Here is a 125,604-nt window from a genome sequence, read left to right as displayed (position 1 = left end):
TATGCGTCTGTCAGCTCTTCTTGTTCGTGTATGTGTGTGTGCTTAAGTGTAGTTTCATTAATATGCCACTGCTTGCTCTGTTAATCTAAAATGTAAACCATTTTCTCAGCCCTCAGTAGATCACATAGGAAAACAGACAAAATGCATTTTCGTGGCGACGAGGAGTTTTGTTTATGTGAGACATACAGCCCGAGCAGACAGAACAGAGCTCTGGTGGCTCTGAAAGGAAAAGCGAGGTGACCCTGAAAACAATAGGGCCACTTCCTGACCACTCAGCAGTGCTCTCTGCATCTTTACATCTCATCTCCCTTGCTCTTCCTTCTTTCCCTCCCCTCGCTCCCTGCGTATGTTCCAGGATGCTTCAGCTGCATGTCTTGGGGCAGATGGCAGGGACGTCGATAGGTTGGGACCTTAAAGTGATAATTCAGCATCATCTGAAAGAAGCAGGAGGGGTTTCCCACTGTACTTACTATGGGAGGTTCACATTCAGTTGTGTTTTATCTACTCAGTATCTTCGCCAAAGACCTGACCTTTGATTACAGTAAATAATACTTGTCGTTGGGGGAAAATCAGGGTTTTTGCAGTGGAATTGAATTGTTAAGAACATGGCAAATAGAGGTGAATGTTTTGATATTCAACCTGCTTTTACAGATTTAATTTTTGGCCATTTTTGGCAGCAGCAAAAACAAGTTGATCAAGTTCTAAGTTGTTATTTACACACAGAGCAGACAAGTATTGTTTTTGTTTGGAGTCGTGTTTCTGGACATCTGAGTAGTCCGGTATTTGCTCTCCTTTCAGCTTTGTTTTGGCCATTGACTCTTATAGTTTCTTAATGATCCACTATATTAGCCAGTGGATTTGTCTTTTTGTTGCTTGCTCCTATCATTCAATGCTGTCTGCCGCAGCTTGAAATAACAATTATAAGAACAGACAGAGTGAACTAAAACAGTAGAGAAGCCATAAAACCAAAAGAATAAGCTAAAAGATGCTAAAACGTTTTGTAGAACTGCAGAGGAACTGCATCTAAACTGAATCTTATTCAGAAAGATAATAAAGTCCAGATTTTTCTAAATAAGCTGTGGATATACTGGATATTTCATAGATTTTTTTTTTTTCCCTGGTGATGTTGTTGGTCCATCTACAGCACGTGAAGGTGAAGGTCATTAGAAGCAGCAGTGCAACTGTTCCCAGAGTCTGGATAATTTTTAGGAGGAGGCCGGGGGATCCCCCCACTTTTGCTGCCTTGGGATGTTTACTCTTTGTCCTCTAAGTGAAGTGGTGGGGTCTGAGATCACGGCCCTTTCTGTGGGGTAGATGGGAAAGAGCGGGGAAATAACAACACGTGCCACACTGTACATAACAATGGACAGTTCACCTCGGGGAGGAAGAGCTATGTGACAAACAAGCCTGCCACTGGCCATTAAGCATCCAGAAGGGACAATCCACAGCACTGGAGAGGCTGGATGAAGCAATTGTTACCTTTTTTTTTTTTCTTTTTCTTTCTCATACAAAATTCCCTTCTGGGACCAATCTAAGTGTAAATTTTACAAGGTGATAGCCGCACATTGTTCACATTTTTGTGAGTTTGTAACTCTGTATGTGGCCTCCATCTGGAAATATGATAATGTGAGTGAGGCTTTGCACATCTGCTTCAAATCTGTAAATCTATCAAAGAAACAGCTGCATTTTTATTTACATTTTTTGCATTACTCTCTGACTGATCTTCTATTCTTACTAACTACTATATTAGATTTTATATCAGGGGTCTAATTTCAGTAATTCAGGTGCTGCATATAAAATGAGCTTCTGCGCACAAAAATAGGCCCTTTTGTCTTTTTCATGTCCTTCACTCTGCTGCTGTGATGACCCAGTTTCAACACGGAGGTTGTTTAAGTTTCATCTAATTTAATCTAATATAAGAGTTTCCTGACTGTATGGGCTCAGTGGTTTAACATTACATACCTCACTGGCACTAACATGCAGAGTACAGCCTGTGTTTGTTTGGCTTGATCTCCTGCCACCTTCTGCCTACTGTGTGTAACACTGCATATATATAGATAGAGATGAAATGGACAGTATTAGTATCAGTCTGGTTTCTCTCTTTGATGGTGTTTGGGGTGATTATTTTCTTTTCTTGAACTCTTTAAGGTGAATGAAGTCTACTTACAAAAACACCTACGACATAAATTGGATACCTTCCCGTTTTGAAATGCATTCAGCTTAGTGTTTATTGACCTGCATGCTTCCTCTTTAAGGAAAGTTATTTATCTAAATGGTGTGTTAATCAGTAGGTGCCATTACCTTACTGTTTTTTTTGGATGTCATGGTTGTGTTAATGTACAACAGACTTTTACAATACTTTGAATAATAAACTGGCTGCAGAAAAATAGCCTCAGTAGCTCAGAAACACATCGTTTGTGGAATTGTTAAGACGAAGCTGCATTGAAAATATCCGTGGTGTTACAACGCCGTACTGTTGATCTGCATACTTTGGGAGAGTCATGTAAAAGTCAACACATTTTTATTAAACTCTGACTGGCTGTTTCTAATCCCTCTGTGAACGCTGTGAGAATATTTATGCAAAAAGTGAGTGTTGCAGAATTCAGAAATGGCTGAGGAATTTGACATTTAATGACACATAATGAAAGATTTATTACGGCTGCTTTTTCAGGTTTGGCCTGCAGAAAAGATGTGTCTGCAACATGGCCTGGTATTGTTCAAAAATGTTCAATATCGGCACTGATGCAGAGTCTTCGATATCGGTTCCTGAGCGATACATTTTTTAATACCATTTTTAAGAAAGTTACAGCATGTTACAAATCTTTAATTTTCCATCAGTTTAGAGGAAGAGACTGCAACCGTGGTTGTGTTTTTGTCTCTATAATTAAGAAATGTCCCCTTACATGAAATCTATCGCTAAATCCCACAATTTACCGATGTTACCCAAACGCCTCAACTGCAGGCTGTTGGTAATTACTGCAGCGTACGAACTCAGACAGAAAAGTAGCCAAAAGATTGTTTTAAAGCGAGTGAAATAAGGCACTGTAGTGTAAAATGTACTTAAATTGAAACAGAGGGAGTTCATCTATGTGGGCGTGTCTTTTAAAATATAAAATATGTACTTTTGGATGAAGCTCAAGTCTCATAGTCATAAAACTAACCAAGAATTGCTTTTTTTTAATGCCAAAAAGTCACGTGGAAAACTGTTGTTGTTAAATCAAACAGCAATGCCAAAATTATGTTTTTTAAACAAATTTATTTGCACACTCCAATGGAATCACAAGTACTGTAGCTTTTCTTGGTGCTTACAAAAGCACATGTATGGTAAAAAAAAAAAGTGGATTTCCTACAATGGCACGACCTGCATTTGGCAGCACCAGTGTTCCCGGCAGCACTGTAGCATGTAATAAAGCCTACTTACACCAACTTCCTCAGTAACTGCGAGCGCATTTATGCTTTGGCACCAGCAGCTGTGTCCCTCCTTCCCACTAGTTGATGGGAACAAGAACCTATAGCCGGCGGAGCTGTGACCATGTCTGACTGTGTGCATGTGTGTGTCTGAGTGTGTTTGTTGAACAAGCTATCAGACAGGAGCCGAGACCCTCCACCTCCACCCCCGCCATCACCTCCACAGGCTTTTTCCTGCCTGTAGGGTGATTCCTGCCCCTGCGCTCCCTCCACTTCCTTCACACACATATCAGCCTGCAGCAGCAGTACCTCTTCCTGAATCTGGCTCAAGTTCTCTGGACACTAAGGACAAGCAACAACAGCTCATCCATCTCTCTCTCTCGCTTTTCTCTTCTGTTGTAAACCCCTCACTTCTAATCCTCCCTGGCTCACTCTATCATTTTAACATCAGCTCACATCATTTCCCCAGGTAATCACACTTCCGGGGCCTCTGCGGCTATAGTCTAAAGGAAAATCTTGCCTTTCAGCTCAGCACTCCCACACTTATTTAGCTCCCTCAAAAACGCCTGTAATATTCCAGAGACAGAGTTGGCTGGACTCAGCAACCACTCCCTTTCCACAATATCCTTGATACCACGTTCTGATGGGACTAATATTCTATTTCTGTCATTAGGATTTGCAGCCATAACTTGCATAATAACAGTGATGAAAAAAACAGCTCCATCAGACCATGGCCAAGTCAGGAATAATGCATTGTTTGTGCCATTGTTTTCAAAATTTCTTTCATTCTTTTGGCAGCATTTTACAAAGAAAGAAGTATTTAAATGAATCCTATAAGACAAATAAAAGTTGTTTTTTGGAATCATTCAAATAATTTAAGGGCAATTTTAGTGCTATAACCTGAACTGCAACCAAAGCACAGACAGAAGGAGAGAAATATAACAAAGCCTTCGTCTTCTGGGAGCTGTGATTGATATGCAAAACAGACTGAAAAGCTCAGCTTCTCAGGATTATATGTGACCTTTCAAAAGGTAAACTATCAAAACCATTTTGCCTGTTCTGGAAAATATCACCTTCTTTTATTTATTTTATTTTTTTTATCGCATCAAACCTACAGGTCGACTTCACGCTGTTATGATTGGGATTTCCGCAGTCTGATCTGCAGGTTTTCCATAACACCATCAGTGAGGTGTGTGTCTGCGTGTACAGTATATGTACCTGTGCCAGGTCAGCAGGGGCTAAAACATCAACATCCATCAACATCCTGACAACACGGAGGGTTTGTTTGGTGTCACTCTGACGGGTCACCGAGCTGTGCATCTGGTGGTGGACCCACATCACCCCGTCCACATTCACAGTGCCCCAACCTCGCCCCCAGGAGGCAGATTAGGAGACCAGAGTTGGTGGCGGGTCACGCTGCCTCAATTCTGGACCATATTTTCTTTCCAGTGTGAGACTGATGAATGGGCAGGAAAAAAGTATTTATGAGCATGTGGCCTCTTCCCAGTTACATTAGTGTGAGTCCAGATTGTGTCTGTGTGTCGTGTTCATACAGACAAAATTAGACAAACTCTTAAAATGAACGGGAAACAGACAGAGTATGCTGCCGTTATTGGGTTGTGTGGTGCTAAATAAATAAACTGTAAGTGCTAAAAAAGTATAATTAGATGGTGAAACTGGTTTAAAGGGCAATTGTTACAGTTATATTCAATTACTGGCACACATTTTCATGGAAGTAAATAACCTCATAACATGTCGTCAGCACATTGTAAATGCCACAAAAGGATCAACTAGCTATTTGAGCAGCAGTAATATTTTTGCCAAGACATGTAGATAAACCTTTTAGGTCATTTTTGTCAGCCTCGTTACTCATGCCATTGGAGGATATAAAATGGACTGCTTAGTGCTCACTGGTTTTGTCTCTTAGGGAGGAAACGTATCAAACCTACTAGAATATGCAGCTTTCAAGTGGTTTTGGAAAATATTTAGATTTAACATACCAGAGTATGTATTTCGTTCCCCTTCCCAGTTAGATCATGTTGGTTAGAAACTGTGATGGGATACATTAACTCTAAAGAACCTCACACATTTACTCCTACTGTGCGTGAAAGTAGCTCAGAAAGCACAGATTGCAGGAGAGAGCAGTCCCATCAAAGCCACAACACTCGTTACAACTGGCACAGAAATGCGACCATGTTGGGACGAAATGCATGAATTTACCAGCAGTGTTGTGGGCCAGGGATGCTGGCAGGAGCCTTCTCCCTGCAGTAGTGCTGCCAAACGCTGCCAGTTCAACCTGTTTTCAACCCAGAGATGTGCACCAGGTGTCTTCGGTTTAACGAACCAAACACCACATGGATAGGTTAAGGAGAAGATCACGGTTTGGGTTTAAAAAGTAATTTTACGCAGGTAATGTTGTGCATGCCATGTAAATTACGTTAGTTTAATATTTTACATGGCGCAATTACCTTACTTAAGTTACTCATGATGTCGATTTCTTTCTCATGGACTCAAACACTGATCACCTGAGTGAAAGCCGTGTTTGGTCCATCCAACCTCCTCCTTTCTCTCCTTCTTTCTACTCCGTCACTTCTCTTTCACGGTGCTGACACAAAACGGCAACTTGTGAGTATCTCTCTGACACAAACGGCAACCAACCGTAACGTCACCCATTGGTTTGTGAGCTTCCATTACGAAGCCTCGGGTTCGAATTTTGGCAATCCCAGTCCTTCTATTTTGGAGTCAGAAGTAACCATATTTAGACAAGCTGGGGAAAAGCAAACAGTGACTCAATTTGACTCGATCTGACTGGGAACCCGAGGACACTATGCCCCGCCCACTGATGGCAGAAATCTAACTGCACCACAGGCCTGTCAATCAAACAGACATGACCCCAAAAATGCCACTTCTTGAGGCCTTATATCTAAATAATCCAATTATATTCAGATAGGCCGCCAGAAAACTAATAAGAAGAAGTGACTTTAGCGAACAACACTAAATTGACTTGCTGAAAACAATGTATTGACTTTGTATTTCATAATAGAAGTTGAACGGGAGTCTATAGAGCCAGCCCCTAGTGGCCCTCGTTGGTATTTTAGTTTAAGACACTTCTGTATTGGCCTCATTTTTCAAACCTGGAAGCTACGTTCACTTTTATATACAGTCTATGCTCTGACACCAATGGCTTTGATAGAACATCAATATTTCACACCCTGTGAATGTCCATTGTTGTCCATAACACCATCCTAACAATATATAATTTAAAACAATAAGAAGAGCTACTTTATAATGAGATATCATCCTTTTTAGTCCCTTTATGCTTCTTTCTCTGAAAACCCTGCTGCTACACCCCCAGTGATGCAGTGATCTTTCATTTGCCATCCGCTCACTCTCATACATGCTGGTATTGAAGAGTAAGAGAGCTGAACATTTCCTCACATAGCCACAAACAATGTAATTCTGTTGTCAGTTCACATTTTCTTTCTCTCATAATTCAAACCACTTGTTGTCTACATTGAGGTAGTAACATTCTGTTCACTGGTTACACTGTTCACACTGATGGAGGAATATTTAGATGGAAATACCATCCCTGCCATCTAACAGTCTGTCTATGTTATGGCTTGAAATTAACCATGAGGTTAATGTCTGTATAACTGTATTATAATGGTAATGAGATTGCTGGTGGAGCCAGAGGAAATGGAAGGGAGGGAAGGGAAGTGTTCCCGTCATGGAGAACTTGAAACCTGAATCATGAGACCGTTAAACCTGTCAATAACTCGCTCAGTATATCCCTGGTGGTACACAGTGTGTGTGTGTGTGTGTGTGTGTGTGTGTGTGTGTGTGTGTGTGTGTGTGTGTGTGTGTGTGTGTGTGTGTGTGTGTGTGTGTGTGTGTGTGTGTGTGTGTGTGTGTGTGTGTGTGTGTGTGTGTGTGTGTGTGTATAGTAAAGAGGTAAGGGCTAATGATTTGCTATACATGTCTACAAACATGTGTTCAGATAAGATGATATGTCTCGTGCACAGCTCTGACTGTGTCTCAGCAACTTCACCCATCACGCTCGCCCTGTGGCCACGCTAACTTTGAATATTTTTGTCTTCTGTCAAATCGTTTCCCATCGTTCCGTGTGTCAATTCATCTGCTGGAGACATTTTCCCCTTAAGGTTACTTAGATGGGCAGCTCTTTCTTTGTGAGAAAGGGGACAGTGGAAAGTGACGGGAAATATGGGAGAGGAAAGGAAGCGACATGCGACAAAGGTTAGGATCTCATTTGTTGTGATCTCACCACACTTCTGTCTTCATGTCCGAGGAGGTGGTTCAGTGTCTCCAGTCATTATTACAGCTGCACAGTTCAGATGTGTTCATGTGAAGGCTTTAACGCATTTCAGTTTATGTGCTTGTGTGAAGGTATTTGCACTGACGTATCGTACATCAGCTCTCCGGTTCAAATACTGTTGAAGGAATTCGGCCAATAAAGCCGATTCTGATAGAACACAATGTTGACAGTAAAAGTATGGGTGTTGCTGGAAAGAAGCTTATTTCTAAAATGTGGATGTTTCACACACATCTTCAACCTGACAGCACAAACAATCTAAACAATCACCACAGTTTCAGACTAGTGTCACCGATCCAATATCTTACTAAGTGTGAAATATGGTCACAGTGTCGGCTTCTGTTCATGAGCTATGGTGTTAAATAATAGCCAGAGAGTGTGTTTTTGCAGAAAATTATGATATCACAGTGAAGCTGACTTTTGACCTTTTGGGTCTAAAATGTTATCACCATTTCAACCTATTAGACATTTGTGTCAAATTCTATCTAAATGACAGTATGAATGTTCGAGGGAAGGCCGACAAACATTGTGACCTTTGGCCACCAAATTCTAATCAGTACATCTCTGAGTCTACGTGAATGCTTGTGCCAAATTTAAAGAAACTCCCTTCTGTCGTAGCTGAGGAATCGCATTCACGAGACAGACAGACAACCTGAAAACATAATGTTGCATAAAAGTGTGAATCAGTTTGTGACCTTTTGCTACACATTTGTAGCACTCTGACCACTACTGATGTCAAATCAGAAGCTTGTCACTTGATTTTAAATATTTATTGTAGAAAGTGAGTTACATCATCATCATATCTGGGTAAAAAAAAAAAACTGTCTGTGACCACAAAGTAATTAAGTCCAGCTGAGGGCGATTAGTTACGACAACATCAGTACATGAATAGGAGCAGTTCAATAACTGGAGTAATTTACAAGTACAACATTAAACTGTTCAATGATAGTTTTTAGATTCTCCAGAACATCTAAAATGGTAATACGAACTAAAAACACATAATGGTAAAGTATAACAAAGTATATTTGTGCATATTGCTCCCCTTTTTTCACAACTAGTATAAAATGAAGCAGTTCATTGGAATAAACTTGGGTTTGTTTTAATAAGAAGCATTCAGAACTACAACAGTCTCCCAGCATCTCAGTCAAAGCCCCAGGAAAAGCATTATGCTGTGCTGTGTCACATGAGACCCGCTGGACCAAAATACTTGTTATTGGTCTTACACAATCATTACAAAAACATTTGCTAAAGACCAACATGTTTTTGGTGAGCATGGCAAATGCTCCAAAATTATTCCAGAACAATTTGAGCCAGTGGGTACAACTAAAACTAACGGGTCTGTAAAAAGAGCCGCTTGAGTGTGGATGCATCAGGATGCTTTGGGATGGATGGGCTGCTATCTTGGATTGTTGTATTCTGTTTTACACAACTAGGCTCTACAGTACAAAGCAGATTACTTATACGCACTTGAAATATGTTCCATGCATGCACTGATCTGTGAATCCCTATCTGTTTATTTTGAATAAACTGAAGGCTAGACGCCACTCACTTCCACTGGAACATGATTAGCTTACTGCCTTGAGCAGATCATATTTGGGATAATGCAACACGGTATCAAAGCAAAACGTGAAATAGCCACGCTTTGGCCTGTCCAGGTGTGAAAGTTACACGTTTTCCTGTGATTTATAGGAAATTTAAAATAAAACACATGGTTGGGGTTACTAAATAAGCACATGGTTGAGGTTAGGAAAAACAACATGGTTGGGGTCAGGGAAAGAAAACTTGTTTAGGGCTAGGAGAAAGAACCTGGTTGGGGTTAGGAAAAAATAAAAACATGGTTTGGGCCAGGAAACAACTCAACAAAAACATTGTCACCTCCTGGATAATCGTCTCGCATGGCAGTCTGTGATTAATGCCACCAAATCACCCTCCTGCATCCTAATACTACCAAAATGTGTTGCTTCTGTTGCAGGACCTTGCGATACATGACATTTACGTGTGTGTTTTCAGGTTTCAGGCTTTTGAAATGTGTAACTTTCACGCCGAGATAGGCCTAAAGTGTGGCTTTTTCACATTTTGCCATGATTCTGGGTTGGATAATACCGAGTAAACCTGTCAGTTTCTCACTAAAGTGTTGGAAATCTGGCTCTGAAGAAGCTTTTGACAGATGGATCGTATGAGAGCGTAAACACAATCAGAATTCACATACAGTAGAAGTACTGCTGGAGAGTTTATCAGGCTTTTATGGCTCTTTATATTTGGGGAAATCCAACTTGGTAAAATGGAGGCATTTAAATGATACTAATAATTCTCACACACATGCACTATCTCTAAATCTGTGTCTTTCATCATTACACTCTCTCTATCGCTCACAGCAGGGTTTTTTCTCTCTCACACACAAGCACGCTTTGAGATACACATTCATACATCATTCACATCTCTTTACATCTCCCTGATCCAGTTGGGAAGGATTTCTTTATCAGACAACATGGAGTGTGTTGGGATGGAGGTCAGGGGTTTATAACTGCAGTTGGTGGGAAAAATCAAAGGGGGGTGATTCAGGAGGCCGGAGAGGTGTGAGTGACACCCTTGCTTCAGCTCCCAGGGCCCAGCAGGATCAGTGCGTGTGGAGCCAGGCCAGCTCGCCACACAATGAGGGGAAATGGGAATTTAATACAAACTTTCTCACAAAGTCTCACAGACCTCCCGCCTCTGTTGCCAGCCTCACTTCCAGACAACCCCCACAGCTAACGCCATCACCACCTCCTCCACTGCAACCACAACAAAATGTCAGAAACCACTAAAACATGCCCGGGAGCGTGTTGCTATAAATTTAATGCTTGGCGCAACTTAGGTGGCGTTTCCCCTACAAGCTTTCAGCTGACCACAAACACTTTTCCGGATGGAGTTTGTGAAAACTTAATCTTTAGAGTGGCAATATAAACTGCAGATACAACAATACAGACAAGGATACAACTTTTTTAAGGAGATTATGAAGATGAGGATGAAATCTGACTATGTTTTCATGTACAGAATAAGAACCCTTACATGTCGGGTGAATGATATAACTTACTGTCACCAAGAACACCAAAAGTTTAGCTAACATTTATATGCGTTTTACATATAATTCGTGCATTCATTTCTACCAGTTCACTTTAATTACAAGATCCACACTGCACTTTAGATTTTTAAGGTAATTCGAAACAAACCGCAATTATATTGACTGTCTGCATGCCTGCCAAACAGCTCATCCTCTTTATTTCTTTGTTTCTTGTCCAGCCAATTGCTGCACACGCCAGTGCATAAGGACATTTCTTTGTTTGTTGCACTGTTATGCCTCAGGAGGCAATAGTGCGCTTTTTGAACTTGGCCAGGAGATGCGCTGTGCCGTGTCTTTGTCTGGTGGTGGAATTAAGCAAGTGGCTGTCACTCTAACAACAAACACAGTTTGTAACTACTGTACAACAACAAAGGCTATTGGATACAATGGCTAATGTCTGAGGAGTGCAGATAGACGCCTCCACCCTGCCAGAATGATTTCTTCCACATTCACACACATATATGGACTCACAAACAATATTCTGGGTGCATTACACATGCACGCTCACAGGCTGTTGCTTCCCTGTCACTCCAGTGAGCCATCACATATGGACACATATATATACGCACATATGCACACACATTCACATGAGAACACTCACTCCTGGTTTCTGGCTCTTGACAGACTTAATGCAGCCAGAGGCTGAAGCATCTGTGTTGACCCAGCCTTTGGGCTTTTCCTTTTTGGCTTCCTATGTAAGCTCCACCAAGCTATGTCTTCAACACGCAACACTTTTCTGTCTCTGTGCTTCCTCCTTTGCTTTCCTCCTGATGTTTCTCTAAATTGAAATCTGCAAAACCTGCTGTAATCATCAAAACAAAAAAAAATGCCTCAGAGGAGTGTGCAAAAGTATTCTGAAAGTGCACTTCATTTTATATTGTAAACTTCTGGCTACATTGTTCATAGACTTGTGCTGCAAACACAACTGTGTAGGTAGCAGTCTGTTCATGTGACAAGTCAGTATTATTGTTCTCACTGTTTAAAGTATGTAAAAACTAAATAAGAGGGTCTTTAAAAAGGAGTTGCTCTGGCTTCTGAGCTACACAGGTCACACTGACACGTCAAAGGGACTAACTGAGCCAACTGTGAGCGTTAAGACCCTGTGTTTGCCAAGAGGCAAAATGGAAACTTCCCATTTCAAATTCTGATTTAATTTCTTTTCTGTTATTTTTTAGCTTCTTGAACCACCAGGACATCTTCTTCTTCTAATAATGGTTTTCAGTCGGTGATTTGTGCACTATTTGATATTATAAGCATATGACATTATTGACTTAATCAGTGTGTAAATCAATTTATCAACGAGCCTTACATTATTTTTTATTCTTAGAATAGTATAGAATATGCCTTGGAGGCAAAAGAAACCCGTGTGAGCTCCCGAAATTGAAAACAGGAAATATCAAACAATAAGAAGCTGTGTCTACTTCAAGGCGATTGTCTGAAGCAGCGAGGAAATGTGGAAAAAAACACCAAATCAGCCCTCGAGCTTATGCAGAGCAAATGAGAAAAGGCGTGTGCAGTTGTTCCAACTAGATGTTTCATAGTGAGACATGTGGAGCCCTCTTAAAAGTTCAGGGCAGAAATAGACATAACAAGCATGTTGTTCATCATTTCCTGAGGCTGACTGATTGTGATGGCAGGGAGAGAGTGACCGTCAGAGCTGCTGGGATTGTAACCAACTCGTTGAAGTGAAAGAACAAAGATGTTGCATTTGGCAAAACTTCATACAGGCTGCTGTTGCATTTGGTGTTAACATCAAGGGCAGCAATTATATTCAATGTCAGCTTTGGAGGACACATGGGACATGCAGAGTGCAGATCTCGGCCACACACATGCATGCTAAGTTTGGATGCATATGCAGTATTTTCATCGAGTGCATATTATGCAACAAGTAGGAGATATGTTTTGTTAAAATGCATTCATAAATTCTCCCAATAGTATTTATTTTAAAAGCTGTGCCAAGCACAAAAATCCTGATGCTTCATGTTTTGAATATGATCTCTTATAATAAAAAAATATGAAAACACAAGTGTAAACAATTCAATTAGATAGTAAATAAAGCAATACTGCCACAGAAGTTTGAATATGATATTATTTATCTTCTTAAATAGACGTTCTCAATCAATTGCAGGTTTAATTGAATGCAAAGACAGCCAGTTGAGTATTTGCATTCTGTTGGAACAAAAAGTGGCAAAAGTTTAAACTCATAAATACATTAATCGGATCGGGGAGGTCTCGAGCGCCAGCAGTCCTCCGCTGTCTGGTGACGCTCTTCCTTCCTTTCCCACCCAGAGAAGGCTGAGGTTTACCGCTAGTTGCACTCTGTGCATAGTCTGACAGTAGTGTGATACCATCCCTTAAAGGTATTCTGTTACCGAAGAGATTTTAAACCTGAACTGGAGCTTTCGAGGATTCGCCAAGTTATGCGTAAAAAAGCGCAGCGACGTGACGCAGCGTCACCGTTTTGGATGTAGAGTTCTCCCTGAAAACCCTAGTTGGCAATTGATTTGGTAACACAACGCTTTCCCCGATGAGGATTATATATATCATGAGGATTTTGTCGGTGTTTGTGTTGTGCTTCTTTGATTTATCAGGTAAGAGGGAACTTAATTTAAGGCTGTTTGTGTTGCTTTTTTTAACGGAGCAAAAGTCCACTTTCATTTTCAGGAAATGTGTGTTTAAGAAAAAAACGATGTCCTACCTGAGCCTAGTCTATAGGCTATATAATTGGATATATATCCTTTTTTATTAATTTATTTTTTGTTAAAGTTATCAACACCCTGCAGTGTAGAGTGTGGAACCTTCTGAACCCTCAGGGAAAAAAAGGAGCTCATCCATGTTTCCTCCCATTGTTCTGTGGATGTGGGCTCAAATGCCAGGGAGAAGGAATGCTGGACAAACTGACTTATTTATGTTAGCACTTTTATTCAGATATCCACATTCCTGGAGGTTTTTGAACCAGGGTCTGTATCACTTTTATCATGTATTAATACATCAGTCAAATAATCACTTATTATGAATACATTCTAAGGTTAAGGTGGCAGAAACAGATACTTTAAAAAGCGAGTTAAAAAAAATATGTATTCTCTGCGTTTTGGCACTCAGATGAAAATGAGTTGAGCCACTCTGCTTCACTTCATCCAGAAGTGAAATTCGGACATGTGTTATCTGGAACACATGAAGAAAACTGTTGTGTAAGAGGTCGGTGTAATGTTTGCAACAAGAATATTTTGGATTGACACATTAGAATTCAAACTTTTAAACCCTCCACCAGATGTCTGGAAAACAATGGAGCTGAGCTTTACCATGAAGAATCAGGAATACAATATCACTCATGCCGAGGCAGATGTGACCGTAATTTTAGCCCAATTAAACAATGGTTTTGTTGAGTATCATAGAAATCCAGTAACCACCAATGAAAACTTCCCCTGAAATAGATGTCTTCTCTATTTCAATGTCTAAATAAGAAAAAAAATGTGTGTTGATCCAGTGGATCTGTGTTAAGGTTTGTAGTGTTGTAATAAAACCTGTGACCCAGCCTCGTGCCAGAGAATGACTTGTGTCTTGTCCTACAGATGCCGTGATCGACTTGACCATGATCTCCACAGCCGAGGTCACCAACGTCAACCACTTCTCCATCTCTTGCATCAATGGAGAGCGCAGTTCAGCCCAGATGGAGCTGGACATCAAGAGGGACAACAAAATCCTCATATTATCAAAGAAGCCAAACTTTGGAGTGCTTAAGCCCAGGAATAGAGAGGCTGTGGCCAGAGACTTCCAGGATCTGGATCACATTGGCATCTTCTACTGTGAATCCACTCAGGAAGTCCCCCCACTGGAGACAGTCACAATGATTAACAACTGCATCAAAGGTGCGTTCAGCCTTCACGTGACCAGGTTGTGCAGGAGAGAATTTTAACTTCCTGTTATGACCAGGCTCTTCTAACCTAATTACTTGTGATCCAGTTTTACATACGCAATCAGTTTGGAAGGTGTGTTATCTTTTAGAAAATAAGGTTTTTGTTTTTTCTTGCAGCTAATTTTATTCCAAACTACCTGACGCTGACTGCTAACAAAGGAGAGACAGTTCACCTCAGCATGCAGCACCTCAGCTCTCAAAGAAGAGATGTAACCTGGAAGTACAACGGTAAGCCAGCGAACACGACCCCTTACATGGAGAGTTTTTGCTTCTTCCGTCTGGAGGGAGGTGTTTGGCCCCAAGGTGTAGGACGAAGCGCTACAGAAACAGCTTTGTTCCAGCTGCAAATATTCATGTGAGCAAGTCATAGCACCTCTTTTAGCCCTCTCTTTTACTGCGAAAAAAAAAAATCCACCTCCGGGTACAAATAAAGTGACCTGACTCTGAACCTGAACAACTGAAGACGAGGGGAGGAAAATTGAAATTGCATTAAGAGACACAAACACTTTCAGGCGTTTCATAGAAGATATAAAGCAAATAAAGTTTGAAACTATGCCGTTAATGTTTGAACATGTTTTGTGTAGGAAACTACTTTTATACGACTCACTGGGACGATATGATCAATCGCACCGCCGTACTGACGGTGGAGAAAGCAAATTCCAAAGACAATCAAGGAATCTACAGTGCCAGCTATGTCGGGGACACCCCCCTCCGCGGTGCCTGGATGAGGCTCATTGTTAGAGGTTTGTTAAATCCTTACACACACACACACACACACACACACACACACACACACACACACACACACACACACACACACACACACACACACACACACACACACACACACACACACACACACACACACACACAGCCAGTCACATGCTGAGAGTCAGATTGCATCAACCATAATTTTTTGTGACACAGATTTTATGCAATTTGTATGCACGTTTGTCAGATGTCTCTACATACAGGAGGAGATATGATACAAGTGACCCACTGATTTACTAAAATTCATGCTTTTTTTTAATATATATTGTGTCGATTAGTGAAACTATACAGATGCTGGTGGATTAATTATTCTAGGCTTTAGATGGAGCCAGGCTCGCTGTCTCCTCCTTCCTCCGGGCGTGGAGCTAAACTGAGCTAATGACTGTAGCAAAAGTAAATAAGAGCATTCCCCCAAATGTTGAATGATTCCTATAAATTAAACAGTGGGCTTCTGGTTTCATGCTCATCGAAGGTAAGCATGAACATAACAAAACTGTGAAGTCACCATAAACTACATCTGCATTTTTTGGCAAGACACATGTAAGGCACATGTGTTTGTTTCATTTCCTGTATCTCAGTATTGTAAAGAGGGTGTACCACCATCTCCACCCTCCACCTGCTCCACTCTAAGCTTCTTCTAGTTTTCCCCACCAGATGTAGAGCTTTTCTCCTGAGCTTTTCACTGTGATGCTGTGATTTACCATTGTGTACCATTTTAAGTTGTTTTTTTTTTTATTGATTTTGAAGTATGTTTAATGAATTCTATGATTTAAATCGGCCATATGGGCTGTAAAAATACCACACAAAAGTCATTACTCTGTGTTTGCTGTTCTGAGGAAGTCTGAGAAATCTTTGTCTCTCTGTAGACTGTCCCGGTAAGAAGTGGGGCCCTAGCTGTGACAGGGACTGTCCAGAGTGTCTTAACAGTGGTGTCTGTCATGATGTGGATGGAGACTGTATCTGTCCTCCAGGATTCATGGGAACACGTTGTGAGATAGGTTTGTACAATACGAGTATAAATATAATGGCATCACTTTGTGCGTGTGAACAAGCAAGCGTGTGAGAAAGCCAGACGAACAGAAAGAGAAGGAGAGTAACAGAAATGTATAAAAAGTAAGATTCCTCCATTGTTATCGAGACACAGTGACTAATTAAGACATTTGAATAAGTTTGACTTAATCAAAGTGTTACATGTGTGAATAAATACACATAATTACTCTTATCAAATGCCTTTAGAAATGTCCTAGTCCAAAAAAAACAACACACAGGATCACAGGAATTTTGAACTGAGGAGACATTAAAAGTAAGAAGCCAGGTCAGGGTGGACGGACAAATCAGCAAACAGCACTGTTGACTGTGATAAGGCTGAGAAACCCATACAGCAGGTTATTTTTTATAAACCTGAGTTAATAATCTCAAAGATCTCCGTTTTTGGCGACAAACATTAATTACAGTAGTATTTATGGACTTCACCTACCAGAGATCCAAACAGCTTCACCTGTGTGACATCAGTCAGTTGGCAGTTGTAGAGCGAGCCCGTTGCGTTAGCTCTGCCTGTCCTCTCTGGCGGAAAAAAAAAAAAACACACTGCTCGCGGAAAACACATTACTTGAATTGTGCGGCACTTGCAATTTATTGCGGGAGAGTCAACACAGGCCTACAGCTCATTCAGTTCATAATACTGCCAAAGCAGCGGCAATGCTTTGTCTTGAGTTTGATTGGAGGCCCAGTCACGTCACTATTGGTTTGTGAACTGCTGTTATCATGCCTTGAGTTTGAAAATTTGTCCTTCGCCACCTTGATAGTTTGGATCCATTAGTTACCATAAGTGACTCGCTACCTCATATTTAAACGAGGCAGCGAGGATCTGACTTGAACTGATTGGGAATACGCCTGGGGCAACATTAGCGGAAACTCTACTGCACCTCAGGCCTGTCAAAAATGCCACTTTTTGAGGCCTCATCTCTTATTAATGGTGGGATTATTTTCAGATGGACTGCCAGAAAACTAATAAGAAAGAGTGACTTAAGCAAACTACACCGAAAGTGATTTGTGGAAGTACATTTTTGACTTTGTATTTCATGAAAGAAATATAATGGAGGTCTATGGATGCCAGAGCCTTTTTGGAGCCAACCTCTAGTGGCCCTTGGTGGTATTGCAGTTTGAGGGACTTCGCATTGGCCTCATTTACAATTAATACAGTCCATATGATCAGGAACCAAATCACCAGATTCCAGATTAGTACATGGGCAGATTAGTTACACTGCTGGTGTTTTGCAGGTCAGGTCAGAGCGTAATGCAGCAAAACTGGAGGACTTTAAATAAACACATTTGTGAATTTGTCTTTCTCCGATGGCTCGCAGCCTGCAGAGAAGGAATGTTTGGTCGAAACTGCCAGGAGTCGTGTGGCTCCGAGCTGAACTGCAAGGGGCTTCGCTTCTGCCTACCAGACCCCTACGGTTGCTCCTGCGCCAGCGGCTGGTTCGGGAGCCGCTGTGAGAGTGGTAAGCACAAGACTTCACTTAAACGTGTTCCTCTATTTCTATTTCGTTAGAATATTTGTTGCATGTGGGTTTAACATAACATGTTCTAGCTATGTTTTGTGACTATGAAGTTTTGTTCTTTCTCTTTTCTGTCGTCAGCCTGCCATAATGACATGTATGGCCCAGACTGCAAGCTGAGCTGCAAATGCCAGAACGGAGGAGTCTGCAACCGTTTCAGTGGATGTCAGTGTCCCACGGGGTGGAGAGGACAGAACTGTGAGAAGTCTGGTCGGTATCACCTCCATCATGTTAATCTCTTTGGTCTGTATCATTAGTGCATTGTTCATTTTCATTCCCGTAGCCAATTATCACTGAGCCCCAGTTATACAATTTAAAATATACATTTATACATAATTAAAATAACATTTCACCTCTCAAGTTAGCTTCATTAGCGCCTCTGATAAAGTCTGCAGTATTCATTAGTTTAATAAAACAACATGTACCACCATCATTTGAAGTTTTGAATTGGAACGTCAAATAGTCCGTGTGTTTAATCCTGAAGTTGTCGAGACTTTCATTCTCTTGTATATGTAAACACAAGTTAAACAAGAACATAATTAGTGGGATGCCTGATTTCAAAAACTGACGGTTTGACTTTGAACGAAGGTTTTGAAATGCACTTCTGCTGCTCTCTCTCCTCCATCATTCTTTCATCTGCCCCATCATTTTCCTCTGTCACAATCCATTTTGGTGTTTTCTTGCTCCCTGTAATGCCCCATGACTCTTTCCGTCTTCAGACCAGGCTCCCCAGATTCTGGACTTGAAGAGTAACTTGGAGTGGAATCTGAACTCCAGCCCCAAGATCTACTGTTCAGCCACAGGCAACCCCCTGCCCAGTCACAACAGCATTGAGCTGCGAAAGCTGGACAGCACTGTGCTCAAGGTAGGAAGACCGGCAGTGGCTCCCAGAACTCCTGCAAAGATAAATCACAGTAACCTGAATAAAAAAATAAACAAAATACATGATTTAAATAGAATGTAAATCCAGTTAGTCTGGCAGAGATTAAGTACCTGACCACAGTGAGAGGGTGATGCAGCTTGTTTTAAATAAAGAGACTATATTCTTGAACGCGGTGGTCCGTATTCAGTTTCATATGCCACTTTAAGAAACAGTTCAATATATTAGGAAACACTTCTATCTGCTTTGTTGGCAGGGATTTGTAACTCTGTGAAATTGGAGCCAGTCCTCAAACAGGCTGGACGTGGAGCCTGACTCTTTCAAGGTTTAAAAGTTTAAATGTATGCCTAAAGTACCAGCAACTCTGAAGCTCTCAAATTAATGTTAGGCTACTTCTCATGTACGTAATCCCTTCACAAATATAAATGTATAAATGATGATGACGTTGTGATGATATAAGGAGAACGTGCTGTAACTTTTACATGAAGAGAACAACAGCTGAACAATTTTGCAGTTAGCAGAGATGAAGATTGGTGCTATAAACTGTCAAGAAGAAGTTGCAATACATAACTCGCATTGCCTCAAATTCATACAGTTCAGATTATTAACTATACTCACCATGATAACTACTGAGCTTCAGAGGAACGGATGTACTCATAGTATGTTTAACCTCGGACAGTGGCAAGCTAGCTGTTTCCATCTGTATTCAGTCTTTATGCTAAGCTAAGCTAACCACTTCCTGGCTCATGTTCAATACCGTAGCTAATGCACATGATGGTCATAAGAGGGACTGATCTTCTCATCTAATTTAACAAGACAAATTAATAATTGTTTTGTTTTTTTTCCAAATTTGTTCCTCTGTTCCAAAATTGTTCCTCATTAAAAAAAAAAAAAAATAGAACAAATAAAGTAGTCTTGTGGCCCTCCAGGAACAAAGTCTGGTGCCGCGGCTCTCGTTAAATAATGAAAAGTATTTGCCTTTAAGTCTGAGCTGATGATTAGAAGGTTGAGTCACGTTTTGAGGAAGTCAACCACACAATGGCCCGAGCAGATAAGGCTGTATCACTCCACAGCGCAGCAGCTACCATGTATTGCCTGTAAGTGATATGTTCAGTTTCTGTGTTATTGTTTCTGTGCTGTTCTCTGATAATAGAAACAATCTAGTAAAGAATCGTGCCGGCGCTTCCCACAGGAACTAAGACATTTCTCAAGAGTGAGGAAAAATTCAAGCGGCACAAAAACAGGCACAGGAAATGGAAATGTGCTTTTTCACCGTGTATTGCATTAATTTGCCATGTTGCGTGTTTTACCCTCAGGCTTCTCACACCGTAATGGACTCAAGTAAGAGCACAGCCATGTTTAACATCCCTCGCCTGAGCGCCAAACAAGGAGGATTGTGGGAGTGTAGGGTGTCCACCAATGGAGGGCAGGACTCGCGCAAGTTCAACCTCACCATTAAAGGTCTGAGTGTGTGCTTTTTATTGAGTGACATTTGTAGATATATGTACAGAAAGGTAAATATATTATTCTGTTACAGGCACTGGTCATAACTCAAATTCAGCCAGTTTGACTGTTGAACAGGAGGTTGTGATCTCACATCTGTCCCATATCTGGGCTTGTAGGGGTAGGGTCAAGACAGTACAGGTAACAATAATAAGGACATAGTTAACGTTATGACATAATTGCAGTTTGGTTAGGTTTAGGCAAAACATTACATTTCTCCTTTGCACCCGTCATTCTTACTACAGCCACTACATGTTCCACTAGATGCAACTTTCTAGCCTACTAGTAGATGCAATTTGCCCAGCAGGTTTAGTAAGCCCCTACTAGCCCATTAATTTGGGACATATGTGTGATGATAATCATCAATTCAGCAATCAGATAATAATTAGATGGGGTGTCAGATTTGGAAGTAAAAGCATTTCCTGTGTCCACACAGAGCCCCCTGTTCCCACTACTGCTCCCAAACTGCTGGAAAAGAGGAGTAAGCAGCTGCTGGTGATGCCGGTGGACTCCCACCGAGGAGACGGCCCCATCGTCTCAATCAGGCTCTTCTACAAGCCTGTGGAGAACGGAAACTCTTGGTCCTCCATCATCGGTGAGCAGGCAACAACAATCCCGCAGTCGGCCTTTAAAGCAGAAAGCAGAAGTTACAGAAGATTGTTTTTGACTTTTTTTTCACAGCCGCAGAAAAAGGAAACCAGTCATCAGTATTATTTCAACACAAACTGAGTTCAGCCAAGGTTGTAATATGTTAGCAAAGACATCAAATCATTGCTCAAATTCATAATAAAATCATTTACAATACTTCCGAGGATTTATTCTCAAAAATGCTTCTGTGAGTAGAATAAAATAAAAAAAATATTTGGTAATCAGCTCATCCTACATCTGCTCTCTTTCAGTCAATAGTGACAAAGAGCCGATCACACTGATGAACCTGGAGCCTTCGACACGCTACCGTGTCCGTGTCCAGCTGAGCCGTCCTGGGGAAGGAGGAGAGGGGGCTGAGGGGCCAGAGACCATCATGGAGACCGACTGTCCCGGTAAGAGCCACAGATAACGGCACAAACATTGCTCATTAGTATATTTATGTGAAAATCTTGCCCGGGAACAAAATTCCCACTAAAGTTTGCATAATTATCTGGTAATAGTGAAGTGCTTTTACAATGCTTAAAGGGGGCAATTGTCTTTTCCCCAGGGGCATACCTGTCCTCATGTCAAATATGGAAAGATGCCAGTGGAGTCAAGTGATCTGTAGTCGCTTCTTTGATAAAAAAAAAAATAAAAAAAATAAAAGAAAAAGAAACTGAACACCCTCAGGGTTCAAGACGGAAATAGCCAAAAAAAAAAAGAAGTAACCTTTATTTATCATCAGCCGGCAAATCACAAAACCATTAAAACAATTTGAAATGACCTTAATTCAAATGCCAGAAACGGATTTATTCCTCAATGACTGTGGTGCAGAGGGAGAGAGCTTATATCTGGGTGTGTGAGTTCAGCTAAGATAACGGAAGAAAACAAAATATAACAGTGGCTGTTTCGGAGAGCAGTAGTACATAGTGCCAGTAGGTTTGATGCGGTTTGGTCCATGTGTGAAATAGAGCTAATTTTATTTGTCACCAGGGAGCAGCAGCCTCTTGCACAAGCTCAAACGATTTGAAATGGTGTAAAACAAATTCCCCGAGGACGGCATAAGACTGAGGAAGTTGCGTTTGTGTGGGAGTGCACCTTTTAGAAAGACCACGCGGCGATTTAAGACTAAAAATCAAGAGATGAGAAGTTCAAATTGAAAAGAAAACTGATTCAAATTAAATTCTGCATCAATAAATATGTTCATTCATTTTATGTAAACATCGAGGGTGATGAAGCTCACATATTTAAGAAACAGGAAACACCCATGGCAGGTCATGGGTCAGCCACCGAGCAAAGAGCACAATAAGGAGACCCACAATAATAATGGGGTGGAAACAGAGAGACCCAGTGCCAAGTGCTGCAGCTCCCTGGTAGAATCAGGAAAACCAATCCAAGTGTAAGTTCAAAACTAGCTCAATGAGACGAAATGCAAAAGGAGCTGGCCGTGCCCCTCAGCTCATCCTGTGTTCTCTGTCGCTGCAGAGCCCACAGTTCAACCTGAGATTGACATCAGCTCGGTGGAGGGCCGCAATGCCACTGTACGCTGGCGATTGCCCGCCAACAACGGCGTTAATGCCGGCACGGCCAGCGGCTTTTTAGCGCAGCTCTTCGGGCCGCCACCCTACAGTGACAAACTGCTGGAGCAGACCACGCTGCTCAATGTGCTCTCCACCAAGTTCCACAACCTGGAGTATCAGCGGGACTACACCGTGGTGGTGCGCCTCATCAACTGTGGCAGCCAGGGGCCGCCCTCCAAACCCTACCACTTCCGCATCAACAGCCAGGGTAACGAAAACCTCTGCAGTTGGTTAGAAACAAGCTGCACGGGAGGTTCCTCTCAATGCAGTTTGTGGCAAAACACGAGGTCTAATGCGATCCATAGTTTGTTATAGCGTCAGATGATGCATGGCTTTCAATAATAAATATACAAGTTAAACTAATGGTGATAAGAGTTTCTTAGATTTGATTTAAACTCTCAGTAAAAGAATTTGATTGGTGCTAGCTGGTTGCTTGGTGACTCTCTCTCTGCCCACAAACGTGTGAATTGAGGACAAAGTTTAGCAGCTAATAGTTGGGTGTGAAGGTATAATCTGCTTTTTGAATTAGAAATGAACCCATTCCAGGCCTTTTAACACGTTTGATTTAAAGTCTAATGTGACAGAATAACTTTTGATGGCTCCAGGAACAACAGTGTTTCTGTGTCTCAGGCCCTTCATCCCCTCGCAACGTCCAGGCCCGTCCCCTGTCCGTGTCAGCCATCCAGGTGAAGTGGCAGCCCCCCGAGGATCCAAATGGAGGCATCATCAAGTACATCATAGAGTACCAGCCGATCGGCCAGGGGAGCCCTCACCCTTGGGTGGACACAGACGATGGGAACAAGACCACCAAAGACGTGACAGCACTCAACGGCAGCACGCTCTACCAGTTCAGAGTCAGGGCTTTCTCCAAAGTGCCCGGAGAGTGGAGCAACTTTGTTCAGCAGATGACACAAGGAGATGGTGAGTAGATGATACATTCAACCTTCACCCTGTGTTACCACAGCAGGATATAAGATTTGGATTCGCATGAAAAATTGCGTAATCATATAAGATTTGGGACTAAAATACGGGATCTCACACCAACCTGTTCTAAGCCTTACCCCTGTGGGGCGGTGCAGGGGCAACAGTATTTTGCAGGCCAGAAATATTTTGTTGATATAGTGGGTCGTTTATTCTAAAGAACGGATCAAAAAGTCTAATATACTGATATAACCTGAGGTATTTTTATGGTAAAATTTGCTTTCACTTTTAGCCGAATCTAGTTCCCGGTGGAAAATCTCTTCACTGCGATACTTTTGGCCAATATTGGGGTTTTCCCGGGTTGAGTTAAACAGGGCCACCCGCACAAAGAGGATAATCTTCTGTCTACACTAAAACAGCGTATTTATCTCACCTGTCTGAAAATCATCTCCATCGCTCTTCTTGGTTTTTCTCTCCATCTCTTCCCGTCTGTTAAAAACAAAACAGGCCTGCAGAGTTCACCTCCGACCACCGAGGGAGTGGCTAGGAGGCCCGTGGGGGACAGTTACCAGCTGCTGGCGGCAGTGGTGGGCTCGGTGACCGTCACCTGTGTGACTATCCTGCTGGCACTGCTGGCTCTCTTCTTCATCAGGAAGACGCTGCTCAACCGTCGGCGCACGTTTACCTACCAGTCGGGATCGGTGAGGATGCACCACGGTTTGGTTGTGGTTTTTAGAAAACAGACTGACTTACCAAGCTGCAAGAAAGATGAGAAAATCTGACCACAGAGAACATATCTGTATATTTGCTGACTTCAGACTGTTTATATCACCAGGGTGAGGAAACTATTCTGCAGTTCAACTCGGGAACTCTGACCCTGACGCGAAGGCCCAAGCCCACACCAGAGCCTCTCACCTATCCAATCCTTGAATGGGAGGACATCAAGTTTGAAGATGTCATTGGAGAGGGCAACTTTGGCCAGGTGTTTACACTCATCATGGTCGTTCTGGATATATGAAATGTTTCTCCCATGCAAACATGTGAGCTAACAACGGTTTTAATTACCAGGTCATCAAAGCCATGATCAAGAAGGACGGCAACAAAATGAGCGCAGCCATCAAGATGCTGAAAGGTAACTGTCATTTCAGCACTTACAGATACATGTATCACACTTACAGATACACGTATCACACTTACAGATACATGTATCACACTTACAGATACACGTATCACACTTACAGATACATGTATCACACTTACAGATACATGTATCACACTTACAGATACGCGTATCACACTTACAGATACATATATCACACTGGCACACAAGTGAAGTCCGTTCACATCAGTGAAGTTTTTCACTGACGTGAAAATTTCCCTCTGAAGATGCCAGCTGCAGATTGCTTTGCTTGCAGTTGGTTTAGCGATGCTGCGTGTGCTCTTCCTCCTGCAGAGTTTGCCTCGGAGAATGACCACAGAGACTTTGCAGGGGAGCTGGAGGTGCTGTGTAAACTAGGCCAGCATCCCAACATCATCAACTTAATAGGAGCCTGTGAGAACAGAGGTGAGTGAGCGCCATCTAGTGGCTGGTATGGAAACTAACGTGCTTTCAAGTTATTGGAACTGTTGAAGGGTGTGATGGGCAACCTTGCTGGCAGCTACAGTAAGTTTACAAGTCATACAAAAAAGTTTAGAGGGCTGTATGTGCCCTTCTTTACAGTCTAGTGTCCAGGCGTTTTACATTGTGAGACACACTATAGAAGAATATACCTGGAGAAAGGTATGTCTAATGTACCATTAATTATATTCAAAATATGAATTAAAAGTTACAGGATTAGAAAATATAATAATTTTGCCATCCATCATTGGTTTAAATAAATTAAATATAGATGTCGGACAAAACAATCACTGACTAAATTTGACTTACTATCTTGTTCCAGAGCTTTCAACCATATCACATGGTTTTCTTCAGTAGATTTTGGTCTCTTATCATGGAAATGGATGGGCAGACTGCTGTTATGAATTCCTCCATAGCATGTAAAGGTGTTGCACGGTCATCACAAAACGCAGGTGGATCCTCTTCAAATGTAATTTTTTTTTCTCATAAATTACAATGTTCAGCTCATTCCTCCCTGATATTCACCGCACTCGAACGGGTTAAATTCTTCTTACTGGAGATGCAAACAGATCCTCCCATCCCATCTGATTCTCTGTCATCTGCACCTGGAAAGCACCACAATGTGTCCAACCCAAATAATCTCTGCCTGCCAGAAGCATTTGCGCAATCACATTTTGTTTGATTTGTCCATGCGCCTCACAACCAAACTGCTGCGGCATGTGTTTATATATTTGTACAAGGTTTCCTTGGCTCCAGTCCTCACTGTGAAGTATCAGTTTCCAGCAGCTTCATCCAACGGCTTCTAGAATGAATAACTGAATTACTTTTGTTTGATCAAAGATTGATACCATACGAGAGAGGAAGTCTCGTATGTAAAGTACATCAGTGAGGACATTACAACACCAAATCAGCCTTGAAAAAATAAACATCTGACTAATTTTGCTTGTCTCGCCACTGCTCTCACTTTCAAGTAGCACTTAACGCTGCAGACCTCCACTGTACTGTGTTTTACATGTGTTGTTTAACTCAGTTTAACTTAGCTAGATATCACCTCACTTACAGCAGTAGAACCAAATACTTGTGATTGTCATACTTTTAAACAATCATACAACATACATACAGATATGCATCTTCTTTTATATACAGCCCATGATACATATAAAGAAATATTTAGAGAAACTCAGAGTGTTTTCTTCATTTAGTGTTTAGTGTCATGGAAAGAGATAAAAGGCAAGACGGGGGCGGGTGGAGGGAGAGCAGGAATGTAGTAGGGAGGAAGGAAAGCAAGCAAATCAAAACGTTAGGAGATGAGAAAATATTGAAGGCAATCAAAGAAAGTACTAATGCTTCCAGGAAGTAACATTTCTTTCACAGAGATTGCATGTGTTGTCTCTTAACTACCTTTTGCTTGGAGTAATTTTAAAGGGACAAGCTGATAAAAGGTATTTTATCGACAGTATAAATTGCTACTCAATTGCAGTTTTCAGTTTAAAATTTTTTTGAAATTCATTTAATCCATTCAGCATCTGTCTGTATTTCTTTTTTTCTATAAATTGGCTGCTATCGCATAGCTTTCAGCTTATTCACTTTCTCATCGTACGGAGATCTGGAATAAATTTTGCTCTCACTCTCATATCAACATGTTGGAAGAATTAGGTGTGTCCAGGAAGAATTCAGCAGTGAAGTGTTGAACGGTAGGAGAGGAGGAGGAAACGAGCAGAAGATGTTTAGCAGAAACTCAACTGTCGAGAGGAAGATAAAGATAAAATAACAAAATCGTCATCACTGTCAAGAACGATCTCTCTCCTTCGCTCTGCTATGGCCTGATATACCAACAAAGTGTTCAAATATGTTTTAATGAAGTTGATCTCAGGGCAAGAGATAGATTAGTTGATCATACATTGAAAAAAATAAACCACAAGCAAATCTAAAATCTCAACCACTCACTTTAAGAGTTTAAAACTGTCTCCTATTTCCTCTTCTGGCAGACGAGTACATGCAACAAGCCATAAACATTTCGATAATTTGTTAATACGCTCCGTATGGAAGAAAAAAACTGTTTTGGAAAGAAGTTGCTGCAGGAAAGGCAGTATGTCCCTGATTAACGACCTCATAAATAACACGAGTAACACATTCGTATCAGGTTCCAGTTTGTTGACCAGTCTGTCCATCAACTCTTTATTCTTTTCCTCCACGTACGCTACTCACTAATTGTGTCGGCGCGCTCTCTGGTCCTGCTGAAATCAACGTGACACCCCTCCAACGACTACAAACGCCTGGTGACCTGTAGGAACTCTGGCTCTGGCTGGAAACCGTCGTCTATTTACAAAAGCTTCAGCCATCTGGTTGAGCTTTGTGAGGATTTCACAGAAGGTCTGGTCTACCTCTGATGTGTCAGGACCGAATAGTTGAAGGCCGAGCCCCTCTCCAGCTGTAGCTGGGTCTCTTCCCAGCCTCATGCAAGCAGGCCACTGCTCAAAACTCACTGTTTTTGGGGATAGGGAAAGAAGATGTTGTACTTGTAATCGTCTGGCTGCCAACAGCTTGTACAGATGGGAGGTCAAATGTTTATTAGCAGGAGCATGACCTTTTCTAATGACTGTGTAACATTACAGGGGTTTTAATTCATCAAACGTGAGCTGGGAATGATGGCAGGAGCATAAGGTCCATTCAGACAGTGTGGTAAACTTTAACGTGTCCCTCTGTCTCCTCCAGGCTACCTGTACATAGCCATAGAATATGCCCCCTACGGTAACCTCCTGGACTTCCTGAGGAAGAGTCGAGTGTTGGAGACCGACCCCGCCTTTGCCAAAGAGCACGGCACCGCCTCCACCCTCACCTCCCAGCAGCTGCTGCAGTTCGCTGTGGACGTGGCGACGGGGATGCATTACCTCAGCGACAAACAGGTAGGAGGAGGACAGGTGTGTAGAGGTGACTGATGATGCAGGTGCATGAGTGAGTGATTGCTATGAGTGAGTGAGTGAGTTTTTTTTTTTATGAATATTTTTGGAGCATTTAGAGGGACATTTGATCTTTCCTGAGATGTTTCATTATGCGGATCCATACATATCAGTACATTCAATAGAACATAGAATTTGAATATGTGTTTAACCAGTATTTTCCGGGTAGTTATGTCTCTCCTCCTCCTCCTCCTCCTCCTCCCCTTCTCCACTCCCGTTGTCCTAGTTCATCCACAGAGATTTGGCAGCGAGGAATGTTCTTGTCGGGGACAACCTTGTGGCGAAGATAGCAGATTTCGGTCTGTCCCGCGGTGAGGAGGTTTACGTTAAGAAGACAATGGTGAGTGGTCGGGTCTTGCGCAGTTGCACTTTCCTCGGAAGACTCGGATTTTGTGTCGATCTCAGCCAACAGAGGGCGCCACTTGTTTGGGACACAAGAACTTTTCTATTGTATTTTTCACTTTGTGAGTTGATGCTGTTGACAATGTTGAAATGCACAAGCTTCTCACATACAAGACAGTAAATACAAGTTCTTCTGTGAAATATCAAAAGTCTGATGAGTTTTGAAGACAGTAACAGACATTTACCAACAGATTTCTGCACAGGATTTAATTTTGTAGTTCCACTGCAATACCTTCAGTCTGTCAGTTTATCCAAAAGTCTGTCGATCTAGTCCGACACGCGAGTTATTTGATTATTAAAAACACACTGATTACTTTGATTTATTACAGGCTGATATTTCAAAGCGGCCAGATCAAATTAAATACAGTCTAACAGCCCAGGAAGCTTTTTCTTTATTTGTTTTATTCTTCTCTAGAGTGGTCGTGCTCTATAATACTATTCAGACAGAGCAGCAGAGCAGTGTCCTCTAATGTGCTCTGGTGGACTTGTAATGGGGCACTGATACAGATTATATTATACACCTTTAAGCATATTTTATATTCATTCTTTCTGTCATTTTTTTAATGTTCAGAATTCGACTTGTGTGTGAACAACTTGGAGTTCATTAAACATAAGGCAGAAGTTTTGACATGAATCTGTTTTTTTGGCTTTCAGGGAAGGCTGCCTGTACGCTGGATGGCCATCGAGTCCCTGAACTACAGCGTGTACACAACCAAGAGTGACGTGTGAGTTAACGATATTAACTCATTTGTTCAACTTGCATCGATACCGGATTTAACTATTAAACTTTTGAGGGCAGGCCAAGCTAACAAAGTTGATCACATAGCAGTTTGAACCTTGTTCGTTGAAGAAATACTTGTGAAGAAAGGTTCGATTTTATTTGAATATTTGCAGAAATATTTGTGAGAAGTGAGAACCATTGGCGAAGTGGTTCAGAAACACTTGCTACCTGATAGTTGCTATAGTCAAAATAATCACCAGCTCAAAATACCCAGGATTCTTCCTTCTAATATCTTCTTTAGTATCAAAGAAACTTTGTTAAAAACATTTCAGCCTCTAGTGAAGTTTTGATTGCGTTCACCACAGAGTGCCCTTGCCACAGAAAACAACAAATCATCCCTCTGTCACCGCTGGGGTGATAACAGCGTGCTGTGTAACTGATAAGCACAACCAGGAAGCCTTGGGTACAACTCAGCAGACAGACGGAGACGTTGGCTTGTCAACTGGAGCTTATTAATACACAGCAGAGAGAGAGAGAGAGAGAAAAGAGTGCAGGACAGCTAACGGAAGAAGTGTGAAGGCTGCCTGCACGGTCGGGGGGAAGTTATGAACATTAGTGTGAGACAGAGAGCAAGATGTCAGATAGTGCAGGAAGGCTGAGAGAACGTTTACACAGCACAAACAACACTTGTCTGCTCGTACGATCTACCACACGGCGATCTGATATGAAAATGGAGGTGTTTCTCTTCAGAGAAATTCACTAATCAGATTGCAGGAGAGGTGGTGATTTTATTTTGTTGAGATTCAACAGGTTTTGGGTTTTTTTTCAGTTTCAGTGTTGACTCTGAGAAAATTCAGCCTTTCAACCGCACAAATTGAAATATTATCGTGTTATTCTCGTGCATATTTAATTATTTAGGTTTCCAAAGGGACTTGTGCACTTTCATCTGCACAATGTGTTGTAAAAACATTAAAAAAAAATCAAGATGTTTCAGAATATCTCATCATTTACCACGTATCGATGTGCACATGTGGTTTCTTTGCAAAGCATCAGATATGATCAACACAGTGAACAATTGTTTTCCGGAGCCAACCATTAAACCGTTTGCAATGTCAACATCGCTGCAACAACACGTTCCTGTAGATACGTGCTGCACAACATCAGGAGAATACGTCCCCTTCTCACTCAGAAGGCGGCGCAGGTTCTGGTCCAGGTTCTGGTCATCTCACGTCTGGACTACCGTAACTCCCGCCTGGCAGGACTACCTGTTAGCGCCATCCGACCTCTGCAGCTCGTCCAGAATGCCGCAGCTCGACTGACCTAACTGACTAACCTCCCGAAACTCACTCCCACTACTCCTCCTGCTCCTCCGCTCCCTTCACTGGTTACCAGTAGCCGCCCGCATCCGTTTCAAAACATTGGTACTTGCGTACCGTGCTGTGAATAGATCGGGTCCAGTGTACATCCAGGACATGGTCCAACCCTACACCCCAGCCTGCTCCCTCCGCTGTGCTTCTACCAATCGGCTTGTTGCTCCTCACTGAACTAAACACTCTACAAAATCACTTCTGTTTGCTGTCTTGGCTCCTAAATGGTGGAATGAGCTCCCCACCGACATCAGGACAGCAGGAAACTCTGTACATTTTCCCCCGCAAACTAAAAACACACCTCTTCTGACTTTACCTTAAACAGTAGAACTTTAGTAGCGCTTAAAATGGCACTTACTGATAGAACTTTGTAGTTTGGCTTTCTTGAAGAAATTGTATTTTCTTGATTCTTGTTGTTCTGGGTTTTGTACCCTCATGGTTGAAATGCACTTATTGTAAGTCACTTTGGATAAAAGCGTCAGCTAAATGAAATGTAATGTAATGTAATGTATTTTCTTCCCATCTCCCCCTTAAGTCTACTTTAACATTTCTTTGTATGTTCTCCACCAGGTGGTCTTTCGGTGTTCTCCTCTGGGAAATTGTAAGCTTAGGTAAGTAATCATACACCCAGACACGGATCCAAATAACTTTTAACACAGAAGCCGAACCATTTAGTTGTTTATGACTTTGTAATACAGAGTACAGATCTCTAATTCTCAACTAGCAACAGGCCACACACACTGACAGGCCAGTAAAAGTTCAGTGTCTTGTCCTACACTGTATCTTAGAACTTGCTCAACAATTAAAGGGCATTTCTGTAGTTTTTGGGAGATCTTGCATTTATTAGTAATCACATGTACATTATATGTATCTTTGTAAACTGATGGTAACAGGGTGGTGATGATTCACTGCTTGACGCACAATCACCACGTGATCATTTTAATTCGTTATTTATTTGAAACCCCATCAGCTGTTTGTAAAGTAGCAGCTGCTCTTTCTGTTGTCTGTAGGGAAGAAATAACTAAAATTAATCTAAAAAGACAACTTAAAATAAGGTTATATGCAGGAACACATATAGCATATATACATATAATTACATATTAATTATTTTATACAATAGAATAAGGTACAGTACAAGTTTGCTATTATAAGCATAACCATAATCCGCTTTATTGGCCCAGTATGTTTGCACATATGAGGAATTTGCCTCCGGTTTTAACTCGGTCTCTGTATACAGAAACAGAAACAGACATAAACATACAGCTAAAAAACATACTGTATATCCATTTAAAGGACATCATGTTCAAATCAATAGTATAGCAGCATACTGCAATCATTGTCCGTAACTACTCTGTTCATAAAACAACATAGAACAACACGTCACCTTATGGTCTCAAGACATTTCATGGCTTATTTAACTTGAATTAACTTAGTTAACCTTATTTGAGAATTGTCTAATAAATATTCCCCTAAATGGCCACCCTACAGAAAGGACTTTCGTTTTAGGTTGATGAAAATCTACCTTGTCTACAGTCACTTGAGTATTTTTGCAATGCTGCTTATTCCTAGTAAGGATTACCTTTGAGAAAAAAAAACAAAGAGTGCCAATTTTAGAAGACATGTTTCCAAGAAAAAGGCAGACAGCGTGCCACCATCTCTTTTACATCCACCAGGATGGACCGGCCTCCTTTGTCTGAATATCATACATAATACAGAAGTAGCTTCTGATGCAGTAAGTATTTTCTCTGCTTCTCATTTGCGTGTGTGTGTGTGTGTGTGTGTGTGTGTGTGTGTGTGTGTGTGTGTGTGTGTGTGTGTGTGTGCGTGTGTGTGTGTGTGTGCGTGTGCGTGTGTGTGTGTGTGTGTGTGTGTCAGGTGGGACTCCATACTGTGGGATGACGTGTGCTGAGCTTTATGAGAAACTGCCGCAAGGCTTCAGGATGGAGAAACCCAAAAACTGTGATGATGAAGTGTAAGTATTCAGTACTTGATTAGATCGTTATGTTTCCCTTTCCTGCTACTCTACCACATTCATCCGTGTTTCCATCCAGCTATGAGCTAATGAAGCAGTGCTGGAGGGATCGGCCCTACGAGAGACCCCCCTTCACTCAGGTCTCTGTCCAACTCAACAGGATGCAGGAGGCCAGGAAGGTAATGCTTTCATTCACACCATGTGGGCTGAGAGGGAAATGTAGGAAAACATCCTGTTGTTGCCATTAGGGGGGGTGTTGAGACATTAAAATGGTCACCCCCTGTGGTTAATTAGAAATATATTCTAAAATGTGTTTTGTTACTCCAGCTGTATGCAGACTTTTAATATCGGAATGAATTTAGACCGAAATGCTGTAAATTGTAGGTTTCCGTACAATTTGGTCGACGCAGATGGAGCCGTCACACTCGCATTTTCAATCTTAAGCCACAAAGTTTCTGTCCATCTTCCAGGCCTACGTGAACATGGCTCTGTTTGAGAACTTCACCTACGCCGGGATAGACGCCACCGCCGAGGAGGCCTGACTACCAGCCCCCCCAGGCCCTAGCACGCCACGTAGCTCCAAGAGGAAGTCGCGAGGGAGATCGCTGCGTTACTGCCACCTCCCGGCCGCTCAACGTCAAGACAGGAGGAGTCGGCGCTCTACCACAACCACCCAGCTATAGATGGAGGACTGTGAAAGGACACTGTATGGAGGTATCACAGGCATTTAGAGAAGATGTGGAGTATGGCTGGGCCTTCGATGGAGAGGCGCGACTGCTAGTAACCTTTTGGGAAATACCCGAGTCACAGAAAAAAAAGACACAACATTGTACCTCTCTGTTTCACAAAGGTTACAATGCTGGACCTTTTTTCTCTGAGGGTTGGTGGCAAATGTGGAGCTATGTGACTTGCTGAAACACGACAGGGTCTGCGGGGCGTCAACGCTGCAATTTTCTGCCCATTGCTTTCAATGGTGACGAAAATCTTTTCACGAAGATCGAGTTAAAGGACACAGTGTGGATCACAAACATTCAAGTTCTCGTTCTGTTTGAGAATGAATTTAAGACGCAAAGACTTTCAATGTAGCACTTAAAAGAAGCCTCATTTTGTGTCTATCACTATCACTGCCATGTGAATGTAACTGTATGTACTGTGTGTATTTTGCCTCATTTTTTAAGAACGCGTAGATGCATCAAAGCCTCCTATTCGAATATAGTCAGATTTATGTACTGATTTTGAACGCAACCAAGGTGGATGTTAATGTGTTGTGCCACCGTGAGAGTAGTTATTTGGGTGGGGGGCGGGGGGGGGGGACTAATACAAGGCGGAAGCACAGCGCAGTCTACCAGCTGTCACCATTATAAACACATCTAACACAAACGGTAATATATCCACCGTGTGAGAATGTACAGTATGTGTTCAGAAAAAAAAAAAAAATGGTTTCTTAAATAAAGCTTTTGTGTGGTGACTGGACTCATCGCCGCAAATAGTTCAGTCCCGCTTGCAGTTCATGCAGCTCTTTGTGACCGCTGATGTATTAGAAGTTCAGGCCGAGCCTGCTGGTAGGGTGGGGGGGGTGGGGGGGGGGGGGGGGGCGTAGTGTCCTCGCAGAGCTCAGGAACACGGGTCCCCCAGCTGCACGGAGCAGATCTGTCACTGCGTTTCCCCCACAAACCAACCACAGGCGCAGAACTGTCTGTCAAACATGGTTCCAGCAGGGCCGGCCTCCTGACGACACACACACACACACACACGCACCACACACACACACACACAGACACACACACACAGACACACGCGTGCGTAATAAGGAAATAAGAGTGCCATTAGATTTATTTTTATCCCGCGTCAGCCAAAAATCTATGTTTACAGAAGCACTTTATGTTGATCATCCCTCTGGCACATCAGGATCCGATTTTCACTGTGTCAAAAAGTGTGTGTGGGGGGGGGGGGGGGGGGGGCAACAACTTTTTGACGTACAATCCAGCAGCAGGTTTTTGTCTTAGAATTAAAAAAAATGAAAACGCGTTTTTCAGGGCAGAACCTACCAACGCTGTCGTCCAGCGCACCGCGTCCTTCATTAGCTCGACGGTCTTTATTGCGTAGAGCTTTGGTCTAGCAAAGCAGCGGTTTGCAAAAAAATATTAGAAAAGTTTGGTTTACCCTGGATAGAAATGTTCTAATTTGATGTGGCCTATTGAGTAACAGGTGGAAAAGTTGTTCGTTTTTTTTTTTTTTTTTGAGGGGGGGGGGGTGGGGGGGGTTAAATAACAGCAGATTTTTTTTTTTACATTTCTGTACAACCTACTGATGTAACTACACGCACCCGTCGGCGTGCCGAATAAATATTGCGAATCGACGCATTCGTAGGCCACCAAAAAAAAAAAATCGCAGTGCAGTCGCTCTGTATCGTTTCATTCAAATTGCCAGCCAAGAACTTGCGGCGACGACCAGAAGCATTTTAGACTCCGACTCAACGGTTCCAGGAACTAGTTACCGGCCCAACGTGTAGCTGACGTCCAAAAGGGAAGGCTCGAGTTTTCAGCTTCCGGTTAATGAGTGAAGAAATGGATCATTTGAGTGTCTGTCGTTGTAATTCGTGAAGTTTAGTGTATGGGGAAGTTTTTACTGTCATTTTTGTTGTTGTTGTTGTTGTTGTTGCTTGGCCTCATTATATGGTCAATGTTTGACCCCGACATTTGCGCGTCAACGTGCCGGTGTTAGTTGCACTGGGGAAATCCAAACGTCCCTCCGCTGTGATGCCAGTTTTGGTTGGTGTACCGTTAACCGACAGGGTGCCTCAGAGTGAGCTCGTCCGAACAGGATTTCCCACAAGTGTTTCCTCACGACGTGTTCCTACACGCGTTGTGACCGAATCGTGGGGGCGACATTAACACGAGGTGTACTGAAGTCACACAGGTCAGCGTTAAGAGTCCCTGTTCGTCACAGATGGCTCCAAATGTCCCACGGAGGAAGCTGCACTTCCACCCGGCCGTCTTCGGACTCTTAAAATTTTTATTTTTTTTTTTTTTTTTAATTTCTTCCGGTAAGTATGACAACCAGGCACATTTGCTGATCCGATCGCAGTTGTTTGACCCCGGCTTTGGCACGTGCTTTTTATGTTTTGACAGCTCACGAGCGCTGCCGTCCGGGGGGGCTTTTCCCCGACTTACGAGAAAACATCTCTGCAGTTTTTCATGTAAATTCACTGAACAGTCTTCCTGATAACTTGACAGACTTACCCCCAAAAATATTACAACCAGTCTCGGCTCACCGGGCCCAAATATAATATACAGATGTAAAAGACAGCGACTTGTGGTCAACTCGTTTACAACTTCCTGAGCAGTTTCACCAAACTCAGGGTGCCACCTAAACTCTGATAATCTCTGGTAGAGATTGTCCTTGTGTCAGCACTCTTCAACTGATAAGTATGTTTCATTGTTAGTGCGTGCTAATACATCCCCAGCCAAAGAACACCTTTTTGAATATCGCACAGTCCCTTTTGTCAGTCTTTTCGTGACAGTTTATTTGAACAAAAAATACATTTCTGATTTTCTGAAATTGTTCAATATTTTGTTCACGAGGACAGGATATTTATTTTGACATAGCAGTGGCAGATACTGGGTGTTTATTATTATTATTATTATTTTTTAATAGTTTTGTGAAAAGGACACAGTGCCTATTTTAAGTACACATAAAAACCGAGCTTACTCTTCAAACCCAGTCAGAGGACGAACTGAAACGTACCGTTTTCAGCCGCAGTTGCCATTTTTTTTTTTCCTTATTGTGCGTATTTGTTAACTGAAACGGTGTAATTTATGTTCGTTCCTCCCAAACTGCCTTTTTTGGTGCCTACTTCCACTGTACACTAAGCTCACTTCCTGCCTCAACCATAGCTCGTCACAGCCTTCTCACAACCATGCATAACAGACAACACCAACAACGTGCGTACACAAGCGAGTGCTGTGTTAGTTTAGGTGCCACGGTGGTCTAGAATACGCACCTCCTCAATTCACCATGAATTTGCTCTGCAGGTTGGAGATGCTCTTTTTTAGCTTGTGGATCCAAGTTGGCTTCGTTCCCGGGATACGTTGCAATAATACAATGGTCAATCATCTCTCGAGGGAAGGTACGGCTCACGGATTGTTTGCTTTGTCCCATTGAAGCACCATTTGAATTAAATTCAGTCCGGCTGCATTTTTCTCATTTGCTGTTTATTTAAACTGAAAATGATGACTTGTTAAATTATATGACAGAGTCACCTGAGTCCCAAAAATACATTTATGTAAGTTTTATGAGGACAACATTTGTGGTCAGAAAAATAGCATTCACAAAATGTACCTGTTTGCAAAGGTATCTTTGATATGAACAATAAGTTCAGTACTGCCAGTTGTGCTCATGTTATGTTTTGTCATTTCTGGATCAGTCGTTTTGCTCTTGGAGGATGGGCCGAATCCGAAGTGTCTCACTCGGACAGAGCAGGATTTCACCTGCTTCTTTGAGATCGCAAACAACAGCCGTTATGATTTATTCTACACATCTGGAAGGTATATCACGCGCAGTAAAAGTCCAATAATAAGAGTACTCTGAATCATATTCAGTACATTTAAAATGCTGCAATTGTTTTAACATATGCTTCTAACTGTGATACAATGATATTGTTATTTCAATTTTAAGTCAATTGATCGTTTGCTCTTTTTTTAAAATGAATTATTCTATTTCAGTTTCATCATTTTTTTTTTTTTTGACAATCTTGTTTTTCCTCTGAGTCTGATTAGTCTCCATATATTAGCTCGTTAGTTTGAACTGCACTTCTCTGTGTGGAAGAAGATGCCCTACAGATGTTTTATTGCTTCATTTCGATGTAAACCAACGTGTGTTGTGTTTGTGACGTGTGCTAATCAAGCCAGCCCACAAAGAGGTGTGAAATGTCAGTCCAGAGGACAGAGGAGGAAACGTTCCTCCACGTCTGCTCGTTTCCTGACTCCGATGTTTGGCTGTTTGTGGAAATACGCCTTGAAGTGGTGGAATGCGCGACCAACACCAGCCTCTACGTTCGTAACGTCAGCGTGGAGGACCATCGTAAGACTTTTTTATTTTTTTATTTTGTTTTTAAACAATATTTACATACTTGTTAAGTCTCGTCCCATAAATCCTGCACCCACCCTTCAAATTTTTAAACTCCCCGTCGGTGAAATTAGGTGCATCTGACTCCTCTGTCCTCCAAACTTACAGTTCTGTATAAATGAAGTTATGAATGAACTTTTTTGGAAGCTTTTGTGAAAAAAATAGTGGCCCTCTTCAACTGCTGCCCAAACAACAGTGAATTTTCTCACCAGTACATTGTGTAATCCTGTAATGTGTCCTTCCCCGTGTAAAGCCTCCCTCCCTAATCTCAGAATCTTTCTGTCCTTAGTTCTGCTGGATCCCCCCTTCAACGTGTCTTTATACCCAAATGGCCAAGTGGGACAGCTGCAGGTTTCATGGCAAACAGCGCTCTTAAAGTACCTGGAAGATGATGTGATATACAGAATCCAATACTCCTCCAGCGTTCTTGGAGAGAAGACAAAAGAGGTACACACGCAGCACTTCAATACACCCATTCGATAATTCTTTCCAAAAATGACTTTGAAATCAGGCTTGCGCATATTAAGCGTAAAGTAATGAAGTATTTTTTTTTTTTATGCTTTATGTTGGTGTGATTGGCTTTTGTCCGTCATACTGTCGGTCTCATCTCTGTGTTAATTATGTCGCACTGAAACATGGTAAAGGGACGCATTTCTGAGCGACGTTTACCGAGAAGGATGTAAATAAAAAACTTGAGATTAGTTTGGGCTCTAGTGGCTGTGACTTATTTAAATGTTAAGACTGAAATCTTGTTTTTAGTCATCCTTTTTTTTTTTTTTTTTAAAAAGCTATAAATTATTGAGTTTATTATTAAGTTAAATTTTCATCATCTAATTGGGGATACATTTTTTCAAGTAAAAACACAAAGGATTATATTTGTGTAGTTAATTGTAATAACTATCATATACATATACAGAGTTTTGATTGTAATCCGTTACATTTCCGACTCATCTGATAATCTTACTGCTTTTTGTCGGTTTTCAGTTCGTTGATTAAAATCGCTCTGAACTTTGAACTTTGATGTTGTGGTTTTGGTTTCATTGAGTTTTTAATCGTACGTACCTTCGCCTGTAGACTCGCAGTGCAAAGGTCGCATGCATTTTATTGTACAAATCGACGATGTTTGCGATTCCTACAAGGTGAAGCAGGGCGGCACACTGGACTCTCTGGTGCCGGGCGAGGAGGTCAACGTCTCTCTCAAATGTTTCACAAAGTCAGGCAGAGGGCACTGGAGCAGCTGGTCGCATCCTGCGCGAGCTACGGTTCCCCAAAGCGCAGGTGAGTTTAAGGCTGATCGTCTTGGTGAAAGAGAGTGAGAGAAAAACACGTTTTCTGTAGAGCAGCACCAGATCCTTCATACTTCATAAATGCCACACTTCAATGAGTCCTTTTTTTTTTTTTTTTTTCAGATGATATTTCACTAATCTGCTTCACCCCTGACCTGAACAACGTCACCTGTCTCTGGAATGGGAGCAGATACGGTGCAGAAAATGACTACAAACCTTTCTACAAAACACATCTCGGGTAGGACCGAGCACGAATTGCTAAAACCAAACACGCAATCGATGTTCATTTCATTTCTCTGGGGTTTGACGCGATGCTTCTTACGACCCCCTTGCAGTGAACGGTTGGGCTGGACGGGATGGACCGAGTGTCCTGCTGTTGGGAACTTCACTGACCTCTGTGGTTTCCGTGGAAATGAGTTCAGAAAAGTCAGGGTCAAGCTCAGCAGCAGTCCAGACCCAATCAGCAGAACCTTCTATACTGAAGAGTTCACGCTCAGACACTTCGGTAAGAGATTTTTAAAAAAAAATTTTTTTATCGTTCCTCTCTTCTGTGTTCCTTTTAGATGTGCTCTCTGTGTTTAAAACTCAAATCGCAGTTTTACTCCCGAAAGTCAAGGATCATAGAATTATATATCATTAAGCGGCGGTATGATAAAACAAATAAACAAACATACATAAACAACAAATTATTGCTATTTTTTTTTTTTAGTCTGTATTGCTTAATATTTCTGTCTCTAATATCAAATGTCCTCACGTTGTCTTAAATGTTTCGGTCACATAAGATGATTAGTAATATTTAACATCGAGTCAGTGACATGGCCTACTCGCTCTACTTGGCCTACTTTGTCTTCTGACAAATTGTGTCTGCGCCTTTTTTTGTTTGTTTGTTTGTTTGTTTTTTTTGTTAGTCAAAACATCTCCACCAGCTCATCTGAGAGGAGCGCTGAACAAAGACAAGTTGTGCCTGGAATGGGAAGCTCCTCTTCCATCTCTCTCGAATGACCTGCAGTATGAAGTGGACTTCCAGATCAGAGGAGGTGCCGGATGGAGGGTAAGACGTCATTTACAGTGTTTTTAATTGCGTTTTTCTTTTTATTGGTGTCGTTGATGATGTTAGGATTCATCCTCTGCTCACAGTGATGTGTTCACTCTAAAAAAAAATATATATATATATATATATTTGTTTTGTTTTTCTTTGCAATTCTTTATATGTTCACTCGTGCTTTTCAGATTGCCTTAAAAAAAATGTTAGTGCACTTAAAATGACAGCGTGTTGCTTATTTTAATATCTTCGGAATGATTATGATGCCGTAGATTTTCGTGATTGGACAAAAAAAATAAATAATAGCTGTTGCCAGTGTCATTCCTGATCTTACCAGCAGATGGGGCCAAAGTGTGGAATTTACAATTCTAGAAACCTTAACAAATATTAACAGTATTCAGTTAAGCTAAGTTCATCGTTTCATTTTCTTCACATTGAAATGTCAACTCAACATTTTTGTGCCCAGATGATAAAGAGCCCGGGAAGCGATGCATGTATCGAGGTCGTAGCAGGCAGCCGGTACAGCATTAAGGTCCGAGCCAAACCTACTGGGTCCATTTACTCAGGATACTGGAGCAACTGGTCAGATGTGTTCACTGGTGACATCCCCACTGACATCGGTAAGCTCCCACTAAGACTGTACAAAAATCTGTGTAATCCATTTATTTATTTCATAATCACCATTGGTTTATGTACATTTTAAAACGGCAATGAAGTTCAGGAGATTGGTAGTCTACTTTTTAGTAAAAAAAAAAAACTTGAACAACTAGTTTATTAAAGTTAGCTTATTTAATTTGAGTAGTCTATTGCATTGCATTGCTGTTTCTTAATACATTAAAATGTAATGTTCTTTGTTAAAAAATATTACCATTCAAACCTTAATGCGATGCGAATAACCTTTTCAGGCATGTTGCTCATACTGTGTATTCCTGCCTCCATGCTGGTAACAACCATCATCCTCTTCTTCTTGTTCTCCAAGTTCCTCAGGTAGAAGTTTCTCCCAATTCATTCAGATTGTACACAGACACAAGACATTTTAAACTTAAAATCCAGGGGGAACTTGTCCTGTACAATCACGCCAGCTTTTTTTTTTTAGTTGTCTGAATTTTCATGTTCTAGAAAAGATATCGAATATCATAGCATCCAAAAAGTTTGAACAATTCTGTTACTGACTGTTCTGATCAAACGATTTAAGAACAAGTTGCATGTTTATTATTTTGTGTATTTTTCAGTAGGCTCAAGCAGTACTTTTGGCCACCAGTGCCCAACCTTGACAAAGTCCTACAAGGCTTCCTGACAGAGATCAACAAGCAGAAATGGGTAAATCAATTAACCACAGAAATTTAGCATAATGGTAGACGCACCATTACGTTAAAACAATCACAGTCCATCCCATTACACGTGAGTTTTTATGGTGAAACTGTTTTTTCCAGTGAAAAATAAAAAAAAAATCGACTTCAGCTATATCAGTTCAATAAAACCAATATAGATGCAGGTGGTAGATACGTGGATGTGATATCAAATATAAGTAAAAATCACAATTAAAACATTGAGAGTGATACAAGTTGTTATGGCGTAACACGCACTCAATTCCAGCGCAACGTATTACAAATGAATAACTGCCCACACTGCAGGATCCTCCAGTCACAGCAAAGCAGTGCTCTGAAGAAAGCGCTTCCTCTGTGGTGGAGATCATGTGCGAAGGCGACGTTTTGGGATCGGGGAAGCCATCCGAAGAATCCACAGAGCTCCTGTCGCCGGAGGGAAGCTACTCCAGCGGAGAGCAGGTAGACGGGAGCCCCGGGACCGAACTCTTCCCAGACTACGTGACTCTGAATAAAGACAGTGTCGTTTGTTGCCCAGCGGGGAATGCCTACGTGTACGAGCAGGTTAGAGAGAAAAGAAACCCAGAGGTAGAAGATGATCTCCTCCAAACATGTCACTGTTCCCGCACCGACGGCTCAGTCGGCGTCCCACCTTGCTCGGGCACTGACTTTCTCAACCAGTCCTACTTGCCCGTGGCTGAGCAGGCGGACAGGTTCAACTGCAAGGCCACGGCTGCAAGAGGTCCAGGCAACCTCTACACCAACTTCCCCAGTAGCTAAATGTACAGCGGAACAAGTGTTTCTTGTTTCCGCTGGTGCCCTTTAAACGAATACTACGCACTTTTGCACTGACCAGAGAACTTATTGTAAATCGATGCAGATTCAAGTAGCTGTAAAAGGCTTTAATAAAAAGTAAAAGTTTCACGGGGATTTATTTGTAGATGTTTAAACCAAAAGTTCACGTTTTTAGGCACACTAAATATTATATTTGTGTGTATGGTTTTGTCTTCTTTTGATATCTGCTTGGTGGATCAATAGCTTACAAGAGACTTTTTTTTTAGCATTTTTTTTTGTGTGTTTTACAGCATATTGAATACGATCATGAATATGGCCGTGCCGGAACGCAACTTTACATTCATTATTTTGTTTATACTAAGTGAATCACATCTGAAAAAAAAAAAAACCAGAGGAAATACGTTTTTCTGGCCTTTCCTCCTATTTTCCCATTGTTTTTATATACCAATTTGTATTGTACATATCTGTTTAATCTTATCCTCACTGTTATTTCCTTCTGATATCATCTGAACATTGTTTTTATATATACCAATTTGTATTGCACATATCGGTTTAATCTTATCCTCACTGTTATGTCCTTCCAATAGCATCTGAACAAGTGTTTTGTTCATTACATGTTACATTATTATAAAGGTTTGCAGTTTTGCCAATAAATTCCAAAAAGCTTTTTTTTTTTTCTGTCATTTTCCGCAAAGTCCTCGAACCTTTCAGCCTTTGCTCATAACGACACTTTACAAAACGTAACACAGGAGGCACTCAAGCATCTTGAAGCTTTTCCTGCCTCCAACCAAACAGCAACCTTACAAAGCCTGTTTTTTTGTGTGTTTTTTTTACAAACCTTGTTGTTGTCTGTCTTGTACTCTTAGTGCCACCAGGTGGTGGTAGAGGTCAACAAGCAGCGGTGTGTCGCTTGAGTCCTGCTCAACATTAACAACATTAGCTTCTCTGCAATACTGCAAATGAGAAAACATTTAGATTGTGGCCCAGGTTGAGGTTGAAACGTCACCGCACACTTGTGATCGACACCAGCCGTGTCCTTGAAAGCGGAGCGAGTAAATGGGATGACATTTAGAAACAAAAACATACAACAACACAGATAAATGCGAGATGTTGATTTATTACACAAAGTAGACGGAAGGCTCATTTTTAGATGATTCAAATTATTATTACAAGTTGTATCAAAACCAAGAGACCTGAGATGGACTATGGGCAATCACAACACCATGCCTACTGCGATGGGTGGAGGGATTAGTACGAGGAGAAATGCGAGTCTCCAACAAACTCGGCACGTTGTGTGGGAACAGTTACTCACAGTTCAGCCAGCCAAGGGACAAAAATGTATTTCATTTTATGAGAACATTCAGAATTTAAATAAGTGTTACGGTGCCTCAGAGTCGGACGATCTGAGGGGATGAGGGTTTCAGAAAAACCGGCTTGTTCTTAAACCCAACACTCGATATACTACTTATCAGCCAGTGGATGTCTGTTCCTGCCTCGCTCAGCCTGCAGCGTGAGAATCAGAGCTGGCTCTGCAACTACTGTATGCTATCACCCCGCATTCAGCCAGCCGCCTTCTGTAAAACACACTGCTGTCACACTTTAACGGCAGCCCATCACATCCACAGTGTTCGCCAGACTGTATGATATCATGGGCCGTAAATTAGCCCAGAATTGTCTATGAGGCAACAGCAGAGGGTGGGAGAAAAGCGAGTGTTGAGAGCGAGACAGTCGAGAGAAAGACAGAGAGAGTTTAAAAAGAGTCAGTGTTTACTGGCGTACAAGCCTCTCCTCCCAACATGAATTCTTTCCATGTTTCATCACAGCCCACTTGCCCATAAGCAAACGTCTATGGAGGGAGGTTGAATCACCTCCTGATGTCATTTCCTCAACTTTCACTTACAATCACATTGAGAAACGACATGGTTTCAGACGTGACGGGCTTTAAACCGTGTACATGTCTACGTACGTTACGTTTGCAGGCCTCAAACATGTATTCGGCAACACAAGAGATAAGGCCACCGTAACAGGTCAACGTCCTTCAAACTCCCACTGGAAACGCACCGAACAGGGGTTGTTGGTTTGTTCCGCCTGTTGAGTACGAGCTCTCCGACTGCAGTCACATTTGGTCCTGTTGGATTTTGTGGAGCAGACATCAGTTTCACAGCACGCTCTAAGTCAAGTACTGGAGTAAAAACTGCCAGACAGGGGAAAAAAAAATAAAAAAATAACCAGTGTAATCACCAACACAGGCCGAACCGATGATGTGAGAAAACTACAGTTCCTTCAGAATCAGTCAGCAGGAGTGACGTCATCGCTTTTCCTTTGAGACATTGAATACTACAAGAAGCAGAGGTGTTATGTTGGAGTAAAGGAAAGATTCGTTCATCTTAAAATAATAAAAACCTAGATTTCACAGTGTACTAAAGCCTTCTTAGTAAGTATGAGTCATTCCCCTTTGTTGTTGCATGGTTTGCATGAATCTTACCGAAAGGATGAAAAACTGCTACAAGCACTGATGGTCCCAGTGGCATCGCATAAATTACCGTTAGTTTCTCTAGCTGGTGGCAGGTATTTAGTATCAGTCAAAAAAACTAAAAAAAAAAAAAAAAAATCTCCTCCAGTACTGTATGAGGAATAGCAATGATTTCTAAGCAATAGTCGAGAAAAGTAACAGTGCCTCAGGTCTCATTGGCAGAACTTTCAATATCAATTACAAAGAAAAAAAAAACCATCATAACAAAAGGTTCACATCTCCAGAGGGCTTTTCAGGCTTTTCGAGAACTGTATTTTCAGAATGAGAACATACTCTGCCAGATTGCCATTTGTTTTGAAAAAAAAATAAATAAAAAAAAATAGAAATACACAGTAGTGTGTAGGCGGTTATGGAATTTTTCTTTTAGCACCAACTGTAAGGAAACAGCAGTAATTTAACATTTAAGAAGTAAAAGATTGAAATATTTGAAAAATGGGTTTCAATTTCGTTATATAAGCAAATGCACACACAAATACGAAATCATAGTTGAATATAATGATACCATTAGAATGAAAGAAAAGCGATGTGCGTTACTCGTTTAAAAGGGAGTTTTGTTTGGAAAGCCTCACTTTGTGCTGTAGTACCTTCAACAGAGCTTCTATTGAGAACCTTTTTTGCAAATAAAATCGCCGGAATTTTGTAAGATTGAAAGCTCTTTCAAATATTGCGGAAATCGCTTGGATTTGCGTTAATAATTACAACCGCAAGATCGTGATTTCCTGGAGGGACTCTTGACAAGTAATGGTTACAAAGAGCTCTTTCAGTATAATGTTAAAGTATTCTGTGTGGCCCACGAGCTTCAAGTGATTTTCCTACTCAGCCCACTATTGAAGTTGAATAGCTTTGTCTGAAAGGGTTGTTGTTGGACAGAAAGCAAGGACTGATCTATAAACGAGCAATTCATGCGCTACAGGTTCAAAGGGGGGAACTCAACATTGCACATGATCTACTACGCTGATCTGAAATGAGATCTTCCCTCATAAATCTGGAATTAATTAAAAAACTTTGTAGACTAGTAAAGAAGCAAATAATGTTATAAATCACGTATGAGCTCATAACGAGAGAATTTATCAAACCTGCAAACATATTCTTTTGTGTTAAGCTTTTTAGAGAATAGGTCCAAATAAAGAGCGAAAAAGACAAATTTCAATGTTATATCCTAACTTTTTTTTTTTTTTATCCGTTGAACTATTCACACACTTTAAGATCTTTTAATGTAATTTAATAATAGGGAGATCGCATAATTCCCTGCAATTAATAGATTCTTTGCTCCCCTGCTACATTAAATTTGCCTATCCTGCCTCTGATTACCAGCATTGTTTTGTAAAAGCTTGGGATCCATGGTGATCAGCTACAGGCTCCACTTGGTTACCGTGCACTGAGAAACCCCTGGTGAGCACGCTCAGATGTTGGCCTTCTTGTTGATGAGTACAGAGCAGCATGTGAGAGCTCCATCCAGTTTGACCTTCTCCAAGTTGGACACGGGGATCAGCATGTGGTCCTTCAACTTCTCAAACACCTGCAGGACACACAGACGAGGCTGTAATTGGAAAACCTGACATCCTGCCTTTTTTAAAAAAAAATTTTTTTTTTTTTTTTTAGATTTTCTCTGTATTAGAACCTCATGGTTATTGTAAAATCATGTCAGTTGAAATTTAACAGATCGTTACAGCGTTAAGCCAAACAGCACTGGAAAACATGTTTTAGCGTGAGTCTGTCTCTTAACATTAAAGAAATAATCAAATACAAATTATCGTCATGGCAACAGCGGCTCCTGCAGCCCCTGCCCTACGAGATCTGTGAGCTTGTGTTACAGGTATTTACCAGCACGACCAGCAGCTTTTTGGAAAGGGCCCACGTACATTTCAACACGCGGTATTCAAATTAAAAGCAGAACTTATGCAACACTTAGGTCTGTTTACTCGACTTGTCAACTTGTAATTTTCTGTGATATAAAAGCCCTGCGCAGAGACACGAAGTGCAAAGCAGGAGATCAAGCATTCAACATTTCCTGGTCTCCCAGCAAAATATATAAAAAAAAAAAAAAAAAAAAAAAAAAGATGGGAGTGAGAACTATTACGACACTCTCAAAAGACCCTTGTAAAGTAGTGTGTCACCCTGTGGACATGTTCCAGAAGAAAACCAATGTTTTCCTACCACACTTCCAAACCAGGATATTTTTCTCTTTAAACTCTTACTTCAACCCTGCTGTGATACAGACAGAGGCCTTGTGGCACGGCCAGAGGAACCAACTAAACACATTTTGATCTCGTGATGCAATAAGGCTGACAAAGCCTGCGGTGATCCGCGTGCCATGTCTTAAACCACCGCACTGAAGTGCCCGATAACTCTTCGTTTATTTCTGCTCAAGACAATTTTGTGTAATGTGGGAACTGCAACACTAAAACATAAAACTGTTCACGTGTAATTTTCCACAATTCTCACATGCTGCTTCTGTAAAAAAAAAAAAAAATGCTAATACCATCCCACTTGCATGTGTAGGTGCCTTTAACGTGATGGCTTTCTGTTTGATTTTCTATCCCTATTTGCTGCCCATATATATATGTATATATAACAACAACAAAAAAAGAGTTTACAACCATGCTTGTGGTGCTGCGCTAAATACTGACGTCTAAATCCTAACGTGCTTATTAGCAGGTCGTGTTTCCCACGTTCATGCTGACATCTGCAAATTAACAAAAGATAGAATACAGTTCAAGCTTATGCAGAGTGTAACGAAAAAAATCTATCCAAAAGTAGGATAGGAAATATCACAAAGGCACAAATAGCTAGTGTAGTTGCAGAGATCTTCACCCAAAAAACAACAACAACAAAGTTTTATGGTAAAAAAAAAAACAACAACAATAAAACAAGTAAGCGGGCTCGCTAAAGTCCGAAAGATTCATCGGTCGGGGGAACGTCAACAGTTATTTCTGTAACTCCGTCTGGAGCAAAGTGTTGGGCCGAGCGCCGCCGCCGCCGCCGCCGCCGCCGCCGCCGCCCAAGAAATCTTCCGTTGAGTTCACCCGATCGGAGGGAAGGTTGACCTTTTCGTCCGCCGAGTTTCTTGATCTCCGAACAGAACCCTCGAGAGGCCGCCGCCACTGCTGACCGTGAAAGGTCGCCCCCCACCCCCCTCTCTTCTCCACCCATTTCGACCCCCACCCACCTCCCACCGCCTTTGTTAAACGCGGAACTCTTGCGTAACTTCACGAGCAAACTAAAACTAGACCGGAGATGAGGACAGACGGTGTTTAGAGTTTGAAGGCGGGGGACTTTCTTGCGGAGCGTCTCGGGGATTGTGCCGACGGACCTCTGCGTCTCACTGGAGGAACGAGCAACAAGTTCCGTCGGGGAAACGTGTGCCGACTCTCCACCGACCGCGCTCGACGTGATCGTCAACGCCGATAAAAAAAAAAAAAAAAAACGCCCCTGCTATTTCACTGCTTGTGTTATGTCTTGTGCTATTAATAATTTTTTTTTCCATTTTCTTTAAGCTGTAATTCCTTAAACGCGGGTTTGAGGCCAAAACCGAGTTCCAGGCCAATTTCTGGTGGGTTCGAACCTCATAAAGGAAACTGCTTCATGGAACAAACATGCGTTTCTCTAATACCGCTCCAAATGCGGTGCTAGGTGCTACCAGAGCAGGAAGCATGATACACAAAAACAGATTTTTTATTATGCTCGAGTTGAATTCCCTCAGTTAATCTTCCTGGAAAAAAAAAAAAAGAAACTCGGCGCCCTCGCTGCGGATATAAATCCAAAGATGCACAATTCTGTGAATTCTTCCGTCTAAAAATAGCCGGCGGAGGTTGGGGTTTCAACCACAGAGTACATTTTGAGGTCTGAACACTGTCTCTGCAGATTGTAGGTTGCCAGGTTCAATCCTGTGAGGATCCTTTTGACTTGTTGTGATGTGGAGTGACCCCCCCGAAGCGTCTAAATGACACGGCTGCAGCTCGGCCGGTCCAACCCCCCCGACAGACAATAACGCGTCGCGCTTGTGAAGTTGGTGTAGAAAATGTTTGTCGTGGATTAAAAGGGCAAATACAGCAGGTCATTTCACGTTTGTGTGTGGTCGGATGACCGAGCAAACATTTCACAGCTTACCGTGTTTGCACATGAAGATAAATAACTTAACTTGCTTCATTTTAACTTTCTTAAATTGCTTCGGGGGCCGCGATGATGTGCACTGGATTAATGTAAATCTAACATTTAATCTCTTGACTAATTCTGATCTCTCAAGACATTTCTGTCTCTGAAGCTAACAAGCGCTCTGCCCTGTTCACCAGGCACGGCGGGTTTACGATCTCATTATATATCAGGATATATGGTGGTGGTGGTGATGATGGTGACGGCAATAAAGCCGCATGCAGAAAAAAGAAGCTCAAACCCTAACCGAGCTGAGAAGACCTGCGGCGTCCTGATCGTCTTTGTTGATATAAATATATATATACCTGTTAAAGCGGCGATAAGAATAACTTGAAAACATCTTTCGGTGACTTTAGTGTTTGTGGCTCCTCGTCCCGAGTCCACAAAAGGTCACTTCACATCAAACTGCGGGTTCCTTTGTTAAAAAAAAATAAAATACAGGCCGGGCTGCGGTCTGTGTAAAACAACCACGTAGCTTAGGTTAGGGTTTCCAGCTGTTTTTCTCGGGAGGTCTGGACAGGACGAAGAGCAACAAAGACGAGCGCCCTTTATATCTGAACCGCCGGAACCGCCCGCGGGCCGCCGCGACCGCGGTCCTCCCTCCCGGAAGGCGCGACCTCGGGATCGCGCGCGCGGATGCGGGGACCGTGCGAGCGAGACCGTGCGAGTTCGGACGGGAAACGAAGCCCCGGGGTTGGGAGGGGGGAGGGGGTCACCTTCACGCTCTCCGGGAACTCCTCCGACGTGCAGTGCACGAGCACGTGCCCCTTGCCGGGCAGGTTCATGTAGATGCAGTTGGCGGCGAGGTCGTCGGGCACCGTCAGCTTGTCGTAGCGATGGTCGCTCATCTGCTGCATGATCTGCACAACCGGAGACGGGACACGGGAGTTAAAACAAACAGCAGCCCGCGAGGCGATGGTCAGAAACAAGTTGCTCAAGAGGCCGGATCAAGGGCCACGACACCAGAGGCAGCAAACTCCTCGGGGCGCACCGGGGCGGGGGGGGGGGGGGGGGGTTAATGGAGAACACAGGAGCAGACAGACATTCTTTCTCAGCAGATGTCATGTTATTTATGTAATCTGAAGGAGCTGAAGGTGGAACGGGGCGGCGGCGGGAGGGAGGGAGGGAGCGGGGCCGAGAAGGAGACGCCCGCATTGCCAAGTTGGAAGTTGGGAGGGGGGGGGGTGAGGATGTTATGACCAGAAGAGAGGCAGGTGCCTCTTAATGTTTACGAGCAGAACATCTGCGGACGAGGAGGGGAGGGGAGGGGAGGGGAGGGGAGGGAAGGGAAGGGAAGGGAAGGGAAGGGAAGGGAAGGGAAGGGAAGGGAAGGGAAGGGAAGGGAAAGGGAAGGGAAGGGAAGGGAAGGGAAGGGAAGGGAAGGGAAAGGGGGAAGGGAAGGGAAGGGAAGGGAAGGGAAGGGAAGGGAAGGGAAGGGAAGGGAAGGGAAGGGAAGGGAAGGGAAGGGAAGGGAAGGGAAGGGAAGGGAAGGGAAGGAGGGGAGGGAAGGGAAGGGAAGGGAAGGGAAGGGAAGGGAAGGGAAGGGAAGGGAAGGGAAGGGAAGGGAAGGCGGAACGCCGGTTAGAAGAAAATATAGAATATACAGAATATTCCGTTCACGGAAGACGGAGAACGCCGGTTCCTGCGAGGGTTCCGTTCAAATACGCACGGCTTTACATTACCGGCATTGTGAGGCGAATGCGACTCAAGACTCCTTGTGCGCAGAAGAACGAGCCGTTTCCACGTAAACGGTCGTCCATTCTCAAACGACCCGAGCTCGCGGCGAAGGTGCTGCTCTCGGCGTTTGGTTTTGGTTTTCCCCGGGAGGGGGGGGGGGGGGGGGATCTATTCCGGCACACGGGAAGTGACGCATTTTTTTGATGTTTCCGGCGGCGCCCGGTCGGGATAATAAGAAGAGCCGCCGCGCGGCCGGTGCGAGCTCTCGGTCTCGCCGTTGACCAGAAAGCTCCGGGTAAAAAGTCGCCGCCGGCCCGGAGTCGTCGTCGTCGTCGTCAAAACAGACGAGCGATCTGCGGGGAAGCGCGACGCAAAAAAAACAAACGGCGGCGGCGCTTTCGTACCGAGCGTTAAAAGGCGCGGTAAACTGTTTTGATTTACACGTTTTAAATGGAGAGGCCTGCAAAGGAAAGATAGAAATACAGGAGCTTTTGACACGAGGGGGGGGGGGCGCTGAAAAATGTCATTTCCGAGTGCCGTGTCTGCAGGCCGGAGCCGAGGCGGCGCGTGCACAGATTGTCTGCACATGTGCAGCCGGACGCATTAGTACACGGAGCGGTAAACCGGGCAGCGAAACGCGCTCAGTCATCAGCTGCTCAAACAAAAAATATTTACTGGAAGGTCATAAAAATCCCCTCCGGGCCGTGACGATCTCTTCCAGTTAAGAGAAAACACTTGACGGTTTACCGGACCCGGCGCTTTCTTACCGCGGTAATCGGCGTGATCTGTATTTTTGGCTCCCCGCTCAGAATATTCACAACGCTCAACCTCGGCGGTCGGAAGGCCTTTCAAAGTTTTACGGTACTTCTTTTCACCGAACGAACGGGAGCGCGTACGAGACAAATCCCCCCCGCTCGCGGCCGCGTCCAAACCCGGAGAGGAAATGGGACCGAAATTGCTTCCTGTTGACGCGCGGTAAATGTTTGTTGTTGCTTCTCGACGGACGTTTCGCTCTGGAGATTATTATGGGATATGTCCCCCGAGTGGAGGGCGCAGCTGGAAACACCGGTTTCACCAGCTGGTGTAAAAAAAAACAAAAAAACCAAAAAACTGGGAAAAGGACTGAAACATCTCCGATAAGACCGAGCAGCGCCCCGAAACGGTTCCTCTTTTCATATTTCGCTTTCGCATTTTAAGACCCGCTCCCGTCAGACGGCCGTCTCCGGTTATCTCCGGTAATATTCAAACACTCACTCGACCCCGTCGGTGCCGATTGGAAAATCAGACGGCCGACGACAGCCCGATGCCGACGGGCAGAACCAAAAATGGCAAACCCGCTAAACATCAGCAGGTTCGCGCCGTCGGTACGAGCGCGTCGGCGTGCGGATCTTATTACTTAAAAACAAACAACAACAACAACAACAACAGCTCCAAAAATTAGTCATTAAAAGAAGACAAAAAAAAAAAAATTTGAATTTCCTTTGAATTTTCTTTCTGTTTGTAAATTTAACTCGCAGTGAAAATGTGTCGACGTTTCAGTTTCGTGGACCGACGGCGACCCGTGATGTCACCGCGCGCGTCGACGAAACGGTCGTTTTGAAAAACTTGGAAGACGAGACAGAAGAAGCGTTCGGATTCTCCGCTTCCCCAAAAGCGCTCGGCGGAAGACGCTCCCCCCCCGGGCGGCGCGGTTTTTTTGGGATGTATATTCCCGCCGGCTCGCGGCGCGTTACTGCTGCAGATGTTTACGGTTGAACTCATTTGAACTCTCCTTCCTCTGCCGGCGGGCAGTTCGATTTAACGGATCGCGTCGTTACGGTTCGCGGCACCGCCGTCCCGCGAGGACCGCGCGTCGCCGAAACGTCGGCTCGGGAGAACTTTGAATTCGTCGGCTTATCGGAGAGTTTAAAGCCAAAATCACCAAAGCGGGAGATAAACGGTTTGTGAGTAACTGAAGCTGTCAGACAAAACGTCACGGAGCGCAAAGTCTGGTTTGCCTCCGAGGTACGGATTTAGAAGTAGAGAGGCTTCATAAAATGTAGACGCTCGAGTGCCTTGAATAAATACACCGAATTATATTCCATCTCTGCAAACCGCTTCGGTATATTATGGCGATCAGTGTTTAGTATACGTTGTGCAGAGTAAGTAGTACAGATTGCTACGAGGGGCTGCGATCCGGGAAACTCGATCTGTACTTTAAAACGCGGTATCAGCTTCTGCTCTCTGACGCTGCAGCTGAACAGACTCGGGGGGACGAATGCTTTTAACATTACAAGGAAACCCGCTGCTCAAAAAAACAAAAAAAAACAAAAACCCATGGGATTAAATAACTCGCCAATTACAGCTCAAATTTCATCCTAAAAACGTGGAACAAGTATCACATGTTTGTCCCTCGCTCTGTGTACGGGACGGGGACGGGGACGGGGACGGGGGAGGGGGCGTTTGCGATCAGGGTTTGTTTGTTTTTCTTGGCCGATCGAAGACAAACCGCCTCGAGCGCGACCTTCGCCGCGTCGTCGTCTGTGAAAGCGGAGAGCATCCTTGAAGGTGAAGCTCGAGCCCCGACCGGGGGCGGGGGAGGGGGGTGGAGGGGGAGAGGGGGGCGGGGGGGGGGGGGAGCGGGCGATGACCTCATGAACGAAATAAATAAAAGGGCTGACTGGTGATCTAAGGGCTGCCGGAGAGTCCCGCTGCACAGGGAGGGGGGCGGGCGCCGCGGCCTCTGACGGGGGGGTGGGGGGGGGGGGGGGGAGTATTTCGGGACGATGACTTCACGGGTTGAAGCTTGGCAGCGACAGCGGGCGGGATGGATGACGAAATCCATCCGGTCAACGTGCGCTCTCTTATCCCCGGGAGAGCTAAACACAGACGCAACGCCATTCGGAGCGCGGAGCCCCCCCCCCCCCCCCCCCCCCCCCGAGGTCGGACAAAAAGCCCAAACGCCAAAAAAAAAAAAAGTCAGACGAGACAAACCGCCGATCATCCGCACCTTCCCCGTGACTTACGAGTTCTTTAAAGCCTGACCTGACCACCGAAACACCCTGCGGCGGCTCCCTGAAGACAAAACGAATTCGCCGGGCTCCAACTTTAATTTGGACAAAGTGTCTTTGTCCCGCCGGGGCGGACGGACGAGGAGCGCCCCCCCGCCCCCACCGGTTGCCATAAGAGCAGCGTCGGCGTCCAAAACAAGCACTTTGAATTCATTAAAAGTGCATTCACGAGATCTCACTCCTCCCGCAAAGAGAACATTACCTAATTGCAAATCCAGGGCTGTTAAAAGTCCTTTAAAACAGGAGCTAATTGCGGCGAGAGGGGCTGACGTAAGCCGCAATTAGGAAGCGAGCAGTCTGTCATTAAGTCTCGCTGACGGCCACTCCTCGCTCCAGTAGCTAATTACGGCGGTGATCAAACAGCCAGGAATCTTAATGAGTTGATCCTGGAGTATAAAATGAATTAGCTTGTGTGCTTGTGCACAGATTCTGGGGTACACTTTTGGCAATGCAAATATGCTTTACAAAAACAACAAGTCTGACCTTAAGGCCGAGCGCGCCTCATCAGGAGGCGGTGTCTGACGGTCTGGTTTTAGTCACCCCCCCCCCCTCCCTCCCTCCCCCTGAAAGGGCGCGAAAGGGACTTTTTTACTCGATTTAGAAATGAGCCTGTTCAGTGCTGGGCCAGTAGGGGGCGATGTCACACTGGGAGGCAAACGAGGAGTCCTGCCAGGGAGGATCAGCCGAGGCCAAGGGTGTAAGTCTTTATATTTATGTAATTATATATACAGTTTGGGGTGTCTGTGCTGTGTAAATACCACTTCATTTCAGTCATGTGTGCCATTAAAAAAAAAAAAGAAAAAGAAAAAAGGGTCACATGTTGATGTTTGGGAACTTCAGCGATAATTCCTTTAGAGGGATGGGCTGAGATTTATCACTCTCTTGGTGTAAACGACCAAATCTGTCTCTTGTCAGGGTGTGAGCTGTCTCCTCTTTATGTCCCAGCATCCCTGTGGGTTTCCACTGTTGCGACGGAGCACGTTGGAAATCAGACGCCTTTCATGCGGTAATGCGCTCAAGCTGTTTAATGGAACGACAATGCCTTCGTAATTGAAGTTGGAGAGGGAGCGCCGAGGGCGATCCCCGCAGATTAGCCCAGAATATGAATTAATGAGGAGGGATTAAGGTGACAGGTGGGTTCGGCGTGCTCGCGGCGCGGAGCTGTGAGCGAGGGAGTCTGCTCTGAATCAACACGTGCGGTGTCCCGTCTTGTAGTGTTGTTCTTGCCGAATGCTTGGCAGAGCGGGAGAAAGAAAGGACGGGGGTTGTTCATACTAACAAAATCAAGCCGAGAGTAAACCGACAGTTTGGAAGAAAAAAAAAAAAAAAACTGATCCGCTGCGTCAATGTGCGTCATAGTAATGAAAACAACGCCAATACATTGATTCAGCGGTTTCCATGACGACAGACGGGGGGAGGGGGGAGGGTTAGGGTGTGTGTGTGTGTGTGTGAGGGGCTAGGTGGGGTGGGGGGAGCACGGTGTATATACAGTACATCACACGCGTAGCCCGGGCTCTATACTTTGAGGGTTTTCTGTGCCGGTTCGCTGGAGCCGATGACAATGAGACCCGGTCCTCCCATGCTGCAGAAGCTCTTCAGGTGGAGTCCTTCCAGCACGGGAACAGTGGAGACAGCGTAGTCCTGGAAAACACAATCAGATCACACGCGCTGAGTACGATGAGCTCCATCAACAGAGAACGGAGCCAGGTGACGAAATGGCTTCAATTAATGTCGCCTCGGCCCGGGGTCGAACTGCTGAGCAGGGAGGGATGTACTTCCCTTAGCACGCTCGCTTATAGCACGCTCACGCGTTAGTGTACTTACAGCGTACAGTGTGCGCTCAAATCACACACCGGCATTCTGCAATTTACCGGAAACAACCCGTCACATTTGAATGCGTCAGCCGCCCGCGTATCTGCCCGTTTGAATTATTTGACCCAGAAACGGATTCTTCTCCGCGCCTTCTGTTGAACACACACTAAACATACCGATGCCTTTTATCCAGCGGCCGTATTAGTGGAACACTTTTGTGCGGTTTTCTGAAACAACCGTCGCTTCGTCGGACGCAGAAATGTGAAAATAATTGAAGTTGATGGCTCTTCCCTTTCCGCCGAGTAGCCAAGATGGTGACCGTTAAGTTTGAGACGTGTTCAGCATTTCACACTAAATTACTGGACTGTTCGAAGTGCATCATCCTGGATACTCGTGGTGCGCTGCATGTTTCGGAACACAGCGTTGGTTTTCACCTGCTGACACACCGTTTCCTCACGATAGTAATCCTACAATAAGTAGCTTTCTATTGAGAATGTAATGCTTCCCCCTTTATCCAAAGGTAGATCCACTAAATATTAGAAACAGATGACGCTACAACTGACAGTGACAATACTTGACAATTAAATAAAGCGGTGGACGGCTCGGAGCGGGAGTGAGAGATGATGTCACTGAGTTTACGGCTCATGGGGAGTTTACAGTAAAACAACTTTTAGGAGCCTGATTGGAGATGCTTTCTGTGGCTGCAGGTTGTCTGCATACCAACTACTGTCATTAGAAGTGTTACAAAAACAGAGGTTGCATAAAACTGTACTTAAAATAACTGGAACAGATAATAGTTTTATTAACGCCAGAGTGTGGCTGCTGATTAAGATTCCAGAAAAGCCCCTGTAATATAGGTTTCAAATCTTAAATCTCTCTCTATACCAGTAGATATTCACAATTACATATGCAGCACTCTCTAAGATTCTGCAAAACATCCTTCGTTATTATATATTAACTATCAAAAACTCTCTAATAATCTTGGTCAGGACTGTGCGAGTGTAGTTTGATCAGATTTATCGCCACATATGCAAACAACACTACGACTGACATCCCATTTTGCTTGAAATATTGCTGCACTCTCATTGCCGCATGGAAATACATACCATTACATCTTTCCAATGACCTCGGCCATCTTCAAACCAACGAGAAATGCAAAGACGATAACACAAATAAAGAACATCTCATAAAATGACTAAAGCTGTTCAAACAATGGCAGAGAGGGGCCTTTGAATCTCTGAACTGGGGGATGAAAAGTGCTTTCGGCCAGCAAACTGTATCCCAACTGACAGATAAATGGCTCTTTTTTTGTTGCGGAACAGGATCATATGTACACCTCTGTATGCGGGCCGATGGAGTTATGTTTATCTTCAGCCTTCAACAGTTGATTTTGGACCGACCACTTCATTAAAACATCCATTGAAAGCCGTCTTCTTTCCAAGAGTTAAAGCCTGAAGTCCACATTTGAAGAATTACAGCCGACCCTGTTGAAACATTATTTTACCACTGACTTTATTTTGATTTTGACTCACTGATTTACCAGACTGGAGCAATTTCCCACTTTAAAGGTTTGATTGATTAAACATTTGATGCGACGACTCACATTTTGCGACAGTTAGGCATACTATAAGTCTGCTGAGACTGAAGCTGAAGCCAGAGTTTGGCCCTACTGAGATCTGTAAACCTTGAAGTGATACCGAGCTGTAATTTGAATTACGATGAGGATACGAGACTTCAAGCTTACTTTCCAAGAACTTTCTTTCCTGAATCCATGCGAACAGATTATGATGACCTTATAAATTCTGGTTAGCACCTGAGAAAATAACTTTTCCAACTGACATATGTGTGTTTTCTTAATCACATAATATGTTTTGAAAGGGTTTTTATGGCTTTTAGCTTCATAAAACTCGTGAAGTATTGTTTACTTTTTCCAGCGTTACACTCCATTGTGGCATTTTCCATTCAAGTATATGTTAACACTTTTCAGGTCAATATTTGGACTGCATCATTAGCTCAACTCAAACGCCGTGATTCATGTAGATAGTTATCGTGACTGAGTAACAGAATAGCACTTGGCATCATCATGTAAAAAAACTAAAGTTACTCCATCCTTGATGTTTTCCTGAACTCTTTTAGACGATCCAGTAGGGACAACTAGGAATTATGTAACCCGAAGTTTCTTCGTTCCTAATCCATGAACAGGAGGTTTCTGTTTACATTTTATTTTATTCTAACTTTTCTGCTTATCAAGATAAATCCTTCAGGGGATGATGAAAAAGCGACGATTGCTTTTCCTCTGCCCAACAGTCTGATATTCTGCCATGTTTTGAGCTCAAAAGACCCGAGAAGCAACGCCAACCGAGTTTCACTGTTCAGGTGAAGTCGACACTTCTTAGTTGCAACAGAAAATAAGTGGATTGACCTCTGAATTACTTCCTGAATCAACCGATTCCACTAATAACTCTGACCTCTGCGACGACCATGAAGAAACGGGGTTCAGCATCTGTACGCAGTTGTTGAGCACTAAACAAACCTGGCAGCAAAATGATCCTTAATTTGATAATGAAAGGAAAAAACAACAGCGATGAGAGGAATAATCCATCTGATAAAAAAAACGGAAAAAACAATAATTGACGCTCAAGTGATTTTTCCTTGTGTCATTTGCCAGAGACGCATCATTAAGTCCCGTCTTATCAAAGATAACAGAAAACACAGAGGAATCCATTATGAGGAATTCAAATCAAGTACAGATGGGTGGATGGAAGCACTACAATAAGCCCATTCAAGTTACCGTAATGTGGTGAACTCCTGATGCCGTGACCCACCTCTGAACTTGTGTGTTAGCCGGCTTTTCGGCTTTGTCACGGCTGCTCAGAGTGAATCCAAAAGAAATACACAAGTCTGCAGAATGCAACTTCCTCACATCACAATAACAGCAAACAAGGGAGATTGGATCAGTCTGTGTTTGTGACCCGCACTGTGACCCTGTTTGTGGGCTACATGCCAAACCTCCTTGAAACAAAACTGTTGTTTCAGCCATGCTTGGGATATTTGTTGGAATATTTCCTTTCTGGACGTGAGAATGGACAGTGATGAGCTTGACTGGTTATCAAGGTCGAGCCACGGCGACGGGAAATGAGTCGGAAAGGAAAATATGGTCGTTAAAAGATACAAATACAGACATCAACAAGGACCGATACGATACAGGCCAGGCTTATACACCAAAAACACAAACACCTCTGCCTAATATGCTGTTTACTCGACTCTTCTTTCAGTCTGTACAAGACCTCTGACTGGGTTGTCTGTCCATAACAATTTGGCCCAATCAAAGTTACTCAGGTCTTTACACCAGCCCATTTCTGCAGAATCCAACATGCTGACGAGAATCGACTCTTTACTTCCCACCCACTACATCTCATATGCTGTTAATTATATACTCCTTTGTTGGAGATAATCAATGTTATTCCCTTCATCTGTGATCAATTATCATATTTTGTCTCATCTGTGTTCACTGTTACTCACACACTTGTGGGTTTGGCTGCTTGGTGAAAGTGGAATATAAAGTTGATAATTAACATGTTAGCGTGCTGTGACAAAGTCCTCAGCTGAGTGTCAATTCATGTACTTCTGTTAGTAAACCGATTCTCATGTACTGTGTGAATTTTGACTGTGCAGTGTTGTCTCAAATCACACAGCCGTTCTGCCTTTACCGGAAATGACCATAACATCTGAATGAATGATCCGTAAACATATGTTGCTGGCTCTGTTTTACACCCACAATAAACATACCGATGGTATTCAGTTAACAATAAATATTCGTATGTGGACGTGGACGACTTGTGTTTGCGTAATGCAGCATGTCACAACAGCTGCAGCTTCCTCAGCCGCCACAGTTTCAAAATAGGTTGGTGGCCCCTCCCCGTCATCATTGAGGGGGAAGAGAGCATCGCTTCATACTCAGTTTGTGGACCGGTATGAGTACATCATCCAGTACTCAGTATATATTTACAGGGTGAGACGTGTAAGGAGTGAATGCAGTTTCTAGGATCAGATATTAATTAATGATGATTGCGTCGCTCAAGCTGGATTTGTTGGTTTAAATCACTAATATGACTCATCAGCATCCAGTCACAGCTGTGAGAAACAGAAGTGGCACGCACAGCAACACAGCAATCATGAGTGGACATCTTGGATCAAGGAATTAATAATGTGATGGGGAGAAACTGTCTATAAAATAATTAATGAGAGAGAGAGAGAGAGATTTACTTTCCCAAATCACCTTTCTAATCTGTGCCATCAACTGCTTGTTTAAAGACCGGGCACAGACGTAGCAGAGGTTCACATCAATAGTTGATTAAAAACGCGTCAAAGCCAGCTGAGGCCACCGGGACTGTTCACAGCTGCACCAATCAATAATCTCAGAGCGGTCCAGTCCAGTGGAGCTCAATAACAACACAAACATACTTCTACTTGTTGTACTTCGCGCCAGTATTTCTATTTAGGGTTACTTCCGTATGGTACAACAGTCACTCCAGACTATTTCTGTTGTTCCCTAAAAGAAATAGAAATAGAAATAGATCCACACTGTGGCTGAACTAATGGGACAGAACAGCTTTTTGATGACTCGCGAGCCTAAAAGTACTTTTCTTTTTGTCATTATTTTGCCTCAATTTATAGCCAACAGGATGTGTTGAACATCTCCTGACAACAGTTCATGTGTTTTTATGTATCATATATAGTCCACAAAGACCGTGGAGCCTCGATGAAAAGAGCAAAGTAAATGCAGCGAAGGAGGAAATAGAGCAATGTGGATGGACAGAGGACAGATATAATGGACCGGAAGGCGGGTGGAGCGAGGCAGAGATGGATGGAGAACAAAATGAAATTAGAGAAAAGGGGAGGTAGAGCAAAATGAAACAGCAAGATGAATGGAGTGATGATACCATTACCTTCCCGGCCTGAAGCCTTTATGATTGATAACACACTTATCTCTTCCTCTGTTTGTTGGAGGTGTGCGATCGCTGGTAGAAGGCTCGCATTTAGAGATGATTCACACCGATACGAAGAGGGGCGGATATGTATTTAAATATCTTTCTGCTAAAATGTTCGTTGTCTCTCACAGTGAAATGCCCAGAGCAACTCATTTCCACGTTTTAATGATGATTAACAAAGTCAGCATTGGTTATTTAAGCAAAAAATATTTTAAAATATGTTTTTGATCATAATTATGTCATTTCACTAGATATCATTAATTAACAGGAACTAACTGAATTTTATATATATTTGTATTGAAATTTGAGCCACAATATTTTTACACTAAGTTAATTATAGTTTAGATACTGTATGAGAAGTGTACTTTTCCAGAAATATACCTTTACTTTTACTAAAAGCTGGGCTAACAAATATTCTCATATAAACTATGAATCAAAGGGCCACTTGTATTTTGAAAGTTTTAACTCGTACTGACAAACCCACTGAGAGTTGTGACTTGTGATTTTACTGTCTTTCAGCTCATTGTTTTGACATTTGGTTCACTCTAAGCTTCATTAAGTTTTTTCAGTGGAAAACCACCCATTGCTGTATTAAAGAGTTGTTATATACTGTGTGTGGCTCATTGGATGTGCACATATAATCATGGGTGCTTTAAGGACACCGAGGATACATCAGCCTTGAAAATTCCTTAAAAACCTTGTTGAACAAAAGACTCGGTCCTTGGTAAAATTTTCGAAAGATCCTTCGACACGATTTAACGACAAAGCATCCTGAAAATGCAGCCTATCAAAGACGAATCATCGAGATTGAGAAACAGCCAGTGTCTCAGTGTCGTGTTTAAAGTTTGTCGTGCTGCCCCCAATTCACCAAAAAAAACCAACAATGTAAATTTAGGTATTTTTAATCTCAGATGCCGTAGGACTTTAAACTGTTTAAGTTGTGTGATGGACTTCTAATACTTACCTTTATTTACACTGAAGTTTCAACCACAATTTTGACACTTTTTACACCACATCAACTCACCTTAAATGCATCCGCTAGGATCTCTGCTCCTCTCTGATTGGTCCGTTTTGAAAGGCCCACGAAGAACTCCCGACCTGTAAAAAGAGTCATTTAAGTCGTGAGTGTGAGATTTAAATCTGTAAAGTCTGCAGCGATAAAGTCTAAAAATCCTTAACACCAGCAACACGGCGTGCATGTGGCGCTTCAGTATCTGAACCGCCACAGTGTGGACTTTGTGAACGCCTGTGAGGGAGGCCGACTGCGGTCAGTATGGTGGGGCGCAAGCAGACAGAGTCCTGAATGCCTGGCAAGACTGCAGCAGCACTGAGCTCAGGGATGGGCTCCTAATGTTGCTGCTGAGCCTTTACAATATGAGCCATTAGCCGGGGCCCTGCCAACAGGAAATGTTTTTAGCCCTGCCATGTGAAACCGATTTCAGCTGGGAGGAACGACAGCGCAGTGCCAGTGTCTAGAAACCCAATTAGGTGTACTATGCTGCTTCCCAGTAGCCTGCGCAGAATGGAAGACATTGCCCCCACATTTCAGCTCACCGCACGCCTGTAACAGAATGTACAGATAATCTAATAAAGTCCACCGTGCTCTCGATTCTCTAACTTCATCAGTTTCATTACCTGATGCCAGAGGAATACGCCGGCTGCGGTGAGTCGGCCTGATTTGCTGGTGGGTACACGATGTTTTTGCTCCAGGAATTGTGCTTGTTGCACTGAGGCACCAGGTCACCGAGGTCGCACAGAGGAATGTTTTTGTGGCGGATCCCGAAACACAGATGCATACGTAGAGACACGCAATCGTCTGCTCACTAAGTCTATGAGCCGTGGAGGCTCTGCTATCACACTGCTCTGTGATGTTTCCTGTTTACAAAGATGTCCTTTTATTTTTAGTCATCAGATGAAGTGAAGCCCCAGGTCACAGGTGGTTTGTCAGTTATGGAATTTCTCCCCGACCGTTTTTCATTTAAAGTGCACTATTTAACCAATAGCATACAACAAGAACACACGAGGCAGAAGGGAAGAAGACGACAAGAACAACGTGTTTTTTTTTAATAGAATTTTAATGGACACCTGCCAGCCAACCAGAAGTTGTTTTTCAACGGTAATGGCATGAAATTAACATGTTTTTAAAGACATTTTCTGCTTTTAAATAGTTCTTTTTATGAATGTTAAAGCCTTTTTGACACATTTGTGGTCATAGAAAAACTATTTTGTCGAGCTTTTAAAGACCACATGTTCTCTCCCCAACTCCACTTGCAGGGCAAACATCACAGTTTACTGGCTCTAAGAAGAGCCAAATCATCAGGAGGCTGTTTGAAGCACTGTCATATTGAGGAGTATTTTGAACACCGAGTTCTGCTATCAGGCTCGTACACTTTTATTCTTCTTAAATACCAAAAGCAAATATTTTCTTCTCTACCTTATATTCTAATTAAAGGGAGTGCAAAGGCACACTAATGGTACTGTTTACTGTCACAATTTGGTTGTAGTATACTTTGATCAATGATGATTATATTGCTTAATAAAATAAAATACTGGGTTTTAATAACCTTTACCAGCAGCTAAAATTTAACCGTAACTCCTAGATTTTTAGCCATATTGTATTTTAGCTAAAACTTGAGGATACAGTTCATAACAATATATTAACTTCCCTGTAAAACTACATTTTAGAGTAGCAGGTGTGTGTTGAAGTTGCAGTAGAAGTAAATGCCCAAGTTTAGAGTTTCATCTTTTCGTCCATTAGTGTTTAATCTAGCAAAGCAACAATTTGCAAAATCAGTTTTTATTTCATCATTGCCCTCGGTCCTCCTTTTGTCACAAGCTCTTCCCAATAAAACATTTTGGATATAGAACATTTCGATATTCACCAGATTAGATCAATTGAATGGTTTCTATATTGACAGTATTTAAAGAATAATTTACTTTGATAAATTCATGTTTAAGGCCAATCCTTAAAAACGACTGCCCTGTAGCGAGAGCAATAAACATGAAGATTGCTTCGTTCTGCTGTTTTGATTGGTGTGATCACGTGGAAGTTAATGGGTAATCAATAACACACAGTCACTGAGGGGGCAGAGTAACCTACCTGTGAAAAGGACGTCTCCCCCATCCAGTGTTGCAGTCTCATCAGTCATTTCCACAAGGTTCAGATTCAGATCCTTCAGAGCTGCTTCCATCGCCTCTTTCTGGAACGGGCACAGGGGCACAAGCAGAAATACGCTTTAAACATCTGCTGATATCAAACAAAAGACAGAACTGTTTCATATCCTATCTTCGGGAATATTATAATGTTCTAATCAGACGTGTGGAACCGCGGTGATGGAAATCAGTATGAAAAGCACTTTGGCGCTACTAAATATTTAGTAGTGCCCAGGTTCCTGAGACGGAGTGCAATGAAACAAAACCTTTTCCCTCCAACAGGTTGCGATGACATCATTTCAATGAGCCGTGAAATGATGTAATTTTTTTAGGAAGTATTTTAAAACTTTTACAAGACAGGGGCTGCGGAAAATAGGTACGCCGAAGGACCAGCACAAAACTCTGCAAGTACCTCTTCCTGTCCTCCTGTTCTGGGTCATCTGTCTTTCATATATATTTATAGGATGTAAGTGCAAGGGTGGCTGCCACCCGGTTAATATTAGCACACATTATGAAATGCATCCCCTGATGGGAAACTCGGGAGAAATCCACGTTTCACCTGCACGTCCTCTCAGGTCTGTTTTCTGGCTGAACTTCGGCTGGTCGGATCTCCTGTCTGACCGCCCAGTGCGATTTTACTGTCCTGTTTTTTGGGGTTCCTGCGGCAGTAGTTTCCAAGGCTAGTCATGTTAGCGAGAGCATCAGTGTTTCCACAAGCCCCCTATCTCACGATGACCTCAGCCTGCTTACTCTGCTTTTTACGTAATGCTTTCTGCTTCTCCTCATCCGTTCAAGGCCGAAACCATGATGTCATCAAGGTAGACCGCCATTCACTTCCAGACAATGCAGCAGAGGGGTGCATTTTTCCCGGCATTTACTATTTTCCACAGTTGTTTATTTGGATTTCTTTAAATGGCCTTCTGACCCAGTGGCTCACAAATAGATTGAACTCCTTTCACTTTATTCACTTTCCAGACATAAGACACAGGAATGCCACACAATGTTAAAACTTTCCTCCTCCATGTTTCATCTTAACAGCCGGCGTTCTACTCATAATGCTGCTTCAGTTAACCTGGAGGAACACAGCGTCCTTCCAAGAAACTGGGTTCACAAATTCATTAGTGGTTTCTCAAAAGCTCTGACAGCAGCAGCATGCCGCAAATGAAGCATAGGTAGCAGTTAATCCCGCTCGTTTTTTTGTTTTGTTTTGTTTGTGCACCGCCAAGCCGCTCTCTGCTGCTTACTTCGTCAGGTTTGTCAGATGTGCTGGTTGGGAAATGAAAGGTTGAGTCAGGTTCTGAGGAACGATCCAGATGGGTAACAGAGGAATTACGCTCTTGATATTTGTTCAAGTCACGTGATGTTGTCTCTGTGTGTCACTGCAGTGGAGTCTTAACTGGTTCCAGCGAGGTTAGTAATGTGCCATCACTGTGTCATCACGTACGGTAAAATCTTAGTCAACGAATCAATCGTTCAGTCAATTATAAAAAAATAAAACAAACAAAAAACGTGCGAATGCTCAAAATGTTGTATCTATTGAACTCAGAGAGTTATTTATTTATTCAACTCAAGGAGGAGAAATGTTTGATATTTGTAAGCACCCACCAGGCCTCACACACACCAGCCAACGTTTCCTCCTTATTCAGGCACACTGGAGCCTTCAGGATCACTGTGGTCACCTTCACAGGAATCTGCTCCACTGGATGAGGCAGCCCTTTACCTCAGCACTCTGGCATTTCCTGTGACATCACTGGAGGTGGTGTGACCCAGTGGGTGTTCACACCCCCCCCCCCCCCCCCCGAACCACCACTGCACAAAACGTAACAGCCCCTTACACAGAGATATCAGTATGGTATCTGCTCTGTGCAGTGTGTGTGTGTGTGTGTGTGTGTGTGTGTGTGTGTGTGTGTGTGTACTTCATGAGGGTCTTTCCACATGGAGTCACGACAAGAAATTTAGCACAAACAGAAAATGAGACTGAAAATCACAAAGGTGCGTGTACAGAATTAGTACACAGAGGAAAAGACGTAGTTCATGGTGAATGTTCAGATGTAAACCTGCCACAAATAAAAACAGACCACAAACGTTATGTTATTTAGCACTTGATCTAAATCAAACACTATTTCTAACCTAACGGCTTAAAACTGCAAATTACCGCTGTAGCGCGTGTGGCCTAATTCTGCTCAGGCAAGAGTGATAATGAAGATTTGGCTCCGTTTTGTGGGTGCAGACTTGTACAGAAAATGTATTGAGGATCAGCAGCAGTCCAGACTAGCTTTGGGCCTCTGGTTACATCAGAAATTGCACTGGTAATCTTAGATTTAAGGCACTACTTTGGGGCGAAATCACTAAAACGTCTGGGTTTTGGCAACGTTTTATCAAGCAGGAACTTGTCCAATTTGTCTTTAACAGATACTGAGATCCAAAGCTTCCTCAAAGTCCCAAACAATCAGACTCAGTAGCATCCCTTCAGTCCTGCGAAAGAAACTCTCCAAACTGTGTTCTTGCATCTTATCGCAAATGTCCCCCCCTCTGGGTTGGAATCCCGGGACTGTGCAGGTCCATTGGAGTAAATCCTGTTGATGCTGGAGGTGTTCATTTGAAAACAAAGATGACAATGGCCATAAATGGATGCACCTGTGTCGCTAGGTCTCTATAAGCTGTGGTGTTTTAACACTTCTCGGTTGGCAGCAAAATGCCTCACAGGAGCCAAGAAAATCTTCCAGACACCATCGTATCTCCACCTGCCTACATTCTTCATGTTGATTATGACATGTTTTGAACTTGTCATCAGCATGTTGTAACGGATTGATTTAGTTAAAAAAAAAAAAAAACCAAAAAACGGTATGTTTTTTTCCTGCCGTCACACGCGCACAACACACACACACACACAACTAGAACCACTGAACTCCTCTGTGATGTTTCAAGGTGATATCTTTAAGGTTGTTGCAGAGCATTCTTCTTCCACCCGCTGACATCTCACCGAATGGACAATGAGAAAGTCCAAAGAAAATCTCTGAGATGTCAAAACTGAGATCACACAATCTTGCACGCTCTAACATTACATCAAACAGTAATACATTTGCCAATTAGACCACGTTCATGTTATATTTCTTGTTTGATACTTCTTCAATTTTCTGATTACCGATTATCTTTGTTACAAACGGTGAATGCTGATGGGTGTTTTTTTATTACCTTTGGAGGCATGTTAGAGGTTTCCTCTACTTCCTGTCTTTGTGCTAAAGAACTCTAATTTACTGTACATCCTGTGCAATACAATGCATTTCCTCTAACTTGTGGCAAGAAACTGGAAAATACATAAATGTTGAACTGCCCCTTTGTTTTGTGCTAATATCTAAAGCCTGACATGACCTTTTGGACCAAATTTAAGAAAACATTTTTTTTACAGAATACCTGTGCCAAAGTATCTCTGTCTCTCCTGTCTGGCTCTTTTTCTCCTCCTCGCCTCCTTCACTCTCTTTCTTTCTTTGTCTCTCACATTCCCTCTTTAGACTCTGGTGGCAGGGTCAAGAATGCTCCTACAGTGACTTCTCATGCAGAGGGCCTATTATCTCTCACTGCAGAGGGACATCCAATACCCAACCCTGCCTAGGTGCCAACTCACTTTGCCAGTCCTCCTCCTCCCCCTCCTCCTTCCTGCTCTCCCTCCCTGCAGCTGTCCTGTGCTCCTTCTTCTCTCCTCTCTCCTGTTTTTCCCCTGAGTGCTTGTCCAGGCAACATGCTGTTAGCCAGCACCCTGCTTTGAATGAAAAAGGCCTTTTAAAATTCATTAGAGGCTGAAGGCTCTAAAGGCCAGTCGGTCTGCCTGCCTGCCGCATTCCTGCCGTTCCAGCACAGGACAGGGGAGACGGAGCGGAGAGAACAGCCTTTTATTTGGGGCTTTTTATGGAACAGTTCTCCCTTCTCTCGCCCCTGGTACCCGTGGATATCGCATTCTGCTAAAAAGGACCATCAGTCTGATAGAGCTTGGTGCATTTGGAGAGGGAACAGAGTATACAACAATAGCATTCCTGAGGGTCATCCTAGCCTCCCTACACCAAGCAACAGAGTCCCACGCTCCAGTATAATGGGGATGCAGCATTCCTGTGAGCCTCACACACACAAAGGTTAACCTCTCTGAATGTTAGTTAGTTAACTGGCATTTTATAAAGTACAAGAAAAAAAAACTGGCACATTTTACATATTACAGATTCACGGAAACAATTTAAATTAGGCATAATGGACAACAGGTAAAGGCAGTTCATCAACTTGTATTCGTTCATTTTTGGCTACTGGGGGTAAACAAGACGCAAACACCACAGTGACATATTAGCAATTTATAAAGTTTGTAAAAGGCAAACACTTGAGCAAACAGTATCCTATTCACACATCCAGGAGTTGTGTTCCTGACAAACTGATGGAATTTAGGTCCAAAATGTTTTTTTTTTATTTAAGGCTTGTTTTTCAGTTTGCAAGAAAGATGTGTCTCTTGCAGGTAAGTGCTCCCCTGCTGCAGCTGTAAAGCTGCCTAATGAAAGCTGTGAGTAGACCCACGAAACACAAAAACAATGAGCTGAGGGAATCAGCGGAGGCAGAGAATCACAAAGTAATTCGATCTGCAGCATAAAAATAATGACTAGTGCAGCTTTAAGGATTCTTTGAGCACCTGAAAGGACTTAATTTTAGGAATAAAATGAGGGTGGATTAAAAAGTTCAGAGATGGCTCCTGTTAGGCGCCAATCTGAGTAGATGAAAGCTGTAACCTTTGTGAGTAAATATTCAAAATCACATCACTCGATCAACCTCAGCACCTAAGTTATACTTGTTTTTGTGGTCACCGGTATGTGCACTTATGTGATTTCAATATGGACTTGACAAAACGCGAGCATAAAATGATGTGTTCAACTCAGGAAATCTGCAACGGAAATGCTTCAGAAAACCTACTGGAATGAAGCAACGAGCCGGGCGAGGTGTTTGTGGTTCAAGAGGGGCTAGAACGTCACTGTCCAAGAACAAAAAAGGCACATCAGGTCAGGAGTTGTGCAACGTGCATTCGTCCAGCAGGGTCAGATGGTCAACACCGACTTCTAATGTGACGTGGGTGAGGAAAAACATTCGGTACAAACGACTCGAGAAATGGCGCGATGGCACTTTGATGAGTGCCAAACTTGTGTGTGCGGTCTCTGCGCAGGTTTCAGCTCCGAAAATGCGCATGTACTAGTGGTGACCAAAAAAAAAAAACATGTAACTTGGATGTTGATCATGCGACATAACTTGGAATGCTTAAGTACGAAGGCAATATGTTCCCCCTGCTCCGCACTTATTGTAAGTCGCTTTGCATGAAAGCGTCAGCTAAATGAAATGTAATGTAATGTACACGTCAAAGAACTTTCTGATCCACCTTCATCAATCAACAGCTACTATTTACAGTTGCTGATCGTAAAAACAAAAACAAAAGAAAAGAAAAAAGCGACTCGCTCGTAGTGGCACACGGACACAAGTTTGAAGAGTGAGCCTTGTGCGTCATAGCTGAAGCTTTGGCTGGACACAGATGATGATTGTAACAGATAGCAGAGGGCTAATGCAGAGAAAAGTTCAAAGACCTCTGGAGTACAAAGTGGGAATAATGACTGCATTTCAGGGCAATCGACCGAGCGGAATATAAAATGAATGCACAGGGCTCATTTAGCTATGCAACAACTACGTGGGTAAGGCTATCGCAATCTCTCGGGTATTAAGTCTCTGACATCATGTCAGAAAGATGATTCTGTTGGTTTGCTGAGGGGTTTGCTTAAGTTTGACTAAATGGCCAAATTATAGATTTGTTAAAAGTTTGCAAGTTTCACTGAACTCTTTTTTAGAAAGAGCGGCTGAAGGTTTGAATAAACTGCCGCTGTCTACAGAAGCTGTAATGGTTGTGACAAGGCTATTGTTACACTCCATTGCACACGCACACACACACACACACACACACACACACACACACAGAAGATGCACGTAAAAAAAAAAAGAACGAAGTTCTGATATCAGAAAAACAAACTTAATGATTTATCCGATCTGTCCTGCGGGAACAGTAATCCCAGAGGACGCACAACGCACTCAAACATGAGTCACTCAGTTGGGTGCACACATGGAAAAAAAAAAAAAAAAAAAAAAAAAAGGGCCCGAGCTGATGCTGTCATGGTGGTCATATGGGACATTCCTAAAGGCAGCTAGCTCCGAGGGTTAGCACTATCACAGCTTGTAATGATAGTATGAAGTGACAACAACTCATTTAGTAGCAGTCAAGAGAAAACAAACCCTCCACGGCTTGTCCCCGCGCTATCCATACAAATCCTCGGTGTATTTTGGAACATACCTGCGGTTAACCAAGTCATGACGCCCCCAGTCCCCGTCCCCCCCAGCAGCTTTAGAATTACATAAATGTTGAGAAGTAGGTCAATGTGAAGGCGTGCACAGTTAACAGTAGCAGATCTGGAGACCCGCGCACCACACCGACCACAAGGATCTGGCAGCCTGCCTCGGTAAAAAGAGCTGCTTCAGCCAAACCGACTGCGCAGTCGGACCCGCTTTGGCTTGGGGCTCTCGGGATATCAGGGCTCCGAGGAGGAAGAATGCCACACTGTAGGTCCTGCCTGGGCACATTTACGACCATCTGAATGGAGGGAGATAGCAGCAAGGCCACAAAAGCACAAAGAGAGCGAGTAGGAGTGAAGGGCATTATGTCTAATTGATAAATGGAGTGTTTTCAGCTTTGTGTATGCATGTGGTGCACGAAAGCAAAATTACATTTCAGGGAGCAGAGAAAGGCTGCTGCACTACTCGTGTGATTACACATAAACGGTGTGAGTGCCTGACTAGAGACTCATTAAACAGAAATCTTTGCTGTAATTAGTTTTCTATTAATTCTGTGGTGTCTGTTCATCATATATTATTATTTTTAAGTAGAAAAACCAAATAGAAGCCAAAATTATGTCTAATTCACAAATTTTTCAGCGTCTCAATTTGGGATGACACAAAAGGCAATCTTCCAAGAAACTGAAGATGTATTTAGCTTTAACCAAAGATTATTATAGGAAAAAATAATCAGCGAAGACTCAGGGATCGTTTTTCCAGATGAATTGTAAAGCTAAGATGAGCTTACAAAGATTTGTGCTGCGTCACTGATCATGATTGAATCCGGGAAATATCCAGAAGTGATTACAGATCAAGGAGTTGAATGAAGCTTGCAGAATCACTCTTAGATAACACTCTTCACCTCTGAAATTATCTGCTATCAGAAAACAAGGGCTGGACCCATTTTCTGGGCCGGACAGTCAATGCATCAGAGGAATTGGAAGCCTGTCAAATATGTAGTTCAAGAGGAGTAAAGCTCTAAAAGGAAACTGACTGAACTAACATTTTGTACCGTGACACCTTGCTGGTCACAGCGCACGCCCACGTAGATAGATGCCGAAAGCAGAGCGGCGTACTACAAAACTAAACTGAAATATGAGTCTGTTTGACGAGTCCAGTGTCTGTCCCAGAGCAAATAAAGGGCTCGGCCCAATCAGCAGGGCTGGGAAGAATGTGTCTGCTGCCTACCTCTCACTGTGATGGCTCCACAAATACAGGAGAGCTGCAGGCTGGGGACTGTTGGACAGCACAGGGAAGGAGGCGCTCGGTCACGAACGGACGCGAGTGTCCGCCCGTGGGGAAAACAAGAGGGGGAGCTACGGTAAATACATCTCCAGTTGGCACCGACTCCTCCGTGTTTATTGGGTTTGACCCCCACAGATTGGACCTCTATAACCAAACAAGAGGGGAAAGCCAATAAACTCACACACCTCATGGAGAAATATGTTCACCCTTGACTGGCCACACGGGTCTGATAAAACTTATCAAAGAGCTAAGCGGGGGGTGGAGGGGGGGTGGGGTATTTATTACACATCACAAACTGTATTCTGAATTCTGAAAAATCTTAAAACTTCTGCTGGTTTAGACGTCAGCAGAGGCTGTTTGTACTCGAGAGGAACAGCATGCATTGTCCTGCAGGTCACTCTGTACGATACCACCAACAAGTAACGCCCATAAACTGCTTTTACAACCCAGAGCTCCAGCGCTGAATGACATCAATTGGAAAAAAAGTGAAATATTCCAAAGATAGGAAGTCTAACGTAAGAACTGTGAGTGCTAAGTCGGTTAGAGGTCGTTCCACTCTCCTCTAACATCGCAAGCTTTAAAGCTCCTCAGCTTTTCTCTGATAAACTGACACTCTTGTATTACTATTCCTTAACCTTCACAAGACCGTTCAAATACTTCAACGTTATAGCGAGCACAGGTAACTCGGAGCTGCTCATGCTGAGAACGCACGGAGAAAAGAAGCTGTATGGCCTATTTCTTTTTTCTTTTTCCTCAAGGGAAACCCGAGTGGGAAACCCTACCCGCTGTCACCTTTGGCCTACCTGGGCTGACAGACATGGGACCACCCACATCTCCAGTGAAGGGTGGGAGTTCAAGGTGAGCACATTGTGTCAATCACTCCATGTGCTACAGTGGGAGTATAAAGCCTGTGTGTGTTACAGAGGGCCGTATAGGACTGTAGTGTCCATAGTGTGTGTACTTAAAGGACAATTTCAGAGGCGTTACATGTGTTAGCACATTAAGTCCAAATCATTTGACAGGCATATTTTAACTACTGCTGAAGACTATGTAAACCAGGCCATGATAAATTAGTATACACGTATTTTCCTGCTATTCAAGCCATCCATTATTTTCCACTCAGTTTTTAACAATATGAAAACAACTTAGCAGAAAGTCCTTGAATCATTCTTGGTTTGTGTAATCCATCACACTAAGCACCAAGTCCACCTTTTTTATGTTCAAATTTTACCATCATTATTAAATAATGGGATTCAGCCCTTTTCAAACAGACGCCAGTCAGTTAATCAACTTTCATATTGTACAGATATGAATGGAAAACAAAGAAGGTTTGGAAAGCAGGGAAAATGCATTAAAAAAACAACAACTGTATAAATGGCCAACAAGATGTCGAGAATGCATGATTTGTAGTTTAAGAATTAATTTTCTCAAATATGAAAAATACATTTCTTACCAGTGGTACCCAAAACAGTGAATTATGGTTCATTAAGTTTTTTTGGCATGATTCTTGGCACGTTTTTCGTAAAAAACATAGTTTCTCTCCAGAAAGCAAACAAGCGTGACTGCAGATGATCCACAGAACTCACTGTTTTCAGTGGAATTATAAGAAGTAGTCCCTATGAAAGCTGTTGATGTGTGGATTGGATTATCATGAGCAGAGGGGAAACATCTCTGAGAAGAAGAGCTGGTGCTGCATTTTCTAAAATATCATTTTCTAATATTGTGACCCCACAAACAAATTCCATTAATCTGTATTGTGTTAGAGTGGCGGCAGAAACCTCAGATAGGAATACCCAACCAAAAACAACCAAAACTGTTTGTATGGCGTCATACTACAACACTCAATTTCAGTCATATAGTCCAAAATAAATTAAAAAAAAAAAAAAGAAAAAAAAAAGAAGCTATATGGGACTTTACAAACCGTACAATAAATGACAACCTCTTGATCAGGATAAGGAACTTCTGTACAAGAAGACATGAGAAAATATGTACCAGAGTTTGGGTGAAACAACCCTTTAAGTAGCAACGCGGTGTGGTCCTTTAACAAGTTGGACAGTAACTGTCAGCTCGAAAACTTTCTAGAAACTTTTGTTGAACATTTAAACATTCTGATTGACATTCGGAAACAATGAACTGGTGTATTACTAACGGGCTACAGTAGACGTGTGCGAGGGAGGTTTTGTGGAAGTACATATAGTCGAGGACCAAAAGTTGAATGGAAATTGGAACGTCTGACAACTGTCACCCGAAGTTATTTCCCATAACCTGTCAGGATTTCCGAGCGCTGCGGTTAACCGACGCTTATTACCCTCGCACAATCCAAACTTGGCATCACGTGTACCGAAGATGATTCAATTGAGATGATTTGAGTAGGAATCCCCATTGCGTTTGTTTTACTTCTACAGGTTGAGGCCCCTTGGAAAGCCAAAGTAAAAATACCCAGAGCGCCCACATATCTGAGCTGTTTCAACATTTGTGAGGCCCAAAGGTGTGCCACAGGACGGAATGTCCGACCAAACACTCTCTGCGAGGGTTTTGTCTGGATTTATGTGGCCCGGAGCCCGACATACCACGGCCTTCTCCGGTGGAGGAGAAATGTGTTTGGTGCTTTGGGAGTCCAGAGCAACACGAAGGGTCGAGAAAAGAGGCGGAGAGTTTGAGTGAGTCAAGTTGTTGTTGAAGGCTTCCCCCTCTCTCTCTCTCTCTCTCTCTCTCTCTGTCTCTCTACCCTCCCACGCAGGGAGTCCTCTTAGGATATGGTGCCGGGTTGCTGGGAGCGAGAGGAAGCCCCAGCTGAGAGGTCAGGAAAACCACAGAGACGTGAGCAGGGAGGATGAGGAGAGTCCGATAATTTAAGCCTCACTAGATATGACAAGAGCTGTTCCCACTAAGAAATCCTCCCACAGCGAGCGTATATAACCACAGTATATGATGTTTTGAAGCAACACATACTGTCCAGATCGCAAGAAAATCTGTTGAAGTCTTTCCACATCTGCATTCTCTTCATTGTTGAGGTGTTCCAGCGGCTGTTCCTCTTCGCTCTGTCCAGAATGCTAAAGAGAGCCTGGAAACACAGTGCGTTCAGCAGAAAGGAAACACCATCATACCACACAGCTACACCCACACTTTCCAAAGAATGCGATGGATGTGATCCAGAGGAGGAAAAAAAATTTGAGTTTGCCAGGCAAAGTACAGACTAACTGCCCATTATGAGGGATTTCCCAAAACAGCCATGTGAAAGTTTGACGTATGGGAGGGGCTGGTATGGAAAAATGAGGAAAAGGAGTATGTGTTTTAATCTTGAAAGGAAAAAAAAACAAAACAAGATGGGCCAAAAGGTTTCCCATAAATGTTAATGAAGGGCTTTCCCAGAAAGATTTTTTTTTCCTCTTTTCGGCATGCAACAAGAGGTCAGGTGCTAATGTTAACCAGCAGGGCCGGATCCAGAGATCTGCCTTTCAAGTATAATAGAAGAAAACCATGTGGAATTAAGCATCCTGCAGGGATTTAGCAGTGAGGGAGCTAACTTTGCATGATGATGTGTTAAAAGAACTAAGCAGGCCTTCGCTATGAAAGCACACAGATCTGAGAGCAGCCAAAGTGACTGAGTCATTTTTTTAAAAACTTTTAGACATAGCATCATTTGCACGCAGGTAAACCTCTGTAATGCTTTGGGTTTGTTTCCAGACAGCTGTTGCTGTGGCTGCACTGTAACCGTATGTTACACTAAATATTGAAAATATGAATATGCTGGCTTGTTGCACTTTAAGAAAAGTACATGTTGCATGGCACACTGCATGGCAGTGACGATTTTCTCGTATGTTGCTGATAGAAATCTGATCTCTGCCTGTGAGAGACAACTTTTCCTGGAGCCCGTAACTGTTGAGTCAATTCTGACTCACTTTTTGTCTGAGTCAATAGTTGCTATTGAAGCTACTTCAGCAGCAATTAAGCTGAGTACACGTGCAGGCGATAGTAGTGAAAGTAAGTGCAGCTGCCTCTGCTGTCAACAGAAAAGTACCAGGGATCACTGCTGTCTGAAAGTTCCACATCAAATCATCTGAGTCATGAAGAAACTGTTAAAAAAAAAAAAAGTCTACATGTATCTGCACCCATTTCTGATCCTGTACAGGTCTGTGTGGTTGTGAAAGTCTGACAGCAGTCAAATCTGTTGAGATTTCTAGTCTCCTTGAGTTACAACTATGAACAAAATTGTTACTTAAATCAGGAACTGGACGAGGACGACTGGAGCATGAAAGCCTTTGTGGTGAAAAGTTTTACATTTGGCTCAAACCATAGACTGTATTTAAAGTGGACTTGGCTTCCGGGTCTGAAAAATGAGGCCAATGCTGAAGCGCTTTAAACTGCAATACCACCTAGTGCCACCAGAGGTTGGCTCTAAAAAGCCTCCGGCTCCATAGACTCCCATTCAAATTCTCTCGTGAAATATAAAAATCGGATTTTTTTTTTTTTTTTTTTTTTTCCAGGAGTCACTTTTGTGTTGTTCGCTGAAGTCATTGTGTTTATGGGGGGAGAGGGTGTCTATTTGATTGACAGGCCAGTGGTGCAGTCAGGTTTCCGCTATAGGTGGGCGGGGCGTAGTGCCCTCTGGTTTCCAATCAGATCTACCACTTGTTCCTCTCTAGCTGGTCCAAATATGGTCACTTCTGGCCCAAAACCGCTCCGAACGGCGAAGATGCGACGGACGAATTCCGAGCTCCAAGCTTCACGACGGCAGATCACAAACTAATGGTTCGCCACAGGGTTGGCTGTTGCTTGGTTAAAACTTGTCATTTGCACACCACACGACCAAAATGACAGCAGAGATAACTGAACTCCTAAAAAAAAAAATCAGTATTTCACCATTTCACAATTCTGCTTCAAGTTGTAGCGGGTGATATAGCGATGCCAGTTTTTATTCTGCGTCATTATACTTGTATGCCAAGATGGGCAGCGTGTCAGTCTCCATTGGTCCAGCTTATAAAAACGTACAACTGATAACATCATAGAGACTAAGCTGATAAACTGCTGAGTAAAAATGTCCCCGATTTTACTGGTTGTGTTTCGAGGCCTTCAAGGACTTTCAAACTAAAAGAAAAACCTTTACCCTCCTGTCAAAATGACCCGCAGCTGTGTTCAACCAAGTTCTATTTTATTTCTATATTTTCATATTTTTTGGGATCATTGGTCATCGTTCTTTAAAGAAACCCTCACAGCCTCCTTGTCACCAATGATCCCCAAAAATATGAAAATAAAATAGAACTTGGTTGAACACAGCTGCGGGTCATTTTGACCCGAGGACAACAGGAGGGTTAAAAGCAAATCGTCTCTTGATGGTTGACGGTGCACTTGCTGTGTCAAACAGCACACCTGCCTGCTGCCTTATCAGCGAGTCTGACATGTAGCCGACCAGTGATCCTTTTATCTGTCTACGTAGCCACCGCAGTCATCTCGCTAACTAGTTTGAACTCAGTCCTTGGCAGCCTCCTCCTGCTTTCCTGTCAGTGATAACAGGCTGCCAGCAGTCAGGCCGACTAGCTATGTCTTTGAAGCTCCACATGTAACCCATGTGTGTGTCTAGGAGGGCCACAGCCGCTCCCCCTTCCTTCCCTCCGCCTCGCACCGCTGAGGCTCGCAAGGCCACAGCGCTTGCCTCTTACCCTCGGGCCTCCGTACAAAAACATTGCCGCTGCTGCAGTGAAACGAGACAGACAGTAATGGAAACAGCACACTTTCCAGACACTTGAGGGAATAGCAAACATCTCCGCCTGAGCCCCCGTCAAAAAAACATACAGACTACCCCAGCCCCCCTAGCCCCCCCCCACACACACACACACCCCCCAACCATCCGCCCCGCTCCTCCTCTGGACAACAGGACATCTCATCTTTCAGGAAATACCTGAGAGCAGGTTTCATAATGATTACAATACATTATGGATAATAAACCGTCACGTCTGAGGACATTTAAAGATAATAAAAACGGTATTAAAAACAATCAGAGATCGTGAGATTCATCGGGTCAGTTTAAAACCCAGCAGATCGTTATGGTGTGCTATCATTTTGTCGTCGTGTACCTGCAGAGTTCAGTGATGCAAGCTGCTGCTGCATCATATGAAGAGCAGACATTCCTCAGGCTCACATTTCAGTGTTGCATACTGATCATTCAGTGAATCGATATATTATTCAAGGACATCAATACTGAGTCACAGGAGAGTTTAAATGATCTGAGAAAATATATACACTCTGATAACAATGTTTTCACTAATACCACTTTCAGACAAAAGACCTGCATATGAATCTACTCGACACGTTTTGGACCATTTATGAGACTTTGATTCTCACTATTCACCAACTCTACCTTTTCCTCAGTTACATGACATTTAAATGTCTGTATCAGTACTTCCATTCCCTTTGTGGCAACGCCAGGTCACCAAAGCTGGGCAGTACTTGTCCACCCTTAGTCAAGAGGAGAGTTAAATGTCATGACATGACACGATCTGGTCCGAATGGAATACTTCTTTGAGTTATCTCTCGTATTTGATTGACGGGTCCCTGTGATATAATTATTATTCCCCTGCTCTTACAGATTTGAGGCTAGTTTTTAAAAAGCAAATGTACCTGTGCCCATCTGAGCTTTAGAGCGTTTGTTAAAATATATCAGGTCAGACTGCGTGACCTCAAACAATTAGCTGATAAAAAAAAAAAATTCAAAACAGTTATTGTTTAAGTCATTTTTGACCAAAAGTTCTCTGGTTTAAGTTTCTCTTAAAACAAGCACTCACTGCTTTCTGTTCTCTCTGAAAGTAAACTAAGTATGTTTGTGTGTTGTGTATGGCAGCATTTTCTGATTTTATAGACCAAACAATTAATTGGATTAATCAAGAAAATAATAAACAAGATTAATCCATCGTGAAAATTCTTGTTTGTTGCAGCCATGTTGTACAGTAAACAGTGGGACTGTTTTTTTTGCACAGAAAGACAACCTCTTAGCCGAGACTGGCCCGAAACCGTTACTTCAACCGATTGCTCAACTTGCAAAGTGTTGTTGTATAGAATTAGACCTAATGAGTGAAAATGACCTATTTCCCCTCAGAGAACATGCATTTGATTGGTGACAGGCGTGTGGATTTTCTTCATAGTAGCTCGCGTGAGGCGCAGTTTCAGAGAGCTTTGGATCTCATGTAAGTAATCCAGTTCAACCTACAACTGATTTATGTGTTGTATTAGGTTATCCCCAACGCATAACCGATTCAGAGTGCACTGACGGGTTCGAACCCTGCTTTCGGTGCCAGGATACTTTAACAATCTTAAGAATGCCCACAACAGATTTAGAGCAACGATGTAAATGAAGGCGTGTTGAAGTGAAGTCCGAGCATCTTCTATAGGTGGACTGCAGCTTATAGGAGCAGCTATAGGTGAAGGAGCGTGTCGCTCCCTGCCTTCTCCTTCATTTCAGCGTTATATGGAAGTGGATCGCGTTTCGACCTCCCCCCTTCTCCATCAGCCCCCTTCCATCTGATAACGAATAGTGCTGTTCAGAGCCTCTTAAACCTCGCCATTCTTCACATTCTCGGGATTCTGGATGATGTGACCTCATTGGGTGAGCGAAGCAGGTAGGAAAATAACCCCCGGCCGAGCCTTTGCTTCAACATGGAAGCTTAAGCCAACAAAGAATGCACGGCTTTATGCAAACTTGACTGTAGCTGCACTTGTGAGTGAAAACAACATGTTTTTTTTCTGCGTGAGCGTGTTTTCACTTCAGCGTGCAGGACGTTCTGGAGGTGGAAATACCGACTCAAAGTTGCGAGAATGTGTGTGTTAGAAGACTGTTTTCATGTAAACGCAAACAACAATTAGAAACGCATATTGACATTGCAGCTGTCTGCACCTCGCAAGAAAACTGTCAGAGCTAAAGCCCCATTTGGACTGGATTTCTTTCCCTATCTATCCCGTCTGACAGTTTGCACCTACACCTCTAATAAATACAGCAAAGATGTCCTACTTTTCTATCTCGTTTTCCTGTAATTTAAATCCCTTCTGAAGCAGCATCTTCATGTCTTAAGGTGGATATCTCTATCTATATTTATCTATATTTAATATAGTCTGTTTTTGTGGCGATATCTGCGTAACCTACTTTAATCAGCTCGGTGTAAAACTTGACTTTTGTGTGAAAATGGAGAGGGCAAAACTGCTTTTTCTAAACTGACATGCTAATGCTAACAAACGGGCTTAGCGTATTTGGGGAAAAAAAACAAGATGACAGAAAAGAAAAGCCATCAGGAGAGCAAAAATCAATCGTGCTGTAATCTCAGCCACAGGTAGGTACTGGTACTCTCTTTTAAGCTCAGTTTTTTTGGGGGGTCCTGTGTGCAGGTGGCATGGTGGTGCAGTGGTTAGCAGTGTCGCAACACAGCAACAGCTGGGGCGTTTCTGACTTCCTCTAACAGTCCAAATACATTCATGTTAGGTTACTTGGTGATTCTAAATTGACTGTATGTGTGAATGTGAGCATAAATGGTTGTACCTGCGACCTGTCCAGGGTCTATCTGCCTTTGCCCAAAGTCAGCTGGGAAAGGCTCCAGCCCAGCCCCCCCCCCCCCCACAATAATGAACAAAACAAAGCGGGTATAGAAAATGGATGAATAGACGGATCCTTTTTACAGTGTAACCACTGATATACAGAGAACTATCACTCAATTACTTTGATGCCGATGAAGAGTCAAAACCGTGCTGATTTTCTTTATGATGATGGACATTAATTCTGTTATTTGATACAACTCATTTGACACGACATGGATCACTCGATTCAATCACACCATCAAAAATAGGCGTACATGCCTCGGGAGATCCAAAAGGAAAAAGGAGAATCAGGATGAAAAGGATCAGGGCGGTGCATGTGGATCAGAAGAGGAGGAGATGGAAGAGGATGAAGAGAAGGCGGTGGAAGTAACGCTTGTCACAGTTTTGACGGTAGAAAGCAATTATATGGATCTCTACTTTATGGAATGTTTTTGGAATACAGAGCAAGGCGACCCATTAGGTTTGCTAATCAAGCTGTGTGTGTACCTGTGTGTGTGTGTGTGTGTGTGTGTGTGTGTGTGTGTGTGTGTGTGTGTGTGTGTGTGTGTGTGTGTGTGTGTGTGTGTGTGTGTGTGTGTGTGTTTGTGTTTGTGCATGCATGTGGTGAGTGAGTTGCATGCCTCCCACTGGAGCACATAATTACTAACTGGTGATAAAAAGAGGAGAAGGGGGCATTGTGGGATAGCTGTGGTGTGAGTCGCCGTTTCTGCCAGGGTTTATTCAACGACTGTAGGTGGACATGATTAACTACACAGCTGGGAGCTCAGGTATGCGCCGACACACATATTGACACATGCGCACACACACGGATACAATACAAATGCACTTAATCGACAACAAATCTAAAAAGCTGAGGAAGGTTTTGTCGAATAAATAATTCTCTGCTTCAAAAATATGCATCAGCATGAACGCATAAAATATCACGTCGCCTAAAATGTGCAACAAACACGCAGGGAAACCACAAATGTGGAACGGATCAGAAAGTCAGGCCCAAAAGGAGAAATAAGAAGAAGAAGAAGAAAAAAAAAAGAAAAGAGGAACGATGTTTATACTCATAACCAGGCTCTGAAAACATTCAGCTCTGCTGAATCATTTACCAAAAGTGAGGTGGAAAAAAATATATAAGCACGGAGTCTGGCTTTTACGTAATGCCAGCAGCCAGTCAGTCATAACCACAGGATGCATAGGGGAGCAGAGAAAACAAACACTGAAGGATGTCCTTTCGGCATAACTTGATGCTTTTCCCAGCCGCAAATACCAAAGTTAGCCGGGATGCTGCAAAACAGATTCACTCCAACCCAACCTGCGATTTTACCTTATAAGGGTCTGAGTGCTTTGGGCCTTAGGTTGTGTGTATATGTGTATACGTGTCTGTCTGTGTGTGGGCGCGCTCCCGGAGCTAGGTTGACTTTTGGGGGAGAATATTTCGCACAGCTGGTGAGTCTTTGTTATCATCTCGAAGATGGTGTCTCTGGCAGCATCGGCGGTGGTTTGGGAAAGCTTAGAGCAGATGAAGGCAGAAATTCCAAGGTTACCACTTGATCTAACATTGTTCCATTCCACCAGTCCATGCCAGCGACACACAAATACAAACACAGGAGCTCCTGGTGGTCAGTCTGAAGTGGAACATTGTTGGAATTCTAGCAGCCCGCGATCCAAAACCTCCTTTCCTCTGTAGTTGTTGAAGGTTCTGCACCATTAAGGCTAATATGTACTGCTGTCTGCTCCGCCCCCGCTGGAGGAAAACTGCGCGTTGGTCCTTCTGCAGGTGGATTTCTTAAAAGCCTGCCACGCTGATTAACAGTCAAGCCGCCACTTGGTGCTCAAAATAATATTTCAATGACCCGCCCAACTTTCTAAAAATAGGATTCTGTATTCTTTCTGCATCTGTGAATATGTAAGCAGCCACATCCAGGTGGTTCAGCAGGGTTTTCTTGACTATTATAACGCAGCACAGCACCTACGCCACTACAGCTTCACTATAAGCTTTGTTTTTCCAGTGTTTAGTGATTATTATCATTATTATTTTGGCAGACAGCATGCGTTCTGAAATAAATATTGTAACAAAATATTCAAAAATGATGTGATGAAGGCATATTTTTTTGTCAGATAAATGCTCATTGCTACCATAACACCTAAATCCAGCAGAAACCGAGGACAACCCTGATTAAAATTGGAGGTGTTTTTTGACCTAGAGGTTTGGACACATACCAGACTCCTATAGCTGTTCCACCTGCTTCTTTAATATGTTGTCTGGTACTAACCGATGCACACTCACACCCATCACCAAGACTGCTGCCGGGATAATTGATCTTCCCACACCCGAGGTCGCATGCACGCACGGCGACCTCAATATCAAAGGACCTCCCACATCCACTCAATTACTACCTGACCCGACTGTCCTCCGGGGCCGGTACAGAGCAGCGGCATGCAGAAGGGCTCGCTAGGGAAAACGACAAATCCCCACAGCCATAGCTGCCTCAAACAAGAGAGCACTCTGGACTGGCACGAGTGCATTCTGCTGTCTGTCTGTTATGTTGCTGTTTGATGTCTGATGTGACGATAAAGTCAAAAGCCTGTAAGCTGTCATCGCATCGCAACCAGTTCTATTTCTTCTATTATGACCGGGGAGTTTTTTTAATTATAAATTTGTAGGAAAAGAGATGAAACCGGCCAAAGCTATTACCCCCAGGTTGTCTGCAATGTCTGAGGTGATAATGTCACGCATGATATACTGTAAATATGTGACATATATATATATTTAGTTCTAGATGGTTTAAACTTTTACGTTTTTGCCTCTTTCTTTAAGGCAGGAGCTGTCAGAAATCTCAGATCTCATATCTGTGCTGTCAGATCCAATCGTGGCTGTTCAGACACAGCTGAAAGCCTGAAACTGAATACTGATTAAGTCACCAAGACCCTTGAATAAACCTGACACTTGAACAAGCTTCCTAAAGTGCCCTTATTATGGCAAACATGCAGGGGGGCTGGGGGGGGGGGGCATGCCCAGAGTGTAAAGCATGCCCAGTGTGCTGCCTTACAGGGACCAAGGTCAGAGTTCAACCCCAGGGTCACCTGTAAAGAGGACACACGTAACAGTCCACAGAGACAGGACAACCTCACACAGCCATGCATGCATATAAACAGTCCAACAGCACAATCAACAGCTGCTGAGGTCCACATACACGTGTGCTAACTTCATGCCAAAGCTAAGAGTAACACCTCACTTTGGAGTCGCAGGTCACGGCCATACATGATGACAAATACCTTTGTGAGTACTGAACAAAGCTGTTCATTTAGACTCCCGGCTATGTTTAGCCCCTTCGCTTAGGGCATGCAGTCATTGGACTAAAGCCTCTCCATGCATGGTGTAAAACCCTTGACACACTTTTCGTGCCCTCGCACCAGAAATGACACAAAGTGACTCGCAGTCTCTCGTTTCAAATGACCGGAGCGGTGAAGAGGATTGGCGCAACAGCCGAAACATCTGAAACGTCATCCAGATGAGTAGAAGACAGAGTAGCGATAGTCAGATGAAGGGTAAAAGTAATTATTTTGGCTGTTTGTAATTCAGATATAGTCACCAAAGTTGGTGAAAGATTACGCAACAATCATGTGGAGTCAGTCTGAAGGTCTCAGGACAGTAAATGTTTGTCAGAAATACCTGCCTGTGTTGTTGCCTTATCCTCTCCATCTTTAAGCGATCATCCCTTTGCAGCTGAGCTCCCAGCTCGGACGGCTGTAACGATGAGTTCAGACCGTGGCTTATCCCTGTGACGAATCGTGACCCTGCTGGTTCAGTTCCACTTATTCCATCATTGTCTCTAAAGACACCAAAGACCCTCCCGCTGGACGGCCTGAAGACTCTGCTGAACAGTTGCATAACGCAGCAGATCACAACATGAAATAGTGAAACCGAGGTGTAGATGCAAACTGACAGTTTAACCATTTGTAAGCAAAAGTCAGAATTGAGTGCATGTGATGAAAAAGCTGAGTTGATGGGTAACACTGGTGATGCTCTCCATTCACAAAGGACCCTAGATGAACTTCTGCTGTGATACCGGGCCAAGCATGACCAGCTCTACCCGTTCGCTATAAGCATTTTAAACCAGAACCAAATGTTCTCATGCACAGAAAAAAAAATCTATTCGTACATCACAGCAAAAGCTTCCTAAATCCTTTTAAACTTTGTTATGATTTTTTGGCCAAAATCTGTTTAGGAGTTTTCCTTTAAGAAGCCGTCGGCTCTAGCGTTGTTATCACCCGGTGATGTCATGGACCCAATCTGAGAGGATTACGCAGATGGTGGGAGAGATGAACTGTGTTTTTAGCTCAAGGAAAATGTGGATTCCTCTGACAAACTATGGAAGAATGACGAGGAATTTGGCTTCACGTTAATCTCTTCTTTCTTGTGGAGGAAGGTCTGGACGTGCACCAAATGCTTCTATTGTAAAATGCTCTGCCGTTGTGGTTGTATCTCACGGATGTACATTCCTCCTGAAGGTGTCAGGAAATAAACAAAGTCTGAGACAATGGTAGAGGGTACATTCTCTGTTGGGCAATCAATGCAAGGCACCCGCTCTCTCATGTTCCATTAGTCATTGTCCTTGAAAGGGAATCACAATTGAGGTGGAAGAACGGAGCAATTCCACTTCCATTACATATCTGCTTCAGTAGACAACAAATTAAAAGCACAAAGGAACAGTGGGTGACTAAGTGAATGAACAAATATGGTGTTGTGTGACAAACACAGAGAATGGCATCTTTTGCTCGTCGCAAACCACAAATATTTTACATTCTACATTCTATATGTTTTATTTCGGTAAATCGCAGCTGCCGTAAAATAGCTGTTAGATAAGTCACTCCATCGTCTTCCTCTGCTGACTCACCGAGTCCAACTCCATAAATGGACAAACAGTTTGTTCTTCCTCTGCGGTCTGGGTTAGTCCTCGCCGCTACCGACTAAAGAGACTATTAGGGTCACAATGGAGGTACAAGCGTTCTAATCAAAAGTCTTGCTCGGTTATTAGGATGGTTTATTAATACGTGACCAAAATAATTATGCTTCAAAATCAGACAGGCGAGCTTGTTTCCATGTCCTTGCAGTCTTTGTGGAGAGTTAATCAACTCTCGGTCCAGCTTCAGTTTTAATGTGCAGACACGAAGGTAAATACTCTCAGCAAGAAACGTCAAACCAGTCCTTTAACAAATGAAGAAAAACTGTATTTCAACTACACAAAATGATGTTAAATCTCAAGGTTATGATTCTTCCATGGGAGCAGCAGTTGACTTAACAATGGTAAATGATCTGTACTTATATAGCTCTTTATCACCGTAGTGGTCTCAACGCTCTTGGCAGTTTGCCTCCCTTATACCTACTCAAACACACGTTCCCACACCAGTGGAGGCAGAGCCGCCATGCGAGGTTCTGCCTGCCGTCGGGAGCAACTCGTGGCCACGGACACTTTGGCATGTGGACACGAAGGAACCGGGGACCGAACCGCCAATTAACTGAGCCACAGTCTGCCTTCAAAGTCCACTTTGTAGTCATTCTGGAGGTTTTGGAGCAGTACACTAGGTCTTCAGCTCCACATTATGAAATCACAAACACCCTGACAACATAGCAAACTCCATCCACCGATTAAAATGATGCACAATGATTAAAAGGTTCATTACAGCGATTAAAAGGTTCATTACAGCGACTAAATGGATTTTGAGGCGAGATGCTCGTTGATAGTTTGTGAACTACTGATAATATAACAAATTCAGGCTTCTTAAAAGTGTTCATTAAAACAGTATGAGAAGAAATAAAGAGTAAGAGAGACTGTTTAGACAGAGTTTTGTTTTAAGGAGTCACAAGAGACAAACAAGTTGGGAATTGCTGACCTAAAATGATCAAGGAAACAACAGGTGCCCTCCCAATCCATTCCTTATCCATGAGTCTGCCCGATCAGGGCATAGATACAACACTGAGTCATGATCCATACAGGCACCAGAGCCTTACATGGTCAATGTGTCTGTTTATGTGTCATGCTGACTAGCGGCGAGCAGGAAGGCCCGGAGCGCCGTGACATTCCCGAGGAGACCTTGATGCCGCGCCGCCATGACAAGAACATTCCTGTGAGAGCCCGACACGTGACTTTCAACCTGTTTGCAGGTTTGTCTGTAACGTGGCCGGCATGTTGACAAGCATGATGTAACTGCAGAAATCGGGTGAAGGGGAGGGTGTGCGTGCATGTGTGTGTGTGTGTGTGTGTGTGTGCGGGAGGGAGTGGGGGGGATCTCAAGACTCAAACAAGGTTCAAAGACAGATGGTTCAACATGAAACATTGTGAGCTGTGAAGCGAAGGTAATCTTTTAATAACCGTCATATTTGAAAGCAGATCATCGTCTGTGCTGCTCTTAAATGTCTGACTAGTCTGAGCTGCTAATTTACATACATTTTAAAGTCCAACTGGAGTTTAAATGTGCGTCACTTTTTGTATAACATGAACTATAATGATACTGCAGCTATTTTGCCCATTTGGGGTCAAGCTGGCATTGGCAGTCTCTCCTTTATGGCTCCAGATATCAAATGATCAGACTGCAGCAGGTAGTCCAATGTCGTGCTCCGCATTTCCTTTTTCACCCAATTAATACGCAGCTGACTAAAAGACAGTCACAGGGCCACGAAGGTTGCTCAGATCACGGACGGGGTTATCAATCGGCGAAGGCACCAACGTAACTGCATGTGTCATAAAAATTTAAAAAAATGTCATGCTACCGTAAAAAAAATTATTTTGGTGACCCTCTTTGTAGAAATAAGAAACCCAAACTTTATATGAATTGCGGTTTTGACCAAACAGGTGTACAAATCATAACAAACACCAAATATATACATTGATTTCTAGTCAATAATGAATCTAATTTTCATCGATGATAGAAATGTATTACACACCGACTATGAATTCAAGTAGGTGGGGACAGCTGTATTTATTTATTTATTTTATTTTTTTGTGTATATAGTGTGTGTGTATTTATTCATTGCTCTTATTTTTTTCAAAAATAATACTTTTTATCTATCTTATTTTACGTATACATATTGGTAAATTATTTTCTTATTGTGTGCACCTTTTTGTGTTTCTATGCTGCTGCGACAACAAAATTTCCCCACTGTGGGATAAATAAAGTCTTAAGTCTATACTTTTGTTCTGAAAGAGAGCACAGGCTTGAAAATTAGTTTTCAAAGACCGAAATATCAGCATAATGCATAAATAAATGTCAACTCTGAGCATTAATGATGCATTAGATGTACCAGGGTACGTAAGTATGTCGTTTTTGCCCACTGTGTCATTATGTAATGCAATTCTGACTTGAACTGTGCACTAAAAGAGTCGAAAGCAATTGAGCCTGAGTCTATAATGTGAAATTGCGCATTTAATTGTAGTTTATGATTACTGTGCTTTCTCCAAATTTCCGTTCGGTCTGCATACGACTTCGACGTGTGACCTAACGAGACGCCACAAAATGTCACGGAAGACATAAAACTATCTTAAAATAAATTCAGTCGTAAAACGGATCAATAGAAATGCAACGACGGAGCCTCAGATTGATCTGCCTGGTGGACTGTGAAACCGTAGCAACCAATAACCATCAGCAAAATGATTAGGGTGGTTTTTTTGGGGGGGGCGGGGGAGCAAACAAAAACAAACAAGTCTTTCAAACTAAAGGTGTCATTTATTATTTTGTAAACCTTAAATATGATCATATAAAAGCAGACATGCTGTCAGAGGATAGGAATGTGAAATGGAGCACAGTGGGAATGTCTCTCAGCTCCTGGTGTGCGTGTGCGTGCGCGCGTGTGTGTGTGTGTGTGTGTGTAACTCCTCAGGTCTGGCATGGGACAGGTGTGCTTCTTTGGGATAGAACAATACCTGTTATTGCCCAGCCAGCCTTTTATCACTGCCTCATGCTCAGCCAATCACATCCAAACACTGGTAAACAGGTAGGAGAGAACAACCATCAATCACTCTGCGCACTGAGACCCGACTCCTGCCAATTACAGAGAGAGAGAGAGAGAGAGAGAGAGAGAGAGAGAGAGAGAGAGAGACACACACACACACACACACACACACACACACACACACACACACACACACACACACACACACACACACACAGCAACACAAAGAGCGGAGTGTATTTTTGGAGGACAATCCGATTTTTCCAGGCATGTTTCTGTCATTATCATTCCTGGAGTAGCTCATGTTTGAAGTCAGCGGGCCGTAGAACAGCACAGCGCTCGCTCTGCACCGAGTGGGACGGCTACGGAGAGATGATGGGGAAAGCAGGTGCTGTGATTGGAGCGACTCGCGAGCCAGAGAGTGAGAAAAGAGACGGGGAGACATAGAAGAGGCAGCGGCGACAACAGTGAGAGCTTTTCTGACCCTATTTCCCCGGACTGGACCCCGACTCTGTCTGATTAGTTTTCATTTCCACTTCCCTTTGCTGTCTGATCAGTCGGTTTAGTCTATCATGCCCCCGGCCCGTATATCCATCTGTCTGCCGAGGCCGTGCAGCGGGGCAGATCAGGGAAGTGGAGCTGTTTTCCGACAGAGAGAGCAGCGGTGCCAACAGCTCAACGCTGCACACGGTCGGCCTCCTCAGGCAGCTTTTTCTGCTTCTTTGCTCACAGTTGAAATGATTTGAACTTTGACCTTGTTTGCCTTAAAACCATGTCCAATGAGTGCAGCTGAGCGAGAACCTCGAAGGAAAATTGTGTTGTTTTTTTTTTTTTTGCAACTTGGCTGATCGCTCGTGCAGCTGTTATAACATTGTACTCACATTGATCATAACATTGACATGGTCCTCTTGGTTTTAGCATTTTGAAAAAGCCAGGTGCAGTGGTAAACAACAACAACAACAACAATATGAGGCCTAGCAACCTACATGCTGACATTATGGATCATGCAAATGAAATGCGGCATGCCTGCTCGGCTCCTTCCTGGGGATTTGGCCACTTAAATGCCACGATTCGCCTCCCCACATGCAGATGTTCCACCAAAACAACTCTCCCCCGACACTTTTCTGCAGGGCCACCACCAATGTATCCTGAGCTCAGCGCCGCCCAAGACGACTCTGATTGGTTTAAAGAAATACAAACAACTCAAGAGAATTTTTCTACCCTATTCCAGAATGCTACATGGGAACAGTCAGACTATTTTCCAGCACTGACACTGCACAGCGAAGATAGGTGTGGCTAAGCGAGAACACTAACAAAGTACGACAGGGAAAGAAATACACTATAAAAGCCCATTAGATGACTTAGAGCCAGAAATACAGTTTATAAATGGTGATGGGCTTTTATAGTGTAAAGGACAATTCTGCTCATAATTTTACTGTGTGCAAAATTCTGGCAAATGGACTCACTATGTTTCTAGATCTCAGCTATAAACTTGAATACAATGTTGAAGAGTTATTTGCATCAAAAAAAAAAGGACAAACACTGCGCCCGTCCAGCAATATTTGTGTACAGACCGGTACAAAAGCAGCATACAAAGGAAACGGAGAGAACAGTCAGCATGCTGAATATTACAAACTCCAAAAAGGATCTAAAGATGCAATATTTGAATCTTAAACTGGAATCACGTTTGCTTGATGAAGACCAAATAAAAAAAAGGCAAATGCATAAAAAAAAAATTAAAAAAAAATGTCAAAGGAGCTTGCAATTATGAGTTCCCAGTGTAAATCAACATGATAAAGGGGCCATGGAGGGAAAAAAAAAAAAAAAAAACAGCAAGATGCAATAACCTGGAATCGATATGAATTATAGATATCTCGTGTGTTAGTTGCTCTTGAGAACGAATATACCGTACACACACACACACACACACACACACACACACCAATGGCGCCAGCTACACTGCCAGTCATGCGTGGGCGCAGCAGAAGAGTAGACTGAGAGGAGGATGGGGATATTTGGTCTGCGCTGTGTGCGGAGGAAGTGTCTTCGAGCAGATATCGGACTGATGTCATCTCCCCCACAGACAGCAGGCTGCAGAAACAATCAATGTGTGAGGAGAGAGGAACGGCAGAGGAAGAGGGAGGGGAGGGGGGGGGGGTGACATCATCAGCGGCCGGGTCGCGGCGGAGTTCAGAGGTCAAAGACTGATGTTACTTCGCTGATGACCTCTACTACATATACATGCCAGGAGCAGCACTGTTTAAAATCAATGACAGCATGCGAAGAGGCTGTTTGAATGTGTGTGTACGTGGAGGAACGCATGTAAGAGAGTGTGTCAGGGGCTGATGTAACGCCTGCCCTTAGTTCAACGCTCAGAAAAGCATTTTAAAGGAAGGACATTTAATCTCCTGATATATTTAAATTCCACATGTCATTTATTATGAAGACAAAAGTGAAACGGCAACCAGCAGAGCACTCTGATAATTCAATTAGGTTCAGATCGACTAAAGATGCGTCACCTTATGAGACAAACATTTGCGGGACGAGCTTTAAAGTTCAGATGAGTCACGGTGACAATAAGGAAAGGACGTTATCACTGTCTTCTTTCCCACTAACTCACAGCAGTCAGCCAGGGTCACGTGTATTAGCATCGCAGTAAATAAGAGGATCGTTTACAATCCCCGAGTGCCACAACCTCAATTACAAAAAATGTCAGAACAAGCCGGCAAACATTAGTGCTGCTCCTGCTGCTCCTCGTTTAGTATTCATGAATGCAAAGCCCGTAGTCGCAGCGAAGCTATTCAGTTTATACATTTTACTCTCCTCGCTATTCATAGTGGATTTGCAAAGTGAACACCGAATGACGGGGCAAAGTCACATTGGAGGTTTTAATCATGTTGTGATGAAAGGAAAGCTGGCGCGACAACTCCTCGGAGGCCCGCGGCAGGAGGAGCGGTGCGGCGCTGGACGTTTGGTACCTGGTCCGGATTAATAACACACACTCAGGAATCGATGTGATAGCGGGTCTCCACGGCACGGAAGTAATCCTTCAGAAGTCTACTGAAAAACGCGGGACAATTCACTGCAAAAGCGTAGGTGTGACAACAGCAACACTTGAAGCAGCGGGAGATAACAGGGGGCGGAGGTGGAGATGATGTTAATTACAGCTGAGGCTGAGGAAGTCTCCTGTCATGACTGGAAACTGGAAAAAACATTTAAAGGCTTCAGATCAACGGACTAATGCAACCAACACTACCAATGACCTCACTCCGTTGTCACCAGTGTTTCTCTGTACAGCTGAAGTTTGTCCAAGGTTGCTTCACTGTGTGTTGCAAAGTAGAAACTACTATTAAGTGCACATAAGACATAAAGATTAGAAACTAAAAACCTGGTTTAAAATAGCCATTAGATTAAAAAAAAAAAAAAAAAAAAGAAGTCGCATTGTTTCTGCTCAATTCGTCTCCGCTTGACGTCAAGAAATCCGATCTGAGCCACAAGAGCGTCCGGACTGAGACGCATCTGTAGAAATCCGATTGGAATCACATCTCAAACCACCTCCAAATGTGGTTTGGATCCGGTTTGCAAAAATTGCATTTCATGCATTAATGAAAATGAATAACAAATTCAAAATGACTTACAATAATTTGAGCCTCGTTTTTTCTGTCCACTATTTGTTTCATGCTTTCGATTTCACTTTAACATCAATTATACCAAATGTTTTTGATTCGTTAGATCTAACAAAATACATCTATAGACTTCATACATTTTCAGAGCAATATATTCAATCACCGCCTGAATATCTGTGTCAATATATTGTCTGGATTATGTTCTTTTGTCTGCAAGCCGCCCTGTTTTTTATGAGCTGTCTCTGGTTTTGTTCCGTGTCTCTCTGACCACTATATTAGCATTTTCATTATATAATTCAGTCTAACCCGGGAGCTGCTGTTGTTACAAGGCCGGAGTTAATGAGGCAGATGAATTAAACAGCAGAGGATCAGCGCTCCCGACGCCTCAGGGCAGATCTGTGGAAATCTCTGACAGGCACATATACGAAGCCGGTGATTAGATAAATTCCTGTTCAGGTTTAGTCGCACTGTAGCACACACACACACACACACACACACATACATACATACATACATACATACATACATACACAAAAACACACACACATTTGTGCACAAAGTAGGAGCCACATCAGCTGACCTGACATGCCTGAGTAAAAAAGGTCAATCAATAGCAACCCAGGGCGGAGCGGTGAAGAGAAGGAACTGTACGGTCTTGTTATGGCGGGACAATGAATGCAGCTTCCAGCCAAAAGGAAACAGCTCACTGCTGCATGCTGGGACACATGAACCTGTCTGGAAGGGATGTCTGTGTGTACCCGTCTGTACTTTGAGTGAATGGAACAAAAGTGTCCTTGAACTTTTGTTTTGCAGACCGCCTTCCTATCTGATTGTGCGCATGTATCTGTCTGGCTCTGGGTTTGTGTATTTGTGCGTCGGCCTCTCCGTGTGTGGCTGCGGGAGGTTCGGCGGTCCGAGACCCGTCCAACACGTGAAGAAGAGAAGTCACGGACTCCAGCTCGGCACATTTTCAGTACTTCCTTCCAGACTGCTTATGTCAGGATTGTTTGTGTAGTCTATACAAGGGATTTAGAAAGTCTGACACCGAGGCCTCCCTCCGATCGAGACGACTGCACCCCACAGCCGCAAATTAAAACTGTTAAGAGTGTTTTGTCTGAAAGGCCACACTGGTTTCAACAAGTACACTCGATGAATAGATAACGGAGGGTGTTGGCGTTCCAGGATTACGAGAAACATGTGGAGAGGATGTTCTGAGCGTGGATAAACGTGGTTTCTCTTTTGTCCGTTTTGTGTTTGTTGTTACCATTTTCTACTTTGTGCTGCCGCCCACAGACAGAGTTAATACAGCTTTCCGCGTTTTAGTCATTCAAAAACAATAATCCTCCGAATTATTTCACAACTATTTCACATAAGAGTGCCCGCAGCAGGAAGAAAACACATTTCTTGTCCTAATTGAAAGACTGCAGGAGTAGAAGGAGATGGAGGGATGTTTTGTACGATCGTGAGTCTGCACATTGGTGTCTTATTTTGAAAACGATCCCGATGCTCTTCATTTTCCTCTGGCTGACTTCCTGCCAGGCCGATCTGCTACGTTCATCTTGTCGCGATCTCTGTCCGGCGTTCGTCAACAATAAACTCGGCGGCTACCTTTAGCGCCGGAGAGCTTCTGGGATGCTGCTGAAACGTGCCGCCTTGGGTCGGATATGAAGCGCCGACTTGAATGGCAGCGTTCAGCTCCGGTGGCCGTGTTGGAGCTGCAACCCGGCACAGATGGAACCGCTGGAAAATAGCCTTTAGTCACACTGAATTTCAAACTCTAAATATCACGTATGTGATTTCAGATCTGAGAGAGTTATGACTCAGAGAAATAGGATGATTTTTTTTTTTTTTACATTAATTGCAGCAATCTTGTACCATGCTTGCAGCTGCTGCAACTCCAATTGCTGTTCTGCCGGCCAAATAAGGCCAAACTAGAAAAACTAACTTCCCTTTGATTTCAGAACACCAGGAGGCACCTGATCCTCTCACCTGGCACCAGATCTTTGCCTCACGTCTCTTCCACCTTTTAGCGTTAGAAAAAAATTACCTTTGTATTATTGAGTTAGTGTTTGATTTTTTTTTTTTTCAGCTGCTGCTGCTGAACCACCTCTATCTGGTTTGTCCACATTATCTCTGGCAAACAAGACCCAAAACACGACCTGCACGCTCCTGTTCCATCACATGTTGTTCTCCCTTGAAACACGTTTCACTGCGTGGCGTGATAGATGCTTCGAGACAACCGTTAGTGAACAGCTTTCTCAATGTTCCATCTTAAATAAATAGATTTTGTGGCAGAGCTAAACTTCCATCCTCACAACTGACTGAAACAGATGCAGCTGCTTCTCTTTAATGCGTCTGACACGTCCGTTTATGCACAATTATTGCAATGCATCCGCCAACATTATGTAATTACCCTGGAGCTGTCAAGGAAAGTTTGCTCGAGGATTCATACCATTTCCACAGTGAGTGACAACAGCGTAATTTCTAAATTGAATTGACCCTGTGCTTCCCATGTGCTACAACTTTTGCAGCATAGTGTGCTAGAAGGGACACGGACCCATTACGAGTGAGGAGAAGGATGGCACAATTTTCCTCTGCTGTAATGACCCTGGCATTTGCAACACGTTTCACCATCTCCAAAACATTACTGGAGCTACTTGGCCATCGTTCAAGCTCGCCGTGCCTCCACTGAGCATTGTGAGCGCTCTGATAAAGTGGCCCCAAGGCCTAAAAGATCACAAGAAGTCTAATTTAGTCCTCTCTGAACTTATTTGGCCTCCGGCTCTGTGACTCATCGCCACCTTTCAAGTCATTAAAAGATCCTCCTGAGTCATGCGAGGTTTTTTTTTCCTGATATGAGTCCATATCTCTTTCAACTGCACTGGCGACCCAGCCCAGCTAACTATTTAGCACCTCTAGGGGTGAAAATGATGTAACCAAAACACGTTGTAATGTAATTATCAAGACTGAGTTATCATTTCATCACTAGACAGTAATTTAATCTATCTTTTTGATAACTACTTTGTTGAATTTGAGGGATATATATATATATTTTTTTTAAAGAACAAAAAAAGGTGTAGCTGCTTTTTAAATGTGAGGAGTCACTGCTTTTCTCAGAGTGGAACTGAATATCTGTGGATTTTGAATGTTTCGTTGTGAATTGGAGGACATCAACTTCCTGTCTAAATGGTTAACAGGTTTATAATCGCTTAATAAGTCCCAGTACCCAACGCATGCCAGGTTAATTGTTACTTTGCACTTTTCAAGTAGTGCTTCAAAATACGCGATTTAAAACACCAGATTATTTTTTTCTTTCAAAAAAGGCAAAATAGTGCAAAACAAAATAAATTGCTGAAGGTTAAAAGCTGATGTATCGATAAAAACAAAATTCAAGAGTGGAATAGAAATGAAAATAATCCAGAATAAATCATGATGTTCATTTGATTGCATTTGAATTAATTTCAATGGAATTTTTTTTTTTTTTTTTTTTTTTTTTACAATTAACATTTGAAATAATGAAAGCCTTGCTAATGAACAAGGCTAGAGAAAATGTAAATCAGAATTTGGTGTTGTATTTTTGTTGACCACAGTCTGCTCCACCACACTGTTCCTCGCAGCTTCAGTTTTCTTCAGTGTGATTATAGTCTGGATACGCTGCTCGTATCAGCGTTCACTCAGCCACTCTGAAGGGTGGACCAATCAGTGACCGGTGTCGGAGGTTAAGTGCGTTTATCCCGCACCTCCTTCACTGAGATTGGACGGCTGGTGACAGATCTGAAGAAAAGTTGAACCTTTTTTCAACTTTTGGTGACCGGAAAAAAGACGGCGAACGTCCCGCCTCGTCGCGCTGCTTGCATCTGAAAAAAAAAAAACCGTGGCGCTTCCATTTTCAACCATTTCAAAAATATTTCAACTCGAGGTCTATGCCCAGTCGCGCGGAATGACTGCGAACGTCTCCCGATGGAGTGCCGAGCTGAGATAAAACACGTTACCGGAAGACGTCATTCTTGGTTTCCTGGACTTCAAGAGTCAAAAATGATCACGAACTGCAGGTTTTTATCTTCTGAAACCGACTACAAATAGAAGACAAATACTCTGCCACGCTTCCTGAAGCAAGTACAAAGCCACTCAATTACCGCTGCTGATATAACTGCGTGACCTTTAAAGCTGATACTGGCAATGAGGCTTCCTGGAGTGTTAATGTGCGATCCAGTCTGCTAACCAGCTGATAGGAACATCCTCTACCGGCCAACAGGATTCCAGCTCATCAGTCTGCCTCCTGACCCTGAAGCCCCTGACCTGTGATCACCTGCCAAGACTGTTTCCAGTGAAGTCCGACTGAGTGAGAGACTGGCCGGGCTGGTGTGAGATCCCCCCCCCCGCTGTGCTTTTATTATTAACCTGATCTTATGACAAAGATGCACATAAACACACACATGTCCTAGTGGAGAGACACATGTTCCTTTTGCTCTGTACTTTCAAGCATCTGCTGCAAGGAAAACATGGACAGAATTAGCCAATAGCAAGTGTGGGCGTATCTGTGCAAAAGTAGTTTGTCAAAGATAAACTTACAAGGCTAAGTGTGTGTGTGTGTGTGTGTGTGTGTGTCTGCTCTTTCCAATTTTCCGGAAGTCTGCTGGAGCCTCCCACTGCTCCGGGCCCCAGCGGATGAGTTCTTATTGTGGGTTTGGAGCCCCAGAGCAATTAGATGAGTTTATGGTAAGCGCTAAGAAGCGGAGAACCTTGTCATTCTGTCAGAGCTGATTTCCCCTTCGCTCCAAACGCCGACCTCTCCAGGCTGCCAGTGGGGGGTGGACGTGGGCCGCAGCGGTGTTTAAAAAAAGTACAAAGATTTGAGGGATGTGGATCGTTTTTGAACCCTACAGTAATTCAGATTTGACTTCCTGTAACTACATTGTGTTGCTAATGAAGTGATTTGAGCCCAAACATGCTCGCTGGAGGGAATTCCAGTTGATGCCTTCATTCAGTAAAGACGGACCGACGGGGAACTTGCAGATTTGGGACGCGTGGACAGATGAAGCCTGATTGGCTCAATGAAGCACCCGAGCTCCCTCACGACTTCTACGCTAATAAAACATTCCTAAACAAGATGTTATTGATTATATGTGCTGAATAGTGCGTGCATTTTTCAGTAGAAGCATACTCCTGCCGTAGTCATAGCGTGTATCGTCACATGATCCAAGTGCTGTGGGAGGTTGTATTCATTCACAGGCTGCAGAAGGAGTCTGTGTAAACATACAGCAGCTTCAAAAGATACCAACGGAGAATCAAACAACGGTGAGGTGTTTGGCAACGGATTGACTCAGGAGTGAAATTCAAAGATTCTTTCCGTGAGCAAAAACATTACACACGGTAAACGCACTTGCATAGCATTTCTCTACATGAATGAAAAACACATCAACGTTGCACCTCCCCATGTAGTCCCCTGAGCATTTCCCAACACTGTTGATGTCTTTTTTTCCAAGTGCGGTGCCAACAAAATACTTCATCCGCTCCACCTCTGAGGCCTGCGTATCCTCCTGAGCCTCTCCACCAGATTCACCTCTTTACCAAAGTATTTGCTGGAAAACTAAATAAACAGTTACACAATGGAAAGGGGGTCTTATATAAGTAACACCAGCCATGCCGTGTCCCAAATGTAACAATTTTCACGGCCCTGAACTTGGATAAACCCCCCACCCCTACCCCCTCGTCCACACACACATGCCTATACACACACACACACACACACGCACGCACGCACGCACGCACACATACACACAAACTGTGTACACAAAATCAACCTGCTATGTAGCATGTAGTGTTTTCTCTTTCTGGCTGCAGGGATTAGTGCGTGATCCCAAGAAAAATAACAGTAGGTGGGCAGAGCTGTGTGAGCTGAGAGACTGCGGATGTTGCCGTAGAAAATGTAAAGATAAGTACGGTGCGAGAGGCCCCACATTAGAACACCTTCCTGCAGAAATAAAATGCACACGTGGCCATATTTACCTGCTCAACATCCAGCGATACGTTTTCTGCTTCATATTTCACCACGTAAATGCTACGAGGTGCAGCGGTAATAACAAACTCTGCTGTTCACCGGCTAGTTTTAAACACTTCTCGTCCGAGGGCGTGTTGAAAAGGTGGATGTTGGCTTCGTCCAGCTCTTCCATACGTTCCCACTGCAGCAGCGAAGCAGGGTTTCAGGCAGCGGTAGACAGCTGAGTATGTTCACGAGTCACAGCAGGAGGACATCTCTTCGTTTGTCTGTCGCTAGGGGAATTAATACCCGAGACAAAGTTTCTTTCTATATTCAAATAATCCCAGTCTATATTGTCAATTAGAAATAATGGAGGTTAGAAATTAATGTTTTGTCCTTCAGTTGCTGGAAAATGAAGAATAAAATATAGTAAAACAAAAGAATCATTTCCATACTTGATGGTGTTTTATAAGTCAGTAATGAGTATGAGAGCCAAAAAGATAATACATACATGCAAATCACACAAATGTGTTTGTTACAAATCTATGCTTTACTCCTTTTTAGTGTGCGTTAGCAATGATTAAAAGTATGATTTCTCTTTTACATTTTCAAATGCATACCCACTGTATATGAACTACAACTAATGTTTTATTAACCTTGTCATTTTTACCTTTGCCAAGGTAGTTTTTGTTTTCAGTTTGTCTGTTGGCAGGATTACAGAAAAACTACAGATTTTAATGAAACCTGCTGGAAGACCAAAGCATGAGTCGATGAAGAATCCATTCAATTTTGGAGCAGGTCTATAAATAATTTTTCACTTTCAGTAACACTGTGGGACAGGACATTTGGCCTAATAAATGCTAAGATGGAAGTAAATTAAAACACATGCAATTCCTCAACCTCAATGAAACAGCCATTATGGAGAACTCTGGGACACTGGTTTCATAGGGGAGGACTGAAACTGGTACAACTGTAACATCACCACGGTTGATGCACATTACAGAACCATCAACCGTTGGCCCTGGCAGAGGTCTGCAATCTCCGAGCGCCCTTTTAGTAGAATTAAGTCTTTCATCTAAGGATTTAAAAAAAAAAAAAAAAACACGTGACATGAAAGTTAACCATCGCATCTTCCCAGACCCAAGATGTCATCTTAGAATCGCTTATTCTGTCCAACGAGTAGCCCAAACCTCAAAGATTTTCATTTCACATTGATATAAAACAGAGAAAAGCAGAAAATCCTCACTCTTGAGAAGGTGCAACCAGAAAATGTTTGCCACGAATCACGTAATCCGCTGATTATTTACAAATTGTGTGACTGCCGGATGAATCGACTCGTCGTTTCAGCACCGATACATTTCTGCCGCCTGTGCGGCCGCGCTGTGCGTGACTGAGGAGAATGGCTGGCGGAGAAGAAGCGTGTGTTTTCAGTATGATCCTTGGCGTGAGAACAGACTGAGAGCGGACATCACACCACACTGTGACAGCCGAGGGCAGACAGGGGAGGCAACACACACCTCCCTGCCCAGCCCTGATACCTGCCCTGCCCTGCCCCTCCCCACCCCACCCCGCCCCGCCCGGCCCGGCCCGGCCCCACCCCTCTACTCCCCTCAACCCCTCCGGCCCTCTCACACATCCACACACGCAGGCACACACACAACTTCTCACCGTCATATACATGTGAACACACACACATCCACGCACATTCGCTCATGTACGCCGCTTCGTAAAGAAACACAGGATAAACCTGGAGAATTTACAACAGATTCAAATGATCGGAGGTTTACGGTAGTGTGAAATGTTTCTAGTTTTGTCCTCAAAGTTTTTTTTTAACTCATTGCACAACTGGCCTGACGTGCAGAAACCTCTGCTCGTCCACGAGCATGTCCAAAGCTGCTGAATAAAAGCATCACGACTCTGCAGTCTCTGAAAACACAGCGTTAATGACTGATACTTGATGAGTTTGGCTGAGGAAGCGTCTTCAAGTCTGCGCACATCTCTCTGCTTTTTTAATCAGATAAATACAGAATGACATCAGAGGTGCTGGCAGTATTAGCAGACACATTTATTGTGACTGAACTTAAAGCTTAATGCCAACATGCATATAAATAACCACATGCAAATGCCAAGATTTAAATCTCTGCTACCAACAAGCCTCGCTACATATGTTGAGCGGCAGTGTGACAAAATATTAGTGGGTTACAAAGTACTACTTCAAAAACTGTTTCAGTAGCCTGACTCTGCCAGTTTACTTCTCACAGCTTCAGTTTTCCGGTGTAATCATAGTCTGGATACGCTGCTCGTATTAGTGTTCACTGAGCCACTCTGAGGGGTGGACCAATCAGCGACGTCGGCGGTTAAGTGCGTTTGTCCCGCCCTTCCTTCACTGTGACTGGACGGCTAGTTAAAAAGTGACAGTGACGAGTGCAACGTTTTAACCAGAGTTACATTTTTTTTTTTTTTTTTTTTACTCTCAGTGACAGGAAATAAAACAGCGGGGGGGGGGGGGGGGGGGGGGGGGGGGGGGGGGGGGGGGGGGGGGGGGGGGGGGGGGGGGGGGGGGGGGGGGGGGGGGGGGGGGGGGGGGGGGGGGGGGGGGGGGGGGGGGGGGGGGGGGGGGGGGGGGGTATTCAGAATAATCGCTCGGCGCTTCATCGCGCTGCTGACGTTTGAAAAACAAATAAAAACGCAGCGCTCCCATTAAAAACAACTTAAAATGTCCGATGCACTCAGGCAACAACGCTTTGGCGGACGCGGGCCTGAGACAGCTGCAGTGGTGGCAGACTGTGGCAGTGAAAATCTCAAAATGTGCACTTTTACACCAAAACTTTCCTTTACATCTCAGTACCATCACATATGCATATTTTTGTGTTGGTTTGATGTCATCAGCACACAGAACAGATGTAACCGAGACGCACTACTGTACGCATCCACAAATGACACGTAGGTGACAGAGATGCAGCAGACGAGCTTTCTCCTTGAGGCCTCCGGCCTCCTCCCGACACTCGGGGAACATTTTGGCACCCGCTCGACACATACTGTCTCCTGACTCACCCTCGTGTGGAAACTAGACACCTGAGTCTCATCTCCCGTGTCTGGGAATGAATGGACTCACAGGCACACGCAGTAAATCATGTTTGTGCGAATGAACACGCAGAGGATTGTTAATACGCACGTTCTTGTAGTGAATCCACGCAGATCAACGAGCAGTGGGAAAATATCTGCAGCAGAAATTCAGGAGGAAGTGCTTTTGAGATGAGATTGTACTCATCAGTCAGTACCGTCTGTTCACAAGTCTATTACACTGATATCATCTTATTCCTGCTCAGGACAGAATCCTCCTCACTGCAGCTGTTCAGGGAGCATTCAGAGTTTAATGAATGCTCCCTCCCCGACGCCTCGAAATCACTGGATAATTAGTTGGGTCTCTGTTAATCCCACTTACACCAAACTGCTCATGGAGTTTGCTGTAATTTCTCCAATGGGGAATAATGTTTAAAGCAGCCAGAAAACGACTAACCTGGCTGAGCCGACTGTGGCTCACAGCTTCAGTTTTCGCTGTGATTACAGTCTGGGAACTCGGTATTAGCGTTTGCACAGACACTCTGAAGGGTGGGCCATTAAGCGGTGGTTAACCGCGTTTGTCCCGACTCTCCGTCACTGTGATTGCTACCAGCTACCATTGATACCAGGCCAGCAAACTACTCCAACAACACCTTACTCCAATTAGCATGACCTAAATCAACCTCGAAGTGACTTTCACGTGCGCTCTTACTTTTCACCTCAATGTCGAGTGACGTTAGACTTTCTTCTCTGAGCTCTCGAAAACCTCAGACTTTCCGAGTGGGGAAACTCCCAGTTCCACAGGTGTTCAGGTGTTTTCTCCCACTCGGAAGTCGGAAGTTTCCCACTTCCCAATTGTTTACGAACGCACCATCAATGTGACATTAGAACATGTCGTCCTGCTCACAAAGGTGAAAATAAAACGCATGATTTCAACAGGACCACATACTGTTCAATAGCGAAGAGTGCCTCATTACTTCACTCTGGATTTATTCACTGTTCAGTCTAATTTAGGAGTGCCCCGTACTGTTGTGTAATTGAAAAACACTCTGCAAACGGCATTAGTCAGACTGAATAAAGGAGCAAAGAAAAATGCTAACTCAGGGAGGGCGGGTCTGGAGCAAAAACGGTGCCTGAGATATATCACTTTCATCAAAGGCTGAGGAGTGGCCCTTTCCAGCGAGGCGGAGAGCAGAAGGAGTTCATACAGAGACAGAAATATTTGCGCCTTGCTGTGATGGATAGACTAGAAATTAAGAGAAGACATGTGAGGCATGCATCAATGACACGGTGATGATGAATTATCATCAGTTTGTGATTAGTGAATATGTCAACAGATACAAAGATGCATTCCTCCTCGGTTTTAGGTCAAATCTGTGTAACATGTTTGTTTTGGAAAAATAAAAGTAAATTTTGCAGGCCAGAATCGAGAAAACAACTGGAGCGATATGACGACAGGAATGAGGCAGAAACTGGAGCGTGCTGCAGAAACAAATCACCTCATGTTCCCGTCAGAAAGATAATTTTGAAACAATATTGGCTGTGCGTTCAGCAGATGTGGAAACAGTGTTTTTCTTTTGCTTTTGCCTCTGTGCTCTGAAGGGCTGAGTATATTCGACAGAAGCTGCTGCAGCGAATGTAGAAAAATAGGGCCGAGCCTTGCTTTAGCTTGTCCTCCCAGGACGCCGTCCAACAATGAGACGTGAAATCGGCATGATTGATTGCGTGCACGCCGTCAATAACAATGACAATAGACAGCCGAAGGGGGCGGGGTCTACAGGTCTGTCTGCAGGTGAAGGTGCTTTTCTATGTGTGGAATTTAACCCACATTGATATGGTTAGGGTAGGTTAGGTAGTTACTTTATTAATCCCCAAGGGGAAATTTTTTCGCTACAGCAGCATACAGGAAAGCAATAAAATAATAATAAATTAATAAAAAGCAATAAAATAACAGTCAAAAATATTAAATATAAAATGCACAGTATATACAGTACAGTATATATATATATTTTATATACAAACAACCAAGAAACACAGACAACAGTGTTATTGTTGTATGATGGATTTTGCCAGAGGTGAGTTATTGTACAGTATTGTACAATATATATAGTATATAGTATATGCATACTCTTGTGGATTACCTCGGTTTGTTTTCCACACGGACTAGTTACGCTGTGAACGACTAAAACGGTGTGAAAAGCCTGTTTATTTTACGATGCGTGTTGAAGCTAAGGCTGCCGTCGTAGTGCTGCATCGTTGCGTGTTCATCACTGACAAATACAAAACCCAACCCTCCTCCAAGTAATGCGAGTCGAAGGGGTGAAGAGTTTGTAATCTGCTCAGTGTCTGCAGGGCAGCGCGCTCAGAAACAACCCGAGTGGAACTGACACGGAGGGCCTAAAGTTACAGTAGCGCTTAAGTTCATTTTCAGCTTTTGCCTTATTTCCCTTATTTTTACCATCACGATATAATTGGTCGTGTTTGATATTTCAGCGCTTACTTCACTCTTGATGGGGCTCCAAGACGCCAGGAGCGCTGCAGTGTTTCACACAGAAGCACGGGAGTGCCAAAACCAAAACAGTTTCAACCATGTTCTTTCAACACTGCACTGAGGCCGGCCCGCAAGACATGTCTGCATTCTCGCTGCCTGATCGTGTGCAGAATCTGATTATTTCAGCTAGCATGAGCTCATTGGAAAGAAGATCATTTACAGTAAGGAAGCAGTCTGCTGCAGGCAACATCTTTGATGTTATGTCAATTTAAGCTGCTAACTGGGGAAAAACCATCATGTCAACCGCGGGTGATAATTACAAGTAGGACACTGGAAGCATTTTGACAGGCTCGCACCTGTAGAGCTGCGGAGGCACGACACGTTACAGATTTTTCAGTTACGTTAGAGGCCACTTTGACAGACCCGCTGCTCATCAAACAGGCAAACATTAAACGACAAATCATCTGTCTGCATGCCAGCATCTTTGACAGTTACTGTTTCCACTATCAATCAATCTATTGTTTACAAGTGACAGTTGAAAATCACTGATGTTTGTGTGATTAAAAACGCCACGAGTTTGGGTTGCGCTCAAATATATCAACAACGTCCGGATAGATTTCTACAAAACTTTGGACATTCATGGTTCCAAGATGATACATCCTCAAATGTTTCATCAGTCGCACGGAAGCTATTTTAGGTTTTCAGGGAAATGTCTGAACAGTCGTTGGATGAATTGTCATGAAACTTGATGCAGACATAAAATCCTCACAATGAACTTTACTGTTGGGTGATTTGACAACTAACTTGTTCAGCAGACATTCGGCCTCGCCAGCAGTGTGTTTAGGGCTAATTAGCATGCTAACACGCTAATCCAAGACAGCGGACACTGTAAACATCACAGCGTTAGAATGGTCGCACGTGCCAACTTTAGTTTGGCTCGACGCACCATTGTGCCTAAGTATGGTTCTCATAGAGCTGCAAGCATCTGACCAATAATTTGATTATTATAAGAACTGTTTCTAAGTAATCAATCATTTCAGCACGACTGCTGACTAAATATTAGAATTAGGGCTGCAAGTAACTCATTAATGTTATCAATTCATTTAACAATTATTTCCAAGAATGATCTACTTATTTGGTCCATAATATGTAAGAAAGTAGCAAAACGTTAAATGCAAACTAATATGAATTTATTTGCCTTGTTCTATTTGGTATTTCTTTGGCTATTCAATTTATTAGATTCATCATTTATGACAAACAAAGCCGCAATTTACACATTTAAACGAGTGCATATTTGGCTTTTTGTTTAAAAAAAAAAATGACTACAACAATAATTTGATTATCAAAATTTACCAAAAAAATATAATTTTATATGAAAATCTATTCATCTCCTGGGGTTTTTGGTACCAAGCATCAAGAGAGATGCAATAAATGAAACTATTGACAAGTGACGTCTGTGAGGTGCAGTGCTGATACACAGGAAATGGAATGCACATTATAGAGGTATATATATTTTTTTTTTGACTTTAATGTAAGATGAGGACAGCAGGTGCACTTCCTCCTCAGACATCAGAGGTGGTTGCCAAATCCCATAAACTGGAGGCAGTGCAGATGTGGTTCAGCACAGAAAACTGGACATTTAACCGCAACTGTCAAACTCACTGACCGGACAGACGGGCGGCTGCATGACGCAAGATATTCCTTTTGGCCTTCCACCTCCGGCGATCAAAGAAGATGATGCAGGCGGTTTGTATCTCTCGGGGAGTGTGGTGTTTGTAAGAGCGAGGAGTCAATGAGTGACAGAAAAAGGAGAGAGGAAGATTATAAAAGCTTTCTGAGATTTGTCTCAATTAGTCTTGACTGACTTGTGCTGTGCAGCACAATGGGGCGACCACGAAGTGCACACAAACAATCTTCAGCGATGTTTTCCGTATTGAAGTTTGTTCCTTAGTCTGCCTTCAAAAACATTTACGAGTTCTCTTCTAGCTAAATTAAGGAGAACAACATGCCCGAGGCATGAAACCAATTACAAATTCAGATCACATTAGCATCTGATTTCGAACTCATTACACCATTCGTTTTTCAATACTAATACGTGCTCAAGAGTGAAAATGCAAAGTCTTGAAGGAGAAGTGTTCAGATGGGTTGAGGGTTTCTACATTTACTCTCATCGAAGCTCTTTGGACTGAAAGGTCAGCGAGTCTGCCTTTCAGATTTCATGACGTTGCAAAGTTCAAGGTGAAATGCTTTCGTTTCTATCCAAGACCGAGAGCAATCAGAATCAGGAAAGCATTATTCATCCCCGCAGTGAAACCGCTTTGTTGCTCAGGATTGTGAAAATTCAGCAGGAAGAGGAGGGAAGGTATAACTGGACGGCCACACCACTGAAGGAGGGACCTCCTGTGAAGTTCAGTGGAGCATATAGTCACTCTGAAACTCAGTAACCAAGTATCCTGATCAACCACGAAAGGGAAAAGACGTTTTTTTGAGAATGACACAAACAGCCTTGACAAACTCATAAGAGCATGAAAATCATTTGCATATTTTACTCTGCATTAGTCCTGAGGGATCTGATTCAAAAGCTGGAGAGAAACAAAAAAAAAGCTCCTCGTTTTTGTGAAATATATTAAACTTTTTAACCCCCGAAACTTGAAGTTGAAAAAAAAGGGCTTCTGTCTGAAATCGTGCTGCACCCTCTCTGACCTTCACAAGACTTTTCCCAACGCCACCATGCCTGGCCCACTTCCTGTGTCTTCCACTGCTCGGTCTCACATACCAAACCAGACATTCACACACCCACGGTGACGGCTGAGCGTGACCGGGTCATCCTGTGAGGCTGAGAGGAGTTCCTGTTCGCGAGTCTCCCGCAGCTGTCTCGCAGGCTGCTGCGCCGTGGAGGGGGGGCTGTGGTGGGTGAACCTGGGGCCAAAAGGGGGCCAAAAGGGGGCCGGGTCCGAGGCCATGGCAGGGTGGGGTGGGGTGGGGGGCTGAGCTGTCCGGTCCGTTCATGCAGCTCCGTCTTTACACAACACACATGGGAGGCAAAGCCGTGGCACGTGTTGGCCGCCCCGTACAGAAAACACTGTGACGATGCTAAAACAAGGAAAACTGGACGAGGAACCATCGCTAAGCTTGTGTGTAATTTCTTAATTCCAAGTAACAAGCCGGTGATTTACTAAATCAAGTTGCACCATTAAAACTGGAAAACTGTCGACTGAAACTTTAGATAGTGTGTAATTAGCAGACACGAAAATGACTAGCATCGTCTAGCCAACAACAATCAACTGTGATCTGCAAGTCAGTGCTGCATCATGAGCTGTAGCATAACTGCCAAAAACAACTGCCTTAGAGGCAAAGAACGCAGGGCTACATAAAGTCGGTGAATGAATGACTTTCACACAGTCATACACATAGAAATACTGTGTGAGGGGCAATCACAAAGGTCAGAGACCGTTCCTGTTGTGGGCAAACGGAGCGCGGCACAATGACGTGCACGGAGCAGTGGGAAAGTACAATGTTCATGAGTACGTTTGCTTGATCAGCAGCAGCGCCTGAGTTACACACTTCCTTGTGAGCAGAAGGGCCTTTTTTGCGATGACCTGAAACTTGAGCAGAGAGCGCACATCAAGGTTGGCGTCCAATTTTTTTCTCAACAGAAAGAAGTCGCAGGGAACCAAATCCAGCAAGCGGGGCTGGTGGGGAGCGACAGTTGTGTGGTTGGTTTCAACACACTGCGAGCGGGCGCATTGAAATGTCGGAAAACCAAAGTGTCATCTTGCCACAGTTCAGGTCGTTTCCACCAAATGTTTTCCGTCAGAACTCGGTGTTTACGGTCTGACCCTGGAGAACAAATTCACGGTACACAATCTCGATAATGTCAAAGGAAACCCACCCGGTTGCTCTCCTGACCTTATTATTTTCATTATTGATAAAAACCATTATTTTCTCGATTAATCAATAAGCTGTTTGGTCTTCAAAATGTCAGAAAATGGTGAAAAATGGTTTCCCGAAGCCCAAGATGCAGCCTCTAATGTCTCAATTTGTCCCGACCGACAGATATTCAGTTTATTATCATGGAGGACAAAAGGAAACAAAAAAAATATTCACATTCAATAAGCTGGAATCAGAAAATTAAAAAAGGAACTCAAAACAATCAAGTTATGAAAAAGCGGGAGATGAATTTGAATCCGTTCATTGACCAGTTGTTGCAGCTGCAGTTGGAAGAGCGCAGGTCAGCTGCTACTCAGAATGAAACACTAGGTTTAGACGTCTGGCTCACTGCAAGACTGTTTACTGTGGAATGCATTTTCATCCCACTGCTGGTTCTCAATGTGTTTTCAATGCGAGTACATTTTCATGCCAACAAGCAACATCTCAGCAGTACAGTAATTTACTGTCACTATTATCCTATTACTGGAAATATAATTTACTTTTTCTGTACTGAAAGTAGGGAAACCCATATTGCTTAGGCAGAGAGGAATTCCTACTTTTTGACTGGCAGACAATCTGCATTGTTAAGTGAGCGATTCATGATCCCGAATGTCCGGTATTTAACGCAAACGTAAGCAGTTCATCTGAGTAAGACCTGAGAGGACCCGAGGCTTCGGCAATACCCTCTGTGAGACAATGAATGAGAGGCGGAGGATAGGAGCGGCAGCAGCACTGAGATGTTACAACGAAAGAACGTCAGCGAGGAGTCAGACAAACATCGGGAGGAAGGGCAGGATAAATGTGGCAGGAATGTGGCAGACAGTTGGGGAAGGCACGTTGACCTCGTCCCACATGCTACTGCCGGGTTCCAGGTGTCTCACCCTCCTCCCCCGCTCGCACTCGGATGTCAAGTCTCCCTGAAGGAAACCAGGTCGGTTCCGTTATGGAAGTCATATAAGAGCGGGAGGGCGGCGAGGAATCGGCATCTGCAGGGCCGTCTAGTCAAAACGAGACTCTAGTCTCTAGTTAGTTTGGGGGTGGCTACGTGAGGCATGACCGGAAAGGGGCCCACATGGACACATAAACTGCGAGGACTGAACCTAAATATTACGTCTATAAAAATATGACCTAAATATTGTGTCTGCGGAGGAGAATTTTCCATCCGGTCTCCAGACCTACAGACACCTCTAAAGCCTTTTACACTTGTTATGACAGATTTTTAACATGTTTTAATGACCATTATTTTCCAGGCTCTGCAAACTGAACTTACAGTAACTGCCTACTGCGGTGTATCATTCCAAGCTACAGTAAGTATCAAGTGGCCCTTCTGAAACAGTTAATGGCTGCACTTTAAAGTCATCACTGTCTGAGCAGTACTAGTAAAAAAAAGTGGCATGTTTAGTCATCACCTCATGGAGGATTTAAACAGAAGTTTATTCCCCTGATAAAACTAAATCACACATCAGTGCCTGTCCATTTGTTGACTTCAGGTTATTTTGCTTCAGTAGAAACAGAGACAGAAAATAGAGTGAAAGTTAAAGATCAGAGACGGATTTTCTTTCTAGGCAACTAAGTTTGAGTCTAAGTTTAGACTGAGAGGCTGCCAGCACAACCCGACGTTCAGGGTAGGAATACACAGGAAAAGGTTACCCAAGTGGAGCTATGAAGCTGTTTCAAGGCTGCTGGACTGAGTCTATTTTTGACCAACAATCCAAAGCAGTACAGCAGAAGGTAAACGTGCGTCACTTCATCCAAACATGACAAAACTTACAGTAAATAATTTGAGTTTGGCTGATTAATCTGTAAATCTCGATATATGATCAGACTTATATGTCTGGACTGATATTTGAGTGATCAACCAGCACACATGAGGGGGGGAATCTAGTGTTGTATTTGTAAAGAGGCACTGAAAATACCATCAATCAGCCCGAGTATGATGTAATTTACTGCAGTAATGATGTAATATGGAAACCGACACAGTTATCTGGACCCGCACGGCCTGATCAACCGGTCATGTCCAAGTGCCATGATAACAGACAGCAATTCCATCCTCAGATACATAAATAAACCCTACCCTGACTCTGAAGCAGTCACCACTTATCGCCTCCACATTACTGCATTTTTGGTATCTGAGTCGCCAGACACGGGATCAAGGAAACATCCTTCATGATTTGAGTAAACTGGCATTTTCTCTGCCTTTTTTGAATGTGGAGAGCGGTAGATTGACTGTGATTACTCAGCTCTTCACTCTGTCACAGAGAATGAGCCCAGATATCCCGTTGGGGAAAAAAACTCATTTTGTTCACTGGTGTCCAACGCTTCACCGTTTCAGTCACTCCCACAAGGCTGTAACCACAGTGAGAGTGAAGACTCATTTGTGGCTCAGATCACTCGCAGAAAAAGGTAAAGAAATAATTGTAAAACTAACCGGCATGAGCATGAAATAATCAATGAGCAACATTGAGAAAATCATGTGTTAATACTTTTCAATTCTCGACAAATGAATAACTTCTACTTTTGGGAGGGACACAAACAAGGACACGGAGCAATGGATGCCCCATAAACAACCTTCTGTATCTGCCGGTCATGTTAAATCAGGGTTCTTTGAACTTTTTGTTTTGTTTTGCCCCCGAGAGCTACTCATGCTTAGTAACATTTATTCACATAGCTGAGCTCCACCCCAACCAGTTGAATATGCTTCTATGATGTAAACACTGGCAAACACACATTTTGTATTACGACAGACTAAATTAAAATGCATGTGTGCTTCTAATCTGAAACATAGTAGCAATAAGCAAATCAGCGGTGTTACTTTGATCTCTCACTCAAGCAGTGACAGACACTCGCTTTTACACTTCTGGCCCCCGCAGCCAAAAACACTATTCTTATTATTAATAGTATTTATGTTATTTACCATATTTAGGAGCACCTGCTTCTTTCCAGGTTAGTGTGACGTTCTCTGCTGGGTTACGCAGGCGCTGCAGGTCGCTCTAATAGTTGCTGTCCTCTGATCTCTGCGTGTTTCACGGAGGATCACGGTGATAGCGTTGTTCTCTCAGACAGATTAAAAAAAAATACAAAAATAAAGCTAAAATGGATCACCGAATATACTTGAGCGGCCATCAATATACCTGGGCAAGCCCGCCTAATTAAGTCTATGTGTGGGAAACAGCATATTATTCGAACCTTCAGCGAGCTACTCGGAAACGGGTAATGCGCTACTGGTAGCTCGTGAGCGGCGGGTTGGGGACCCCTGTCTTAAATTCTGCTAAACTACACGTAATGCTACTTGCTCCCCTGACAGAAAAACTGCAGGGAATTTGTACCATAAACTACCTAAATCTTTGTCAAAAGCCTCCTATATATAAAGATGAACTCTGTTACCTGAGCTGGTCCTGAAAAACTATCAATAAAATATGTAAGCAAGCTAAAACATGTGAGTTTTGATTGGCACGAGGAGTGTCAGCAGTTCAAAATCTGATTCGGAGCGTATACAGAAAGAAGTGACAACACTCTGCAAAACAGACTTCAACAAGTGCACCAATAAAACGAACTGTGAACTGATGCACACCACATCTGCAGCACACTCACCTCCTTCCTCTCTGCCAAACATACAGTAAATGCCCGAGGGCCTTTATAATGAGAACATTTACAAGCTGCTATTGCCACCCTTTATGTGGTGCATATCCAACCACTATTGATGGTATACTGTATATAATCAATTAAGCAATAAATTCTCCGTGTTTCTGGGAAGCGGTTGCAAAATCTGTTGTTCTTGTGGCCGGCAGTGACGGAGAACTGTTGCTTCACAGACGTGACTGGACGTCCACGCCGCACATAAAAAGTGGCGAGTTTGTCCTTTAAAGTCAGAGGAAGCAACATTGGAAAACATCTGCAACTGGGTTGATAGAAAAATTAAAATTTAGTCAGCAGGTCACACGTCAAGAGGACAGTGGGGGGGGGGGGGGGTACATCACATGCAACAGCTGTGGTACAAGGAGGACGGTGACCATGACACTCAATGAATCAAGACAAAAAGAAGATTGTGAAAACACGAAGCTAATGTTTGTTATCAGTCTGGAAACCCGCAAAACATTTACATCAAACTAACTGTGCCTGTCTCTCTGCCCTCTAATCACACTGCACAAGGTGGCTGGGCACAATAAAGGAAGCATATTATTGTCTGCTGTCGAATGAATGATTACGATCTCGGGTCATGAAATGCATTCAAAGCTCTTAAAAGTATTTTAGAAATGTCTTTAATGTCAGTGTCAGTGCTTGGCATTATGGAATAATAATTCACAGTCTCAACTCCTCACAAAATAAAGGAGAGTGTGAAGCAACAGTGCCACTTTTCATTATGATTCTCAAATGGTTTCAAAATAAGCAAGAAATTAAAGGTCATGAAAATCTGCAGCTGCAGTGATTATTTTCAGCTTATCAGACTAACGCTTCGTATTAAGGAGAAATTAGCTTTGTTGGAGTGTTTTAGACAATGCTGCAGTCTGCAGCGCACAATCATGTAATCCATTTAGACAAGCAACGCCTCTAATATTAAAGCTTTTAAGCCAAAGCCTAATGATTGAGACTCCGGCGACCTTTAAGTGATGTTCAGTAACGTATCCCCTTCTCTTTTGTCGTATGGAGTTGAATAATAAAAAAAAAAAAAAAAAAAAAAAAAAAAAAAAAAAAAAAAAAAAAAAAAAAAAAAAAAAAAAAAAAAAAAAAAAAAAAAAAATTTAATGACCGTGATCAATAACAAAAACCGAATGACCGTGATGTTCTGATGTTCTCAACCTTTAAAGGCAGAGAGGAGAAATATTTCATTGTATGAACCAAATCGTTAATCTCCCCTAAAGAGACTTTACAAGATGATTAAGGGAACAGAAGCTAAAAGGAACGTGAAGCAGATCTGATGGAGGAGGTCAATATACGTCAATAAAAATCATCCAAAGCATTCAAAAAAGACTCAACCACAACAAAACAAGTGATTCCTCTCGACTTAGATACACACACCTCTGCATTCCCACGTGCCCGCCCGCTCTGCAGTTTCTTATCAGGAGGCCGGAGTCCAGGTTTTCCCTCTCTGGACATTTAACTGTCCCGGTTAATGGTAACATGACCTGAATCTACGACTAGTAACTCAGTCGCTTGCCCCCGCAGTGCACGAATGTCTGCATGACTCCAAACTGACTTGTATAACGATTCACGTTCCCCACAAGCAGCGACATGCCTCTTCACTTCCACATGCAAATGAAACCAGCAGAAACTTGCCTCGTACGTCTTGGCAGTAAACTGGCAGCGGGAAATGGAAAACAGAGAGCTGAAAATGTAGCGATCAATCTGAGCTGCAACGGGCTTGATAAGAGGAAAACTAAGACGGTATTTGCACTGTGAGGTGACATAAAAGTCGTGATGATCGGGCCCTTCGGTGAGCCTGACAGTGTTTGGACGCACCTCGTTCCTCCTGCATCACCAAGAGATGAGATCAATATCGCAGCGTTTATAGCTGCAATACTAAAAACTGTCATTATGAGGCGTTGTACTATGATACAATATGCACTTGGTGAGGTTATAGCGATTTTGTTTCCCGTAGAAAAGTCATAAAAATCCTTAAGACTATAAATCAAATCAAGAAAAATGCTCTTTTCTCTGTGTGCAAATGTAAACAGTTCAGATACATTTAAGTATTATTAACATCAAAATGATCATCCTTTATCAGTCACTACCACATAACTTCATCTGTGGAAGAAAAGCCTTTATTCTCCCTTCAATGTGAAGTCATTTGTTGACTTTTCTCGGTGCATCCGGCCACCCACGGAGCTCCAACCCACACGCTGATAATCATGTCATCTGCACAGAAAATTATATCTCATTATGAATATAAGTATCCAGATCAGCTCAGTCGTTTACAATTCTGCCCCAGACGACAGTTGAGCATTCACTGGAATCCATCTGGGATTTTTTTACAGGCCTGTTTTTTTGCAAACGTATTATTTATGCTCTTGTACCTCCGACTTTGCCAATTTTTCATTCATCACAGCTGACATCTCCCATGAGCGGTGCACGGGCGAGAGACCAAAACCACTGCTGCTGCGTGTATATGAAAAACATGAAAGAATTTCACAATTTAAAATGTGATAAAGGGGTATTGGCAGAGTGCTGATGGGAGTGCACACGTGTGCACGCAAATGCAACTCGCACCATGTTCGGCACAAATGAAATGTGGTGGCTGGAGCTGACAGCAACGAGCTTTTCAATCAATATCCCTGCCTGCCACTGAGGCTGTGGCCCATTAGCACCAGTGAGCCAAGTAAAGTGACTCTGATTTGAAATGACAGGGGCTTTCACAGAAGCCGTCCTACCGTTTCGCTCATTGTCATTCAAACACACACATGAATACCCTACATTTGCAGCTCTCCTCGCTAGGCAACCAAGTGCACCCATACTGTTGTTTTGTCACCCCCCCCAAATGCCTTGATTCATGAATTTCTGCAAAGCCTCTCAGTTCCTAAACTACATCTCTGATTCATTCTCTCTTTCTCTTTAGGTCTCATCAGGGTCCTGATCAGCCAACAACTGCCTGAGTACTGAAGTAACACCTTCCAGGATGCTTGGACAGCTTCCCATTCATAATATTGAAATTTACACAGAGTATGAAGACACAACTGACAATAAACAGTATCTAAAATACAAATTTTGTGCAAAAACATGCAAAACTTCAATCATTTTAGAACTATTACCTTCTTATGGTGCAGCGTATATGATGTTAAAAAAGTATTGTCTGTAAAATGGGCGGTGCCATCACCATATTCCTTTGTAAAGGCTGGTGCACAGTGCATATGCTTGCTATGTGATCCCATATGGCACAGCTGGTGAGCTTTTGAAAATGTAGGCCATCTGTTGGGTAAATCATCCCAAGCCTTAAGTTTTGCACAAGATATAATCCGGCACTAAACATCTGGAGAGACTGTTAATTAAGTGAATTATGAAATGACTCAGACTTCGAAGAGGAACGTTGCTTTTACAAAAAAAGAAATGTGCTTTTTTTTTTGTTAATGTTTAAAATGACTCTACTATCCCGCAGACTATCACAGTGATCAGCCACCTTAATATTTACACCATACTGCCCAACCCTGCAGCTGATTAAATGCATGCCAAGTGAGCACAACAGGCAAACCACGGGGGGAGGACGCCTTCCTTCCCACTTCCACATCAAACTTTTTTATTTTTTTTATTTTCGGCGTATTGAATCATGCTGACACGTCCCTACCTCTCTCCTCCTGCTCTCTGCCCCGGGTCTGGTGATGAGCGCCGTGTCACCGCACACCACGGCCGCGTCCTCCACGAACACGCAGTCCGGGAGCGACTCGTCCGCGGGGAGCTCGACCACCTCCAGCCCGAGCCTCGTTCTCAGAACCTCGACGTACGCCTCGTGCTCCCCCCGCGCCTTGGCCAAGTTCACCTCCGCCTGGCTGCTCCGGAGCGCTTCTTTGGCCAGGGACGCAGGGATTCCCCGGACGACGGCGTGGGTGTAATGACCAAAACCTGCCATCAAACCAGCCATGTTTTGCTTTCCCTTCACTTGGCACGCTCAAATCTGGAAAAAGAAAAGAAAAGAAAAGAAAAAAAAAAAAAGGGACTGAAAAACACCCTCAGCGAATGAATGAGAAAAACTACTATCAGTTGACCCGCTGCTGCCAGGCTTTGCCTATTTGTTCCCTGGTAGTTTGTTGGGTTTTTATTCTTTATTTACAGTAGCCTGCTGCACACAGTGTCAGTCAGCCCTGCTCCAGTCTCCAGGCGAGCGACAGTGCTTCGGTGACGCGCACCGACCGTCACGTGTATCCGACGAGTCTGTCAGCCCTCAGCGAGGCGTGCAGCCCAACAAGTGACAGTCAGAAACACACTCAATCTATGGCTCAATCAATTTCACACTGGATCAGCAGAGCGCAGCGTGAAAGTCAAAGCCCTCACGCTTTAATGTGTCTTTAAATATATATATATATATATATATATATATAAATAATTATTAAAATAGCCTATATTCCATTATACTTCACATTTCTGGATTTTTTTTTTTTATGGTCATGTTGATAAGAATCAGTTAGTTAACAAAAAAAAGAAAAAGAATCCGTTTTTCCAACTAAAAAGGAAAAACAGTACTTTGTTCCAGCTTTTCAGCTTTAATGATTTTATTTTTTCTTGGTGTTTTATGATAGTAAACACTATTTTAGATTGTTGATTGGACAAAACAAACCATTCAAAGACAGGACCTTTGAATATTGTTGGATATTAGTTTTTTTTTTCACCATTTTTAAAATCAATAAGTCTAATAATCAAAATTGTAACTGCAAACATTAGTGTTTCTGCACACAGTAAATTGATATTTTGAGATGTTGCTGTGTAATTCTTTTGGCTTTTTAGGTGAAGTGTTTGAAATCTGCCACTGAGTGATGTTAATTTGATCAATAAAACATCAGAAACAAATTTGTTAAGGTTATGAGAGCAACACTTAATGAGTTGTTTCATCTTTTTGCCTCACAATTAGAATAAACTTACTTATCAGCAGTTTTGGAGGTTGTGTACACAGATGGATGCCAATTTTTCCTCTGGTCATGTGAAGTTTGACATATTTTGGTGGAAAAATACGACATTTTAGGGTTTGGGATTCATCAAAACAGCTCAATAGTTCATGTTGCTGTGATATAAGAAGAAGCAAACTGCTGCTTTGACTGATTGCCTGCAAAAGGAAGACAGCTGCTAGACTTCAAAGTGTGGATGGACTCAGTAAATTTGATATTTGTAATGTAAAAATGTTTGTTTCCAGTGACCATCACTGCAAACAACAAGGCTCACATGCAGATATGAGTAAAAGGAATGACATAAAGACAGCACAGTAAGAATGCTATACCCCTACTTTATTCCCATACCATTAAACATGATATGCACGTCTCCATTCTTGAACCTGAGACTGTGAAGACCTGTGTGTGTCCGCTTTGCTCTTGGCAGACTTTAAGAAATAATGTACACAAACTTCAAGTAAAACGCGAAAGGAGTATCGGGCAAGAAGAGTGTGAAAAGGAAGAGCGGTGTTAAGTATTATGTGGGAGGAAAGGTAGGCGGGTGGGGTGCTTATATTCCCTAAGGTGCCATCTAAGGAAGGTTCTGGGCCGGGTGAAGCCGTCTGAATGGATGGAATGTTTCTTCAGATGTCCCAGAAGCACATTCTTCCACCGCGGGACCTCAGTTTGTCTTTTCTTGTTCCAGATTCACTCAATTATCCCTGCTCTAAACATTCCAGCACATTCCAGGAGCCCCACATTCCTTTTTCCACTCCAGCCAGGATCACCAACCACCACCACCACCCTCCTCATCCTCCTCCCAACACTAACACCTGCCCCCACCCAGAGGTCCTTTTTTTTTTTTTTTTTTTTTCCATCATTCCTCATCATGGATGGACGTGGCCCAAGAAAAGACCCTCTTTTCTCTTTTCTCTCTTCTACCCATGCTGAGGAATTTGGGCTGCTGAGGATGAAGGGAAAGCCCTCATACTTTAGGCACACCTGGCTGGTACATTGTGCAGCTATAAAATCAAATCAGTGAAAGCAGACACGGTCCTCCAGCTGCGAATGAAGCGGCACCTCTTTATTTGTCTGCTATGATTGGGCTCATCCTGAGATTCTAGAGGTGACACAGTCGTGCACGATTACACAGGTGCACAGAGCACATTTAACCGCAGGCAGGCAGCCGGGCAGAGTTACGAACCCAATTACCACAGAAAATAGAGTGATAAAATGAAATGATAAAGACTGATATTTGTGGAGGGAAACGAATGGATGTCCCAATTACCACGGCAGCAACAACAACGCAAGATGCTTTCCAGGTATCCATGAAAAAATGTTAAAGGATCTTTCAGATGTCAAAAGACATTCAGGGAAGCAGAAATACAGACAGAAAAACCGATGGAAGGACTTGCAGAGACAGATATGCTGCCTATAAATGGAACGCGTGAGCCTGTGGTCACTACATGTTCATGGCAAGCTTGGCATTTAAGTGGTTAAGTCATGAAAACACCGCTGCTAGGCAACAGCAATATGGACAGCAAAAGATTACTCGTTGTTGGTGTGTAGAAGCGACAGGAGCTAACCGTTTAGTGAGTTAGCGAGTGGGTAACGTAATAAAGGAAATGCAATGACATAATTGCAGAACATGTTATTAAATTATGAAAAAAAAAACTCAATACGATTAAAATTTGTATATATTGACTTATCCGTTGACAAAAAAAAATGAACATCAGTGTGCATCTACCTTTTCTGAAACCGTCAGCAAACATTTCACAACTTGTGAACTCTGAGATTCAGAAAACTACAAGGTCCGAGGTGGTGAATACCACAAAAGGGGGCATTAATCAGAACTCTTTTGGTAAACCAAGTAAACACAAGCACAATGCCGGACAGCTAGCTGGCCTTCAAATGTGTATTCATCCGGGGCTGAAAATAGTTCCCTGCACATTCGGTAAGTAACGCTTTTTGACTCTGAAAAACTACAGTTCCCAGCTGCTTTAAGAAATCACTGAATCTGTTTCAAAAAGAAGGATACTATATTCGTGACATTTGGTGTTTGTTTTATAACGATTTACATTTTCAGCAGGAACAAATGGAGTTGGGAGTCACTGAAAGAGGATGGTTTTGGTGTTTTTATGGGGTAAATCACAAGTAAAATAATAAATATCCATGAACGTTTCCCTTCGTGTACTTTACTCGTCCAGGAAATATGTAAAGCTAGATGAAGCAGGCCGAGCAAAATCAGACACACCAAAGAGAACGTAAATCACGCAATAACTCCTGGAATGCACTGAAGCTTCGAGGTAGGAGTTGCTGCGGCAACTCATCAAAGATGGAAGTTTTCATTGAACTTGTCTCTACTATAATTAATTCAGGCAGAAATGGCTGACGTGTTTCCATGTAATCAGAAGAACGGGTTACAGTTTTTGAAAAGGAGGAGGCCTCTCTTCTGTCATTTGTGGACGGAGACTAGATTCCTCCGATTTTTTGTTTTTGTTTGGTATGTTAACTCAATGTAAGATTATCATGTTCTCTTACTTTGCTGATCCACACAATGCTTCAAACATTCCTCCTCATAAAATGTGCATTTGTTAACACACGTGTGAGGGATAAACAAACGGTTGCTTTGCATAGCTGCGCCAATTTAAAACCAAACTAAGTGTCTACAACAGTCCACAAGAGGAAAGCATGGCTAATGATGCTGCAGTTACGTATCCAAAAATGGCCACACATTTTGCCTCGCCAAGGCGTGAAAAGCACACGTGTGTCTGACCAGGATCGAAGAAGGAGGTCATGTGACGAAGTACAAAGAGTGACAAACTCTGACCGGGGAGGAGGTTCCGGTGGTTGGGAAGATCAAACACAGGAAATTCAAATATGTGAAAAAACAAAAACAAAAGCCAACTTTAATTTCTTTTAAGTAAGGAAATGTATTCCCCCTTGTGTAACTTATGATGCTACGTTATGTCAAATTATTTATTTTGCCCAAAACATAATCTTTTTCTAAACCTAACTAAGTGGTTTCTGATACCTAAACCTGAGGCACTTTACTTTTCACGCCCTCACGAGGTAAAACGTGACACTGACACGGTATCCTCTAGTGGACCGACTGGTGTATTACACGCTTTGGTGTGATATCGGTTAGCAGCGTCGGAACACATTTTAGTACAAAGAAAATCACCTCTGGCTTCATCTTGTTAGGTCAGCGCTGGACACAATTCTACTGGACCGACCCACAGTGAACGAATATGTTCAAAAACATCCTCAATATCAATGGTGACACCAGAATTACACAATACTGGAAAAGATGAACTTGTGCTGAAACACGATTATGAAACGGTCTTTCCATTTAAGTCAGTTCAGTCGATTTGTTGTTTGTATTCATTTTTGTAATGATGGAATTTTTTTTTTTGCCCTCTTGGCCAAATCTCTTTTAATCTCAGTAAGAAAATGGAAGAATATGTTCAGCTCAAGATAGAAGAATAAAAAATAATCAGCAAAAGAGGTTGACAAACGTTACATAAACAGATCCGGTGAAATTCATGCGAACATGTCGTCAACGTTGCAGATATTTCTTCGGTATCAATATTTCTTCACAACTTGAGTCTGTGTTTTGATCGCTGGCTTCGTTTCAGCAGCCGTTCACATGAGAACAGGCCATAATTCAGCAGACTTCCTGCTGCTCCGTGAGCTGACAGAGAAAGGAAGTGTTTCTGGTGCATACTAGTTATGACATTTATCTTGGATATACTACAATGGAATCTGTTGTTTAGACGTGCCGGGCTGACCTGTCCTGTTCCATCTGTCACTTCCACATAAACGTGTAGCCCGAGGGCTGCCGGCCACAGACTCCCAAAGGACCGCTTCTGAAGGCCGCTGATGTCTCTCGAACTGCGAGCGCTCCTGCTGGGATCTGACAATGGGTTTCCATTACACTGAGCCACAAGACAACACACGGTCTCTCAAACTGTGGTCAACAGTGAAATCGCTTAAACATCCCAGTTGGAGGCTGTGAAGCTGCTCAGACACCCATGTAACAGAGCAGGGGGAACAATCCAATCATCATTTGTGTGAAGGATACAGACCCCCCTCCTCATTACTGTATGCTGCGTGCATGATGGGGGTTCTCGGATAGCCTTAGTGGAAACCATTATGCCAGAGAAATTACAACACAGAGACGCGCATCCAGCTTTGGAAGATTTCCTGAACTGAATGGGTAATTATGGACTGAATATTACTGCATGACGCACATTGAAAATAGTGTTTTCCTATTGCTGGAACGCATGGTCGGATGCGCACGTGCTGCCAAAAATATGTCAACACATTATCATAATAAAGTGAGAGGCTGGATGACCAAGCAGCGGAGGACAAGCAAACAAAACATGATATAAATGAGAAATGAAAGGGGTATTCCAGCAATATAATTATATAAAGTTGGAGGATTTCTTTCAAACTCCTCAACCCCAGTTTTTTAAACACAGGATTTCAGAATTATGATATTGCTTATCATAATATTTCATGTGTAACGGTCCCTTCAAATCCTGAGACGATATTTTACAAATGTTTTCTCAAACTTAAGTTGTGTTCACGATGAGTAAAACGTATCTGATGTGTAAAAAAAAAAAAGGTGGAAGGTCCCTTTAAGATCTTAAATTTGATCCAATTTAAAGACACTTGCGAAATATTTCGCGAAATAATTTGTAATATCCACCTAAGCGATACACGTGCACACATAGACACGCCCCCCTCTCCAAACAGGCTGCACACACAGGCACACCTCCAGTCCAAACAGTCACGCCGACGTGCAGCCTGGATCAACAGTGTCATCGTATGATTATTTCCAGCTCTATTTCATGACACACCGATCTCTGACTTCTGGACTGTGGTCAGGCTTTAAATATATATAAAAAAAAAAACATATCACGCACCGAGTTTTAGACACCACCATCTAGTGTCTTGAATTGGAAGTATGAAAATAATGACCACGACCTATAAGCACAGAAAGTTCCGCGTGGGGGAAACCTGGAACTTCAGAAGTCAACCGGTCCAACCTCAGGACCGAAACGACCCAAAAACTCATAATCGGGATTGATTTGAAGATCAGTTTAGTTGCCACAATATGATCCGTATTCGTACAACAACTGGAACACGATGATGACTCAGGGTTCTGCAAGTAAAAGCCGAATCATAAAGCGAAGTGAACGACGGAGCTCCGAGAATAGAAAAACAAAAGTCCAGACTCACCGGAGAGGCTCTTCAGCTGCTCACTGCTGCTGTCTCACTGTATCGATATGTTAACTCTACACATACTGAGGGGAGAGAGAGAAAGAGAGAGAGAAGTAGGAAAAATGTCCGATCCTTGTAAACACAAATAAACACTCTGCCCTCGTGGAAAATGTCCTCTTTGGAATCTGCCAGCCGTTCATGGAAATATGAAAGGTTCATGTTGCGTCTTTACGCATTTCGTCTGCCTCTTAAGTTTTCATTAACCGGAATCATTTCAAAACTCAGGTGGAAGGGACTTATTGAGACCCCTGTTACAGACAAGGACCACGTATTTGTCTCCCCCCCCCCCCCCACCAACACCACAACATATCTTGTGGAAAATTGGATCCCTTCACCCACTTTTCTTTCCCCCCGCGAAACGTGATGGGGCAGATTGCGTGAAAAAGTCAAAACTGCCCCAAGGAACGAATGCGGAGGAATTTCCCTGCATGAAGAACATATTTAACAAGCTCTTAAGCTGTCAGGAATGCTGGCCAAGGGGAGAGAAATATGTTAATAATGTAGGCTACTGCCATACCAAATATGGCAATATTGTTACGTCTGAGCTCTGGTGTGCATCTGGAAATGCTTAGCTGCTCTGAATAAAGGCACCGGAGAGCCAGAAATAGACGCTGTTAAACGTATTTCTGCACACACCTTTGAGACTCCCGAGACAATCACCTCCAGTTATTTTAAACGTGGCCATTGCAACATGTTGTGAAAGTGCATTGAACAAACTGTTTTGAGCAGAGGATGAGATACTCCTCGGCACGATCTGTTCAGTTTTGTGGCGTTATTTCTGGGGGTGTACTGTGCCATTTTATTCTTGTCTTTTATATTTGAAGGCAAAATGAAAATTAGAAAGTCACCCCAGAATTAGGTTATTTAATTGCCAGCTGAAACAACAACAACAACAAACAAAAAACAAAAAAAGTTCCGATAAAGCACCTAAGCCCCACAAACGTCCAAAGAAAAGTCCATTGAAGCTGAGGTTGATAGATGTGAGAAGCGAGCGGAGGAAGAAAAGGGACGGGGGGATAAACAAGAAGGGAAAAATGTGAGACGGAAAAGTGTGTTCAGATGGGATCCAGGGGGGAAAAATCCATTTGCGAAAGAAAAAAAAAAAAAAAGAGAAAGGTTTAGACAGGGTGGAGCTTAGCTCTTGGATGGAAAATGCGCCGAGAAACATTCCTGGCATAGTTTGGGAACAGTTCAGCAGGCAGCCCAGGAACGACGTCAGCTTCCCACTACGGTATAAAAGTGCGGAGGTGGCCGGACCTCAGCAGACTGCAAGCGCTTTACCGAGACCTTCAACTACTCTCATAAAGGAGCCTCTAACGCTAGAGACTACCAGCAAACACATCACGAGAGACAAACGGCTGAGCGAGGGAATACCTAAGGACTCCTCCGAAGACTTTTCATAAACTGGGAACAGGATTCCTCTTGAACACGGACAAGAAATTTATCCAAGATGCTGATGCTTACTGTTGTCGTTGTCTTCCTTGGAAGCTTCAACCTGGTGAGTTAGGATTTATTTGAAAAGTACACGTTTCAGCCATTCGAACTTCTATATAGGAGAGAAGGAAATGTTTCTTTTAACGGGATCAAATGCTCAGATTGTCTCTAGTTTTAAGGCGTTTTTTTTGTTTTTTTTTGTTGCATGACTTTAAAAGTCTCTAATAGATCATTTTGTTGTTGGTTGTACAGGTCCTCTCCTCCCCCTACTCATCCTGCCCCTCCGTGTGTGAGTGCCCGCTGGCGATGCCCAAGTGCGCACCCGGGGTGAGCGTCCTCCTGGACGGCTGCGGCTGCTGCAAAGTTTGTGCCAGGCAGCTGAACGAGGACTGCAGCCTGACCGAGCCTTGTGACCACACGAAAGGGCTGGATTGTAACTTTGGGGCCAGCTTTGCTGCTGCTACTACTCGTGGCATCTGCCGAGGTATGTATAAAGACCATCCAGCTCCAAATGTGTATGCCTTTAAATTGGTCTGAATTTTTTTTTTTTTTTTTGCTTTAATAAGGGGGGTATTATTCAGGAGTATGGGAACTTAAGTGATTTCAACACTGTGGAATGCAGCTAGGAGGAAACTAGTCTAAACCTCAAAGCACAGACAGCCCACTGTGGAGGGAAAGAGACTCCTCAGGCAGCCTGAAGAATTTCACAGTTTAACTGATCCTTATCTGGCAGCCATGTGATGTCTTCAGCAGACATCTTTGAGCAGAGCAGGAAAGAATAACATTCCTTTCCTCCTGTTTTTCCTCCCCGTTGCAGCCAAGTCAGAGGGCAGACCCTGTGAGTACAACAGCAGGATCTACCAGAACGGAGAGAGCTTCCAGCCCAACTGTAAACACCAGTGCACATGCATTGATGGAGCGGTGGGATGTGTGCCGCTGTGCCCTCAGGAGCTCTCCCTGCCCAACCTGGGCTGCGCCAACCCTCGACTGGTCAAGGTGGCAGGCCAGTGCTGCGAAGAGTGGGTGTGTGATGATGGCAAGGAGACAGACCTCCTGGAGAAGATCTTTGGCAAAGACACAATGACTGATGAGCTGGAGAGAGACCTCACCAACAGGAATGAGCTCATTGCAATTGTCAAGGGGAGCCTCAAGTCGCTAGCTGGTAAGAAAGCAGTTGTTTATTTTGAAAGTTATTTTTTTCTTTTTTTTGGCTGCATACTTGCGAAGTATAAAGTATAACGCATTGCATTACACATTGCTAACGTTTTTATTTCTTTGTTTAATCACAGCCTTCAGACCACAGCCTGAAGTCCACATGTTTGACAGCCAGAAGTGCATCGTCCAAACCACACCCTGGTCCCAGTGCTCCAAGAGCTGCGGAACTGGCATGTCCACTCGAGTCACCAACAACAACAGCGAGTGCAAGCTGGTCAAAGAGACGCGAATCTGTGAAGTGCGGCCATGCACCCAGTCACCTTACTCTAGTCTGAAGGTAAGCCCGAGCCACCGCGACTGACTGAACGTTACACGAAAGCGTGCACGGCGCTCCCAAAGCACATCGGCGCTGAGTCTGAAGTGCAACAACTGATCACCATTATGTCCTTTCCCCTGCAGAAAGGAAAGAAGTGCAGCAGAACCAAGAAGTCCAGCCAGCCAGTGAAGTTCACCTACGCCGGCTGCTCCACCCTAAAGAAGTACAGGCCCAGGTACTGCGGAGCCTGCGTGGACGGCCGCTGCTGCAGCCCCCACGACACCAGAACCATCCGCGTCAAGTTCCGCTGCGAGGACGGCGAGACCTTCAACAAGAACGTCATGATGATCGAGTCCTGCAAGTGCACCTACAACTGTCCCCATGCCAACGAAGCCTCCTACCCCTTCTACCGCCTCTCCAACGACATCCACAAGTTCAGAGACTGATTGGTGAAGAGTATCTAAAAACCCCCCTCGGAGAGAGAGAGAGAGAGAGAGAGAGAGAGAGCAGCATCATTGGCAGCCAATGGCTGTCGAGATGAATGCAGGGGTGTAAATAGACCACCAATCAACTACCAGCTTCTTGTTGTAACTAGATTCCCAAGGAATTGCGGGCTTACATCATGAGGACTTAATGAAGTGCACTGTTTGCTGTGACTGCATCAGCATTCTTAATAAGAACCGCTTCGTATTAATGGAGCATCTGAAGTAGCTTCGTTATGGAGCAAGATGTAATTAATATTTGTACATTTATCTTTGTTGCTGATATCAATTCACTGTGTATATTTTGATCCTTTCACATCAGACATGACCCATACTGTAGACTTGTGTGTGTATATATGTCGATATGCACACGCGCAACTTCAATTAGCATACCATCTCGGATCTTAAGAACAAGACAACGAAATGTAACCTCTCGACTTGTTTGACAAGTGTGCGGTTCCATTCCTTCCTGACGTGGGCGTTACTGTTCATGTTTTGTGGCAGCTATTGAACTCCCTTCACGAAAAAAAGACAAAGCGAAACATGTCAAAGGATGAATGAATGTTTTTATTATTGTTATTAATATTATTTATCGAAAAAAAATGTAGCTACTTTATTTGGATATTATGTGTCATACTGGAATAAATTGTAAAATGATTTAATTTTATATGCTACAATAAAACTGATTTATTTATGAAATAATGACACCGCCTGAGTTCGGTCTGTTCAAACTGTACAAGCGGGACAGAGCAAAACAAACAATGCTCCCGTGCACGGAGCTGGAGGGGGGGGAGGATGTTTAAAGCTCCTCATTGAAGGAGAAAGCCCTCCTGTTATATCATTCTGTAGACCCGGCAGATTCTCAGACAGACACTGAGCAGGGTCGGTCTGTTCTTATATAACACCACCGCCTCGGAGGCTCTTGACTTTCTGTGCTTTGGAATGCAATTCTGCAGCGAGCTAGCTTATTTTCATTTGATCTGGCTAAGCCATACACTTGACTGATTCTGAGAGGAGAAGAGGCGGTGGGGGGGGGGGGAGAAGAGAGATTAAGTCCATGAGTAGCAACGAGTATGGGAGTATGCCAAGAATCTTAAGTGCTGCTCTGAATGGGCTGGGATTAGACACCATGCAACCAGGACAATGACTATTATTGTATACAATGGGCTGGATGCATTCCCGAGTAAGCTTTTTTTTCACACAGCTCTACCAAATTGACCTAATTCATTAGCAGTTGCCTTTAAAAGTGAATTAATTGCATTGGTCTCCGCAGGCTCTTAAACCACAGGGGTCTGCTAAACGGTTGTAAACAGCCCTGCAGAACAGGGAGGGCTTAGGTCCCGCTTCCAGGTTTCAGTTTAACAAGCATAAAGAAATACTATTATGAGATAGAAACGGTGGGGGGGGGGGGGTGAGGACAGGAAACAGGGGCAATACAGTCGCTTCTGCGGTCACAGAAGCTTCCAATTCAGTTTTGGAGCCACTTAAAAACAGTGTTGTTTTTTTTTTTTTACCTGAGCGCAGACTGGTC

At 43.2% G+C, this 125,604-nt stretch overlaps 4 protein-coding genes across 9 annotated transcripts; 3 read left to right on the top strand and 1 right to left on the bottom strand.

The window, feature by feature from the left end:
• Window positions 1–13,167: 13,167 nt before the first annotated feature.
• On the top strand, window positions 13,168–34,105 carry tie1 (tyrosine kinase with immunoglobulin-like and EGF-like domains 1). 2 transcript variants are annotated; one of them, XM_069704809.1, is made up of 24 exons: window positions 13,168–13,429; window positions 14,411–14,707; window positions 14,872–14,982; window positions 15,339–15,497; window positions 16,392–16,523; window positions 17,889–18,029; window positions 18,168–18,296; window positions 18,806–18,951; window positions 20,283–20,427; window positions 20,906–21,064; window positions 21,369–21,509; window positions 22,582–22,884; window positions 23,307–23,597; window positions 24,105–24,298; window positions 24,433–24,579; window positions 24,666–24,729; window positions 25,051–25,161; window positions 27,931–28,121; window positions 28,402–28,515; window positions 29,232–29,302; window positions 31,236–31,276; window positions 32,541–32,637; window positions 32,717–32,816; window positions 33,108–34,105. In XM_069704809.1, exons 1-24 carry the CDS (start codon window positions 13,366–13,368, stop codon window positions 33,177–33,179), a joined length of 3,420 nt encoding a protein of 1,139 aa, XP_069560910.1. In that variant the 5' UTR covers window positions 13,168–13,365; the 3' UTR covers window positions 33,180–34,105. The 2 variants fall into 2 exon arrangements, with proteins under 2 accessions (XP_069560910.1, XP_069560911.1); XM_069704810.1 differs by lacking the exon at window positions 22,582–22,884.
• A 2,522-nt stretch (window positions 34,106–36,627) lies between these two features.
• Window positions 36,628–42,539, top strand: mpl (MPL proto-oncogene, thrombopoietin receptor). Its single transcript, XM_069704777.1, has 12 exons — window positions 36,628–36,766; window positions 37,064–37,184; window positions 37,544–37,719; window positions 38,054–38,211; window positions 38,904–39,042; window positions 39,174–39,288; window positions 39,386–39,555; window positions 39,959–40,101; window positions 40,559–40,712; window positions 40,998–41,079; window positions 41,325–41,412; window positions 41,727–42,539. Exons 1-12 carry the CDS (start codon window positions 36,655–36,657, stop codon window positions 42,195–42,197), a joined length of 1,929 nt encoding a protein of 642 aa, XP_069560878.1. The 5' UTR covers window positions 36,628–36,654; the 3' UTR covers window positions 42,198–42,539.
• Window positions 42,540–43,309: 770 nt separating this feature from the next.
• Window positions 43,310–120,904, bottom strand: ddah1 (dimethylarginine dimethylaminohydrolase 1). Of its 5 annotated transcripts, XM_069704833.1 has the most exons (7): window positions 120,645–120,891; window positions 114,107–114,433; window positions 63,528–63,627; window positions 61,452–61,525; window positions 55,146–55,265; window positions 49,614–49,757; window positions 43,310–46,264 (listed from the first exon to the last, which is right to left on the bottom strand). In XM_069704833.1, exons 2-7 carry the CDS (start codon window positions 114,398–114,400, stop codon window positions 46,148–46,150), a joined length of 849 nt encoding a protein of 282 aa, XP_069560934.1. In that variant the 5' UTR covers window positions 114,401–114,433; window positions 120,645–120,891; the 3' UTR covers window positions 43,310–46,147. The 5 variants fall into 5 exon arrangements, with proteins under 5 accessions (XP_069560934.1, XP_069560935.1, XP_069560938.1 ...); XM_069704834.1 differs by lacking the exon at window positions 49,614–49,757 and having other exon boundaries at window positions 120,645–120,904; XM_069704837.1 differs by lacking the exon at window positions 114,107–114,433 and having other exon boundaries at window positions 120,645–120,881.
• A 1,037-nt stretch (window positions 120,905–121,941) lies between these two features.
• On the top strand, window positions 121,942–124,768 carry ccn1 (cellular communication network factor 1). Its single transcript, XM_069704775.1, has 5 exons — window positions 121,942–122,184; window positions 122,373–122,604; window positions 122,938–123,282; window positions 123,410–123,612; window positions 123,735–124,768. Exons 1-5 carry the CDS (start codon window positions 122,137–122,139, stop codon window positions 124,035–124,037), a joined length of 1,131 nt encoding a protein of 376 aa, XP_069560876.1. The 5' UTR covers window positions 121,942–122,136; the 3' UTR covers window positions 124,038–124,768.
• The last annotated feature ends 836 nt before the right edge of the window (window positions 124,769–125,604 follow it).

The sequence above is a fragment of the Brachyistius frenatus genome, unplaced genomic scaffold, assembly GCF_029030835.1.
Source record: "Brachyistius frenatus isolate BFR_SWC_R1_liver_20210118 unplaced genomic scaffold, ASM2903083v1 Contig_52, whole genome shotgun sequence".
NCBI classification, from domain to species: domain Eukaryota; kingdom Metazoa; phylum Chordata; class Actinopteri; family Embiotocidae; genus Brachyistius; species Brachyistius frenatus.
This window is presented reverse-complemented; position numbering and strand designations above follow the sequence as displayed.

What these genes read in the sequence shown, in the direction of transcription:
- ccn1 (XM_069704775.1), top strand. Translation starts at nt 122,137, where the DNA reads ATGCTGATGCTTACTGTTGTCGTTGTCTTCCTTGGAAGCTTCAACCTG. An exon ending in TACTCGTGGCATCTGCCGAG is followed by an intron (nt 122,605 to 122,937) that starts GTATGTATAAAG and finishes TCCCCGTTGCAG; the next exon opens with CCAAGTCAGAGGGCAGACCC. An exon ending in CACCTTACTCTAGTCTGAAG is followed by an intron (nt 123,613 to 123,734) that starts GTAAGCCCGAGC and finishes TTTCCCCTGCAG; the next exon opens with AAAGGAAAGAAGTGCAGCAG.
- ddah1 (XM_069704833.1), bottom strand. Translation starts at nt 114,400, where the DNA reads ATGGCTGGTTTGATGGCAGGTTTTGGTCATTACACCCACGCCGTCGTC. An exon ending in GGGAGACGTCCTTTTCACAG is followed by an intron (nt 61,526 to 63,527) that starts GTAGGTTACTCT and finishes CTCTTTTTACAG; the next exon opens with GTCGGGAGTTCTTCGTGGGC. An exon ending in TCCTAGCGGATGCATTTAAG is followed by an intron (nt 55,266 to 61,451) that starts GTGAGTTGATGT and finishes TGTGTTTTCCAG; the next exon opens with GACTACGCTGTCTCCACTGT.
- mpl (XM_069704777.1), top strand. Translation starts at nt 36,655, where the DNA reads ATGAATTTGCTCTGCAGGTTGGAGATGCTCTTTTTTAGCTTGTGGATC. An exon ending in TTATTCTACACATCTGGAAG is followed by an intron (nt 37,185 to 37,543) that starts GTATATCACGCG and finishes GTGCTAATCAAG; the next exon opens with CCAGCCCACAAAGAGGTGTG. An exon ending in GTTCACGCTCAGACACTTCG is followed by an intron (nt 39,556 to 39,958) that starts GTAAGAGATTTT and finishes TTTTTTTGTTAG; the next exon opens with TCAAAACATCTCCACCAGCT.
- tie1 (XM_069704809.1), top strand. Translation starts at nt 13,366, where the DNA reads ATGAGGATTATATATATCATGAGGATTTTGTCGGTGTTTGTGTTGTGC. An exon ending in CATGGAGACCGACTGTCCCG is followed by an intron (nt 21,510 to 22,581) that starts GTAAGAGCCACA and finishes CTGTCGCTGCAG; the next exon opens with AGCCCACAGTTCAACCTGAG. An exon ending in TACACAACCAAGAGTGACGT is followed by an intron (nt 29,303 to 31,235) that starts GTGAGTTAACGA and finishes GTTCTCCACCAG; the next exon opens with GTGGTCTTTCGGTGTTCTCC.